Genomic DNA, 131,433 nt, shown 5'->3' with positions numbered 1-131,433 from the left:
GGGAGAGGAGAGGGGTGGAGAGGGAGAGGAGAGGAGAGGAGGGGAGGGGAGGGGAGGGTGGGGGGGGGAGGGGGGGTGGGGGGGGATGGAGGGGAGGGTGGGGAGGGATGGAGGGGAGGGTGGAAGAGAGAGAGGAGAGGGAGGGTGGGGGGGGGAAGAGAGGAGAGGGAGGGTGGGGGAGAGGAGAGGAGAGGAGAGGAGAGGAGAGGAGAGGAGAGGAGAGGAGAGGAGAGGAGAGGAGAGGAGAGGAGGAGAGGAGAGGAGAGGAGAGGAGGAGGGAGGCTGAACAGGCCTGGCTGACGTGAAGAAGCCGGGCCCAAGACTTCGGGCGGGGCCCGCCCCCAAGATGCCGGGCGGGCATGCGGGCCCCGCCGAAGGAGTTAAAGATAGGTGGCCGGGGGAAGCCGGAGCTGAGGGGGGGGTTCGGGGGGGGGGTGGGTGGGGGGAAGAGTCGGAGCAGGAGCTGGGGGGGGGTCGGAGCGGGAGCTGGGGTGGGGAGTCCGGGGGGGGGGTGCGGAGCGGGAGCTGGGGGGAGGGGGGGGCGTTGAGAGAGCCAGCTGGAGCTGGATGAGGGAGGTGCAGCCTGATCCTCGCAGCCCCAGTGAGGCCATTCGGCTAGGGCTAGGGGCTGCGTGCTTCGGACCCCTCCCACAAAGTTTCTGGCGCCTGGAGCTACTGCACATGCACGCCCACTGTAGCGCACCTGTGCAGAGGTCCCGGCACTGATTTCAGCGCAGGGACCTGGCTCCGCCCCCCCACAGCTCGTGCTGCGCTGCGCCGAGCTGCAAAGGACCTGCAGGAAGCCGGAGAATCTGCAGGTATTTTTTAGGACCACTTTCGGGCACGACAAACGGGCGTCAAGGTCGAGGCTGCGCCGTTCTAGGCGCGGCCCGAAACTTGGGCCCAATGAAAGTGGTTGTTGGTGCCAAAGCACTAAATCACGTAACTCCTCATTCATCGTCATTGAAACTGTAAAGAATTACTATTACTTGCAAAGTTTCAAAGCCTGTTGGGTGCCATCCTTCATTTCACAAGACCACAAAGAACATGCGTGCTGAAGGGGATTATTGCTTAATGTACACTTCTTTTTGTGTGTGATATATGAATAATGATCGGGGACAATAGAGTAGTGATTATATTACTGGACCTGTAATCCAGGGGGCTGTAGAAAACGCGAGTTCAAATCCCAGGCAATTTCAGAATTTGAATTCAGTTTAAACAAAAACATGGAAAAAGAAAACTGGCATCAGTAAAAATAACCATGAATTGTCATAAAAACCCAACTGGTTCACTAATGACATTTTGGGAAGGAACCTGCTGTCCTTACCCATTCTAGCCCATCTGTGACACAAGTCCCACGCCAATGTGGTTGACCATTCACTGCCCTCAGAAGTGGCTTAGCAAGGCATTCAGTTGCATCAAACCACTGGAGTGGTTCAAGAAGACCCATCACTACCTTCTCAGGACAACTAGGGATGGGCAATAAATGCCAGTCTTGCCAGCGACACTCTCATCCCCAGAATAAATAAAACAAATAAGATCACTGTTCTGATGGTTGCTTTTGGAAGTGGAAAGGGCAAAAGAATGCTGTTTATTGTACTCTGGTGAAAAAAATCCCAATTATGGATAACTCTAAATGTGTTGCAAATTAATATAATGTGTGACAAAGTAGTACAAGGCCATAAGACAGAAAGTAATGATATTTGTACAGATTAGCTTAAACTTATCATTTTAAAACTGATCAGGATATTAATGAGCATCACATATGCATAGTCAAAATGAATAACTGGAGGACAAACTGACCTTTAGGCCTTTCAAGATTTGATACACTAGAAATTGGATCCGGTCTTCAGTCAGTTTCTCATGCTTCATTAATTTGCCAAGGTCTGTTCCCATAAAAGGCATAACCAAATAACTGCAAAATAATAAACATAGCATCAACATGGCCTCTCGAACTGTAATACAGAACATGAGTTACTGTACCCAGCTGTTATAATGTTTAGATAATCAGTAACCAGAGGACTGGCTGGTGATTATTTGTCTATGATAAGACAAGTCTTAGGCACAGCATGGGATGAAAAATGAAGCCATTCCCGACGGTGAGATTTAATGCTTACGGTTTGAGAATAAATGCAAGTGATATGCAGGATTTTCGATTTTCAAAATTATGCAAATTTAAGCTCTATATTAAGAATCTATTTTGAAAAATAATATTTAAATATGAACTGAAAGTTCCAGCAGAATAATGTGAAGATAATCCAGTTTATTGCTGCACATTTTACACCCTGAGCATTCTGTCACTTCTATTTTCTGCAGTGCATTTTGATTAAGTTGGATGTCAACACAGCATAGCATCCAGGAAACACACTTTTTGGACTCCAGGGGAATCAAGGGATATGGGGATCGGGTGGGTAAGTGGCTGAGGTCGGAGATCAGCCATTATATTAGTGAATGGTGGAGCAAGCTCAAGGGGTTGTATGGCCTACTCCTGCTCCTAATTCTATGTTCTTATTTTAACTGTTTGTGATTGCACTCATCAATTTTTGAGAGGACAGAATATCAACCATGATGCATTTAATACACAAAAAAAAAAATCATAAATGGTACACATTTCTTTTCAAGTTAACTGTTGTCAGCTATTTTTTGTATTATAATGATCTACTCTCACATGACAAGATTTGTAATGCGGGAAAGACATGCACATTCAGTAATAATGGGCCTACACTTCACAGGTGATTGCATATTGTATTAAACAGAATTATGCCCATTGGTATACAAGACTCATATTAAAAAATGTAGTGATCAAGACATTATTAAATGATTTGGTATTTAACAAGATCCTTTAACTAGCAGTCATGGCACACCCCTACAAGCACCTCAGCTAACATGAGATACGGTTTGTAAATGTATCTTCCCCAGCTATATTCATAATCGAATTTCCTTTAAATAACAGACTTACTGTAGAGAAAAAGACTATTGTCCCGAAGAACCTAAACAGTTACAAATCATGAACCTCAAAGCATGTATTATAAAAAGTGTTAACAGAGGGGTCATTTCTGTGACAACAGACAGATAGCTGACGGGCTAATTGCAGTGTCTGTGATCTGCTCTCAACTATTAACATTTTAGTTAATAATCTGTTACTGTTAGTGGATGCTTTAATGTTGCGTTTTCTCCAGTTGCCAATTTTCTCCGCTGCCATTAACTCTATGGGGGTATGTGCAGCAGTCATCCTCCAATATCTCGCTCCAGTAGCCATTCTTCTGTGAGTTAAGAAAGCAGGCTGTTTAACCATGGGGGACATCGCATTGGAGCCTGATCCTGGCCTTAATCAATTCCCAATGTGTACTTCAAGCAGGAGTCACTGGATAGCAATGAGGAGTGGAACCCTGCCCAACATCCCCCTCTCTAATACAGAGGGGTTAGGCCTATCACTCATTTTCACTTCAAAGTCTCCTTCGATAATTCAATTCCATTCATTGTGTATTTACAATGGACATTTTCGACCAATTTATCATTGTTAAATATGTTTTGCTATTTGACTTGCTCACAATAATCAACAGCATTGCTGTTTTCAATGTTGTGCTGTGCACACTAGTTTTCAACATTTTTTTTTTGTCTTGATCTACACAGGATTAAACTATATTTCCACAATTTTGCATGTTCTTCAAATAACTGTGACAGCTTTGGAAAACCAGTGTGTGTGTGTAAGTAGTTCTGATTACCTGTCATGCTGATTACCAATAATTATATATCCTGCTTTTCAAGAAAAGCTCCAGGGAGGTATCTTCAATAATTAGAGAACAAAAGACAAGCATGCACCCAACTAATTAAAGCACAAAACCCGAATGGGACCCTCAACCACATATATTTACCCGACTATTTGTTTTATTTGTTTGTATGTTCTGTATAATAGTTAATTGTTTAAATATCTCCAATCAGTGGTTAGCTGTAAATAATGTCACTTCAAAGAATATCACAAAAATATGACATCTACAAAGTATGGCAAGTTAATCCAATAAAAGATCAGATTTCTTTTATTCTCCTTTCTCCACAAATGTTCTTCCCTTCCTCCTGCTCTGAAAGCAGTAAGCCAGTGCTGGGGTATGATTCCAGAGGCACACTCCAGTACTGTAACCAAAATGGCCCCAGACACTGAGTGCCAGCAAACTATTTGCCCATTGGCCATCACAACTGACCCCAACGTGGTCTTACCTGCTATCCATACACATATACTTTCAGAAGGGTTCACTCCTCCCCTGATAGTGGTCAAGCTACCTCTGGAACCTTCGGCCAGTAATAAATCAATGCCTTCAGATGGGAAGGCGAAAGGAGAAAAATTGAAGAACAATAGTGGAGAAAAACAAAATCTTGTGTCCGATTTTGCTGATTGAAAAGGTCCATGCTGGGATTCTCCTCTTTGCGACAGAGTTCTGGTGGGGAAGGATTTCCGTCTACCCCTCCAAATCTGCTTCAACCTTCACCCAGGTACCTGGGTCAGGGCTCACTGTGATGCACGACAGGTATCACACCGAGGGAGCCCACCAATGCGAGGGCACAAAATCCCAGTAGTCAGGATCTGCAGCGGGGACATCACTGCAGCACCAGAAGAGGCGCCAGGGGACGCTAAAGGAGCAGATGTGCCCTGAATATGGCATCAAGGCTTCCACTGGAGGCCTCAGCGGAGACCGAGGTCTTCAGCGGTTAATTGCTAGGCTTAGACTGGCGTGAGACGCGACCGGGAGAAGGCTCCCTCCCTCCCTTGGGGGAACTTGGGTCATTTACCGCCACTTCCTGTCATAAGTGAAGTGCGTGGGAGGGAAACGGACCCCATTTTTATGCAGCAGTTGGGCAAAGAATGGCCAACAGCAGTCCTGGCAGTGGTAGGGGAGGTAAATCCTGGTCGGGGAGGTGAGTTGGCAGCAGGCCTCACTGCCCAGATTTTTCCTCGTTCTCCGCTATCTTGCTGAGAAGAATCCCCTTATGTTAAGGGAGCCGAGAATCTGGCTTATTCACTGCACCACTTTTTTATTAATCAAAGTAGCGGCCCCCTTTTCGCTCTCAAATTTATATATGCCAACTCAAAAAACTTGGAAGAGCTGATGAATAGCTTCAAGATCACGGTCACAGCTCCCAAGGAGCCAACAACTCAAAAAACTACATGGAACTGAAAAAACGATCTAAATAAAGGCCTATGATCAAGGCCACTGCTTTAAGGCAACTGAATAAGTTTAACACCTTTCATTGCATTGAATTTCAGGACTTCTTGTCAGTGTCTTGCAATTCAACTTGTCTTGTGAAAACTAAAACTCAAATTGCTGCAATGGAATGCAGTGGCACGGGGACTTGTTATGACTGAGCTGTACCCAGTACTCCCAACTGTTGTATCCAAGCAGGGGCAGGTGTGTAAAAGTGCAATTTTTGCAATGGTGGATTTAGACATTTTTAAATGAAGAGATGAGCTATGGTGGTGCAAAATTTATTTCCCAGGGAAATCTGGGCCATGTGCCACAGAAGATTTTTTATTTTTGACACTTTTTTGATGCAGTTTCCAGAATTTGGGTGTGTACTGTGATTCATCATTGAAGCTAAAATGATTTATTCTCCTCCTTCCCCTTTCAATATTGCCATGGGATCTTTTACATCCATCTGAATAGACAGATGGAGCCTTGATTTAATGTTTCAACCAAAAGATAGCACCTCCAATACTGCACTGTAGAGTAACTGTAGACCATAGATTGTATACTCAAGGGCTAGTGTCAAGGGCTAGTCAAGGGCTACCAACTAGCCAAGCTAGTGAACAGCTCCGCATATACTATAGAAGGCAGGAGTGAGACGCGCTGTCTTCTGCAATATTATACAGCAAGAAAGCCCATAATATGTCCTTACTATACAGTATAAATGCACACGAGGCCCATACTTGAGAGAAGATCACTCTGTGACCTGTTACCTTTATTACCAAGACCTCAAGAGACAGATGGTGGGTGGAGCTTCCCCTTTTATACCGGAAAGTCCAGGTTAGGAGTGTCTCCCACAAGTTCGCCCCCTGTGGTCAGTGTTCTCTCAAGGTGTACAACTTAGGTCAGCTTATACATGGGTTACAATGACAGTTGAATACATGACAGTCCACATACAGCATAAGGCTTTAACATTTGGGTTAAAATGTTTTAAACCTGGTCAAAGGTGTTATGGTGGTTTGTCAATGTCATCTTATTGCTTAGAATTGGGATATATTTTTTATTGAAATTGATTACTATAAACCTGAGAGGCGACAATAAAAATGCCTCCCTCGTGGACATTGCACATGTGATGCATCAGCCAAGACTCGTATAAAATTGTAATATTCCCATGTGGCAGAAGCCAAGGTCTGGCTGTAATAGAACATAAGAAACAGGAGCAGGAGTAGGCCATACGGCCTCTCGAGCCTGTTCCGCCATACAATAAGTTCATGGCTGAACTGATCATGGACTCAGCTCCACTTCCTCGCCCGCTCCCCATAACCCCTTACCGTTTTAGAAACAGTCTATTTCTGTCTTAAATTTATTCAATGTCCCAGCTTCCACAGCTCTCTGAGGCAGCGAATTCCACAGATTTACAACCCTCAGAGAAGAAATTCCTCCTCATCTCTGTTTTAAATGGGAAGCCCCTTATTCTAAGATCATGCCCTCTAGTTCTAGTCTCCCCCATCAGTGGAAACATCCTCTCTGCATCCACCCCGTCAAGCCCACTCATAATCTTACATGTTTCGATAAGATCACCTCTCATTCTTCTGAATTCCAATGAGTAGAGGCCCAACCTACTCAACCTTTCCTCATGTCAACCCCCTCATCCCCGGAATCAACCTAGTGAACATTTTTTGAACTGCCTCCAAAGCAAGTATATCCTTTCGTAAATATGGAAACCAAAACTGCATGCAGTATTCCAGATGTGGCCTCACCAATACCTTGTATAGCTGTAGCAAGACTTCCCTGCTTTTATACTCCATCCCCTTTGCAATAAAGGCCAAGATACCATTGACCTTCCTGATCACTTGTTGTACCTGCATACTATCCTTTTGTGTTTCATGCACAAGTACCCCCGGGTACTGCGGCACTTTGCAATCTTTCTCCATTTAAATAATAACTTGCTCTTTGATTTTTTTTTCTGCCAAAGTGCATGACCTCACACTTTCCAACATTATACTCCATCTGCCAAATTTTTGCCCAAGCCTTAGACCTTTTGCAGATTTTTGTGTCCTCCTCACACATTGCTTTTCCTCCCATCTTTGTATCGTCAGCAAACTTGGCTATATTACACTCAGTCCCTTCTTCCAAGTCGTTAATATAGACTGTAAATAGTTGGGGCCCCAGCACTGATCCCTGCGGCACCCCACTAGTTACTGGTTGCCAACCAGAGAATAAACCATTTATCCCGACTCTCTGTTCTCTGTTAGCATGGATAGAGGATTGGTTAACTAATATATTACCCCCAACCCCGTGAACTTTTATCTTGTACAATAACCTTTTATGTGACACCTTGTCAAATGCCTTCTTGAAGTCCAAATACACCACATCCACTGGTTCCCCTTTATCCATCCTTTTTGTTACATCCTCAAAGAATTCCAGCAAATTTGTCAAACACGACTTCCCCTTCATAAATCCATGCTGACTCTGCCTGACCGAATTATGCTTTTCCAAATGTCCTGCTACTGCTTCTTTAATAATGGACTCCAATATTTTCCCAACCACAGATGACTTGCGAAAATTTATCCTAGTTTACAAAACAGTTATTTCACGAAACAATCTACTGATAGAGTCATATCATCATTGAATTGCTAGGGTGTTTTTGAAAAACAAACAATACTTAGATAATTAATATTTTCTTCGCATTTACTATTAACATAATGTTTAGATCCCAGAGCAAATGTCCAATTGTTACATTATCCACTTTTTCGGAGTTCGTTCCACATACTCACTACCCTGCTGTGGGGAGAGAAATGTTTTTTTCTCATCTCTAACTTTGTTTGACACTTGTAAATTTTGTGTTTGTGCCCTCTTGCTCATTGTCCAAGACAAATTGTCCACGCATTTATACTTTTCATTATCTGAAGACCTGTATGATATCCCGCTACAATCTTTTCTCCAGTGAAAGACATTTATGTTTTTTTTTTAAGAACTAAAGCCTAAAATCACTCTGGACACTCTTCTCTGAATCCTTTCTAAAGTATCAATGAGGCAGGAGAATCAAAATCGCTTGTCTAACTGCAGCACTGATCTGTGCAATGTCACTGTGACTTGTTTTGACTAGTAGTCCATTGCACTGCAGTACCCAATTTGCCTTATTAATAACTTTGGAGGAAAACAGCACCAGATGGCTCCATTAGCCATTACCTTAGGGTGGAAGCTAGGGGATGCATTGATTGCAGGATTAAGAGTTAAATAAATGGAATGATCTCAAGAGTATAGTAGAGAGGTGTAGCAGCATAGTGGGAAGGTTTTGATTACACAGATGCTGTCTTCTGTATTTAGTTTCAATAAAAATCCTGTGTGTTTCTACCACTTCCATTCAAATGCTGCCCAGTAAATCACTATCTGGCATCACCCAGAGATAGTTGGTTTACACCTTTAGGAACCCTTTAATTTATAAGGCTTAAGATTCAAGAAACTATTTCAATTCAAATATTCATGCAGACTTTGTGGGAAGGTGAGCCCTTCCTTATGAGTTAATAAAAAACCTGTCTGACTTACACACGTTGAGGATCAGAGAATTCACTTCTCATCATTTCTAGCAAGATCTCGCTTATTCAGAATGAAATTAAAATCAATACTTTGGTCTATCCAAAATAAGCTTAGAATTAAGTTATAAAAATGTTTTTACTCAGCAGGACATTGTTTATTTGATACGTCTTAAATGTTACCGACCAACCCCTGTTCATATACTGGCTGCTAAAATAGTGCACACAGTATTGCAATTTCTATCTTCTGCACCAGACCTAGGCAAGGCACTTTAGCAGCCACTATGCAAATGGACATCAAAAAAAATGGTTGGCTACTCTACAACTCATTAAGGTACTGGCTCATAGAAAGTCTGGCTCTGTAGGAACTAGCAGCCTTCCAGCATCTCACCCATGGGTCTACCCTCAAGGCTATTCGAATGTGGTCACTTTCCAGCAGGGATCACTGGATAATGATTAGATGTGGGACCAGGCAGATTTTTCACCCCTCCCTAAGTTGTTCTCCTACAGCACCCCAGACACGTGCTAACTCAGCACAGGCTAGGGATCAAACCTTCCTGATTGTGTGCATCAGTTCCAAATTCTCCATTTACCCACTGAGCCATTTCAGGAGTCATATCTTTAGCAGAGAAGAACTTCAGTCATGTGTTTTCACGGTAATGGAGGCCAGAGTTTTGGATTCATACTTTTCGGTGCATTTTCTGTCATTTGCCAAACATTGACATCATCTGTTAAGTATATACATGTGTTACATATAAGAAATGATATAATAATATTTGAGGATCATATCATGGGTATGGGAAGTTAAATAAGACTTAAGAAGAAGACTTCCATTGCTCGCTATTTATAGTGAAATTGTAAACAAGTTCTTAATAGGTTCATTTACGATTTCACTAGAAATAGAATACAATGGAGATTTTACTGCTTAGCAAACTGAATGAACTTTAAGAACTGCTGCCTGTTGACAGTTTCTGATGTGTTAAATGAAAAATAGCTTGGTTGTTATGGAAGTACTTAACTATTTGACAAATCTCTAATTGATTTACTCTAGTTTCCATGGTTACTGAACTATTTTCACTGGAGATGGCAATTCAACTGTTGGAGTACAGGATATACACTGGTCGATCAGGAGGAAACAGAGGTCAACCTCAAAAAGAAACACATTTAGATTCATCAAACACGTCGCTGAACACCAAGGCCTTGAAAGTATGCAATATGATACTAGCTATGAACACTCAATGTGATTGTCTGAAATATACTGGATATATTAAACGTTTGTGGCCATGCTTTCTGCTGCCTAGGCACCAAGCTCTGGAACTCCCTGCCTAAACCTCTCCTCCTCTCTACTTCGCTTTCCTCCTTCATGACGCTCCTTAAAACATACCTCTTTGACCAAGCTTTTGGTCACCTGTGCGAATTTCTACTTATGTGGCTCGGTCAAATTTTTAATCGCATAATACTCCTGTGAAGCACCTTGGGACGTTTCCCTACGTTAAAGGTGCTATATAAATATAAGTTGCTGCTGTTGTTGTTGTTGATAATAAATGGTTATCATCTCTGCTAAAATGGCAGAGGGGAATTTCAGTTAAATGTAGGATAGTACCCCATAGAACCCTCTATCTGCATATATTAAAAGGGTATTTCTTATGTGCCTAGCTATCATGTTCAAGACTTCATACTTTGTGACAACAAAATAATTTAAAATTCGGAGCTGAGCCTGAAACTGGCAGTGCACGTCAATCTGCAAGGTTCCGTGAACAAACAATGAAAATCTGAGTGAGCCGAACGCCTGAGCATAGTAACCAGGCTTAAAAATAAGAAAATTAAATCAAATCTGACATAATTGATTGCAAGAATGCAGAACAGTTACACAATGTAGCTTTTGCGACACACACACACTAACTTTAGGAGAATAATGCATTGTGCATTACATGGTATATTTTGAATAAAGTGCATCCTCTGGCTTATTGGCCCCAAATTTCCCCAGCCGCTTAGAGCGGCGTAGTTAGATGTGGTGCGCCAACTTCATGGGGGACAAAACGCGGCGAAAACCTACCGGCATAATTTGGCCGTTCCTGGATCACTATGGGCCCGTGGTGTGGCGCCGGAGAAACCTGCGAGGGGGGCGGAGCTTGGGCCGCGCTTGTTCAGCGCAGTCGGCAGGGGGCGGGGCTTGGGCCTGGCGGGTCCTCGAGTGCCGGCAGGGGGACGCATGATCGTTTGTGCATGCGCACATGCACAATGGGGCAGGAACCTTGGCAATCGGCCAATTAAAGGGAGAGCGTCCTCAGTGCCTCAGCAGCATTGGCACTGGGCCATATTAGAAGGTAAGGTGTGAATTGTGATTTTTGGGTGCCTGAGGGAGTGGAAAGGAGTGCTGCATAGATGCATGAAATGTGAGAACTGTGTGTTTTCAAGATCACCTGAGTGTAAATCCAATACACCAATTATGCAAGAGCGTGCAACAAGGACAAAGAACTTCTTGAATGAGGAGGTAGAGAAACTAGTCACTGTCATTGAGGACAGATGGCAGGAGCTGGATATCAGTAAGAGTGGTCCCACAAAAGTTCCACCCAAAGAAATGAGGAGATGCTGGAACCTAGTTGCAGAAGAATTCTCCGCAGGGGTGAAGACCGCAAGAACTGGAAGTCAGCGTAAAAAGAAATGGCAGGACGTTGGTCAAGTAGTGAGTGTAAGTATTATCTTGAGTTTTAAATGGAATTGCAATTGTTACTGTGATCATCTGTATATGTCCCATCCATCAGAACCATGTGGTAAAAATTATATTTTCATCTTTGCTGAAGAAATTGGCCCACAACAAAAGGGAGACAACTAGAACATAATAAGAACATAAGAATTAGGAACACGAGTAGGCCATCTAGCCCCTCGAGCCTGCTCCGCCATTCAATAAGATCATGGCTGATCTGGCCGTGGACTCAGCTCCACTTACCCGCCCGCTCCCCGTAACCCTCAATTCCCTTATTGGTTAAAAAATCTATCTATCTGTGACTTGAATACATTCAATGAGCTAGCCTCAACTGCTTCCTTGGACAGAGAATTCCACAGATTCACAACCCTATGGGAGAAGAAAGTCCTTCTCAACTTTTAAATTGGCTCCCCCATATTTTGAGGCTGTGCCCCCTAGTTCTAGTCTCCCCGACCAGTGGAAACAACCTCTCTGCCTCTATCTTGTCTATCCCTTTCGTGATTTTAAATGTTTCTAAGATCACCCCTCAGCCTTCTGAACTCCAACGAGTAAAGACCCAGTCTACCCAATCTATCATCATAAGGTAACCCCCTCATCTCTGGAATCAGCCTAGTGAATAGTCTCTGTACCCCCTCCAAAGCCAGTATATCCTTCCTTAAGTAAGGTGACCAAAACTGCACGCAGTACTCCAGGTGCGGCCTTACCAATACCCTATACAGTTGCAGCAGGACCTCCCTGCTTTTGTACTCCATCCCTCTCGCAATGAAGGCCAACATTCCATTCGCCTTCCTGATTACCTGCTGCACCTGCAAACTAACTTTTTGGGATTCATGCACAAGGACCCCCAGGTCCCTCTGCATCTCAGCATGTTGTAATTTCTCCCCATTCAAATAATATTCCCTTTTACTGTTTTTTTTTCCCCCAAGGTGGATGACCTCACACTTTCCGACATTGTATTCCATCTGCCAAACCTTCGCCCATTCGCTTAACCTATCCAAATCTCTTTGCAGCATCTCTGTGTCCTCTACACAACCCGCTTTCCCACTAATCTTAGTGTCATCTGCAAATTTTGTTACACGAGAACAGGAGGAAGGCTGCCAAATCTGCATCAACTACCACCACTGGAACAGAGGGTCGCTGCCTTGCTGAGTCGCACCTGCAGAAAAAGAATCAGCTCTGCATAAGCTGGGCCCACACGCGAGGGTGAGGGTCAATCATGAAAATGCATCGTCGCCCTTCAAATCAACCTGCTGACTGGCCTGCTACGCGTGAGACTACTCATTCCACCCATCCTGCCCCCTCCTTTCCTGCTAACCATTTGACTGATCTGTTGTATTTTGCAGATGATGATGATAATCCTGAACATCAACAAGATGATCCAGATGGGTCCGCTCCAGACCAAGGCAGGTAGGGGCAGGAGGTATCTATGGATCTGTGTTCACAGGAGAATGCTGATCGTGATATGGATCAATCCTTGGTACAGGGCATCACTTTGCCAGACACCTCCATGAGCTGTGCCACGACATTCCTTGGTTTCACACCTTCCGAGGTTGCAGGTCCCAGTGGTGGTGGTGGAATGCAGCTTCAAACACCCAAGGCCCCACCATGCCAGCCTGCACCTCGCACTGGAGGGGTGCCGCTATGCAGACCCATGGCGAGGGGAAGGAGAAGCCGACCAGTCTCTCCTGAGATGCAGCCTTCATCAGATGTACATCAGGTTATGTCACTGGGTGAGGAGACCAATACCCTTACCCAATCACTTGTGGCCACCGTTAGTGGGATGCGTGATGAGGTTGCGACACTGTCGGGAGAATTATCAGCACTGAGACGGGAACTGAGGACGGGCATGTCAGAGGGAGTGCAAACGATGGCAGAGGCCATGAGGGAGCTAGCTGCTGCAATAAGGGCACACAGGCCTGACAATCAAATGCCACTCCCACTGCAATTCCCACACCAGCCTTTGTTGAGACCCAAGCCGGGCCCTCAGCCCCCACCCCCACCCACCGGGTATGTTTTTTTAATTAAAATATCTGGGGAGCTAACCTAAAATGTAATCTATATTATCCAAATTTAAGCTCAATATTAAGAATATATTTTGAAAAATAAATATTTAAATAAGAACTGGAAGTTCCAGCAAAATAATGTGAAGATAATCCAGTTTATTGCTGCACATTTTACACTGAGCAATTTTATCACTTTTATTTTCTGCAGTGCATTCTGATTAAGTTGGATGTCAACATAGCATAGTATCCAGGATACACACGTTTTGGACTCTAGGGGAATCAAGGGATATGGGGATCGGGTGGGTAAGTGGCAGAGGTCGGAGATCAGCCATTATATTAGTGAATGGTGGAGCAAGCTCAAGGGGCCGTTTGGCCTACTTCTGCTCCTAATTCTTATTTTAAACTGTTTGTGACTGCGCTCATCAATTTTTGATAGAACAGAATTTCAACTTTTACATATCATCCCATGGTGCATTTAATACACAAAACAAAATCATAAATGGTACACATTTCTTTTCAAGTTAACTGTTGTCAACTATTTTTTGTATTATAATTATCTACTCTCACGTGACAAGATTTGTAATGTGGGAAAGACATGCACACTCAGTAATAATAGGCCTACACTTCACAAGTGAGTGCATGTTGCATTAAACAGAATTATGCCCATGGTATACAAGACTCATTAAAAAATGTAGTGATCAAGACATTATTAAATGATTTGGTATTTAACAAGATCCTTTAACTAGTAGTCATGGCACACCCCTACAAGCACCTCAGCTAACACATCTGTCAATCTATTTTTGCTCCATACAGGAAATATTTAAATTGTGCTTGCTACCTCCTCTTGTTGGCATGAAGTTCAGGACGTCACTGAGGGTCCTTGTGACTGTGGACGTTCATGTAAAACAGGTTATAACGGCTCAGCCACCCGTTAAACACCTCTACTGATTTTTGTTTCGACTGACTTCCAAAGTTAAGCACTGTATTTGAAGAATTAGGGATACAAATCAGTACCTTACTGCTTGGAGTCACATCATGATAGAGTATTAACATTTGTGGATCGCTTTCAGTTTCGCTCTTTCAATTTTTCTTCTGCATTTAAAAAAAAAAATTGAGTTTGCTTCTGTTTTTTTATATTTTCCTTTCCTTTTTTTCTTTTCTTGTCCTTTCCATCACTTCTGTTTCTCTTTCGTAGTTTACTTTGATATTCCTTTTCTCTCCTTCCTTAGGAAAGAATCAGGACCTGGAAAGAATCAGGACCTGGAGCCAAAAAAAGCCCAGTGGTCAGAGTGGCACTGGTCCTTGGAGTGGCAAGGGGGCAGAGATTGTAGCAAAGCTGGAATGTCATAAATAGACAGAGGTTGCAGAGAAGCCCAAACTTGGAACAGTGAAGATGTTGAAGCAAAATGATGAAGAAAGCTTGTGACACAGATATACCACATTATATTAGGCTTATGGTGTATGGTGGATGTAGTCAAGTTGGTATTTCACAAACACTTTTGAAGCCTTTACAGACCAGTACAAAATATGTCAGGCCAGGTTTGGGCCATGCAAGATGTGCTGTTTATCCTTGGTTTAAATTATCTGAATGTTTGATTAATGGTTTAAAATCTATTACATATTCTATGTAGTCATTTGAAATTATTGTCGAGTCCTGTTAAATGCAACATCTTGGGACACAATGCGTTGCAGGTATAGAGCTACCCACACATTTGGTAGTGTAAAATAGAAACTATTTGATGAGTAGAATTCTCATAACTCACAATAAAGACACAAGTGAGATAAGCAGACCATTTGAATAGTAAATATTGTCCATACCATATAATATTCTACTTATTCTATTTATCTAATTAAAACGTTAAACAAAGATTTTAAAAAAAAAGAGATTCGACTGCCATCTTTTTCACTTTTGGTAGAGTTTTTTGTAATGTTATGTCTACAATAGGAATTTATACTGGAATCTGACAAGTATGAGTGGAGAGGATCACTGGCTGAATCAAGGATGAGCTCTCACTGTGCAGTGGATTTTTTGACCTTGGATAGGCCTCAGTTGTGCTTTTTTATTAAGGGAAGACTTGGCTTTTACATTAAGGGCAGACTTGGCTTTTACAAATGTTTATCTGTTTTGTTATAAATGTATATGCAGCAGGGATTAGAATTCCTGTTGCAATTGGTTAATCAGAGAAAGTGAAGATTATTTTAGTTACTGTTAATATTATTGCTTTTAATGAGTAGAAATAATGTCTGTTAACATGGCAACTCTATCCACGACCATTGATAAGGTGTAGAAACAGCCTGGATTGTAATAATACAACTGGTTCTGTTTGCTATGAGAAAAGTTACTCTGTAACTGTATGATTATATTAGGCATTTCATCAGGAATTGCTTTTCCTTTTTTTGCATAGAAAAGTGGATGTGATCTTACTTGCAAATACAAATCAAATTTTTCCTAGCAAATTAATTACTTCAAGGAGGATGTCAAGGACTGAGATAAACAAGTAAACTTCTACATTTTCTCCCATGCACTCCTGAAGCCATGCGGTGCACTCGTGCGGTGAATGGTTTCCAGCGTGGCAGTTGTCCATTGGAACCTTGCTAAAGTGGACATACTTTGTGTGTTAGCCTAGGCACTGAGTGTTGGCTTTCTATTGCTCCATGGAGGCTATCACAGCTGAGCCTGATGCTGCCCTCATCCAATGTCCGAACTAGGTAGCAATCCAAAACAGATATATTCTCTTGAATCTGGGGAGTGAAGTCCAGATGTAGCACCTCTGCTGTTGCCCCAACTGAGATCGGTGAAGTCAGCACAGAATGAGCAGTGGAAAAAATGCCACTAGTTATACTTTCAAACCCTTTCAAAATTTTGAGTGTAATATCTCCAAGTTTTCAGATGACACTAAGCTGGGTGGCGGTGTGAGCTGTGAGGGGGATGCCAAGAGGCTGCAGGGTGACTTGGACAGATTAGGTGAGTGGGCAAATGCATGGCAGATGCAGTATAATGTGGATAAATGTGAGGTTATCCACTTTGGTGGCAAAAACAGGAAGACAGAATATTATCTGAATGGTGGCAGATTAGGAAAAGGGGAGGTGCAACGAGACCTGGGTGTCATGGTACATTGAAAGTTGGCATGCAGGTACAGCAGGCAGTGAAGAAGGCAAATGGCATGTTGGCCTTCATAGCTAGGGGATTTGAGTATAGGAGCAGGTAGGACTTACCGCAGTTGTACAGGGCCTTGGTGAGGCCTCATCTGGAATATTGTGTTCAGTTTTGGTCTCCTAATCTGAGGAATGACGTTCTTGCTATTGAGCGAGTGCAGCGAAGGTTCACCAGACTGATTCCCGGGATGACAGGACTGACAGATGAGGAGAGACTGGATCGACTGGGCCTATATTCACTGGAGTTTAGGAGAATGAGAGGGAATCTCATAGAAACATATAAAATTCTGACGGGACTGGACAGGTTAGATGAAGGAAGAATGTTCCTGATGTTGAGGTAGTCCAGAACCAGGGGTCACAGTCTAAGGATAAGGGGTAAGCCATTTAGGTCTGAGATGAGGAGAAACTTCTTCACTCAGAGAGTTGTTAACCTGTGGAATTCTCTACCGCAGAGAGTTGTTGATGCCAGTTCATTCGATATATTCAGGAGAGAGTTACATATGGCCCTTATGGCTAAAGGGATCAAGGGGTATGGAGAGAAAGCAGGAAAGGGGTACTGAGGTGAATGATCAGCCATGATCTTATTGAATGGTGGTGCAGGCTCGAAGGGCTGAATGGCCTACTCCTGCATCTATTTTCTGTGTTTCTATGTAACAGTTCCAATAGATCCCAGCTTAACCTCCTCTGTTTCAGTGAATACACTCCTACTGTTTTTAAAGCTTTGTCACACCTACCGCCTCTTACCCTGGCCATTATCCTCCTGAATCTACATTGCATCTTTCCTATGGCACCCACTGCACACAATACTCGACCTACAGCCTTATACTAACTTATCATCTCCTTGCTTCTGTATTCAGTGCCCCATTTATAAAACCAATAATCCAGTTTTGTTCTTTGTTTGGCTCTTCTCAACTTTGAAAGATCTGTGTTCCTGCACCCTTAGATATCTCTCTATTCTCCCACTTCATCAAGGATCTTATTGTTTCAGGTGTACATCCATCCCCATTACCCCACCCCGCCCCAATATCCACTACTTCACATTTATTTATCTTGAACTGCATTTACCATATATTTGCCCACTTCCCTTAGTTGTCAAATACTTCCTCACGGGTTCCCATGTCAGCAGGGTTTTTTTTAAATATCACTGTGTAATAACTTTCTTTTGTGTGGAAAATAATTGAAATTGCCATGGATATTTACCATTAATACATCAGTACTGTTGAGAAATATCCCCTTTTTTGTGCCCTGTTAGCGCCTCGGGGAGTGGGGGGGGAGGCGCGCTAACGGGGCGCAATGCAGTTTTCGCCCAGGGGAGAGGGGGGTGGGGCTACCATCTCTGGGGAAATTGCCCTGGAGGTTTGGGAGGCACAGTTAGTGCCCCGGCCACCGCGCAACCGCCGATGACGTCATTGCCATTCACGACGACCCTATACCACCCAGTGGGGGAAATTGCCCCTGGGCCGCGAGGCTGGTGCAGGCGGATGTCAACGTCAGCTGTGTGGGTTGCGTAGCTGGCGGACATGCACTCTCGGGGTGCTGTTTAAAGAGGAGGCCAGCAGCGCCCTGGGCCACCATCTTTTTCAGTCGGCCGATTCATGGGTCGGCTCGATGATGGCAGCCCTAGCATGGTCTGGGTCGGCATCGTGCTGGCCCGGTCACACGCTGTCCTGGTGGTCCAGTGGCAGCCACCAAAGGGCCATGCAGAGTGTGCAGCGGCCCTCCTGTTTAATGGAAGAGAGGTCTTGTAGCACGTCAGCGCTACGTGGAACATCTACATAGCGTTGGATGGAAGTGGAGTGCCAGAGACAGTGCTACGCTTCCTTTGAGGAGCGTTGGGCCCAATTACGTGTCGGGGGCGGAACTTTCGAGCCGGGCAATAAAGGTCCCAGCCCCAGAAGGTTACCACTCCCAATCGGGGTGGGGGACAATTTCGCCCCCTTAAGATCTTTAACTAAGTTAAAGATTCATCACAACAGAGCTTTGCTGTGGATTATAATGACACTCTCATTGGAACCAGGGAAATCATTTACTATAACAAGTCTCCAACGTGACATTTGCAAATCAGACAACCTGGACTCCCAGCTGACACACTACCAGCAGCTCAGAGGGTGCTCAACTTGCTCCCAGACCTTTTAAAATATGAACTATTGTTTAATCTTTTAAATATTTAAAAAGCTCCAATAATGTATCCTTGTTTTCTTGCAAGTCTGTTTTGAGAATTAATTATTTTCAGAATTTTCTATTGATAAACTTTATGAAACCAAACTTGGAGTATGGAAAAAGAAAAGCGGTTTAGCAAATATGAGAACAGCGTATGCAAAATGCAATGTGAAAGCAAATCTTTGTGATATGAGCAATCTGACACATTACAGTGAAACCTTTTTAAGATAAACTTACCACACCAAAATGTCAGTACACTAGGTTCAAGTGGAATAAGTATTATCGATAGGTATGAAACAAAAAAGTAGCAAGGCCAAATGCATTCACAGTAAGTAGTCAGAACAACGTGAAATTGTTGCACTCTGATGAGGCTGATCACTGCCGAAAGTGTGATGGGGCAGGACTTGCACCTGCACTACACTGATCCTGCCAGTTTCTGGGCTCAGTTTCGAATGGAGGGTGAGTTCCAAGTGTTGTAATACCTCCCATTGGTAGCATGCCTGGCCGGGGTGGGAAATAATGCATTACCGAAGGATTTAAACGTCGACAATAGCTTAAACCAGCTTGGGAGCAAAGGCTGAAAATTTGGCGCTGAAAAATATTTGTTAGTTCAGCAGGGAGGCTGGGAATCTCCAGGTTTTCCAAGGCAGCAGTGGAGGTGGTGCTGGGCCAAGTGAGATAGAGGAGATGATCCTGTTTGGGACAGAGCAGTGACGACCCTCAAAGGGTTCTGTTCAGGCCCAGCAGCAGGAAAAAAAGACTTGCATTTATATAGTGCCTGTTAGGACAGTGTGTGCCATCTCCATGAACCCATCCATGGTGTTGCAAAATGCTTAATGTCTTACTAGGTTAGGCAAAGCAAGAGGAACCAACCACACCTTCTAAGAATACATTGTATACCAAGCATGTCTGCCACTTACAATCATCTCGCCCTCACTGTCAAGAGCTTACAGGAGGTAGCAAGAAGCACTTTACCCTCGTCAGCACTTACCTGAAAGTGTTCCTTCATTCTGAGTCCAATAAGCATGCAACTCACTCACATGGTATGCACCGGTCACCATCCTCATTATGGTCTGTATGTTGACATCTGATATTTAATGTCAACCAGAGGACATTTTAAAAGGAAAAGACCACCCAAAATCGATTGGGGTGTAAAATGGCCGGCCGAACTGCTACCGTCTGTTTTCTGCCAAGGAGTAAAAGTGAAAATTCACCTCATGGTCTCTTGGCTGAAAGCCTGGGGACCTAAATCTCACGGGTCCTGTTTATAGAACATGAAGTGTGTTTGCAGGCACCAGGAATGGTCTCCAACAATGTTCAGCAGATGGCAGGTCAATAAGAAGAAGAATCCACTTGTAGCTACAGCATGAAGAATGATAACGTCTTTGTACTGCAATCCACACTGGAGTGTAAAAACTCCAGGTGGATCTGCAGCGGAGTCCCCACAATGCAAGCCTTAAGGGCAGTCTGTACTTCTTTCATGGATGCTCTATTTTCACTGGTGTCCTAGGAAAGTGAAGCAGTGTCATCAGACATAGCTGTAGAGAGTAGCATTGATATCACATGAGCCACCCAGAGGTGTGCCTTTTGGGTTGAAGAGCGCTGGCATAATAGATTGCCTTAAAATGAAGGAATCATAGTAGCTCCCAGGAAAAGGGGTTACAAATAATCGACATTCGGAATCCTTTCCTGTTGACCTACGTAGTGGTATTGATCCATAGAGCAAGTATGGTGGCCACAGAGGCACAACCCAAGACTCAATTACAATACTAGGCCAAGCTACCGCCAGTTGTTGATGGGGAAATGGGCTTGCTGTAGCAAATAATGCATCTGTGATTTGCTTTATGCATCACTGCACAGCTGATTGGCTAATGTTACGGATATACCCAGCGGCAGGCTGGAATGACTTTCTGCATAAAAGTTTACATTTGTAATGGACTTTAGAGCTACTAGCAGTGTGGTTCCTATGATGGAGGTGGGCTGTAGGTTGGGTTAAACACATGGCATAACTCGCTGATAGCTTCCAATGTGCAACACAATCATCACCATCATAGGCAGTCCCTCGAAAAGAGGATGACTTGCTTCCACGCCAAAAAAGGATTGAGTTCACAGGTGTTTCAATGAAGGACCTAATATTCCAGGTCCTGAACTACATCCTGAAGGGTGGAAGATGCCTATGCGTGGATTTTTTTTAACATGTGGTGGCCGTTGCACACCAGCCACCACCGGGCTTGACCGAGTTAGGTCTTGGTCCAGTGGCAAGGGTTATCCAACACGACTGGAGACCTGCTCTGCTGCACGAACCTAGTGCGCACACATATCGCAGTGTGGGCTGGCCCGTGCTGCCGGTGGGCCCCTGGCCCTGAACTCATGCCTCTCCTGGGCCCCGATCACGTCCCTCTACAGTCTCTCGCCGCTCCTTCGCCCTGATCTCGCCGCTCCTGCTGTATCTGCCCCTGCTCCAATCACCGACCTGGACCTTGATGACGTCACTCTTCGCTGCCATCACCCTCCTGCACCAGCTCGCGCTGCTCCCTGAAGTAGTATGCCTCCATGCTGCCCATGGCCGCCACTCCTTTTATGGCCCCAACCTGCCGCTGGTATTCTCACGCAGGTCAGGGCCTCCACACTGCCCATGGCCGTTGGTCGCCGTTCCTTTTACAACACAATCATCACAAGCACTGCTCCTGGGCCAACTGGAGGTGGGAGCACCTCAGTCTTTTATATTCTTGTTTGGGGGATATCAATGGGTAAGTGTCATGCACCCCCTGTATTGTCTGACCAAACTAGCTTCCCTCTGCTGCTCCTCTTCCTTCCAGATAACAAAGATACACAGATTTTTGCAATGGGCAACCCATTGTGCACTCTTTAGAATTGGGGTTGGGGCAATGGGAGCCCCATAACAAAAAGTACAAAGGTAAATGGTAAAGCTCTCGTCAGCTGAGAAATGATAGCTAAGGTTGAAGCTCATGGAATTGAAGGCAAATTATAGACCTTGTTAACAAATTGGCTGAGTGGCAAGAGACAGAGTAGGGATAATGGGCAGGTAATCTAATTAACAGAATGTGACTAGAAGTGTCCCACAGGGATGTGTGTTTGGGCCTCAACTATTCACCATATTTATCAATGACTTAAATGATGGGGCAGAAAGCCACATATCCAAATTTGCCAATGATACAAAGATCGACGGCATTGTAAGCAGTGTAGATGGAAGTGATATTAATAGATTAAGTTAAAGGGCAAAACTGTGGCAGATGGATTTCAATGAAGGCAAGTATAAAGTCACCCACTTTAGACCTAAAAAGGATAGATCAGAATACTTTCCAAATGGTGAAAACCTAGAAACAGTGGAGGCCCAAAGAGACTTAACTGTCCATGTACATATATCGTTAAAATATCATGCACAGGTACAGAAAATAATCAAAATGGCTAATGGAATAGTAGCCTTTCTATCTAGAGGACTAGAATACAAAGGGGCAGAAGTTATGCTACAGCTATGCAAACCCCTATTTAGACCACACCTGGAGTACTATATTCAGTTCTGGGCACCATACCTTAAGAAAGATATAGTGGCCTTGGAGGGAGTGCCACGTAGTTTTAACAGAATGATATCTGGACTCCAAGGGTTAAATTACGAGGAGAAATTATACAAACTAAGGTTATAGTTCCTGGAATTTAGACGATTAAGGGGTGATGTAGATCGAAATTTTCAAGATATTAAGAGAAATTGATAGGGTGAAGAGAGAGAAACTATTTCTGCTGGTTGGGGAGTCTTGGTCTTGGGGACTTGGCCTAAAGGTTAGAGCCAGGCCTTTCAGAAGTAAAGTTAGGAAACACTTCTACACACAAAGGGTAGAAGAAGTTAGGAAATCTCTTCCACAAACGGCAGTTGATGCTGGGTCAATTGTTAATTTCAAATCTGAGATGGTTAAGATTTTTGTTCGCCAAAGGTATTAAAGGATATGGGGCAAAGATGCATTAATGGAGTTAGGTCACAGATCAGCCATGATCTCATTGAATGGTGGAACAGGCTCAAGGAGCTAAATAGCCAATTTCTGTTCCTATAAACTGTGAATCTTTGTAAAGTAACTGCTAAACTCTTTGAATCCACTTCTGCCTTTTCTAAAGCATCTTGTAACGCGGTTTATGGTTAAGCATAAATGCCCTATGCAAAATGGGGCATTTAAATACACCCACCCTTTTTAGGCTGGCACTAAAATCGAACATAAGGGACCTGTTCCATTTCCTTACCCCACAATTCTATTTCCTCACCCCTCATGCCTGAACTGGGCTGTATTCACTGGAAAACCTGGGCTGATTAAGACATGTGCTGCAGATTAAACTAATATCCCTAACTGCATACTTACCAATTATCATCCTGAAATCCAATTTTCAAAGTTGAACTGGAACAAATGCTTTTATGCAGTGCCAAGAGATTTGAAATTAAACACTTTATCAAAACTTGATCAGTAAATTGAATCCAATATATCTTGCAGACTAGGTAATATATAGTCACTCACAATTTCATGATACGGGAATAATAATTTCAGTAGAGTGTTATCCAATGCATTGACACATTATGGAAACTGGAAAATGGAAACTTTTTCCAGAACAAACAGGGGTTTAGTACATTCAAGTTCACTACAAGCAGATTGTAATGGTCCCAGATTTCTGCTGGGCCAGGGGTACAAGAAGGCTGCAGGGAAATCAGCTAGTACCCAGGGTCCCAGCCCACTCCCAAGTTTCGGTCTGCCCCAAACATGGCCCATGAAGTCAAAGAGGGCAGGGCTCGGTCAGGAAATTTCCTCAGGCCCAGGCCTCATATGGGGCTATTGAGTGGTGGAAATGGGGCCTAGCTAACGTAACCAGGCCAGAGTCCTGGAAGACCCCAGAAACTATAACTATGTCGAATCAGATTGGCCCTCCTAAAAAAAAAAAAAATCTGCCTGTGTGAGGGAGTGGGCCTAAAGAGGCCATCTTGTAACACAGTCCTGCCTCCCTCCCCTGCTGGGTAGCCAAGATGCACCCATTGTTGCGCAGGCGCCCGCTGGCTGTACTATAATAAAGTGACCCTTCCTTAACCCTGGATACTCCAGTAAGGTTAGGAGTGGAGGTGACAGGTGCCCACTCCATTGCATTCCATAGACCAAGGATTTTCAGTCCCACTGTCTCTGAATAAAAATACATAAGCTTACATTCATTCCTGCTTTCTAAAATATCTTTAGGTTCTGCATTTATTTTTTTCCCCAATGACATACCATTTCTTTCCTTGTCTCTCCAGTTTACTACCCTCCTGAAGACTTTGCTGACTGGGGTAGAAACATTCAGTGCCAATTGCCCTCAACGTACTCTGCCCAAGTGGCCATTTTTCATTGCAAGCCTCAATAGTGAGTGTTAGCAGGTCGTCTGACTGGAGGATTCTGCCCTCCCCCAGCATCCACACACACACTTGTGTAAGAATCAGGAGCTGACCTTCCCTTCCTTAGCTCAGGGTGCAATGGCCAATTGTAATACCCTAACTACTATTCTCATTATGATCAAGTGGCTGTGCCCGAACAAGGAACCTTCCTGTTCTGTATGGCTGAGATGGATGTTTTACCTTTGAGATATTAATGACCCAAAACATTTTTTAAATCAATATATATTGTAAAGTTGCTCCATTTCAGTTGATAGAATGGTTACAGCACAGAAGACGACCATTCGGCCCGTCCGTTCCGGCTCTCTGCAAGAGCACTTCAGTTAGTTCCATTCACCCCTCCCCACCCTTTTCCTCATAGACCTGCAAATGTTTTCCCATCAGGATAGTGCTTTGCGAGGCAGGATACGTTCTCTTGTTCATATTGACTAAAGCTAGAAAACTATGGCTGCCTTGTGCACATCATTTTGTTAATATAAAAATGGTGAAAGACTCAACTGTTTAGTCTTTAGTACAAATGCTTCAATTTAATTTAGCTGTGTGCTTTATTTTGGGATATGGAGGGATAGTATTGTTGTTCCCAAATAAATTACTTAATTAAAAACTTACAAATCATTAAATTTCTCCAAGGACAGATCTGGTGTGAAAACATCCAACAGCCCAATAACCTAGAGAGAAAACAGAACACCTTACGTCAATTAACAATTCATACAGATTATTATCCAGTACATCTGACAGGAATAGAAAACAAAAAACACAAATCATGTCATGTGCATTTCTGCAGCAGTTTTCAAAAATTATGAATCTATATTTTATTTTTAGCACACTTAAAGGGGCTCTGTCTTTGCGAAAAAATGGTTGTGAATAAACAAAAATTGTTTGCCCAATATATAATACAATGACATATAGCACATTGAAATGAGAAGTGCAAACTATGGTTGAACTGCATTACTCTCATGTGACAGAATCTGGCTGCAAATGACACATGAATCTCTTTGGGTTCTTCTTCGCCTACACAAAAAAAGGTTTGTCCATCACATTTTCATAAAGACAAAAAGGGGTATAAATTTACCTTGGAGTGAATTGGCAGCTGGTTTTATAAGTTTACCTGATTTTCTTTGTCATTGACTCTTTTTATCGAAAAGATGTTTGGGCAGAGGGAAAATAGGTTGCCGATTCACTATTGGCCATTTTACACAGACGAACAAGACAAATTTATACCCCCTATGGTTCGTTGAAGAGTGACTGTTTACTCTTTACAAATTAAAGTTAAAAGATTTATGAAAAAAGAACACTAAAGTTACAAATTTAATTCTCATTCGTTTTTCTTAAATATTTATTGGTTAAACAGTAATGGCCCAAGTTTCCACATGATAAAAAACAGGCGCCCCTCCTTCGCGCCTAAAACGGCGCCTAAAAAAAAAAATCGCGATTCTGGAGCGTTCTGCAGCTCCTTGTCTGCCTGGCGCAGCGCCCAGGGGGGCGGAGCCTACACTCGCGCCGATTTTGTAAGTGGGAGGGGGCGGGTACTATTTAAATTAGTTTTTTTCCTGCCGGCAACGCTGCGCGTGCGCGTTGGAGCGTTCGCGCACGCTCAGTGTGAAAAAAACATTGGCACTCGGCCATTTTTGTAGTTCTTTGTAGCTGTTTAATTTTTTAACATTTTTTAATAAAAGCACATTGCCATCAGCACTGAGGCTTCTTGCAGCTTTCTCACTGTCTCCTTCCGCCCCCCCCCGCGGGAAGAACGGGCGCCTCCCCCCCCCTGCGGGAAGAACGGGCGCTTCAGGCTGACTGCAGCATTCTCCGTGCCTGAATCACTTTCACACAGGTAGGAAGATGGTTTATTTAATCTTTTCTTTGCTTATAAATGTTTATTCAGGTTGGATTTATTTGTATAATATTTGTAGAAGTATAAATAAAGATTTATTGTAGAATTTAATGACTTCCCTTCCTCCCCCCCCCCCCCCACCTCGTTCTGGACGCCTAATATTTTAATGTGTAGAACAGGTTTTTTCAGTTCTACAAAAATCTTCACTTGCTCCATTCTAAGTTAGTTTGGAGTACGTTTTCACTGTGGAAACTTTGAAATCAGGCGTCAGTGGCCGGACATGCCCCCTTTTGAAGAAAAAATTCTGTTCCAAAGTAGAACTGTTCTACTCGACTAGAACTGCAGAAAAAAAAAATGTGGAGAATTGCGATTTCTAAGATAGTCCGTTCTCCACCAGTTGCTCCTAAAAATCAGGCGCAAATCATGTGGAAACTTGGGCCCTATGTGCCAGCAATACCTCAGGTGACTGGCTTGGATGAGCTAGTGAACCCAGTTAGGCTACTGAATTAAATTATATGTTTAAAACGCTACAATTTTAGTTCAGCTCTCTCATATCGCTTGGCTCAGTAACAACTCCAAACTAGCTTCCCCCTCCCAATGTTATTAATTTCCATTGTTTAAACAAAATCAATATAAAACACTAGCTGGAGTTCTGGTGTGCAGTTCTGATCACCACATTACAGGAACGATGTGATTGCACTGGAAAGGATGCAGAGGAGATTTACAAGAATGTTGCCTGGACTAGAGAATTTTGGCTATGAGGAAAGATTGGAGATGGTGGGTCTGTTTTCTTTGGAAAAGAGGAGGCTGAGGGGAGACCTGATTGAGGTCTATAAAATTATGAGGGGCCGAGGAAGGACCTGTTTCCTTTGGCAGAGTGGTCAACAACCAGGGCACATAGATTTAAAGTAGTTGGGGGGAGGCTTAGAGAAGATATTTCTTCACCCAGAAGGTAATGGGGGTCTGGAACACTTGGATGTACACTTGAAGTGCCATAACCTACAGGGCTACGGACCAAGAGCTGGAAAGTGGGATTAGGCTGGATAGCTCTTGATCGGCTGGCGCGAACATGATGGGCCGAAATGGTCTCTTTCCGTGATGTAAATTTCTATGATTCTATGAAAAAAAAAGCAGTGCAGATTCACCCACTGTCCCATCCTGACGCTGGACAGGGGCAGCGCACTAGAGTGTGCTGTTACTGTCTGGGAGCATCAGGATTTCCTGTACTGGGCCATGTAGGTACTCCCAGTCAGGTCTCCAAAATCAGAACCTACTGGCAGTTGATGGAGGCTGGGAGGAATAAGGTGCCAATTGGATGTGGACAACCTTATGCGAGAAGTCTGTTAAAATGGTTTTGAAAAAAGGACTTCCCTGTCTCCTGCCTGCACCCATGATCACAGATCATACAGTTGGCAGGGGTTTGAGGCCAGCCACAGTGCCATGTCTTATAATCACCCCTGTGCAGTAAGTGTTGGTACAGGAAAATAAGGCTAGAGGCTAGGAAACCCCACTCCCACCTCATTAGGCTAGCTCTGATGGGTCAGTAAAATAGTCAACAGGAGCCAACCATGCTAATTGAAGCATTGTGCTAAAATGAAAAAAAGTACTTAAATTCAATTGATATGTTATTTTCTTTACCCCAAATTCCACTCATATGTTCACTGTTTGTGGCATACTCTTGGAGGAGAAAGTAGGTGAATTAGTCCAGTTCAACTATGTACTTTGCCTATACTGCATGTTCCTGGCTCCAATCCCTCCCACTCAGCATTCGTGGCAGGAAAGGATGCCAAGCTGATGAATTCCAGAGGAGCTGCTTGGTGACAGCCATGTAGCTAATATCAGCTGCATAGTTCCCCACCAAGCAGGAGAATTGAAATGGTCAATGTCCGTGTAGAGGGAAAATAACTTCACAGCAGAACTTAGTTTCTTTAACATTTTTGGATAGGTGCACATACACTTGCTGCATATTTCCACACAAACAAATTCTAAATTAAATTGAAGCACTACGAACTAGTCGAGCAATGAATTGAATGCACAGTAATGGGAAGAGACTGGAGAAAAGGGAAACGAATTACTTATACAGGGGGAAATTCAGTCTCTTAAATGGCATTCATCTGAAGCAGTGTCTGTACCATATAACATATTTCAGAGGCTGAATTTTCACCAATTTTTGATCCGATCCAAGATTCAAAACTCATAACTATGGCATTAGGGTCCTAGAATTTCATCCTGGGGTACAGGTGCAGCGCCAAAAATCCAGAACCCTTGGAACCGAGGCTGTTCCGGATTCCGATTTGCTTTCGGACGTCACGAGTTCAGAAACACCAGAGCCCAGGTTCGGGTATTTCCGAATTTCGGAATGTCAGAAAGGGGGGTGGGGAGGGGGAGGCGGGGGTGAACACTGCACCTATATGAGGAGTTTGGTTTAGTTCTTGTTTTTGTTTCCCATGACGCTGCTTCTTTACTATATTTCTGTACAGCCGCATTCAAGCCTTGCAGATGGCGCTGGCAGCAGTTCAGTTGCTGCGGCAACAGCTTGAGGAAAGCATTCAAACCGATCAAGATCTGCAGAAGAAATTGGAACAACTCCATAATGCACTACAATCTACCTTTTGTATCCCACCTTCTTTTCGCCTCCTGGATTTGCCCCGCTCACCTCATCGCTGCTGCTCTTACCTCGTGGCTGCCTCGCCTGATGACCTACTGAGCAGGGCCTTGCCCGACACAAATAGCTCCTTGGCGGGGCCCCGCTGCGTAGGTCGTTGGGCGGCCCTGCCGAAGAGCTGTTTGCGTCCGGCAGGGCCCCGTCGAGGAGGTCGTCGGGTGGGCCGGGGCCCCGCTGAGGAGCTGTTCATGTTGGGCAGCCCCGCCAAGTAGGTCGTCGGGTGGGCCGGCGAGGAGGCCCCGAGGTAAGGGCAGTGGCGGTGAGGCGAGCGGGGTGAGGCAAGGCTGGCAGCGGCAGGGCCCTGAAGTCAGCAGGGTTGGCGGATCCCGGACCATTTTACGGGTTCCGGATGACCCTGCCACTAATCGTCCCAGAGTCCGGATTCCAGAACTCCGGATTTTCGACACTGCCCCTATACTAGCACACGAATATTGAATGCATTTGCCTGAAATTCCTTCCTTTGTTATTTTAGCAGAGGCTTTAACCACTTTTTAAAAACGGGTTACCATTCCACTAAAGCAGCAGAGGAAGGAATTTCAAATAATGCCAGGATTTTACCGCATAATTTCAGAGCCTGGGTCTCCTATTGCTGACAATACAAAAAAATTTGTATTTGAGGAATTTTTCCACGTTTTATTTTTATCTATTGCACAACTGATTTATAGTTTGCAAGAGTTTTTTTTTTATCCCCAGATGTCTAAAACCAGTTTTACTTTAAGAAGGATGCACTGCATTATAAGCAAGAGAGTTGCAGGAAAGCTGGGCACAGGTTTGGGAGGTGACAACACGTTCAAGGACTTGAGAGGTGGGGGACAGGGCAGTAGTTTGAAAAAACTTTGAGGGGCGTGATGCCAACAGTTTTGAAAGGGAGGGGACTGTACCTAAGGAGAGGGAACCATTTGTAATGTCAGCTAACGTGGGAGCCAGGAAGGGAAGTTGTGTGGTCAGCAGTTGATTGTGATTGGGGTAAAGGGAGCAGGAGGTGGGTCTCATGGGAGAAGATGAGCTCAGAAAGGATGTGAGGGGAGATAGTAGAGAAACTAAGGAAAGTTGCAGGTTCAGGGATAAGCCAGAGGGGAACGATGGTTCATCTTGGTGGGCAAGGGGAAGGGTGGAATGTACAAAGGCAGTTGATGGATGGTCTCAACCTTACTGGCAAAAGAAGTCATGAACTCCTCGCATTTGATGTTGGAGGTGAGAGTGAAGGAGACGGAGGAGAGGGGTTAAAGCAGATGGTTAGCATTGGAGAAAATAAGATAGCATTTATCTTTGCTTTGCAGGATAATCCTGAAGTAGTAAACCGTTTTAGCAAAGGATAGCAAGGCCTGACAGTGCTAGAAGTGGTCCAGCCAGATCTGGTGATTCGTGGCTAAACCAGCTGTGCACCAGATATGCTCAAGTGTGCACATATTGCACTAAGAACACTGGATTTTGGTATCCTGGTAATTATATGCCAGAAACCAGATGAATCCATAACACCCTCGATATATTTCTCATTATGGAACCATCTGGAGTTTTACCGTCCAGACTAAGCCTAGGAGTGAATGCCTCATTCAGCTCTCCAAACCATCACATATTTAATCGGCTTGGATCCAATTTAGATTTTCTTCCCAACCCTTAATTAGGATACCCACAAAATACTGAGTGAATAAATTAACTCTTTCTTGCCGAACCATGAAAGAAGAAGCCAGACAATAAATCAGACAATAAATTTATTGACTACAAATTCACAACATAAGTTAAATCTTGGTTTGAGAGTAGATAATAGAAACAAGTAGGTGTAGTCAGGTTCCTCTAGCAATTTGAATAGCAACGATTAATAGATGGAGAGAGTTATTTAAAGAAAATGAGTAGCAAATCCTACACTGGCAAGTTAGTATATCATTGTAAACCAGCATTAACATTAGTAAGTAACAATTATAGCAGCAATCAAAGTTTGCGCTTATTACAATTGATGAGGATATTTTAGTGTTAAATCCTAAATAGCCGATAAGTTACCAACACTAGATAGCCAATTTATCAAATAGCTCACAGTCTATGGGCTCAATTTTCGGCAAAGCATTTTTTTGGTGTACTTGAAGCGTTTCAGCTGATTTTTTGGGGGCCCTCCAAAAAAAGTGTTGAAGTTTCCCCGTTGGATCTCTTCATTTTGGCGTGGCCTAACCCGAGGGGGGTGGAGTCTTGATCTGCGCCAAAAAGATCGGGCTGCCATGGTAACCAGGGACATAATGCGAGCTGAGGCTGCAAAGTGAAGCATCTCACTCTCTCGGGATCGTACTGTGTGTGAGAACCGGGGGACTGAGAATGGAACCAGACAGCCTTTCTGTGTGTGTGAACCGGGGACCGAGAATGGGACCGGACAGCCTTCGGGCGGGGTTGGAGGTAAGTTGCTGCTATGTGCTTTTCAATTCTTTCAGTGTGGGCATCTACTGCGCTGATTTTCTTAACTCAAGGGAAGGTTTTTCAGAACAAGCTGGCCTAATCAGAACTGGAGTAACTCTCAGCTGGCGAAACTTCCCTAAATGGCCAGAAGTGGCATAGTTGGCTGGTTACGCCCCCTTTGGCTGAAAAAAAAACGGACTTAAAAGATTCATAATAACTGGTGCAACTTGATTGGAGAAACTAGGGATTTTTAAGTTAGGCCAGAAAAAGCAGCCTGCTCCAAAAAAACTGGGGAAAATTGAGCCCTATGTGTGCAATTAGCAAAGTTCCAGAGCTTATATGACCTTGTCCTTATGAGCAGTGTGGCGGAGTAGATTTCAATCCTACCCTGGAACAGAGGGTGGTCTGTTCCACTTGGATCTTCAGTTCCCGCTGAACCCACCTTATGCATAAGCGATAATACCTGCTAACTAGCTTTTCTCTCAGCGTTCTTGATCGCAGGCTATTTGCAATTAAACAACATACTTAGCTCTGTTTGTAACTGGCTGGTATAGCCAAATAATTTCTCTAACTTATTTCCATCCTTAATACATCTCTCTGTAAAGGTACCTTCCTTTATCTGCTTGGTAAAACTTCTTACAGAAGAAGACTAGAGGAAATAAACAAAAGGCATCTTCTGATTAAGATCTATGGAAACTAACAAAGAGATAGTCTGCTTCTATTACTCCAGAGACTAAGAAAGGCTGACCAAACTGAGTGCCACATGTGCCAGAAGGGCTCCACCCCCTCTTCTGTCACTCACTCTGAATAAATATGGAGGGTTCTGGAATAGCTCCGAGTTAGTAACCTGAATATCCTAAGCACATCAGATTACGGGTCTCCATTTTATGACAGGCCATTTGCCCGATAAATCCCCAAGGCACTCGGTGCAATTTATAGGACACTGTTCATCAAGGTGTCTATCCATCAAAATAGCTCACACCAATATGAAGGGATGTGACATATTTATGACTCACAAAGTGCTTTTTCCTTGTACCCAAGTCTTCTAAATGGCTTTATGACCCCTACAAGGAATGCATTACATTTACACAAAACTCTATGGTGTAATTAACTTTGAAGCTTCAGGTATAATTGCTTAAAAGCCTGTGGTTCAATATGCTTGGAAGTCCGTGTTGACTAGCCACATTCCAGGGGCTATAGGAAGGGAGGAACTTAATACAATCACCATCGCTAATGAAGTAGTACTTGGTAAAATAATGGGACTAAAGGCGGACAAGTCCCATTGACCCGATTAAGACATCCTCAGGTCTTAAAAGTGACGGCTGCAGGGATTGTGGATGCTTTGGTTGTAATTTACCAAAATTCCCTGGATTCTGAGGAGGTCCCCAGCAGATTGGAAAACCGCAAATGTAACACCCCTATTTAAAAAAGGAGGCAGACAAAAAGCAGGAAACTACAGATCAGTTAGCCTAACATTTGTCGTTGGTAAAATGCTGGAGTCCATTATTAAGGAAGCAGTAGCGGGACATTTGGAAAAGCATGGTTCAATCAAGCAGAGTCAGCATGGTTTTATGAAAGGGAAATCATGTTTGACAAATTTGCTGGAGTTCTTTGAGGATGTAACGAACAGGGTGGATAAGGGGAAACCAGTGGATGTGGTGTATTTGGATTTCCAGAAGGCATTCGATAAGGTGCCACATAAAAGATTACTGCACAAGATAAAAGTTCACGGGGTTGGGGGTAATACATTAGCATGGATAGAGGATTGGCTAACTAACAGAAAACAGAGAGTCAGGATAAATGAATCATTTTCCGGTTGGCAAACAGTGACTAGTGGGGTGCCACAGGGATCGGTGCTGGGTCCTCAACTATTTACAATCTATATTAATGACTTGGATGAAGGGACCGAGTGTAATGTAGCCACGTTTGCTGATGATACAAAGATAGGTGGGAAAGCAAATTGTGAGGAGGACACAAAAAATCTGCAAAGGGATATACACAGGCTAAGTGAGTGGGCAAAATTTGGCAGATGGAGTATAATGTGGGAAAATGTGAGGTTATTCACTTTGGCAGAAATAACAGAAAAGCAAACTATAATTTAAATGGTGAAAAATTGCAAAGTGCTGCAGTACAGAGGGACCTGGGGGTCCTTGTGCATGAAACACAAAAAGTTACGTGTGCAGATACAGCAAGTAATCAGGAAGGCAAATGGAATGTTGGTCTTTATTGCAAGGGGGATAGAGTATAAAAGCAGAGAAATCCTGCTACAACTGTACAGGGTATTGGTGAGGCCACACCTGGAGTACTGCATACAGTTTTGGTATTTAAGGAAGGATATACTTGCATTGGAGGCTGTTCAGAGAAGGTTCACTCAGTTGATTCCGGAGATGAGGGGGTTGACTTATGAAGATAGGTTGAGTAGGTTGGGACTATACATTGGAGGTCAGAAGAATGAGAGATGATCTTTTTGATGTTATGTCTTGAATAAAGAATCAGACCAGATACTGCAAACTCAAAGTAAGGTGTGACCATAGTCCTTTAGTACAGGTCTCCAGAGTGCCTCTCCAGCCTGTGAGGCCTCCTTATGTACAGGTGCTCTCAAGGGATTGTGGGATCCCTTGGGACTCCAGAGGATGAGCCCTCTGGTGGTTAAACATGGTATTTACAGGTTTACATATATAACAATTGAAACAGAAGATAATGAGGGGCCTCGACAAGGTGGATGAAGAGAGGCTATTTCCACTCAGAGGAAACTAAAACGAGGAGACATTGGACCCAAATTTGGCCCTCCATTTTTTTCGGCGCATTTGCCTGAGGTGCAGCGACTTTCTGCTCCAAAAACGGCGTTGAAAATGTAGCTCCGCATTCTCCCAGCTCCGTGGACCGTCAAAGGGCTTGGCATGGCGTGGCAAAAGCAGTAGGGGGGCGGGGCTAGGGCCCAGTGTCTGTAACAGTGCCGACAGCGTTGCACATGCGCATTGAAGCGTTTGCGCATGCGCAATGAGGGACTAACATTGGCAATTGGTCATTTTTAAAGGGAAAGCCTTCTTACTGATTTTTGGTGCCTGCAGCCTGTGTGTTCCCAGCCCCCTTTTAAGTTCCCTCCTGCAGCCTGCATGTTCCCAGCCCCCCTTTAAGTTCCCTCCTGCCAACCCAGCCTGCTGCTTCTTAGCTGTGTGGCCAGTTCACTGCTCTCCCGCCCGGGCTTCCCACCTACTGCCCCTAGTCCTGGCCGAAGGGCTTGCCGGTGCGTGCTGCAGTCGGTGCGTAGTCCCGCTGACTTCTCGGGGCCAAGGTAGGGCTTTTTATTTTTTTTATTTATTATTGATGGTTTTTATGCATCTTTAATGTTGTTGTGAAGGTGTTTAGTGCTTTGCAAGGTCCTCTCACTTCCCTTCCCCGCTCCCCCAAATCTCTGGCTACCTGCGCTGATTTCTTAACTCGCCGCAAGGGTTTTCTGTGCGGGCTACAAATGGCCACATCTGCTGGCCTAAGTTAGTTTGGAGTAACTATTAGCTGTCCAAACTGGCCTAAACAGGTATAGGTGGCTGATAACGCCCGCTTTTGAAAAAAAAAACGAAACTTAAAAAAAATCCTAACCAACTCACTTACACTGGCGCAAATTAAATGTGCAGAATGGGGATTTTTAAGATACTCCAGAAAAATCAATTTGCTCCAAAAGAAAGAGCAACTCCTGGCCAAATTTGGGCCCATAATAGTCTCAGAATAAGAGGCCGCCCATTTAAAACTGAGGCGAGGAGGAATTTCTTCTCAGAGGATTGTAAATCTATGGAATTCTCTGCCCCAGAGAGCTGTGGAGGCGGGGCCATTGAATATATTTTAAGGCTAAGATAGACAGATTTTTGAGCGATAAGGGCATAAAAGGTTATGGAGAGCAGGCAGGGAAGTGGAGCGGAGTCCATGATCAGATCAGCCATGATCTTATTGAATGGCGGAGCAGGCTCGAGGAGCCAAATGGCCTATCCTGCTCCTATTTCTTATGTTCTTATATTCTTAATGCAGTTCAACAGCTGAACTCCGCATTGAGTGGGCGGACTTCAAGCTAAAACTTGATTTTGGGCACACTTTAGGCAGTGGACAAGTTATTTTTCCTACCAATCCCGAAGGCACTCCATGCAATTTATGGGGCACTGTTCCTGCAACTTGGGGGAGCAAAGATAGGGGCCATATCAGGGAAATGACCAGGGTGGAGAGAGTAAGGGTTTTACTGTGAACAAGGATATCAAAAGGTGGATGAGAAGGAATGGTAGAGCGCATTGACAGCTGTGATGAATGGAGGGTGAAGGGCTGGACAGCCAGGAGTTTGAAAGTACAGCTGTAAGTGATTTAAGGGAGAGTTTATTAACAGACACAGAAGGAAGTGGGGTTGGAAGATGCGGGTAGTGAGGGATACAAAAAAATGGTCAAAGATGGCCTAGCCTGTGATTGAGACCATGCGAATAGAGAGGCTACTTGAGGTGGCAAGGTGGATGGCTGTGAATATGGGTAGGAGAGTTTATAGGTCAGCGAGCCAGGAGAATGAGGCAGTTGGAGTTTATGCTTGTAAGCAGACAGCAATGAGAACCTCAATAGGCCCTTCAGAGAATGCCGAGCGAAACACAGGCGGTAGCTGTAGGATTATTCAAGAAAGCATGGATTGATGACAATAGAATTGAAAGCCAGAGGAGCAGTGATAGATTGGGGTAGGGTTTAGGGATCCTCTGCAACTCTTTGCCCTCCACAATGTCTCTCTGGGGATTTTGTTATGGTTAACCTTACCATTCCACTCCTACTAGTCCATCCAGCCAGTGTATGTATTGCAATGGTTTCTCCTCCTGCCACTCACACACGGTCACAGCTGGACTTTCTTGAAGAGCCAACCTTGACCCCCTCCTCTTCCTAATCTACGTGTTGCCCCTCAGTGACATCATCAGGTCAGCTTCTATAAGTATGGTGACAATGCCCAGCTTTACCCATCTACCATTTCCCATGGCTCCATGACCACCTCAATGCTGTCAAACTACCTGTCTGACTAAAAAGAGTCAGAACTCCTTCAATTGAACATAGGGAAGACTGAAACTATCCTTTCTCGCTCCGGCCAAGAATCGCCACGGACTCCACCCTCGTTTCCTGGCTGCTTGCTTAGGCTGAACCAGAGGGTGCACAACCTCAGCATCTTGCTTGGAGCCGAGCTTCAGACCCCATATTCTATCCATCACCAATACTCTTTAATTCCACCTTCACAACACTGTCTTCCTACTACTGTTGAAACCCTTAAAGAACTTGAATTTATATAGTGCCTTTCATGACCTCAGGCTATCCCAAAGCATTTTACTTTTGAAATGAAGTCACCGTTGTAATGTAGGGAAATGCAGCAGCCAATTTTCACTTAGCAAAGTCCCACAAATCATCATCATCATCATCATCATCATCGACAGTCCCTTGAAACGTGGATGACTTGCTTCTACGCCAAAAAGGAATGAGTTCACAGGTGTTTCAATGAAGGACTTAATATTCCAGATCCCGAACTACTTGGATTTTTTTTAAACATGTGGTGGCCGTTGCACATCAGCCACCACACGGGCTTGACAGAGCTAGATCTTGGTCCGGTGACAAGGATTACCCAAGACTAACTGAAGACCAGCTCTGCTGCATGGACCGAGTGCGCACACATTTCGCAGTGTGGGCTGGCTCGTGCTGCCCCGCGCCCTCGGCTCTTTTGGCCTCCAGACTCACGCCTCTCCTGGGCCCCCGTCACTTCCTTCTACAAACTTTTGCCGCTTCTTCACCCTTCCTGCTGTGCCTGCTCGCACTGCAATGAGCGACCTGACTTCGCAGCCGTCGCCCTCCTGCAGTGGTATGCTGCTGCACGCTGCTCCCTCTGATGGCCTCGGCCTGCTGATGGTCTTGCAGGCCGGGACCTCGCCAATATCCGGGCCGGGCCGCCACACGCTGCTCATTCTAATACCAGTGAGATAATGAGCAGATAGTCTGTTTTAGTGGTGTTAATTGAGAGATAAATATTGGCCAAGCCTCCTTCCCTGCTTCTCTGTGAAATAGCGCCATGGGATATTTTACATCCATCCAAAAGACAACACCTCCAACAGTGCAGCGCTCCCTCAGTACTGCACTGCAGTGTCAGCCTAGATGTTGTGCTCCAGTCTCAGGAGTATGACTTGAACCCACAAACAACTGACTCAGAGGCAAGAGTACTCCCAACTGAGCCAAGGCCGACACTATCCCCGTTTTTATTACCTCAGCCACGATCCCTCATCACTCTTCCACCCCGATCACTCAGCGCAAGTCCTGGTTAACCCTTGCACTGGATAAAGGCCTAGCTCTGTCGACCCTGTGTGGTGGCTGATGTGCAACGGTCACCACACGTTAAAAAAATCCACGCACAGGCATCTTCCACCCCCTCAATTGGGGTTCAGGACTGGAACATCGGTTCCTTCATTGAAACATCTGTGAACTCATGTGGAACAAGTCATCCTCGTTTGAGGGACCGCCTGTGATTTTATTACCTTTAGATTTGATTTCTCCAATGTCCTCCAAAATTCCACTTCCATGAACTCCCAACTTGTCCAGAACTCAGCCACCCAAATCCTGACCTGCTCACAATTCACTCATGATCTTGCTCACTTAAACTAATTTGCTGTCTCCCAATGCATCAACTTTTAAATCTCCATACTTACCTGAAAATCCCTCAACCCACCTTACGTCCCTCGCCCTCTAACTCTGGCCTTATATGCATCCTTCCCTCCCTAGTTAGTAATAGAGACTTCAGCTATCTCAGTCCCACTCTCTGGAACTCCCCATCCCTGGCCTTTACTCTCCCCACCTTCAATACCCTTGTAAAATCCTGATTCTCAATCAAACCTTCTCTTAACATCTCTTAACACCCCCTCCCCCGAGCAAAGGGTCATCCTGTATTCCTTTCTCCCTCGGTGAAATGCCTCGAAACATCATTCTACATTAAAGTTGTTATACAAGTTCAGCAGTTGTAGTAATCATCAGTTGTTGAACTGATGTTTAGAAGAATAATTAATACACTAGCATTATCAAAAGAATGAATATATATAATGAATTTGTTTGAATTGACATTACATGCATAGAACTTTACCCTTAAAAATATGCAATAACTGAACCAAAATATAAAAATTCTTATCCTAATATGACAACACTCTTGCTATTTTTTCCAGCTAAGATAGTTGTTAACAAGAAGAATTTCACATAAATACAGCAAGTTTTGTGAACACTTTGTGAACCTCTCTTAAAAGCTCTGTGCCATTGTGTGAATGTTAGCACAAGTGTGGGAACAGCATGGAACAACGCAAGTATGTCACTATGGCAACAGTATCTGGATGCTGAACACTGCTACTGAACACGGACAGAACAAAGAAGCTGGCACTGTCCTTATAAAAGCTGCGAAGTCCTCATACAAAAATGTTTTGCTAAACTGAATTTCAATAGCCACATTGCTCCTTCGGCTCAGTGCAGATTACGACCATTCTGAATGTTACAATTTTGTTTCTGAATCAAAATGATATGTCCTTGAACCTTCTCCATATAATGGACACTGGACTGCCTAAAAAATGAATTAATTTTAGTTCTTATTACCAAAAAAGAAAGACACACGATACTAAGTCTCAGACTCAACAATGGCACTTTCACCATGGACTGCAATGCACAGCATTATTTTCTAGCTTAGAAACTGTTTTAGAGAATTTTCCACATTCAACCCTGAGGGATTTGATACTAATCTAAACAACTGCCAAGCTTACTGACACCTTGGGTTGAAGGTGAAGGTAACTACATAGTTTAGTACCTTAACAAGTTATGATTTTTTTCTCTCGCATTGGCTTTTCGAATAGGTATATTTAAATTGTAAATCCCAATGACATAACTAGTGGGGGTGATTTGGATAAGTTACTGGGCCAGCAATGTGAATGAACTCATTTGTAATTATTAAAAGAGAAAATATAACGGTAGGGGCACTTTTCTTTGATATATTCCAAAATGTTATCTTGTGACAATCTCTTTGTTTGCAAAGAAACCCTTAGCTGACATTAATAGATGGAAAATCATGGTTACTGCAATTGTGATTTCCAAACATGCATGTTCACAAAGTCAGCCCTATATTGACAAACCGACAGGGCCAGCTGAATCTGCAGACATAATCCAGCAATTACAAAGTGAGCTATAGAAAATGTGTAAAGCGATGGTAGATGAAATAATAAACAAGTATAAAGTACTGCACAGAGGAAGGTAAAAAATGATTGATAAACATCCCATGAATGGTGGCGAAATAGTTATGGGCGCAGTTGACAGAAATGTAGGATATTACTAGACTTGCCACTCAATACATTCATTCACTGCTTAATGAACAGAATGTTGAATTGTACATGCAAAACATGAGAATACAGGTCAGAAGAAGCACTGTAGTCAGATCACACTGAGTACTAAGGCACAAGGGAAATAAATATTGCAGCCAGGGAGATGGTGCAGGGGAGAGTTAAATGACTGATTCCCAGCATCAAAGGCCTGACTTATGAGGACATTCTGCAGCAACGTGGAAGGTAGTGACTGAGAGATGACTGATATACAAGGTAAATAGTACAGAAAAGAACCTAGAACACGATAAACTAAGCCATGAGACACATTTAGGACTGATATCAGAAAGTTCTTCACATAATGAGTCGCACCACTTGGAATGGGCTTCCAGGTAGTCCAGTGGAGGCAAGAACGCTGGTATTATTGTGGGTGGGGTGAGGAGGTTGTGGATTCATTCAGAATGACCATCCTTACTCATTTATCACCTCATGACTTTAGTCCTCCATTCTCCCTCCCACTGCTGGGTTCATTCCTCCTCCCGCTCCAAGCCAGTGCTCCATTTATGTAACAGGCGCTGGATGTTAAACAAACACACACACACACACACACACACACAAAAATCAAAAATAGAATGGAAAATGGGCCAGGAAAAGGAACCAAGTCTATTTAAGGCGTTGGTTTTCGAAAGAGAAAAATATAGTACCACTCCCTGTTTGCTACAAATCATCTTGCAACCCAAGGGCCAGAAATCTATTCTAAAAAGGGGGCAATCTCAACCACACTTGTAATTTGAATGCGACCCGCTTCCGACAATTTACTCACATTCTCATGTTTCATGTGCTTCAGCAGCCGAAGTTCCCGGTAAGCCCGTTTGGCGAAGAGCTCGGACTGAAAGGGCCGGTACAATTTCTTGATGGCGACTTTCGAGCCGCCCCGCTTCTCAATAGCCGAGCTGTTGGCCGAAATCACAACAGGGAAGAGTCAGTTTGGTGCTTACATGGTCATTCTCACCAGCAGCACTTTAAACACAGAAAGAACAGGCAAGTTTCCAGCTGCCTGAAAACCCGGAAGAGTCGTGGCCCGCTCTGGCAATTCACAGATTGTACAGAACAGTAAGGGCTGTTCATCAAACACTTTTAACGTGCTGAACACATCCTCGTGTCTTTCTGTGAACAGATGCACGGAGGAAACCGGTCTTGGCAATAACCAGTTCAAAAACTGCCCAATCTCTGCTCAAGCTCACTGTGAAAGGAAACTGGCTGAGGAAATAAATCTCACTTACCAAACAGTTCCATAGGCTCCCGAGCCTACAGCAGCGAGCTCTGTGTATCTCTCCAAAACTTCCCACGCCGTTTTATTAATGTCCTGGTGGTAGAAACCTTTTCTTGTTGTCATCGTGGCGATCTAGCAAACTTTGGAACACACTCCGATCCTTCTTAGAGTTGACCAAAGTGTCGGGGGTTTACTTGCACTGCTTCAAAATTGCAAGTTCCAACGCGGCAAATTGGCCTCCGCCATCCACTTCAAGGCTGAGTTAAACCGACTGAATTCGCTACCTTCATTGACTATGAATGAGTACAACTTGACCTAGGATAACCTGGGGCCGGCTCCCCTTTGTTCTGATGACAGTGTGACTTCCAGCTCTCCCTCCCTCCCTCCTCTCTCACTCACACTGTAATATTCAATCGTTTCCTTCAAAAAAAACTTTGAACTTTTTAAATCACGTGGCTGATCAATATTTGCTGTGAGGAGGTGTTTCGATACATTTGAGTAAACATTCTGCTGCAAGCAGCTGGGTTGTAGGCTACCCTCTAATGGAAATAACCTATCATTGCAAGGCAGCTTCAAAAGACCTTTTGAATTCAGTGTCGACTTCAGCATTTAATGGTCCCATTACGCCATTTACTTTACATACAGTTTTGCTGCTGCAGATAAGCGCCACATAAACACAAAGTGCAAATACAACAAGTCACAAAATGTATTGGAGGTGCCTGTTAATACAGAACCTCACTGGGAAATCTCACTTCATCCTTTCATTTGGGATATTGCGCAAATAACCTTTTTTCTCTAATCATAGAATAGTTACAGCACAGAAGGAGGCCATTCAGCCCATTGGGCCTGTGCTGGCTCTCTGCAAGAACACTTCAGCTAGTCCCACTCATCTGCCCTTTCCCCGTAGCCCTTCAGGTTCTTTGAGGCTACAACGAGCATGGTGGATGGAGGTGTACCGATGGATGTGGTGTATTTAGATTTCCAAAAGGCATTCGATAAGGTGCCACGCAAAAGGTTACTGCAGAAGATAAAGTTACGCGGAGTCGGAGGAAATGTATTAGCATGGATAGAGAATTGGCTGGCTAACAGAAAGCAGAGAGTCGGGATAAATGGGTCCTTTTCGGGTTGGAAATCGGTGGTTAGTGGTGTGCCACAGGGATCGGTGCTGGGACCACAACTGTTTACAATAGACATAGATGACCTGGAAGAGGGGACAGAGTGTAGTGTAACAAAATTTGCAGGTGACACAAAGATTAGTGGGAAAGCGGGTTGTGTAGAGGACACAGAGAGGCTGCAAAGAGATTTAGATAGGTTAAGCGAATGGGCTAAGGTTTGGCAGATGGAATACAATGTCGGAAAATGTGAGGTCATCCACCTTGGAAAAAAAAACAGTAAAAGGGAATATTATTTGAATGGGGAGAAATTACAACATGCTGCGGTGCAGAGGGACCTGGGGGTCCTAGTGCATGAATTCCAAAAAGTTAGTTTGCAGGTGCAGCAGGTAATCAGGAAGGTGAATGGAATGTTGGCCTTCATTGCGAGAGGGATGGAATACTGTGTAGGGTATTGGTGAGGCCGCACCTGGAGTACTGCGTGCAGTTTTGGTCACCTTACTTAAGGAAGGATATACTAGCTTTGGAGGGGATACAGGGACGATTCGCTAGGCTGATTCCGGAGATGAGAGGGTTACCTTATGATGATAGATTGAGTAGACTGGGTCTTTACTCGTTGGAGTTCAGAAGGATGAGAGGTGATCTTATAGAAACATTTAAAATAATGAAAGGGATAGACAAGATAGAGGCAGAGAGGTTGTTTCCACTGGTCGGGGAGACTAGAACTAGGGGGCACAGCCTCAAAATATGGGGGAGCCAATTTAAAACCGAATTGAGAAGGAATTTCTTCTCCCAGAGGGTTGTGAATCTGTGTAATTCTCTGCCCAAGGAAGCAGTTGAGGCTAGCTCATTGAATGTATTCAAATCACAGATAGATATATTTTTAATCAATAAGGGAATTAAGGGTTACGAGGAGCGGGCGGGTAAGTGGAGCTGAGTCCACGGCCAGATCAGCCATGATCTTGTTGAATGGCGGAGCAGGCTCGAGGGGCTAGATGGCCTACTCCTGTTCCTAATTCTTATGTTCTTATGTTCTTATCCAATTCCCTTTTGAAAGCCACAATTGAGTCTGCCTCCACCAGCCTTTCAGGCAGTGCATTCCAGATACTAACCACTCAGTGCGTAAAAAAGTTTTTCCTCATGTCGCCTTTGGTTCTTCTGCCAATCATCTTCAATCTGTTATTATTTTCAACTTTCCTAACTAATAGGCACACTTTTTTTTTAACCAAACTTACTCTTATTATTCCAGTCCACTGGATCTTTAAAATTCCTCCCTTTGTTTGTGCTTTCAGCTCAATACTCCCCGTCTCTTTTTCTTGCTTTTCCCATGTGATTGGCAGCCCCTTTCCCTCCACTCAATAAAACACCACGAGATATCTTTCTGTATGTGCCTTTTCCGAAGGAGCGATAAAGAGACACTGGATTGCAGTGTCATCAACTGAAAGCCATCACTTTTAAATGTGGCCACATTTTCAAGGGGAACACCTAATAAAGAACTTAACCATACAAAAGGAAATCTATACAACTAAATAATATAGGAGTGTTATGTTACTCATAATATTCCTGTGAAGCACCTTGGGACGTTTCACTACGTTAAAGGCTCTATATAAATACAAGTTGTTGTTGCTATAGAAATGTTAATTGTTATTCTGAAAAAAATAAAGTCAGTGTTGGATTTTTGCACACTAAAGATTTTTTTTAAATTTTCAGCGACAACTGCTTCTTTCTTGCACAGAATGATAGTAACTTGGATGACTTAGTTTCCATTATTCTCAAAAATAGCTGCTTTTTATATTCAGTTTCTCCTTTCCATTAAAGAGTGCCATGTTTTGGCAGCACTGTTGTCTGCTCCAGGCACACGTTGCCTGGTTGCCCAATCTCCCAGCCATCTGTCTAATGAGCAGTTCACCTGCAGCTGTGTCTCTTCTGAGTCACAGGTTGGCGCTGACCCCTGGGCTTGTTTTAATTGGATCAATAGGAGTGGCACTGAGTCGCCCCAGTGTCACCCAGTGACAAGTTAGCACCACAAGTGCACTTTAAGGGCACCGCTAATATAATAAACAAACATGCGACCCAATCAAACTAATAGATGCTAAAATAAGCAGCAAAGTCCCAACAAAACCAAAGGGAACCTTACCAGCTGAATCATAACGTTAATACCTGTGTCTATGAAACACTCCATTCCCTCCAGTGCCCACCAGTCGTGGAAAGCCTCAAACGAAATGAGTGTTAACCCCTGAGACTGGCGATAATCACTGCTACCTTCCAAGTGTGTGCTGTGGGATTTGGAGCTGAACACACTTTCGGTGGGGTTCTCTGCAATAATTAGATGCAATTAAAACACACACACCTCAGCAACACTGCACAATCACAAGGTGTAGCAAACTGGGTAAAAGAAAGATGCTGAAATGTAAATGTGTTTAAAATAAAAAACCTAATTTGTTTAACTTCTGTTCCCTAAATTTTGGGAGCTGTATTATTTTTCATGGAATGCATTTTTCTAGAGTCCCTTGTAACTTAGTAAAGACAGAGGGACACAAAGGCAAAGCCGCCTCCAAAAATCTGTGTAAATTCTTTCGATGCAAAAAAATCGGGTAGTCATTCCAACTTGACAAGATTTCAGGCATTCCACAGAAAAAAATCACTCCAGAAATTGTGAGTTGAAGTATGCAATGATTGTGTTATTTCCCAGTGATCAAATGTCTGTCAGTCACTGAATGTGTTGTGATTGCCTCATCATTAATGCTTCAGCATGATTGCACATCATGTATCAACTGCTAATCTCAAACAAAACTGTCCCAAAACTACCATTCTGAACTCAGCTATAGATTTTGTAAAAGTATATACACATGGGATTTCAAGGCTGCATCTCATCTCTGGTTGTTGACCACAGTTGTAAGGTACTTGAGCTTTGTTCTCAGGTTTATGTTTTTAGAATCCTCTGATAGGATTGCAGTCACCGAAGAACTCATAGACACCATTATTCTCCATGTAAGCTGTTGTGTATGGAGAAAGAGTCAACTGAACACCGTGAGCTCAAAGTAAAGTGTGACAGTCTTTTATTGCAGGTCTCTAGAGTGCCTCTCCAACCTGTGAAGCCTCCTTAAATACCTGTGCTCCCAAGGGATTAAGGGATACCTTGGGACTCCCGGGGATGAACCCTCTGGTGGCTGTACAGAGTAAATACAAGTTTACATATATAACAACACCCCCCCCCCCCACCCAAGTCAATAGTGTAACTATTTACAATGTGAGTCGATCTGGGGCCCTTCTTGCCCTGGTTGATCATCTCGGTGTGAAAACTGGTGTTGTTGAATCATTTGTTGGGCCCTCGCTGGGCTGCTGTGCAGCTGCCCCTATGGGGTTGCTGTGGATGATGGGTTCTGCTTTGTGGTCAACCGTGGTGCCGGTTGCCACTGGTGTGTACGTTAGGGGATCAAAAAAGGTAGGGTCCAAGGTGGGTTGCTCAGTATAGTCCGTGAATCTGAGTTTGATTTGGTCCAAGTGTTTCCGATGAATGAGTCCATTTGAAAGTTTGACCCGAAACACCCTGCTCCCCTCTTTGCCGGGAAGTGACTTGGGACCTTGTCCATAATTTTATACAAATACAGGATCATTGATTTCAATCTCGCGTGACACACTTGCGCTATCATGGTATGCACTTTGTTGAAGCCGCCTGCTCTCTACCTGTTCATGTAGATCAGGGTGAACTAACGAGAGCTTTGTCTTAAGTGCTCTTTTCATGAGTAGTTCAGCAGGTGGGATCCCAGTGAGTGAGTGGGGTCTCGTGCGGTTGCTAAGCAGGACTCAGGATAGGCGAGTCTGCAGTGAGCCTTCAGTTACCCTCTTCAAGCCTTGCTTGATGGTTTGTACTGCTCTCTTTGCCTGACCATTGGACGCTGGTTTAACCGGGGCAGATGTGACATGTTTGATCCCGTTACGGGTCATTGATTCTTTGAACTCAGCACTGGTAAAACATTGCCCGTTGTCGCTCACCAGGACATTGGGTAGGCCGTGTGTGGCAAACATGGCCCACAGGCTTTCAGTAGTGGCAGCAGTCATGCTAGCTGACATTATCTCACATTCAATCCACTTGGAGTACGCGTCTACAACCACAAGGAACATTTTACCCAAGAACAGGCCTGCATAGTACCCTGGACCACGGTTTAGAGGGCCAAGACCATAAACTTAGCGGCGCCTCCCTGAGTACATTGCTTAACTGCGAGCATTTATTACGTCTGTGAACGCAGGACTCTAAGTCTGCATCGATACCGGGCCACCACACGTGGGATCTGGCTATCGCTTTCATCATTACAATGCCTGGTTGGGTACTGTGGAGGTCATTGATGAAGATATCTCTGCCCTTCTTGGGGACGACTACTCAATTGCCCCACAGAAGGCAGTCTGCCTGAATAGACATTTCATCTTTGCATCGCTGGAATGGCTTTATCTCTTCCTGCATTTACACTGGGACACTGGACCAGCTCCCCTGAAGCACACAGCTTTTGACTAGAGATAATAAGGCATCCTGGCTTGTCCAGGTTTTGATCTGCCGGGCAGTGATGGGTGATTGCTCACTCTCAAATGCTTCCATAACCATGCCCAGATCTGCGGGCTGCGCCATTTCCACCCCTGTGGTGGGTATGGCAACCTTCTGAGAGCATTGGCGCAGTTTTCTGTGCCTGGCCTGTGGCGGATGGCATAGCTGTATGCGGACAACGTGAGCGCCCATCTCTGGATGCGGGCCGGTGCGTTGGTATTTATCCCTTTACTCTTGGAAAACAGGGATATAAGTGGTTTATGGTCAGTTACCAATTCAAATTTTAGCCCAAACAGGTATTGATGCATTTTCTTTACCCCATAGACACATGCTAACACTTCTTTCTCAATCATGCTGTCGACTCTCTCAACTTTAGACAGACTCCTGGATGTATAAGCAACCGATTGCAATTTCCCAAAATCATTGGCTTATTGCAATACACACCCGACATCATATGACGATGCATCATATGCTAGTACCAAACGTTTACATGGATCATACAACACAAGCAATTTGTTTGAGCATAATAATTTTCTCGCTTTTACAAAGACATTTTCTTGGCTTTTGCCCCAAACCCATTCGCCTCTTTTTCATAGTAAGACATGGAGTGGTTCTAACAGTGTGCTGAGAACCAGTAAGAAGTTACCAAAGTAGTTCAAGAGTCCCAGAAATGACTGCAGCTCCGTCACGTTCTGTGGCCTCTGTGCATTCTCGATTGCCTCCGTCTTCGCGTTGGTGGGCCTGATGCTGTCCGCTGCAATCCTCCTTCCCAAGAACTCCACTTCAGGCGACAGGAAAAAGCACTTTGAATGTTTTAACCTGAGCCCTAAGCGGTTGAGTCGACTAAGAACCTCCTCCAGGTCGACTGTGTTCCGACCTGTGACCAAGATGTCATCCTGGAAGACCACGGTGTGCGGGACTGACTTCAGTAAACTTTCCATGTTTCTCTGGAATATCGCCGCCGCTGATTGGATTCCAAACGGGCATCTGTTATAAACAAAAAGATCTATGTGCGTGTTGATGCAGGTGAGGGCCTTCGATGATTCCTCCAGTTCCTGCATCATGTAGGCTGAAGTCAGATCCAGTTTCGTGAATGTCTTTCCTCCTGCCAGCGTTGCAAAAAGGTCATCGGCCTTTGGTAGTGGGTATTGGTCCTGTAGGGAGAAACGATTGATAGTCACCGTGTAATTGCCACAGATTCTGACAGTGCCATCTCCCTTGAGGACTGGGACGATAGGACTGACCAACTCGCCGTACTCGATCGGTGATGCCCTCTCTTTGCAGCCGGTCCAACGCGATCTCTACCCTTTCTCTCATCATATATGGTACTGCTCTCGCCTTGTGATGGATGGGTCACGCCCCCGGAATTAGGTGGATCTGCACTTTTGCTCCTTGGAATTTCCCGATGCCTGGTTCGAACAGTGAAGGAAATTTGTTTAAGACCTGGGCACATGAAGTGTTGTCAGCGGGCGATAGCGCTCGGATGTCGTCCCAGTTGCAGCGTATCTTTCCCAGCCAGCTCCTGCCGAGCAGCGTGGGACCATCGCCCGGTACCACCCAGAATGGCCGTTTGTGCACCGCTCCATTGTAGGAGACCTTTACGGTAACACTGCCGATTACAGGAATCAGTTCTTTCATGAAAGTTCTTAGTTTTGTGCGAATTGGAGTTAAACTGGCCTTGGGGCCTTGTTGCCACAACCTTTCGAAAGTCTTTTGCCCATGATGGACTGGCTCGTGCCCGTGTCCAGCTCCATTGACACCGGGAGTCCATTTAATTCAGCATTCATATCGGGGGACAATTCGTGGTGAATGTGTGCACCCCATGTACCTCTGCCTCCTCGATCTGAGGCTCTGGTTCGTGATCCTCCGTGGATCTGTCCTCCAATGCAACGTGGTGGTTTGCAGGTTTAGCAGACTTTGCAGCTCGCCTGCACACTCGTTGGAGATGTCCCATTGTTCCACAGCCCTTGCAAACATACTCTTTGAATTGGCATGAATGGAAACGATGATCACCCCTGTAGCGCCAACAAAGTTTTAATGGCCTTGCATTCATCACTCTTGATGGTGGACTCTGAGACATCTACGAGCGTGCAGCTGCAGGCATATGTGACCTGCCCTGTACGTTATGATTTGAAAACAACATCAGTTTGTTCACAGTACTTTTAGCAGCACTTGTGTGCTGAGAGATTTGCTTCATATTGTCACTGGTGGCAATGAACACCTGGGCTATCGCTATGGCCTTACTCAAGGTTGGGGTCTCTACAGCCAAAAGTTTGTGAAGTACGGTTTCGTGGCCAATGGCAAGTACGAAAAAGTCTTTGAGCATGTGCTCCAAATGTCCTTCAAATTCGCAATGTCCTGCAAGGGGTCTTAGCTTGGCGACATAACTCGCCACTTCCTGGCCTTCAGACCTTTTGTAGGTGTAGAACCGGTACCTCGCCATCAGAACGCTTTCCTTCGGGTTCAAATGCTCTTGGACCAGTGTGCACAAATCGTTGTACGATTTCTCCGTGGGTTTCGCTGGAGTGAGCAGATTCTTCATGAGCCATATGTTGGTGCCCCACAGATGGTGAGGAGGATCGCCCTTCATTTGGCAGCGCTCCCTTCCCCATCTAGCTCATTGGCCAAGAAATATTGGTTGAGTTGCTCCACAAAAGTATTCCAATCATCTCCCTCCGAGAATTTCTCCAGGATGCCCACTGTTCTCTGCATCTTTGGATTTGCTATCTGTATCTTGTCGCCAGTTGTTGTGTATGGAGAAAGAATCAGACTGAACACTGTGAGCTCAAAGTAAAGTGTGACCATAGTCTTTTATTGCAGGACTCCAGAGTGCCTCTCCAACCTGTGAAACCTCCTTAGATACCTGTGCTCCCAAGGGATTAAGGGATCCCTTGGGACTCCCGGGGATGAGCCCTCTGGTGGCTGTACAGAGTAAATACACGTTTACATATATAACATAAGCAATCTGAAATATCCTGTTGCTGTGCTAAATCTATCTTGTTTCTTCACCCAAAAGGTTATAACTGTCTGAGTGCACAGGAGGGCGAAGGATAACTTGGCAATAACGAATTGTCAACTACCACTGAATACTTTCCCAAGAGGGGGTGCCAGGCCGCTGGCCCGGCCAAAGCCCTCCCTGGTGGCCCACTTCCACCCCGTTCCAAAAAAAAGAACAAAGTGCTGAATTTCTCCAATTTGGCTGTCCCATGCATTGGGGCGGCCGGAACACATCGAAAACGGTAAATGTGACTCGTTTCGGGTGGTGGGTAATTTTGGCCCCCTTTACTCTTATACTTTAATCCCTTGTAACAAAAGCTAACATACCATTTGGTTTCCTAATTGCTTGCCATAACTTCACATTAATTTTCTGTGATTCTTGTAAAAGGACATCCAGGTCTCTCTGAATGCAAACATTTCCCAGTCTCTCGCCATTCAAAAAATATTCTATATTGTATATTAGCTTTAATATTCAAGGTGATATTAATTTTACAAACATACGAAAGCCAAAGACAGGAGAAAAAACAGCGGGCCTATCGAACCTGTCCAATACTGTTTATGCTGTGACTTCCACACTCCTGTCTACTTCACTCTCCTAATCTCCAACCACACAATATCTGGGGACAGGCAAAAAATTGGAGAAAAAACTTCAGGCTAATTTAGGAAAAACATTCTGGGAAATTCCAATCTGACCCCACAGGCGATCGGACAAGTTCCAGGAGACCACTGTGAATGGGAGACACATCCCCAGTACCCATCTATCTTCTATGCATAGTTACATTGGCCATACTCAGGAACTCGTCCAGCTCCATTTTGAACACTTGCAATGAATTTGCACCCACTGCACTTACTGGCAACTTGTTCCACAGGTTAACTCCTCTATGAAAGAAAGTACTTCCTGACATCAAACCTAGTACTATGCTTATGTAATTTATACTCCTGTCCCCTGGTCCTCCCTAATCTAGCTTGAATAGCCTAGCCAAATGGAGTGAATATAATCCTTCCATTATTTTAAATCAAATTTCCTTGAAGTCTACACTTTTCTAGAGTAAAAAGCCTCAGTTCTCCAAGCCTATCATGGTAACATAAGTATCAATCCAGTAGCCTTCCAGTGAACTTTTTCCAGGGCCATTATATCAGCCACCATGCAAGGGGATTAAAGCTGGACAGCCAATTCAACAGACCTAGCCAAGGCCTTGTACAGAGATATTATTTTGTGTTTTGTATTTAATCATCCTGACAATACAGACTAACACTCTATTTGCTTTTGCAATATCCTTGTGGCATTGGCCGTGGATCTTCAAAGATTGATACACTATAACACCCAGGTCCTTCTCCCATTTAGCCGCCTTGAGTACACGTGCTTGGTGTTGTTTCTACCCACATGAATAACATTAAGTTTATCTATATTAAATAACATCTACCAGGCGTGGGCCCATTCCTCAGTGCATCTAGATCCATCTGTAATCCATTTTCTCATCTAAAGTCCTTATACCCACATATATCTTGTGGACAGTTGCCCGAATGCCTTCTTGCAGGTAATTAATAAAGAGAGTGAAGAGCAGATGCCCTAACACCTATCCCTACGGCAATCCAGAGGTATCCAGTCCCCACATAGAACCACTGCCATTAACAACAGCCTTCTGTATGAGAATGCAACTATTTCCTTATCAAACCCCAAATCTACCTGCTAATCCCACAGTTATCAACCTTATTTCGAATCTTGTAGTGTGGCAATTTGTCAAAGGCTTTTTGAAAATCAAGATGCACAATGTCCATCAGGCAATCTAAGTCTGCCAACCTACTAATGTCCTCAAAAAATTCAAAGGGCTAGATTTTCCACTTTTTTTGCATGCTTAACGCCCACTTAACGCACATTTAACTGCTGAATTGATGTATTACGTCCATGTATCGCCCATTAACCACAAAATGGAAACTGACGGGCATTTTTCGGAAACTTATTGCCGAGCGTTACTTTCCCCATGTGCGTAACGCCGGGAAAAAATAATATCGCCCACCCACTTTTTTGGGGTAGAATCATCAGAATGAGTGAAATTAACGCCCATAATATCGCCCAGCATTAGTTTCCGCACGGAATTAACGCCGAGATTCAATAATACCGACCGGTCACTTTTGTTTGTCGTAAAGATCACATTTACCGAAACTAACGGCCAGGAGATCACCCAGCATCACTTTCACCACCTTGCACACATATCACCCACAATATCGCTCGCCCAAAGACCGCACGGAAAAAGTGAAACTAACCAGAACTAATCACAGCGTTATGGACACCATGTTCTACATCACATGTCTTATCATTTAAAAGACTGCTCTGCTTCAACCTCGGGGGAGTTCGGATGTACTCTGGAGTTCTTTGGAGATGATGTGAACATCTCTACAAACATCTTTATCATACGGTGATCGATTGGAATTTAATAGGTGTCTTCGTCGGGACATTAATTCTTTGTGACCAATCGGTGGAAAACAGAGAGCTATTGCAATGTGACCTGTCCTTTCTCACACTCTCTTGATGACCAATTACATGCTGCAGACTCGAGATGGCCGAAGGTATGCTCCACAGCATTATGTGCCCAATGTAAGAAGTGCCAGACTGAATAGGAGCACCAGACGTTACATCCCCCCGCAAGTACAGGGACAGGCGGTCTTACCTCAACTTGCCCGACATCACCTGCCTTCGGAGACTGTGCTTCCACAAAGAGGTTATCACTGAGGTATGCCAGCTCATAAGGGGAGATCTGCAGCCTGCCAGCACCATCAGTACTGCACTGACCGTCGAGGTCAAAGTCACCGCGGCACTTTCGTTCTACGTGTCGGGTTCTTTTCAGGCCTCAGCTGGCGACATTTGTGGTCTGTCTTAGCATGCCACACATTGCTGCATTGGACAGATCACTGAAGTCCTGTACGCATGCAAGAAGGACTTGATCAGCTTCCCTATGACCAGGGATGCTATGACTGAGAGGGCTCTAGGATTCTCCAGAATTGCAAACTTCCCCAAGGTGCAGGGAGCAATATACTGTATGCACATTGCAATGTGGGCACCTTTTCAGGATGCAGAGGTTTTCAGGAACTGCAAGGGATTCCACTCCCTGAATGTCCATCTTGTTGTCGACCACCAGCAAATTATAATGGCAGTGAATGCTAAATTTCCGGGCAGCATCCATGATGCTCACATCCTGCGTGAGAGCACTGTATCTGACTTGTTTAACCATCAGCCACAAGGTCAATGCTGGATTCTTGGTGACAAAGGATATGGCCTCGCCAACTGGCTGACGACCCACCCTGCGTGACACCCACACTGAGGCCGAGAGGTGATACAACGAGAGCCACAGAGCCACTCATAATATCATGGAGAAAACCATTGGAGTGCTTAAGCAATGCGTTAGATGCCTGGACCACTCAGGAGGCGAGCTCCAATACCACCCTGAGCAGGTAGCTCAATTCATTGTGGTGTATTCCATGTTGCACAACTTGGCTATCAGGAGGGGGCAAGAATTGCCTGAAGACTCTGACAGTTCACCTCACCAGAGAGAGGAAGAGGAGGATGAGGAGGTGGATGCTGACATCGGCCCAGACAATCAGGCTGATGCTGAAACCATGCCCCCGCCCCCCTGTAGACCACATAAAAGGGCCCGTGGTGGCATGATAGCTGCAAAAGCCTTATGTCAGGAGCTCATCAATGAGCGCTTTGCCTGAAAGAACATTGGTGGTATTTACAAAGCTGACACACTGCTGGGTGTGCAGGTCATACATCAATGGTGGGTATCACTTTGGTGACTGTTAAAGTTTCCATTGATTGAAGTTAAGTGTAATTATACCCTTTGATGTTAAGGAATCACCAGCGTATAATGGTGCAGCTATCTGTGCTAATGTGCAACAAGGTTTTGTTAAATAAAAACATTTAAACTGAACATTTATCTGAAATCATCAGTATTTCTGTAAAAAACAACCCCTCTCCACCCCATCCCCCCCCCCCCCCAACCACCCCGCTTCTCCTCCCCACCTCTACCTCTTCCCCTCCTGACTCCAAGCTGCCTGGCTGAGGAGCTCCTCAGGTGATGCTTCATTGGGCGGGGGGGCGGGGATGATGGCCGAACCGCTACTTGGACAGATACGGGAGAGGACAGTCCCGAGGTGGGAACGTGCTCCGAGCCAGAAGCTAGATGTTGCACTTGGCTCTCGTGTATCATTGGCAATGGGGGTGCGGCATTTTGGGGTGCAGTGCTGTGCTCCAGGACCACTGGGAGCCCTCTGCCACCAGTGTTCCTGGCTATCAGCTCCAGGACCTCCACCATCCCTTCCATGTTATATCTTATTTGTTGGACAAAAACTTGGTGCCAACTATGTTCTTGGTGCTTACTAGGCTTTTTGCTGCTGGTGAATCTCCCTCGTGCCTCCCACAACAAACAGGCACAACCACAGTCACACAGGCGTTCAGTCCCTCTCAGCTCCCTCTCTCTCTGTCTCCTCTTCTGCGCATGTAATGATGACCCTTGACCTCTTGAATCGCGGGAATTGAGCGTTGCCATGCCGTTGCTAAGGACGGTGACACTTTACGGCAGAAGATGAGAGATTTAACACTACCGCCCCATTTCATATCGCTCGCAGTAACGCCCAATTTCAAAAATGGAGACTAGGTGCTTTGAGAATGGATGAGAAACCAGCGATCTGAAAACCCATTTTTACCGCCCATGCTGGAAGTAATGCCCATTTCTGGGCGATTTGCACAATAGTGTAAAATCTAGCCCAAAGAGTTTGGTGTGACAGATCCTTCTTTTCCAGAAGACATGTTGGTATTATCCTCTGTCTGGGTGGTCATATAGTGTACCTCTAATGGTCTTTTCCAGAAACTTGTCTGTAACTGATTTAATCTAATAGGGCTGTAATCTCCCAATTCAATCTTAAAACATTTTTAAATATAGGTACCACATGGGATTCTCTCTTGCCCATAGATCAATCCCAGAGCCCAGTGAGCTATTAAATATATGAACAAAGAGCTTGCAGAACACAATTCTTAATTCTGTAAACACCCTCCTGTGAATACTGTCAGGGCCAGCAGCCAATTTGTTTTAAGAGTCCTTATTCTAGCCAGGATTATATCTGCATGCAATTTGAAACTTCCAACTTTAGCATTAACCTTATGATGTATTATTGGTAACTCTGTATCATTCTCTGTCGTGAAGACTGACACAAAGTAGTCATTTAAAATCTCTGCCATACCCTGGGCGGCTACCTGAACTTGCCAAGGAATGGCTCAATACAGGCCTAATGGCCCTTTTACTCATACCACAGCTGTAAATGACCTTGCTCTTTCCACCGGTGCTGTCCAGTATCATCATCTTCGATGTCCTTGTGGCTGCTCTGACAGCAGCTTTCATTGCCTTTAGCTGAGATTGATACTTATCCCTATACCATGTGCCTTTCTTTTAACTCGAGTAACATATATGGCTTCCTTTTGCACAAGGATGGTTTTGACATTCAATTTTTCTTCTGTGTCTCTCATGTCCTCAACAGTAAGATCACCTAAGTCATGCTCAATTCACCTGCCAAAGTTCCACATCTAGCACTCTTAAAATCTGGTCAATCTTCAGTGGCTTTGGTTTGGCTGATCAATTCAAATCCAATAATATTATGGTCAGTGTTGCCCTGGTGTTTTTCCACATGGAGGTCTGATACTGCATTGGATTCACTACTAAAAACTAGGTCCAGTATCCAAACGCCCCTAGTTCCCCCACTAATACATTGTGTGAGGAAACAATCGTTTATTATAATCTACAAATCTTTCAGTTGTCCTGTCCTCAATACTGGATGGACTAACATTGGCCCATTGAATTCCTGGGAAATTAAAATCCCCAATAATAGACATTACCTAATTCAGTTGCTTCTACAACCAGTGTGCACCTCTGGGTACTATCTGCCTCATCAAGAATGAATTGTAGATGCTAACCTAATACTTACACATGTACTTTCAGTTTTACTGGGCCACTTGTATTTATGGTGGCCTTCTCTCTCTCTCTCTCGACACTTGAATTGTTTTTTGTCTTGGAGGCTTTGGCTTATGCCCAGAGCCACTCTATTGGCCCAGACAAAGCAGTCCCAATTCAGGATTCCTTATAATTTGTGCCGAGTGGCTCATCATAATGGGCCCCTTAATCTGCAGTTCTATAACATGTACCAATGAGCAATTTTGGGCAAATCCACCTGAATCCAAAATGCCTTAGCTGTATCTTGTGAAACAAAGCCACCTCTCTCTGGAACAGTGGGGTTATCTTTAACAAATACAGTCACACGCATTGCTATTTGTCTTACAGTATCTTTTTGGAATCCCTTAGGACCTTTCAATTGGATTTATGACCCATCAATACTTTCTAACCATGTCTCTGAAGTATTTATGATGTAATATTTTCAAGATGTTGAAGGAACATATGTTGATTTCCCCCATAAAGGCCTTCAGTGTTGACTTTTTATCCCTATATATCAGTCTTTCAATTACCTTTCATTTGCAGATTGGAGGATCATGGCTGTTAATCACTTGGGTCTGTCTAAACATTTCTGGAATGTGCACATGATGCTTTTTTGCCCTATAGACCCACTGACATTGAGATATAAATGTGGAAGATGTCTTGACAGTTCCAGCAGAATATCTTTTCTTCCTTCCATCGCACTTTTGTGTCAACTTTTTCCATTATAAAATCCGATGTCCAAATGGGGAGAATAGTGCATGGGATCCCCAGGGCAGCATTTGTGCCTCTGTCCTGCGACTTAATATGATATAAAAATGATAATTAAAGCATGATACAGTTAATTTCAAAATGAGAAAGAAATGTCCTGTAAATGATTGCATTAGGATACAGTTTAAAAAGAATTCTTAGCAATTATCTTGATTTTTTTTGTTCTGTAACAGGTGAATTTTGAGGTGAGGATTTCTGTGATTGAAAATAAATGTGTATTTGTCAGAGGCCTGTTACAGTGTCAGATCAATGAAGGTTTTAAGATCTATAAATTACTTGCATTTTAATTCATGAATCTTTCATTCCGATGTCTATTGGGTCTGCCGATCCTTCATTAAAATTTTTTTCATGTCATGTGGCTTTGAATGCACTTTTACAGTTTTTCGGCTCACCTTGGGTGCGCCTGAGTTTGTACTGTGATGGCTAAATTAATTTTGAGTATTGACACGCCTAAGGGAAAGATTCATGGTATGTGTAACAAAATAATCAATCTGTTTATAAAGAATTAATTTGCAATTTGTTTTACACATTGTACAGAGAGAAAACATTCCTCCCTATTTTATGAGCTATGATATTATACAGTAAAGAATTCCTAGCAACAATCTCTTGTAAATTCAAAGTCCAAATGTAATAGGAATTTCTTGTCTGCATTGGGGAGTCCCTTGATAAATATGGAGTATTTCAGGTCCAGGCTGCTGCTGAGATAACAAAGCTTCTAACTTAACAGAAATTAAACATTCCAAACATTTGCAAATAATGTGGGATTAGAGTTGATAGCCCCAGTTGAAGAGCTGGCTACTAGTGCAGGCCTGATGGGCTCCTTCTGTGCTGTCATTTGTACGATTCCAGGAATCTTCACAAAAATTACATTATAATAAGTTCCTAGGGGGAATAATTGGCCTCCTCTGCGCCTCCCGTTGGTGGTAACGGGGCGCTAAGGACTTACCAACTGGACACGACAGAATCAGCGTCGCCTGCAAACTTCCATGTTGGGTTTACGTTCCCACAAAAGTTAGTGTCCCAAATGGTGGGCCACACAATTTCTAGTCCTTTGACGATCCAAAAATGATGGTTGTAAATATCAGTGCTGACTAAAATGTGCTTTGCTACCACTAACCAAAAATATACATGAAAGTGTTTATGCTTTTTAAATGAATGTGTAACACAGATGAAGACAATAAAATTATTAGTTTTATTCCGAGCATTTTTTTGACTCGTGCTTTGTGCATCATCATCCTAATTGTATTTTTCATAAGCAGGGAGAATGATCACAAATCCCACATAAAATAAATCATACAGTTACTAATTGATATCTTGAAATAATTTGTGATCTCAAAAAGAAATGTTTTGTTCAAGTCACTTTCATTTAGCCAATCTTAGCAATCATAACTTCAGGTATTGATATAGACATAAAAAGCCATTGATAAATCTAGCATGAATGCCACACGCCATTTGGTTTATTAACTGTTTACAGAAACTGTCATGCAAAAAAGACATAGCTCAACCAAATAAAATAAAACAAAACATTCAGTTCTTTTTGGTTTGATTAAGTCAGCTAGGGATCCAAGATATAGGTCCTGTTGTGTGATGAACTGTAGCGAAGGTGGAACGATATCAAAAACGTAGCCCTGTGATGAGTCATGTACGAGCAGGCAGCTGAAACATTTTCCATCTCCTACTACAGATGTGATAGTGAGGCTGCTCTTAGGGTTCCATCTCTATGTTATCCATCGTACATTGTGGCAACTCAAAGCTGTTTACCTCCTCAAACGTAAGTTCTGTAAACATAAAAATGTGTTTTTATCTTCTATTAGTTACCATAATAATACCTGTACTTGCATTTATGGAGCACCTTCCATGTCAGAAAGTCGCAACGTGCTCTACGCAATGAATCACTTTTTGAAGTACAGTGACAAGTGTTATGCAGGAACATTTTTCAAATATTGCACTTTAGGCAACAAAAAAAACAGTACAAGTATCAACTCGTTGTTAAATTGTTGTGTATGCATCTGGATTCTGGCATGTTCTTAGGAGCATAGTAAAATGAGTGCTACAGTGAATGTCCCAAAATATTTAATAAAAGCATGAGGTCCAGCTTATATTAGAGATAGTGATATTACTGAGGATTTTATACTGATTTGAATTTAGAAAGAAATTTGGATTCGGCAGGATCCATTATCACTGTGACTGTGTTCCTGGTGGCTCCAAACACTGCCCATTTATTCCAAGGGCAGTTCTCAGAGTTGGCTAGGATAACAAACTGATACCAAGTTGCCAACCCCTCTAAGTGTTCTTACTTTCCTGTAGCCAGCTTGTGCCCACGTGCAATGATTTTTTAATGCAATTTAACTTGGCCACTGTGAATTGGTTGGCAGAAGACATTTGTAGTTAAAAGAACACCTGACTGTAATGCACACCATGTCATCTTTCTCTGAACCTTACATTCATATATGTTGTAATGTATTTGCTTCATGGGTTCTTTGCTTAAGAATTCATAGCAACACATTGCTTTTAAGAACAAGTTATATTTATTAACAAAGGTTTAACATTCACGTTACACATTATTAGTTCACCCACTAGGCTCACAACTGCATTACCTCATCTTGGATGATTTAGACTCAATTGATTGGGGTTTTATTGAGTCTTGTGAACATCACATGACTGGCCAAGCCACTCACAATGCAACAGCTCTACAACTATTTTGTTGACAAACCTGTGAGCCTACTCCCAGGTGCATACATTACACATATAATTCACAATTTATATGGATATACCTACCTTTCCACTCCTCTATAGTCCGTTCCTTATTCTCTATTGACTCATCATATGGTTCTGCTTCTGGTTCATCTTCAGGGTCATGATACTGGGCAAAGTAAGGGTGAGTCAGAGCATCTGTTGCAGTTATCCTCTTATCAGTATCAAGTATAAGCATCTTCTGAAGTAGATCTACAGCTATGATTGGAAGGGACCAAGATAAACTATATAAAATATTTACATATAACATCCAGATTATATTTATCCCTCATAATAGTCACATTGCAATTTATATAAGAACTTCAAATAAGTTAATCTAGTATCCACTGTCTTGATGAAACATTTTTTTTTGAGGAGGGTGGAGAATGGAGCAATTGAAAGCTGGTCTTTGGCATTCAATCCTATCAGGTCAAGCACTTCCCCGCAACCAGAAAACAAATAGGCTTGGATTTTGCGGTGGTAATGACGGCTGTCAGCTTTTGTTGTCATTACTCCTCTGAAAGTGAGAAGCGGAACTCCAGAAGTTGCTGTCAGTGATTCTACGCTTCTCCACAGGTTGTGCAGGGAACTCCCCGGAGCCCGCAATCAATTCAAATCACACTGAAATGTAGTTTCTGATGGAAACTTCCCCTATTACACTGGAATATCGCTGTTAAAAACCCTCAAAAGTTAAGTCCTGTTGAAAGAGTTGTAACTAGGGTTTTAACCGCATATTGACTGCTAAACAACCATTCTGGCCTTGAAAAATGAATTTTAGAATTGTGGAATGTCAAATTTTTCCATTTAATATGTTAAGAATTACATCATTAATATGGTTTTTTAAAGTTTGTTTATGATATTTCATGCCATAGAGGTTATTAGATCTTTGTGGGCAGCTTTCTTCGAGGTGGCGAGCATCGCTGCTTCATGCTGACCGAAAATTCTGGACCATAATTTCTCTAATTTATCCCTTCAGTGTTGACCAGTGGCAACACCAGCAAGAAATTCAATTTATCTGGTGATGACTGTTAACACAAGGCAAACCCTCTTAAACACCTGTCATGCATCTTAATATCCCAGACCATTCGGCCCAGGGTGCTGCTCTTGTGCTCAATCCAATCATTCACACATTGTTTGGTTCGGAAAGCTTGTTCTTTAAAATGATCTCAATCACAAGCATCAGGTTCACTGTCCCAGGGGTTAAATTAGTGAATGTTGTGTTCATTTCTCATGTGTAAAATGTGGCAAAATGTTAAATTGCGCTGACTATACCCTCTGCAACAAGGGACAGCTAAAAAATGTCCAACGTCATTTTGGCTTCCGATGATTTTCAGGCATCCGGGGCAACTATCTAAAACAGGCATTAATCTAACTGCATATGCAAATGAGGGGCATAAGCCTGTTTTAGGACCCCTCAGAGAAATCGGGCTGTCCTCCGGTATTGGACCTGCCTCCGGTTTTCTAGATGTGGATGCGGCCTATCAAGCAGCCATCATGTTCCTCCCAGCTCCACAGAATTCCTGCTGGCCATGATCTGCAACCCCACCTCGCTGTTTATTGCCCTCCTCCGGCACATCACAGGCACAGACGAATTTCTATCCCCCGGGTCTCACCTGTATAAATGCGAGACCAATGTCACCAGCAGCCATAACTTTGCCAGCAGTGCTACTGCGTCTGGCTGTGTGGAGGAGAGCTCTCCCCATGCCAGCAGAAGGGGTACAGTAACAGAAACAATGGCTGTTTATGGGCAGGGCGGACAGCTGCCAGTGTTTGTGTTGCCACTGCCGCTGGGGGTATGCATGGTGCAGTGTGAATGAAACAGATTGCACAGTATCAAGATCTATATAAAGATGTTCTGTATAATATAAACTTTGCTAATACTATCAGTTTAGCACTACCATACAGTAGATTAAAGGTGGCTATATGAAGCTGAATGCTATGCCTCACCACTAAATCACAGCTTTGCGAATACAAAAACATTAAAAAATATATTTTATTGATGGTATTTTAAACTAGATTTTAAAAAATAGACTGAATCCTGAACATAAAATTGTGAATTGCAGCATGCTTTGTACAGATTTTCCTTAACTGAATATCCTGTTAAGTATTTTTGGAATGATGTATTAAGCATATTTAATTCGATAATTAATAATGGTCTATGTTTGATTGGTATGTTTTCTAAAGGTTGATTTTCAATTGAGAAATCTGTGTGCAAGTCCAAGGCCAATAAACGACAATGAGAGTACATTACTGTTCACTCATGGTATGGCATTTTGTATTTATGACAGGAAATAGACTTTAAGCCCACAAACCACAAAAGTTGTCCCTTTGCAAAATACTTACATTCAGTTTAAATACAAAAGTCTTACCTAAAGGATTGTCACCATTGAATAGCTCTTTCAAGTCTCTTTGAGGCATGTATGGTAAAGATTCAATGTACTTTCTAGCCTGCAAGGAGATAACCATTGGTCATATGACAGATTAGAATTTCATAAAATATGTCTACTATCCAATATAACCCTTTTAGAATAATACAACTCTGAGAAATGTCACAAACTTGTAATACTTTTTCCCTTATAAAAAACTGCTTCAAGCATTTGCAGCAATAGGGATGGAAATATTTCAGTGCTTGATTGTGCAAAGTGCAATGATTCCATAGCAAAGAACAACAGTCATATCCAACCATGTGCATTTTCAGTATTGTTGCTGGTTGTAATAAAATCAAAGTCTGTTATCACCTTTTAACCATTTGGAGAATCTGCACAGTGTAATGGTTTAGAAAAACAAAACAAATCTTCAAATTCTAAGAAATAATTTAAAACAGGACTTCAAAGGGATTTTAACACAACCCTCCTGACTGGACCAGGCTGGACATGCAGTTAATATCGATTCCAAAATCTGACTGCCCCATTCCTGCTTGATTCCCGTCCAGCATTGCTTTAATCTCGCAGTTTTGTTAGGTGGCTGATGTGCCACCTGATGCAGGCAGATGCCTCATGAATACATGTAAATCACGCTCTTATCATGCAATTAGGACCCTGAGACCTTTTTAATTTGAGAAATCAGAAGTCCTGCCCAACGCCCAACCCACTGGATTGGTTTCAGAGGCTGATGGGAAGCACTATTTAAAGGCGTAGTCAGCTGCCAGTATTCGTATCATGGTGATCGGTGTGCTATTGTGTTTTTGGATTGCTGAGCTTGGAAATTGCTTGTTTCTGATCTTTTTTCCCTTACTCGCTCTGAATGTGCACTCATAGCTTATCATGTGTGCCATTTAAGCGTCATTGTTTTGGAGGGAAGAAGACTGGAGGAGGAGCAACAGCAGCAGCCATCAGGATGCACTTGCTTCTGAATCATTTACCCATTTGCAGCACTAAAAGTCAGCAATGTCAGTAAAGTGAATGCAACCTCGCTTTAAGAGGTGCATTCCCACTTTAAGTACGGCTCTGGAGGCCCACCGAAAATTATTCCCAGAAAGTGATTGGGTTGGCCATTCCTGTTGCAATTGGATGGGAAACATGCCAAGCAAGGCCCAGGAGTTAAAATACCACCAGCCAGAAATTTATGACAGGGTTTATCTCACACTCGCCCCACCTGCCAGAAACCAACTCCAGGTTAAAGTTCACTCCTTAGTGTTGTTAAAAAACTTGCATTATATCGTGCCTTTCATGACCACCAGACGTCCCAAAGCGCTTTACAGTCAATGAAGTATTTTTTGAAGTGTAGTCACTGTTGTAATGTTCAAGCTGATCGCCAGGAAAGGGCACAATTGCTTTCCCTGCGGACTGCTGTGTTCCTAATAGATCATTTACTAAAATGCCAGGTAATAAGGTACTTACAGCCCACTGGCTGATGTCTAGATGAGTCAGAAGTCCTGCCATCCACACTGTGGACAGCAAAAATCTGATTACAGATCTAAGGGTGTAATTGTAAATTCAGGCAGAGGGCGGGCGGTGGTGGAAGTAAGGCAGAGACTGTGCTCACTGCCTCTGCTGCCGTAACATGCCACCTGACAACTTCCCGTTGGGCGAGGCTTGGTGCAAGAAGGTTCCTACCGACAACAGGCAGAAGCTTCAGTACAATATAATTACATTTTGATAAGGCTGAACTTATATTGTGCCTTAATCACGCCATTGTAAAACAGATGTCAGCGTTTTGTCAGGACAGCACTGATGATTTAAAGCTGTATTGCAGCCTTTTTTTTGATTTCCAGTTTTTAACCTGCACTTTAAGGATATTTTACTTTTACTTTATTGGCATCATTTAGTTAAGATTCATTTTGTGGCAATGTCAGTTATTTTTTGTTATTTCAATTGGACAGCATGGTTGTCCCAATTGGAATCGCTCCATATCTTTGCTGGTTGGAGGAAGAAGGAGCAAAGAACGAATGCGCGGCAGGTGAGGCTGCAAAACGATGTACTTGTTACACGTACTGTTACCCTCCAATGTGTAGCTATTGATAGATAGTTGCACGGGGCTTCAAGCCAGTCAGGGACCCCGACTACTGCAAACTTTTCATGATCGTACGTGTGCGAATTTGACACCAGGTGAAGTGGGTAGTATTTAGTATCATTGTCTAGTAAAATGTAGGGCCCCCAAACCAAACCATGGCACAGGGCCCACGGGAGGCAAACACTGCCCCTGATTGCCATAGTTATAGGATTTGGGAGACAAACGTTTCATTGCCAGCTGAGCCGAGAAGCACATGCGCCTGCGATATAGAGGAGGGGAAAGTGGTTGAGATGCAGTTTTAATAAGTTTGTATTTTTGAGCAGCACGTGTTCTTGGTCCATAGAGAGTTTTTAAAATATATGATCGCAATAGAGCAGCATGAGTTTTGTGAAGTTTTCCAGTGAAGGCAGAGAGTTACGGAGTTTGGGGACTAGCACGTGTCTGGCTGTGTGACTTGTCCTCGTCACTTAGAAATGTCTCACATGGTCACTGTGGAGCGGGTGGGTAAAAGCACAAAGAAGAGACTTTGAGCTCCAATATAATTGATAGATTGTATCTAATGAAATTTGTAGGGCCAAGCTCGCGAAATGATCAGAATTCTTTGGTGGGGCATAGCCCAGAAAAACTTGAGAGCCCCTGCTTAAAATGTCAATTTTCTGAATACATGCGTCTGGCAGAAAGCCTCGGCCACACCTTGCATTAATGAAGGAAAATCATGGTTTTCCGATTAAGTAGTCACCAATAAGACTCTCCAGCAGCAAGAATGCAGAATATAGTTCCCTTATTTCAAACATTGTGCTTTGAAGGCAAACATCTATGTTGTCTGTGTGGTACTTTCATTAATTTCTGCGGAAATCTCAGATAAACTATCAGTTAGATTCCATGGGATTCTCCTGCCAAAGTTATGCTGGATGATTGGGACCACCCCAATGGAAATTAGACCCCCACATGTTTTTGGTCGGATAGTAATGGATTTTAAAGTAGCATAAGCTGTCGTCATGTTTTGATAACCCTTTCATGGTCTGGGAGGAATAAATCTATGCTAACCTATTGCACATATTTATTACAACCGCTGGAGTTCTGCATAAACAAACTGCTTACATTTTCATTCCGGATTTATTTATTTAATTTTGCAAAAAATAATCAGCCAAATATTGGTAAAGCCTCTTTCATTTTCTAGAGGCCAGTTCGAAGTCGGTTAAGAATCGAGGGCTGCTCCAACTTACAAGGGCCGATCGTGGTGGGAAGCACTGAAGTGCAAGTGATCTTATCCCGCAATTTAGGATGCGAGTCTGCATCCTCAACGATGGGCTGATCAGGCTTCTTCACCAATGAAGTGGGATTCAGGAATTTCAGGTCTACCGGGTTCAAAAATGTATTTATTATTAGAAGGTCTTGAAATGCAGATTAGAATTCGAGTTTGGGCAATCCCAAATTGTCGCCATGCCAACATTTGTTTCCCAATAACGACAAATGAACTTCAGAATTCACATTGTTAGTTAGCTGGGACGTGAAGGCTCTGGTAACATGAGCTGCAGCTCCATTTTCTTCTTGGATGTTTATCGCATTATTTCCATATAAATAATTAATATGTGGAAACAAAGTCTCCAAAGTTTCAAACAAAATGCAAGATAAAATTTTAATGATGTTTTGAATAAACGAAGATTACTAATGTTTACGCAAGCCTTGGGGGTCAACATGTTTAGACTAATACATAAAAGCACACAGAAACATAAGAGAACACAGGCAGAGCAGAAATAAAATGAGCTGTCGAAAGTGTGCATTGCAAAGTCCCGAATGAGGTCTGTCTATAGGCCCTATTGGCATTGTCCCTCTGTGTCATGAATGTTTATTCCTCTGACTTCTTTAATCATCTCTCTTGTATTTTCCTGCAATAAAAGTTTAATTCAAATCACTCTTTCTTGAATTGAGCAACTTTTCACCAATTTTTTTCTTTGCTTCCTCAGTTTCAAATGTCTCTGTCTACTTTGTTTCTGTGCTTAGTGTTTAGATTCTTTCCCTCTTGCCTCTCTTTCATTTTCTTATTTGTTCTCTGAATGTCTCCATTTGCCCATTCATTCTGTTTTATTCCCTTTTTGCTCTAGCTCTGCCTCTCTCTATCTGCTGCTGTTTCTGTGTTCTCTGATTTTTGCAGCGATGCAACAAAGGTAAGAAGAACAATCTTTTGGTTTATGTTCTGGCTCTGTCCCCATGATCTATGACCTTGGGGTCAATAAGACAGCAACCAGCATATTTCCAACACTAGTGAGATGCCACCATAAACAGTTGTTCGTTGCTCTCAATGTGACTCAGTGTAATTTATATACATTTTAAACTTTAACCTTTACAATACTAGAAATGAGGGAGAATCTCCAAAATCAATGCCAAAATATTATTTTGCATCATTTACAGTGAGATGTTTTCAAGCCAGTTCTTTACTTAACATGTAAATTATCTCAAACTACTGCACAGGTGAAAGTTAAGACACAGTGGGTAATTCCTTTTTAGGTTTATATCACCAGTTTATTTTAAGGAATGTTGAGATTTTCCAAAGTACAGCTAACAGTAAGGGAGTGTAGAATATGATAAGAGCTTAAGAAATAGGAGCAGGAGTCAGCCATTTGGCCCCTTAAGCCTGCTCCGCCATTTAAAAAGTCATGGCTGGTCTAAACTCCACTTCCCTACCCGCTCCCCATAACCCTTCATTCCCTTATCATTCAAAAATCTGATATCTCCACCTTAAATATATTCAATGACCCAGCCTCCACAGCTCTCTGGGGCAGAAAGTGCCACAGATTTATGTCCCTCTGAGAGAAGAAATTCCTCCTCATCTCAGTTCTAAATGGGCGACCCCTTATTCTGAAACTATGCCCCTAGTTCTAGATTCCCACACGAGTGGAAACATTCTCTCTACATCTATCTTGTTGAGCCCCCTCAGTATCTTATATGTTTCAATAAGATCACCTCTCATTCTTCTAAATTCCAATGAGTATAGGCTCATATCTTCATATGTCAACCCCTTCATCTCAGGAATCAACCTAGTGAACCTTCTCTGATGCAAGTATATCCCACCTTAAATATGGAGACCAAAACTGTACACAGTACTCCAGGTATGGTCTCACCAATACCCTGTACAGTTATAGCAGGACTTCCTTGCTTTTATACTCCATCCCCCTTGCAATAAAGGCCAGCATTCCACTTGCCTTCCTGATTACTTGCTGTACCTGCATGCTAACTTTTTGTGTTTCATGAACAAGGACCCCCAGGTCCCTCTGTACTGCAACATTTTGTAATCTCTCTCCATTTAAATAATAATTTGCTTTTTTATTTTTCCTGCCAAAGTGGATAACCTCATACTTTCCCACATCAGCCAAATGTTTGCCCACTCACTTAGCCTGTCTATATCCCTTTGCAGATTATTTGTGTTAGAAATTCAGTACCACTGGAAAGCTGGTGCTCCCCGACCTTTTCGTGGCCAATAGCAGCGAAAAATTTTCATGGCTAAGCCATATTCAGCTCCAAAAGTAAACAAATGGGTTCCAACACTAATGAACCCTTCCAAAGTGGATTTTTCAGCGGTGTGGCTGTCTTCATTTGAGCGTTATCACCACTGAGAAATTCAGCATGCAGGTAAGGGCTTTTAATGAGCCAGCTGCTCACGCCAGGGTTTGCAGCAAAGCTCTGAGGGGTGGGGGGGAAGGAGGTTGAAAGGAGTCTGGAAGGATGGCTGATGAAAGAGGTGCAAGGAGAGCCAACGGCTTCACTGATATGGAACTGGAGACACTGATGGACGGTGTGGAGGACAGAAGAAGAATACTGTTTCCTGATGAAGAATACTGTTTCCAGATAAGCAGTACATAATGTATGGAGGGAAATTGTAGGGGAGGTGTCAGGCACCTCCATATATGTGAAGGCACACCCTCCCAGGAGGGTGCTGGTCAGTCTGCACCCGGCCCTTCCAGGGTGGTGACGCCTCCTAGCTCTGGGGTGATGGGGATCCTCCTCCTCCTCCTCCTCTTCCTCCTGCGCCTCCTCTTCCTCCTCCTCTTCCTTCTCCTCCTCAGGTAGTACTGCTGGCTCAACATCCAGCGGTTGTTCCCTGATGATGGCCAGACCACGACGATTATGGAGACACGTTGAGGAGAGTACTGCAAGGTTGCCACCACAGCAGTCCAGGCACCGGAATTTCTGCTTAAGGATGCCTATGCCCTGCTCAATGATGCACGTGGTGACACATTGAGCATCATGGTATGCATGCTCGGGCGCTGTCCTGGGGTTCCGCAGTGGAGTGAATAGCCAAGTGGACAGGGGATATCCCTTGTCCACAAGCAGCCAACCGCAATCTTGATTTGGGCTGGTGAAGACGGCGGGCACACTAGTCTGGCGCAGAATGAATGAATCATGGCTTCTGCCTACCTTGCCCGCTGCCTGTCTGCATGGTGCTGATGGTGATGGCTTCTCCTGCGTGCCACCCTGCTTCTGAGCAGGTGTACCAGGTGTCGCCCTCCCAACACTCCTCCCATCCTCAGGGTGAACCCTGCCAGGCAGGTCTCTGCAGCCCACAGACTCCATTAAAGAGTTAGACCTGAAAGTTGTACAAAAGTACAGGGGTATGCGCAAACCTCTGAGCAGCACTCAGCAGGTTTAATGGAGCCAAAATAATTAATAAAATTATATGAAAAGATAAATACTGCGCATGCTGGACAATGAAATAAAAACACTAATAATGAATAAAACTATATCAAAAGATAAATACTGCGGATGCAGGCTGGGAAATGTAATAAAAACAATAATAAGTAATAAAACTTTTTACCTACCAAAGGGCCCCAGCGGTGTTGCGTTCGAGCACCGCATCGAAAACCTCGCGGGGCCACTGCCGGGAAAAGTCCTGCCTTTTCCTCGGTGAATTTCACTGCGGTAGTCCCTTTCCAGCGGCCCGCACGCTGCAGAGCTCATCGCTGGAAACTTTCCTTTACAGTCGCTTCATTCACCGCACCGTTTCCGGCGGAAGTGAACACCGCTGAAATCCTCCCCGAGCTGAATATGGCTCGGGGAGGGAAAAGTACCTGACTGCGGTGGCCGATCGATTTTTTTCGATCGACCGCCCAAACTCCGCGGGAGTCGTCCCTTTGGGGACGGTGAATTGCGGGCCCTTTGTGTCCTCCTCACGATTACTTATTGAACAGCATTTAGTGTGAGGTTCAAACATGAACTTACATGTTCTGAAGAGATCTTCTTTAGTAACTCGGAACTGGGTGTTCCAACAACTTCCATTATTCGCTTCAGTTGGTCAATATCTGTACCATTATAGGAAAATATAAAAAGGAGAAAAGAGAATCTTCTTGTTGATAAATCATAATACCTCTCTCTGGAGCTTAATATGTTCTCACCAAGTTTAATATACAAGATTGCAAAAGGTTGTTATTTAGAGAAAACAAGGATGGTGTAATTCGCACTATAACTATGTTAATGGAAGCATTAATCTGTTCACTGAGACCACAACAGGGAGCAGAGTGAGCTGGGGACAGAGAAACCACTTCTAAAATGGGAATTTAGTGAGAGTGGGAATTAAGATCAGAGAGGGAGGTGCCAAGTAAATTAACCAAGGGACAAAAGTTAAAAAGAGGGAGAAGGGAAAAGTCAAGAAATGTAATTGAAGTGGGTTTGATTTTGTCTTATTTTTTTCCTTAAGATTTTTTTTTTAACTCAAACAAGCATAACATTTTAAAGTTACTTGAGGAGGGAATACTTTGTGTGCTGTAGAAGTCATGAGATGTTTCCCTTGTAGGCCCAGATTCTGAAGGGGTTCATCTGCAACTACAGCAACTGGTCGATGCACTCAAGGCTGAAGTGGTCAGCCTTATGCAGCGAAGGTTAACGCATTAGGAAGAGGTTTTTATAGATGAGGTATTAGAGATGATCATGCAGGGAGTTGGAGTAGGAGCGGAGAAGACGGTTCTCTGTTAGAAAGGGGGCTCGAAGTTGTGGTCAGGTCGTGGGGCAGGAGTAGTCGACAGTGGTGGGCTCCAACAGTTTCTCTCCTCTGGAAAGAGATGACTTGAAGACCCGAGTTGGCTGCAACAAGCGAGGATGTGTCATGGACTGAGGCATGAGGGAAGGGGGAGGAGGGAAAATGAGAAAGAGTAGCAGACAAGTTTTTCTGATTCACTCTCCCTCTTTATAGGAAAATGCTGGATTCTACTGGAGAACCGAAATTGGTAAGTTATCACATGGATGATTGAGAGTAAACTTATATCCGACCATTCTGTGACACGGAATACTCCAACACTGCTTTACTACACCATGGTGTGATAGCTTACTGCATTCCCCACTCAATAAACAGCAATATCAGCACTGAAAAGTTAGGGTACAGTTTTACAGCTGACAACCAGCCCTCACACTTCACCCAAGTAACATTTCAGCTTGAGTGAGCCTGGACAATTAGCAATGGCAAGGTAATTTAATCCTAGGTGGCATTTCAGATGAGCCTGATCCTGTTCTCACCCAACATCCACTCAGTCACACTTTTTGCAAGGAAATCAATGGACAGCAGCCAGGAGATGGATTCTGGCTGATGTTCCCTCCCTGGCCCAGGAACACTGAGGCCACCTCGAATGTCCTCATCGGTGTCCAGGCTGAAATCAGCCAACACATCATAGACTGGTCACATCACATACCTTACTGGTGTTAATTGTATTCAAGTGGTGGGCAATATTCCTCCTACTTTGTTTTTGGGTGCACAGTCCCTTTAACAGCAGGTGCAAAATCTCCTATTAAAAAACGGTAAGTGGCCTGCGTGTTGGGTATTAATTGGGACTCTCGTGTTCATATATGTGGGAGAAGGCTCAGGAAGTGGGGGACCCTTATCTTGGGGGATGCACGGTATGTAATGTGTTGCTCTCTAAATAAAGGATTGTAAGCGACTGAAGACTAGGCTCCAGTCTTCTATCCTTCACCAATTGGCTATCTGACTTTTACAACTGGTCTGCAGGGATCAGTTCTATACTTGATGGTAAATGCAATTATTACAACATTGGAGAAGATCCTGTTAATTTGTATTTCAAATTCGTTCAGGAACAAAGTCATTCTACATTCAGTTCATCCCTTTTGCTAGTCTAAAATCAGAATACATGTAGAGCAAGCACAATTTGTCAAGGATACAATCAGTTCCTGGGAAAAGGGCTTTTCCTTTCAATAATTCTGCCATAATACATCCAACAGACCAAATATCAACTAGAAAAAAAATCAAAGGAATTTAGAAGAAAACATTACAGTCCCAACTCCACATGTTAATACCAAACACTCACCATGGAAATCGACATTGACATAAACTCTGGCACATCTAATTCGCCAAAATTTGTAAATTCCGAAAAGTATTGCAAGCCCTTTGTTATTACCACTTACATCGACAGGTGTGACATGTGAATCAGTGATCAACCTGCATTTCAGGCCTATAAATTAGCCAGGTTGTGAGTGCCTATCATAATTTACTTAAGATGAATGGCAAGGCTGCAATTAAACAGAAATATGACTTCAGAACACTCGAGGATAAGTATCGTACAAAGTGACTGAGAAGGGAAAGTCCAGAAAAGAAGTCTGAAAAATTTTCTCTGTGGAGCACAGTTAGGACACAGGTAGAAGAGTTTTGGATGACCTGAAGCTTACGGAGCGTAGAACATCAGAGGCTGGACAGGAGTGCATTTAAACAGTCAAGTATAGAAGTAACAAAGGCATAGATGAGGGTTTCAGCAGCAGATAAGCTGAGGCAGTGGCAGAGTCGGGCAATGTTCTGGAGGTGGAAATAGGCGGTCTTAGTGATGGCAGGGATGTGGTTGGAAGCTCATTTCCGGGTCAAATATGACACTGAGGTTCAGTCTGGTTCAGCCTTGATCAGATGCCAAGGATGGAGTCGGTGGCTAGTGTTAAGTCCTGACTCTAATGTACTGACTTACACGAGACACATGCTGAAGTCAAGGTCACTCAGGACCTGCACCTTTCATTCACAGCTCTCCAGTGCTGCACTTGCCTGAGACCTCCCTTTATATCTCAGTGGGACAGGTATGGAGTGTCTCCTGCAAGTGCACCCCTGGTGGTAAGGTATGCTTATTGTTACAGGTCATATCCAGTTACAGTCATGTATAACATGGTAAGATACAGTTATATATAGTAATGTGAGATACATGACAGCTAGGGAACGGAGTTTGTGGCGGACACAGAAGGCAATGGCTGGTGACATAAATAAAATGTATATCTATTAACCATATCTGACTTCTATTTTACAGAATATCTAACTTATTCAAATTTTACATCTGCACACACAGTTGACCTTCTGTTGCCACGTTTTTATCACATTGTTCATGTTTTTCCCATTTATAATTCCCGATATCCGCATTTATAATGGACTTTCCCCATGTAAACTTGTCACTCTGTGTAATCTGGCCACCATATTCCCACAAATTGCTCCAAATACTTTCTAAAATTGTTTTAAATCACCATTTTCTTCTCAGTAACTGAAATATCTAATGCCCAAAATAAGGGTTTGTGCAAAATATGTATCAAAATAACATGTTTAAATTTATCTATTGCATTTTCTTTCATGTCTTTTAATTCCTTCATTAAAGTTTTGTCTTGAAGACCCCAGTCTCTCCCAAAGGCTTGGGCTTGAACTCGATATATTTGCCAGAGTTGTGACTCTGAGCTGGTGTTAGAAACATAGAAAAATAGGTGCAGGAGTAGGCCATTCGGCCCTTCTAGCCTGCACCGCCATTCAATGAGTTCATGGCTGAACATTCAACTTCAGTACCCCATTCCTGCTTTCTCGCCATACCCCTTGATCCCCCTAGTAGTAAGGACCTCATCTAACTCCTTTTTGAATATATTTAGTGAATTGGCCTCAACAACTTTCTGTGGTAGAGAATTCCACAGGTTCACCACTCTCTGGGTGAAGAAGTTCCTCCGCATCTCGGTCCTAAATGGCTTACCACTTATCCTTAGACTGTGACCTCTGGTTCTGGACTTCCCCAACATTGGGAACATTCTTCCTGCATCTAACCTGTCTAACCCCGTCAGAATTTTAAATGTTTCTATGAGGTCCCCTCTCATTCTTCTGAACTCCAGTGAATACAAGCCCAGTCGATCCAGTCTTTCTTGATAGGTCAGTCCCGCCATCCCGGGAATCAGTCTGGTGAACCTTCGCTGCACTCCCTCAATAGCAAGAATGTCCTTCCTCAGGTTAGGAGACCAAAACTGTACACAATACTCCAGGTGTGGCCTCACCAATGCCCTGTACAACTGTAGCAACACCTCCCTGCCCCTGTACTCAAATCCCCTTGCTATGAAGGCCAACATGCCATTTTCTTTCTTAACCGCCTGCTGCACCTGCATGTTTGAGTATGCTGTCGGAATGCGTGCATTGTATCTGATGATGCATTAGTATCATTCAGCCAGCTGTATTGATGGAATATCTCCTTGATCTTCTAGCAGTTTCTGTTCAAAGGTTTTGTTCAAATCTATCATACAGCGAGGGATAGAAACACACACACACAAATAGTGTATTCTCCATCTTAATTTATACTTCATTTAGTGCACTGGGAATGTAAAAGCAGGGTATAGAGGGTGCGGAATTCTTAAAATGCATTCGCGAGAACTTTTTTAGTGAGTATGAACAAGCCAAACACGAGAGGGAGTGGTTTTGGATTTAGTTTTGGGAAATGAAGCTGGGCAGGTGGAAGGCGGGTCAGTTGGAGAGCATTTGGGTGCCAGTGACCATAATTCAGTCAGATTTAAGTTAGTTATGGATAAGGACAAGGATAGGCCTGGAATAAAAGTCCCAAATTGGGGAAAAACTAATTTTGCTAAGTTGAGGAGTGATTTGGCCACAGTGGACTGGAAACAGCTACTTGTGGGTAAATCAGTGTCAGAACAGTGGGAGGCATTCAAGGAGGAGATCTGGAAGGCTCAGGCCAAACATGTGCTCTTAAAGAAAAAGGGTGGGAATAACAATTCCAGAGCCCCCTGGATGTCGAGGGACTTACAGGGGAGGGTAAAGAAAAAAAGGGAAGCTTATGTCATATACCGACGGCTAAATACTATAGAATCTTTGGAGGAATATAGAAAATTAAGAGGCAAAATTAAAAAGGATATTCAGAGTGCTAAGAGACAGCATGAACAATTCTTGGCCAGTAAAATTAAGGAAAACCCAAAGATGTTCTATAAATATATTAAGAGTAAGAGGGTAACTAAAGAAAGGGTAGGGCCTATTAGAGACCATGAGGGTAATTTATGTGTGGAGGTGGAAGATGTTGGTAAGGTTCTTAATGAATACTTTGCATTTGTTTTCACAAAGGAAAGGGGCAATGCAGATATTGCTATCGAGGAGGAGTGTGATATTCTGGATGAAATAAACATAGTGAGAGAGGAAGTATTAAAGGGTTTAGCAGCTAAGTAGAGAAGTGCCCAGGCCCAGATGAAATGCATCCCAGGCTGTTGAGTGAAGTAAAAGAGGAAACAGCAGAGGCCTTGACTATCATTTTCCAGTCCTCTTTGGATTTGGGCATGGTGCCGGAGGATTGGAGAACTGCAAATGTTTTTAAGAAGGGATAGGCTGAGTAATTACAGGCCTGTAAGCCTAACTTCAGTGGTGGGAAAATTATTGGAAAACATCCTGAAAGACAGGATAAATCTACATTTGGAAAGGCAAGGATTAATTAGGGACAGTCAACACGGATTTGTTAAGGGAAGATCGTGTTTGACTAACCTGATTGAATTTTTTGAGGAGGTAACCAGGAGGGTCGATGAGGATAGTGCGTACGATGTAGTGTATATGGACTTTAGCAAAGCTTTTGATAAGGTCCCACATGGTAGACTGGTCACAAAGATTAAAGCCCATGGGATCCAGGGTAAAGTGGCAAGTTAGATCCAAAATTGGCTTAGATGTAGGAAGCAAAGAGTAATGGTGGATGGATGTTTTTGTGACTGGAAGGATGTTTCCAGTGGGGTTCCGCAGAGCTCAGTACTGGGTCCCTTGCTTTTTGTGGTATATATCAATGATTTAGATTTGAATATAGGGAGTATGATTAAGAAGTTTGTAGATGACACTAAAATTGGCTGTGTGGTTGATAATGAAGAGGAAAGTCATGGACTGCAGGAGGATATCAATCTACTGGTCAGGTGGGCAGAATAGTGGCAAATGGAATTTAATTCGGAGAAGTGCGAGGTAATGCACTTTGGGAGGGCTAATAAGGAAAGGGTATACACATTAAACGGTAGGCCACTTAAAAGTGTAGATGAACAAAGGGACCTTGGAATGCTTGTCCACAGATCCCTGAAAGTAGCAGGTCAGGTAGATAAGGTGGTTAAGAAGGCATACATAACGCTTGCCTTTATTGGCCGAGGCAGAGAATATAAGATTCTGCTTAAATTGTATAATACTCTGGTTAGGCCACAGCTGGAGTACTGCGTGCAGTTCTGGTCGCCGTATTATAGGAAGGACATGATTGCACGAGAGAGGGTGCAGAGGAGATTTACTAGAATGCTGCCTGGAATGAAGAATCTTAGTTATGAGGACAGATTGGATAGGCTGGGTTTGTTCTCATTGGAACAGAGGAGGTTGAGAGAAGACCTCATTGAGGTGTACAAAATATTGAGGGGCCTGGATATAGTGAATAGCAAGGGCCTATTTCTATTGGTGGAGGGGTCTATTATGAGGGGGCATTGTTTTAAGGTGGTTGGTGGAAGGTTCAGAGGGGATTTGAGGGGGGGCTTCTTCACACAGAGGGTTGTGGGGGTTTGGAACTCACTGCCTGAAAGAGTGGTGGATGCAGAAGCGCGCACCACATTTAAAAGATGGCTGGATGGGCACTTAAAGTGTCGTAACCTGCTGGGTTATGGGCCTAGAACTAGTAATTGGGATTAGACTGGATAACCTCTTGTTGGCTGGTACAGATATGATGGTAAGTATTGCAGGGAATCGAATACGGCCAGGGTGATCTCCTGGACTAATTTTGATCGCCTGGATGGGTCGGAGAGGAATTTTCCCAGATTTTCCCCCCAAAATTGGCCTGGGTTTTTATCTGTTTTTAGCCTCTCTCAGGAAATCACATGGCTCCAATTGGGGTGGAGTGCAGAATGTTTCAGTGTAAGGGGTGTCGCAGTTGTGTGAGGCGGACTGGTTGGACTGAGTGCTCTTTACCTTTCTGCCATTGTTCATTGATCATAGGTTTATATGTAACCTTCAGGGCTGCTGACCGAGGGCCGTGTGGCTCTTTATCAGCCGGCGCGGACGCAATAGGCCAAAATGGCCTCTTGCTGCGCTGTAAATTTTTATGTTTCTATGAAACTCAGAACTCCAGTGCCATTGGCTCTCATTATCATATATGTTAATGAGGGCACTTGGGGCCCAGCGAGTACATGCGGGGAAGGGCCAAAAAATGCAAGGGGTCGGGGGACAAACTATTTTATGTTGGAAAACTGACGGAAAGAGCTTCTGCCCGATTTTCCTGACACAAAAAATTATTTGCCCCGATTGTGGACCGGAAATGTGCCAAAAAATGGGATAATTCATCCCATTTATTTTTTAGTTTGCAGCTGTAGCTGTGCCAGATTTTCTACCCCTGCCTTGTGAGCTTCTGGTGGGAGGCCCAATCCGGGATGGGAGCCTGCATTGAATATATGATTAGTCCAAACCCAACAGATCTGGCACGGATCGCCCTTCCTAAAACATGAGAAGACAAGGTTTGCAGAGCACTGGTTCCAGAATACAACACCGAGACTGAAAGACTTGTCCCACAATCTACATTTAAATCACCCTTGGCAGTGAGTTCGAAAGTTGCGCAGTGTTTCTGTAGGAATAAGTGCCACTTTTACCTGTCTGATTATAATGCATCCAGTTTAACATTATTTCTGGAGCTCGATACCATCTAGTTGCTACGTAACCAGTCATTTCATCATCGGTCTGCCGTGCCAACCCGAAATCTAGAATCTGTAAATTAGATCAACGGCATTAAACTATATATAGAGTGAAGAGGCAGAGTGAGAGGGAGAAGTAAAGAAAGAAAGAAAAATTGTGCATTTTGAAATATAAATTAAATAACAAGTGAGTTATCCTTACTCGTAGTTCGCAGTCCTCATTTACTGCTAAATTGCTTGGTTTCAGGTCCTGCAAAGGGAAAATAATATTTATTACAAGTCCGAACTGATTTAGAAACATTGAATGCTTTGAGGATATTCTATAGGTTCGGCAATTCATTTTCTATTTCTTTGCAACTGCAGCCATCCTGCAATTTCTTATTCCACATCTTCTTTCATTATCACTTGATTAAACTTCATAGCATGAAGAAATAAACTTTGTGTCTTGTATTTTTGGTAAGTCTGTTCCTGTTTAATTCTTTGGATCCCATTGCTGTAATATTATTAGATCTATGCAAACATTCATGGTCACTATTCCTATTGCCTATAAACTCAATCTTTGTTAGCTATTGAAATAGGCTTCCCAGAAACAGGAGCCCCAACTGGAATCTAATTATAATAATTTTTGCATTTCTATAGGCCCTTATCAAAGCTGTTATGCAACCTAACAGTCCGAAGCTGTGCACATGCCTCAAATTGTGTCCCTGATCCAGGTCTCCGCACCGGAATCCCTGTGCTTTGCTCTAACCCTGGAGTGGTGAGGCTGAGGAGGGGGCAAATGAGGTGGGACTCTCTGGAGGCAGAGGTGCGCGGTAGTTGTGTCTGCCGTCTGGCATATTAAAAGGAGGGAGGGTGGGTGGGATGGTGTCATCTGCCGGAGTTCTGGCTGGTCCTCAACTACCGGCCTCCTGTGTCTCCAGGTACTGTACGCTGGCACGATACTGGCATTCGGTACACTGGAATGGTGGGAGCGAGTTCGACAGGACCCTTCCAGACCCGGCTCATGGCCTGAAACACTCCAAGGCTGAAGTCATGGCCACTGGGAAATTTGGTCGTCTTATAAATGAGGGCCATTTTCAAAATGTTGCAGATGTTTACATTTGGACCTACCAGCTCAGCCTGCAAACTGGCAAGGCTGCCTGTTGCTGAGCCCATCTAGCAGTGTCTAAGATGCACCAAACCTGGTGGGGTGCTTGTCACCACTAAACAAATGGCGTGACCCTGGGGAACTCTGACTGGGTCACCCACGGAGTGAAACCACCTTTCCTCCATGGGCTCAAGGTCTTTTGCTGGTTTGATTGTTCCACATTACTTATTTTGATCCCATTAAACTTCTATTTAAGCAGCACATGCTATAGAAAACATAAATATTTTATACAGGTTACAGTGTATAAAAAACAAAACTTACTCTGTGAATGATACCAGCTGAATGGATATACTGTCAGAAGGAAAACAGGGGAAAAAAGACATTATCAATCAAAAACCTCATCATAATTGTAAAAGACAATAAATTAAAGATTGCCTCATGAAAAAGTTTGAACAATTGTTTTTTCACAAACAATTGGAAGAGACAATGGAGGATGGAGAACAAGAGAGAGAGAGAGAGGTGGTTATGGAGAGAAGTAAAATGTTTTTCAATGCTGATTGATTTGTTATTGGAGGTGGGTGGGAAACCCGGGAGGCTGACTTTACCGACAGGGCCTAATTTAAATATGAGACCTTGGTTTCCCCCTCCGCAGCATGCCAGCTTGAGAGCCTGACTGACTGTGGGCGGTTAGGCCTCAGATGCGAGGGGTCGGTCCGGGGAAGAGTACGTGGTAGGTAGGGGGGGTAACCGGGAGTGTTCAGCAATTGTGGGGGGTAGGGCAGTTAGGGGGTCGGGAATCGGGAGGAGGGAGAGAGGATCAGTGGGGGTGGGGGGAGGTTGGGAATCGGCCGGGGATCAGCAGGCAAGGGGGTGGTCGGGGATCAGTGAATGGCAGGCAGATGGGGATCTCGGGTGGGGCAAATCGGAGATTGCAGGGGGGGAGGGGGGTGGGGAATTGGGGATCGTGAGGCTTAGGGGAGGGGGGCGGGAGGAGGCCAGGGATCCGGGGAGGGGGGGGGGGGCGGAGAATTGTGACTGGCAATCAAAGGTTCATGGCTGGTCTCATCATCATCATTGGGGAGGAATGAGGGTGGGGAGGGGGCTGAAGGCTGTAGGGGGGCGGAGGAGGCCTGGGAAAGTGATCGGAGGCCTTGTGAGGGGTTTTCCGATCGCGGGGGGTGGGTTTGGTAGGTATTCTGGATCCAAGAGGTAGGTATAAATCCACTTAACTCCTGGATGCCGCAGTCCCTGCCTCAGTTTAACTGCCGGGTTACACAGATTGTGTGAAACCCATCCACAGGCAGCTAAATTCAAAATGGATGGAAAGAGGCTTCCAGCCTCACTAAATTGAGGTAACACCCCCTGGGAGCCCATCCCCCATTCTGCCTCTGGCAAAACCGGAAGTGGGGGGTTGTTACCAGGATTTGGTTGGGATTCACATTTTTAACAATTTAGCTGCCCCCACACTCCAAACCCATCTATGTTTTTACTGGGAAAATTCCAGCCCATATCTTTGTGCATTTAGCTTTTTTAAATATTTCAGTGTGTGAATATTTTTTATTTCCAGGAGAAAAAAAACTTGTTTGACAGGTTCAAAAGAGCAGCATGTATCTGCAATTACTCTACATAACTTTAATGTATTACCGATTTATTTTGACTTATAGAAGATTGTACAACTACTTTTATTTTCATATTTAAAATATCTAACATTTCCAGGAGACTTTGACCTGAAAAGTAGAATTACAGTCGGCTCCCTCCAAAATAGTGAAAAATACACAAAATAAACTGTCAGAAATCAATCAGTGTCAGAAAGCCTATTATTTATAGCCAATTTTGAGCTATCACTTCCTGCAGCACTGTGAATTTTTTTTGAAGTTGTTGTTTAGCATTGAGCTTTATGCTGCCATGGAGGGGGAAGGCGTACCTTGGTGTAGTGTATGTTAAATATGCAACTATTCAGCTAAATTTAGTTGCCATGGGCTTAAATTCACAAGACAGCAGGGCTATGCGATGTACGGGATGTCGGAATAAGTATGCTTCAGACAATGAAAGCTAGTTTATCCATTCTGATGAAAGGTTAAACCTGAAACGTTAACTTGTCTGTTGTCTGCACAGATGCTGACTGACCTAAGTGATTCCAGTATTTTTCTGTTTTTATTTCAGAGTTCCAGCATTTGTAATTTTTTTTTAACATTTTAGTTTAATATTCCAATGGTTGTTCAGACTTATTGCTGCTGAAACCACTATTTATTGTAACTCTGTAAGATCATTGCCGATGTTAGTCAGGCTGATTCTGCTTAAGCTGACAGTGCAATCCGGCTGACTTAAGAAAAGACGAGACTGTGAGGAGAGCAGGTACTGCCATATGTTGAAGGCTAAAATTCAGGGCTTCGGTTTTGTATTTTTAAAAAACTTGCATTTATATAGTGCCTTTCGCAACCTCATCAAAGCGCTTTATAGCCAATGAAGTACTTTTGAAGTGTAGTCACTGTTGTAATGTAGGAAATACGGCAGCCAATTTGTGCACAGCAAGCTCCCAGCAAAGTGATGATGACCAGATAATCTGTTTTTAGTGATGTTGATTGAGGGACAAATATTGGTCAGTACACTAGGAAGAACTCCCCTGTTCTTCTTCAAAATAGTGAGATCTTTTATGTTCACCCTAGAGAGCAGACAAGGCCTCAGTTTAAGGTCTCATCCGAAAGACAGTGCAGCAGTCCCTCGGTACTGCCCTGGAATGTCAGCCTAGATTTTTGTGCTCAAGTCTTTGGAGTGGGTCTTTATCCCAGACTTTTTGCTGCCAACTTAGCCACATCAGACACTGAAAAGCCAGTTGTACAGAAAGGAAGATCATTCTGAAAATGTAGGTAAGACAGACTCTGACTCTGTCCATGGTTGCTGCAATATTGCCTGGAATCAATGCAGAAGAGGGTAGTTTGGTCCCCCAAGGATCCATCCTTGCAGTCTGCCTTCCTTTTCAAACAAACTTGGCACAAATGATTGGCACAAATGATAGCAATGTGATTGGTGCCCAGGGAGCACCATTGACCTACATGATAGGAAGTTCCTGGTCCGACCAAGTGACCAAGCCATTGATGGAATACAAGCCCTTTCTGTGCAAGAGAAAGCAGTCATCAGCTGAGAATCAGAGGAGGAATCTTGTGTGCAATGGTTTGGGAGTCATTTGGGGGCCCAGTTTACCTGGCTCCCACTGATAAAGGTACTTTTGCCAGCAGGAATTTCTCCCCAATAACAAGAATAACTTGGGCCAAGATCATGCAGTATGGTGGTTCTTTACTTTACGTGAGCAATCTATAACTCACTAATGTAAATTTTGTAGTTGAAAAGAATTCTGTAAATGATAGGATTCTGTATTTAAGCATCTCAGATGGTAAGTAAATAAAAAAAGGGAAAAAATAAATAAAAACTGCAAATGCTGAAAATCTGGAACAAGAAAAGTTAGAAATGCACAATAAATCAAGCATCATCTTTTGAGAGAAAAGGCCGGTTAATGTTCTGCCACAGCACTTGAATTGTTTTTTTTTCCAGTTAAAAGATTCTTTTGAATAGGTATGTGGTTTTCTATTTGATGAAGGCAGGTGGGGTACACACACTGGAACTTTTTATTTCACACACAAATGATTGTTTTAGCTTTCACACAGAAAATAACACGCACAGTAAAAGATGCAATTACTGATAACCTTGGTAATATGTTCACCAGCAGATTAATGCATAATGATGTATTCCATTTATTCTGTATCACTAAAAAGCTTGTTTTGTGCAGTGCCAGTACTCTTTTGAGAGACCTGTGCCTGTATGTAATTAAGATTAATCATAGTATCTCACCGATGTAATAAACTTAAATAATATTTATAAATACATGTGCATTGAAATATAGCCTTTGGCATTGGGAATGCTTAAAAAGAACTAGTCTAAATTAGTTATGTGGTGATCAGTGCTTAAATCATGCCAGAAAATGGGTTGCTGTTGAGGCAATGACTTATGGAGGTGTGCGTATGTGGGCTTTCAGTCTCACGTAGCATTAGGTTGGAAGATGAGCGGATAAAATCAATGGAAGATGGAGTAAATGCATAAATGATATTGAAACAACACTAAAAGTATGCATAGGACAGAAAGAGACAGAGAAATGGGAATCACACACCCGTCTTAATTGTCCAGAGTTAGTCTAATTTTAGTTCTACACATATTACATTGATTTCTGTACCTTAAGTCCCCTGAGTAATTGATACACAAGAAACTGCACATGATCATCTGTCAGCTTCTGACACTTGACTATGTTATTCAAGTCTGCACCCATGAGGTTCGTCACCAAATACCTAGAGTAGTAAATATACAACTGGTTTTAGACAAACATCTTTTTTTAAGTTTGACAGAAACGTTACCAACATTTGCAATACTCCGTGATGGGGGCAAATAAAGGCCATTTTGATCATAAAATCCTTTCCCCAAAGCAGTAGCTTCTCTGACATGTCACCTCGTGTGGATTTTCCAGCATCAGAATTGTTGAGTTTCAGTAATATTTCCTTTCCCACTGCAAAATAGAACCTAAAAAGATCATATAGATTTTATTTTTATAGATAAGATGTTGAGGCTCGACCAATTAAAAATTCCAAAACTGAGATTTGATAGATTTTTGTTAGGTAAGGGTACTGAAGGATATGGAACCAAGGTGGGTAAGTGGAGTTAAGATACAGATCAGCCATGGTCTAACCGAATGAAGAGGGGCTGAATGGCCTATTTTAGAATTTAAGTAACCTAAGTTTATAATTTCTAACTGGAGATCAAGAAGCAAAAAATAGATCAGTAAATACTTGAAGAAACATTTTCAAAATGATCTCTTTAAAAATGCCTAGAATAATGGATTCACAAGAATATAAATGGGAGCTGAAGTAGGCCACTTGGCCCTTCGAGCCTGCTCTGCCATTCAACAAGATCATGACTGATCTTCCATCTCAACTCCACCTTCCTGCACTATCCCCATATCCCTTGCTTCCCAAAAATTTAGCGACCTCTGTCTTGAATATACTCAACGACTGTCAATAGCCCATGAGAACAGTTCAATGTGCTGTCTCAAGTTAGTAGAGAGTCTGTTTAATCTTATAGTTCCTTGTGTAATGTGTTTCTATTCCTGACTCCGCAGCTGGGAGGTGCAGGAAGTGGACATCAACTGCTCCTTCCTTAAAAGTCAAGAGGGCCAAAATTGGTCAAACAGATGGTCCACCCATTTTTCGGCGGTCTGCGGGCGGTGCGTCATTCTTTACCGCCCGGTACCGCTGGGGCGGAGTGTGCGGGATTTTGATCAATTTTTTCTCGGTGGTAAGCCGAGCGGAGTGCAGTGGGCGGGAGCGGAATGCAGCCGGCGGTGTGCGGCAGTGAGGCCTTTTCACTTGGGAATCTTCAGCTCCCGAGTTGTGCGCATGCGCGGCTCTCAAGCTCCGCCCCCCGAGAGGCCACAGAAACTACCGGCCTGAGAGAGCCTGAGAGGTACCATAAATTGTAAATATTACGTGGTGTATTTGTAGAGTAGAGCAACTGTAAAAAATGAAAACAATGTGCATATTCAAATGTGTTTATCCATTCTCATGGGTGTTTGGTACTGCCAACTAAAATGTACAGTATTCCCTTGTACAAAATAGCACCTATTTATTTTGATAGTAAACTGTATCTTGGAGGTTTTATTTACTTACAATGAGCATATTTGCATGTGCTGTACTTTTAAATGAGGTTTAGTTTTGTTTCTTGATATGTTTTTGGAATATATATATATAGTGGGGAACTTAATGGTATTTAAAACTGTTCAATTTTTAAACAAAGCTGTGGTGAAGTGTACAGCGGTTGAAGTTAAATTACATGGTGAATGTCAGTGTTTCCTGTAATTACAGATGTATCTCTTTCTGCTGTAACATTAACAGCTGGATCATATGTACAGCTTCTGATCGCTGTGGGCTGGCCTGAGATCGCTGTGTGTGAGGGGGGGGGGAGATCGGTGCCGGGGGGGGGGAATCGCTGCGGAGGGGGTTTGCTGTGAGGGGGGGGAATGCTGTGGGGGGGGGGGGTCACTGTGAGGGGGGGTGGGGGTTGCTGTGAGGGGGGGCATCACTGTGGGATGGCCTGAGATCACTGTGTGTGGGGGGGGGGGCGGGGATCACTGTGGGGGGGATCACTGTTGGGGGGGGGGGGAATCGTGCAGGGAGGGGGTTCGCTGTGAGGGGGGATCACTGTGGGGGGGGGGGATCGTGCGGGGGGGGCTTCGCTGTGAGGGGGGATCCCTGTGGGGGGGATCGCTGTTGTGGGGGGGGGGGGTGATCGCTGTGGTGGGGGGAGAGAGGGGAGAAGTGATCGCTGTGGGCCGGCCTGAAATCGCTGTGTGGAGGCGGGGGCGGGGGGGTGGGGGTGGGGAGGGGCGAAGAGATTGCTGTGTGTGGGTGTGGTGGGGGAGGGGCTGGGGGAGGGAGAAAATATTTTTATTACAGTTAAAGATGCATACCGCCAACTGAAGATCGACTTAAGACGACCTTTTCCAGTGTGGTCCCCAACTCCGGCGGTATGTCGGTGCTAAGTGATGAATGTTGTAATTTTACACGGTATGTCACTGATGAATTTTCCGCCGGGCGGTATGTGGGTGGCATTTCGGTGTTTATTGATGAATTTTGTGATTTTGGGCGGTATGTCGGGCCCAAGTTATCTTGGACTACTCTTACCCTACAGCAATTTAAAGAAAACATCAGCAGGAACATTGGCAATAGATTACCAGCTCTCACTCCCTGTGTGTGGCTCCAGCGATAAACAGAGAGAAGGAAAAAAATGCATCCAAAGTTGAGTATTATTTCTTTATTACTAGTCAATCATTTGTCGAATTGCACATGGGGAGTCACGACCAAGAGTAGTCTTCAGGTGAAGTGAGGTAAGGTTACGGAGGGATAGAAACCTAGGGCCCAAGTTTCGGGCCACGCCTAGAACGGCGCAGCCCCGACCTGGCTGCCCGTTTCTCGCGCCACAAAGTGCGCCTAAAAATTTTTTACGTATTCTCCGGCTCCCTGCTGCTCCTCTGGAGTCGGGCGCGGCGCAGCACGAGCCGAAGGGGGCGGAGCCATGTCCCTGCGCTGAAAACAGTGCCGGGACCTCTGCACATGCGCGCTACAGTGGGCGCGCATGTGCAGTAGCTCCAGGCGCCAAAAACTGTGTGGGAGAGGCCCGAAGCACGCAGCTCCTAGCACTGGCCGAATGGCCTCACTTGGGCTGCGTGCATAAGGCTCCTCCCACGGCCAGCTCCTGCTTACTCCCGACCCGACTCGACTCCCGCTTCCCCCCGGACCGGACCCGACCCCGACCCGACTCCCGCCCCCGGACTGGACTGGACCCGACCTCCCCTCCCCGCCACCCGACCTGACCTCCCTCTTCCCTCCCCGCCTCCCCCGACCTCCCTCCCAACTCCCCCCCCGACCGCCCCCCCCCACACCCGGACCGGACCCAACCCAACCTCACTCCCCCCTCCCCCCGCCCCCGATACGAACCGACCCGACCTCCCTCTGTCCCACCCCGCCCCCCCACACCCGAACCAACCCGACTTCCCTCCTCCTCCCCCGCCCCGACCCGACCAGTGCTCCCGACCGCTCCCACCCCCCCCCGCCCACCCACCGGACCAGACCCGACCCATGCTCCCAACCCCGACCCAACCTAATGCCACCTACCTGTAAATCTGGTGCTGGGGACGGGCCCTGCCCGAAGTCTTGGGCCCAGCCGGGCCCGGCCCGTTCAGCCTCCCTCCCACTTCTCCTTTTCCCCCACCCCGCCCTTCTCCTTTCCCTCCCCCTCTCCTTTCCTCCCCCCTTTCCCCCCTTCTCCTTTCCCCTTCTCCTCTCCTCTCCCCCCTTCGCTTTCCCCTTCTCCTCCTCCCCCCCTTCCCCTTCTCCTCCTCCCCCCTCCCTTTCCCTTCTCCTCCTCTCCCCCTTCTCCTCCACCCCCTTCCCCTTCTCCTCCCCCCCTTTTCTCCTCCATCCCTCCTCCTTCCCTCCCTCCCCTTCCCCCTGCCCCCCCTCCTCCCCACCTCCTCTCCCTCCCCTCGCTGTCAGAAACACAGACATTGACAGACAGAGAGTGAGAGACACACACAGACAGACAGAGAAATAGAGACACACTGGGGGGGAGGGGGGCATCCCAGCATGCTGTTGGAGGGCTCCCGGTGCTGCAGTCGGTAAGTGGACAATGTTTTATTTATTGATTTAAAAAAAAAATTATTATTAATTTTTTTTGATTGATTTATTGGTTGATTTATTGATGTTTTTATCATTTATTATTGATGATGGCTCTTTATTTGTAAAACTGAAGTGTTTAATGTTTGTAAACTTCCCTTTAAACCCCCCCTCCCCCATTCCCTATGCCTGATTTATAACCTACGCCTGATTTTCTAAAGTGTAGACAAGGTTTTTTCGAGCGTACAAAAATCTTCACTTACTCCATTCTAAGTTAGTTTGGAGTAAGTTTTCACTGCCGAAACTTTGAAAACAGGCGTAAGTGGCCGGACACGCCCCCTTTTGAAAAAAAATTCTGTTCCAAAGTGAAACTGTTCTAACTGACTAGAACTGGAGCAAACTAAATGGCGAGAATTCCGATTTCTAAGATACTCCGTTCTACACCAGTTGCTCCAAAAAATCAGGAGCAACTGAGGCCGAAACTTGGGCCCATAGAAACATAGAAACTAGGTGCAGGAGTAGGCCATTCGGCCCTTCTAGCTTGCACCGCCATTCAATGAGTTCATGGCTGCAACTTCAGTACCCCATTCCTGCTTTCTCGCCATATCCCTTGATCCCCCTAGGAGTAAGGACTACATCTAACTCCTTTTTGAATATATTTAGTGAATTGGCCTCAACGATTTTCTGTGGTAGAGAATTCCACAGGTTCACCACTCTCTGGGTGAAGAAGTTTCTCCTCATCTCGGTCCTAAATAGCTTACCCCTTATCCTTAGACTGTGCCCCCTGGTTCTGGACTTCCCCAACATTGGGAACATTCTTCCTGCATCTAACATGTCTAAACCCGTCAGAATTTTAAACGTTTCTATGAGGTCCCCTCTCATTCTTCTGAACTCCAGTGAATACAAGCCCAATTGATCCAGTCTTTCTTGATATGTCAGTCCCGCAATCCCGGGAATCAGTCTGGTGAACCTTCGCTGCACTCCCTCAATAGTAAGAACATCCTTCCTCAAGTTAGAAGACCAAAACTGTACACAATACTCCAGGTGTGGCCTCACCAAGGCCCTGTACAACTGTAGTAACACCTCCCTGCCCCTGTACTCAAATCCCCTCGCTATGAAGGCCAACATGCCATTTGCTTTCTTAACCGCCTGCTGTACCTGCATGCCAACCTTCAATGACTGATGGACCATGACACCCAGGTCTCGTTGCACCTCCCCTTTTCCTAATCTGTTAACATTCAGATAATAGTCTGTCTCTCTGTTTTTACCACCAAAGTGGATAACCTCACATTTATCCACATTATACTTCATCTGCCATGTATTTGCCCACTCACCTAACCTATCCAAGTCACTCTGCAGCCTCATAGCATCCTCCTCGCAGCTCACACTGCCACCCAACTTAGTGTCATCCGCAAATTTGGAGATACTACAGTTAATCCCCTCGTCTAAATCATTAGTGTACAATGTAAACAGCTGGGGCCCCAGCACAGAACCTTGCGGTACCCCACTAGTCACTGCCTGCCATTCACTCCTACTCTTTGCTTCCTGTCTGACAACCAGTTCTCAATCCACGTCAGCACACTACCCCCAATCCCATGTGCTTTAACTTTGCACACTAATCTCTTGTGTGGGACCTTGTCGAAAGCCTTCTGAAAGTCCAAATACACCACATCAACTGGTTCTCCCTTGTCCACTACTGGAAACATCCTCAAAAAATTCCAGAAGATTTGTCAAGCATGATTTCCCTTTCACAAATCCATGCTGACTTGGACCTATCATGTCACCTCTTTCTAAATGCGCTGCTATGACATCCTTAATAATTGATTCCATCATTTTACCCACTACCGATGTCAGGCTGACCGGTCTATAATTCCCTGTTTGCTCTCTCTCTCCTTTTTTAAAAAGTGGGGTTACATTGGCTACCCTCCACTCCATAGGAACTGATCCAGAGTCTATGGAATGTTGGAAAATGACTGTCAATGCATCCGCTATTTCCAAGGCCATCTCCTTAAGTTCTTTGGGATGCAGACCATCAGGCACTGGGGATTTATCGGCCTTCAATCCCATCAATTTCCCCAACACAATTTCCCAACTAATAAGGATTTCCCTCAGTTCCTCCTTCTTACTAGACCCTCTAACCCCTTTTATATCCGGAAGGATGTTTGTGTCCTCCTTAGTGAATACCGAACCAAAGTACTTGTTCAATTGGTCTGCCATTTCTTTGTTCCCAGTTATGACTTCCCCTGATTCTGACAGCAGGGGACCTACGATTGTCTTTACTAACCTTTTTCTCTTTACATATCTATAGAAGCTTTTGCAGTCCATTTTAATGTTCCCTGCAAGCTTCCTCTCGTACTCGATTTTCCCTGCCCTAATCAAACCCTTTGTCCCCCTTTGCTGAGTTCTAAATTTCTTCCAGTCCCCGGGTTCATTGCTATTTCTGGCCAATTTGTATGCCACTTCCTTGGCTTTAATACTATCCCTGATTTCCCTTGATAGCCATGGTTGAGCCACCTTCCCTTTTTTATTTTCTAGTTTGACAGATCATCTGCTGATCAGGAGAGAGGACACTTGCAGGGCAAGCTTTCCGATATTTACGGATATCTTGCCCAGCAAATGTCCTCAAAAATCTTGCGCCTGAAAAAGCAGGCATATAGCCTACTTTTACAGGCGCAAGTGTTTAAAAATACACAAAAACATTTTAAAATAAAGTTATAAAAACACATTTTATTCTTAAAAACCCTCCCCACTACGATAAGTTTATTTTTAACCATAATTAAAAAAACTTTTTTAAAAATTGGGAAAATATTTTATTTTTATAAGACATAATAACTTTAATTTCAATTAATTTTAAATATGTGTGATCTGTTTTTTAATGTTATTATTTTGTGTGATTGCTTTTGTTCCCATTAATAGCACTGAGAACTTGTAGATACACAAGTCTCAGTGCTATTAATGGGAACCTGTGAAATACTTACCTGATTGGCTGAGCAGTCACACATGACTGCATCTTCTGCGTCGGGGTCCTCTGCACGGGAACGCGCTTCGCAGCGCGAGAGGAGAAGGCCTCCCCATTGAAAATCAAGGCGCCTCTTAGACCATCAGGTAAATTCGTAAAAAATATCGAGCGAAGAGGCAATTGCCCACGGGAAGACCCCAAGAGGAATTTCTGGGTCATTATTTAAATAAGGGTCCTTCACTTGTTGGTCTGTGACTCACCACAAGATAAATTTGTTTAACAAATCATGGTGTTAACAGTCAAAATGGACTCTGCAAGAATGCTATTTAAAGGGCTCATCCCCTCCATAAAGGTTTGTTGCTGGTTTGTCCTTTTAGGCTGCTGGTTTACTTCTGGGTATTTTTTTGGGTCTATTTTCTGACCTTTTAAGGAGACCATCATTGAGCTACTAATCATTTGAACATTGCCCAAATTATATACCAAGGGGTAGAAATCCACCTCCGCTGGAAATGGGTCGCAGCGACTGATTTTCCTTGTTTTTCACTGGCGCGGTGGATGCGGTGGCCTCTTGCGCGAAATTCAGCTCTTTGTCATCTCTTTTCGAGCGGGGCGGAAGTCGGTTATAATGGGGGTAGAAGGGGGCAGGTGGAGTGTCCAGTACTGTCAGTCATCATCATATCATAGGCAGTCCCTCGTATCGAGGATAACTTGCTTCCAAAAAGGGATGAGTTCACAAGTGTTTCGATGAAGGACCTAATATTCCAAGTCCCGAACTACATCTTAAAGGGTGGAAGATGCCTGTGCGTAGATTTTTATAATGTGTGGTGGCCGTTGCACATTAGCCACCACACGGGCTTGACAGAGCTTGGTCTTGGTCCAGTGGCAAGGATTAACCAAGACGACTGGAGACCTGCTCTGTTGCGCGGACCTAGTGCGCACACAATCGCACAGTGTGGATCATGCTGGCGTGTCACCATGTCTCTCCCTTAAAGGGGATGGCCGCTGTGAGCTATTCGATTATTTTAGTTAGTTAGGTCCCCTTTAATGGCAGCCGCAGCAGTGTGCCCTCCCCTTTAATGGCGGCCGCACCGCCATTTTACACACACTGCAAACACAGTGCACCGACAGAAAAAACAGTTGGGGGCACCGCGCAGTGGCTGCAAGATATTTTTAGGTGAATTTTACTGGTCGGTCGGGAGATTGGCTGTGCGCGCTTTGATGACGCACTTAGGAGGGTTTGAGAGCAGCAGGGCGAAAGTGGGGACCGCCGGAAAAAACACCGAGGAGAATTTCGCGAGTGCCGGCCATTCGATAAAAAAAATCGGTGGCCATTCGACACCACCGCTTGGCCGCCGCTTTCTGCCGGTAATGGGTCTTATCGGGAGGCTGAATTTGCGCCCCCGAGTGTTCTGTAGATTTTTATGAGACACAATCAACTACTGAATAATCATGGTGAAACAAGTTAGCTACATCTCATCGACAGTAGAACACAAGTCGCGGTTTTTCTGTAAACCCTTGCTGTTTTTGTTAGTATGAGTTATCTGAGCTCTTTTACCTGATTCTGGCCAATGAGACCAATCCCAGGGGTAGGTCTCATCCTTCACCAACTCAGGTATACCTAGCCAGAATAAACTGACATCCAAATCGGCCTCTCAAATTCCACACTAGTGGTTATTAATTATAAAATGCAATGCACTGAAATTGTGCCTCACAGAGTTGTCGATGTTTACAGTATAGGGCCGTGCAGCAGAGCTGGTCTCCAGTTGTCTTGAGTAATTCTTGCCAGTGGACCAAGACCTAGCTCTGTCAAGCCTGTGTGGTGGCTGGTGTGCAACGGCCATTCCACGTTAAAAAAATTCACGCACAGGCATCTTCCACCCTTCAGGATGTAGTTCGGGTCCTTCATTGAAACACCTGTGAACTCGTCCTTTTTTTTGGCGTGGAAGCAAGTCATCCTCGTTTCGAGGGACTGCCTATGATGATGAGTAAGAGGTCATTTAGCCCATCATGTCCAAACAGTATAAAGAACTCTCCATGTTACATAGATCTCGTAGCATTTTAATATTGTTTCACTTTCATGAGCTGCCAGACCAGTTTTTATTTTTAGAAGTTGCATATGCTTTCCAAAAAAGACACATATTGCAACAGCATTTAACCACCAAAGTCTGACTCTCCAAATGGTCATCTGTAACTCCACTTCTACTCCTGCAGGACTCTGAGCTGTTTACCATTCAATGACCAGTTTTCACGGTGCTCTCCGAATATCCAGCTGGAGAAAGTGTGGCCCAAACAAGGAGTGTCAGTCAGTGCCAGTTCTTCACGCTTCTCCTACCCTGACCAATACTTCACACGGTACAGGATTTCACCAAGCAACTCTATGAGGATTTAATGAACCACAACCAAAAACGCTAAGCAAGCTATGTCTTGTTCCTAAGTAGCAAAACAAGTCCAGATTTATCCCCCAATCTGCAGTCATTTGCCACTATAAACAGTTTGAGCTCTCATTCAGAATCAGTTGTGGGACATTCTCATTCCAATGCTGCTCAAGAGGCGTGCAGAGTATTTCCAGTATACACTGGTGAGCTACAAACACTGAACAGAGGAAATCTTCAACACAGTCTGCATTTTACATTCTATTCTACTTACACTTCACGAAAGTTCTCCAGTGTAACTGCTGGTGTAAAGACATCTAACAATCCAATTACCTAAAAGAAATCAACAGATTAATATAGTTTATGGGATGACCTTTTAAATTTTATACAGCTTCCAAATATAATGATGAAATTATAACAGACTCATTTGTGAGACAAAGGACAGCTACTAATGAAAGACTTAATAAGTAACCAATAATCCTCCAGTGGATTCATTCATCATCTCCTCATACTTTTGTGACAGTTTTAAGCGCTTGTTAAAATGTTCTAAGATCGTGGTATATATTAACAGACTTTAATAAAATTTTATAAATGACAAGAAAATCTACAGTCATTGAATTGTATTGCTCTCCTTGAAGGTCATTATAATTTAGTTCTACAAAAGCCAAATAATATGGCATTTCCTTCTTACCATGCAGTCAGGTGACCCTCTCATTCGGAACTAATTAAATGGCTGCGACACTTCAGGCCAAAAACTAATCAGTCAGATTCAGGAAATGGGCAATCAGATAAATGTATTTCCACAAATTTAATTAATACATTTTCTTCAATGACTAGAAATTAAAAAAGAAAAATCTGATATTCTTCTCTCCCGAGGGCAAGTCCGACTGAAATAGAGGTCTATAACAAAGGCTCTCCAAATGGCTGTACTTCACATATGTGCCTGGACAGTGTCGGTCAAGAGCACCTCCAGTCCTCACTGGTCACTCACACTTCTAGCAGGGATCATGAGATAGTAATCAGATGTGGGTTGATTTTTTTTCCCCTTCCTTAGCCAGGCACCCTGGGGCCAATTGCAGCATTCCCACCATTATTTGCTGAAGATCAAGCTACTCAGCATTGGGATATCCCTGGTTTGTATGGCACAACATCATATCACATAGGGCACTTGCCCATTGAGCTGTCCCCTCATCTCCTGATGGCAGTGATTCCCTTACAGACCTAAGGTTCCATGGATGGCAGGCAACCATTATTCACGTGTGCTTTAACAATGAGTGTCAATAAGCAATGAACAACATGATCTAACCTTAGCTGGTAGCCACATATGAGCAGTTCAAGCAGGAGTCACGCTAAAGTGATCAGGAACGGGAACTCTGGCTGGTTTTCCCTCCCCTAACCTAGTTCTTGTGCCCCCACTGCCTCCTTGCCTGAGATCAGCGATGTAACTATGTAATACTTGCCACCAGAGTGCGCGACTGTTGGAGTCCTAATGGTCACCTGCACACACGTGCAGAGCCAGTATAAAAGATTGGCTGCCATGTTGTTTAGGCACTCTGGAGTTGTAATAAAGAAGACTAAGGTCACACTAAGTTTAGCTCACAGTACTCAGCCTTGTGGAGTTCTTCTATACACAACAAGCAAACCCAGCACAAACCAGGTATACAGGTTATTGGTGAGGCCACACCTGGAATACTGCGTGCAGTTTTGGTTTGCATATTTACGAAAGGATATACTTGCTTTGGAGGCAGTTCAGAGAAGGTTCACTCGGTTGATTCTGGGGATGAGGGGATTGACTTATGAGGAAAGGTTGAGTAGGTTGGGCCTCTACTCATTGGAATTCAGAAGAATGAGAGGTGATCTTATCGAAATGTGTAAGATTATGAGGGGGTTTGACAGGGTGGATGCAGAGAGGATATTTCCACTGATGGGGGAGACTAGAACTAGAGGGCGCGATCTTAGAATAAGGGGCCGCCCATTTAAAACTGAGATGAGGAGAAATTTCTTCTCTTAGAGGGTTGTAAATCTGTGGAATTCGCTGCCTCAGAGAGCTGTGGAAATTAGGACATTGAATAAATTTAAGACAGAAATAGACAGTTTCTTAAACGATAAGGGGTTATGGAGAGCGGGCAGGGAAGTGGAGCTGAGTCCATGATCAGATCAGCCATGATCTTATTGATTGGCAAAGCAGGCTTGAGGGGCCGTATGGCCTTCTCCTGCTCCTATTTCTTATGTTCTTATATTCTTATGAATAAATTTAAGACAGAAATAGACAGTTTCTTAAACGATAAGGGGATAAGGGGTTATGAGGAGCAGGCAGGGAAGTGGAGCTGAATCCATGATCAGATCAGCCATGATCTTATTGATTGGCAGAGCAGGCTCGAGGGGCCGTATGGCCTACTCCTGTTCCTATTTCTTGTGTTCTTATGTTTAAACCTGGGACTTCTCTGGTCTACGTGCCTTAGAGATTGTAACTGTACATCAGTCAGTGGCAGAGCAAGTCTAGTATTTTACAGTCTATTACAGTCCCCTTTATTTTTATTCATATGAGTCTGGAATGCAGTTACTCATATGCCTGGATTTTGTCAACTCCTTTGCGACATTCAAGGTCATTCCAGAAATATAAAATAATTCATTTTATTAATTATTTGATTACTGTTGATTTGCTAACCAAGGGTTAACCGAACGCTACATTTGGATTCTGCAGGTTTATAAAGAAAGCTGCTTAACACCTTGCCTTACTGTTTTCAATGCTTTAACACCTGCAAAGTGGCCCAGCCAGTGGGAAGCCACTTTAATTAATGCGAAGGAGCACGGTTAAATACAAGGAGCTACTCAAATCCTGAAATCTGACAAGGGACACCAAGACCAGCTGTCAACCCATCAATTTTGCTGACAAATTCAGCCGTAGAGAGAAAAAACAGATTCGCAGATGAAACTAAAGAAGCTTAGCCTGAAGGAGTGAGGCAGAGGGAGGGAGACAGCATGTGGGGAAATCTCCCCAGATGTGCGTGATGCAGTTGGCATGGGAGCAAACTATATAAAATGTCAATGTTGTCTGCTCCAGGAGACGGAAGGATATAAGGAGATCAAATTCTGTTATACGTGTTGGGACATACCTGCCTACATCTCTGCCACTGACCCTGCCTAAATTGGCTGGGTTAGGGTGATAGCCTGTGTTTCACATGGCAGTGACAGATGGCCATTCAATGAAGAGGCCCAAAAGTCTGGCTGGTGTAGCCTACAGGAGAAGGGGAAACAGACTGAATTCCCTGCAAACGTGCATTTACCCCTCCCACCCCTGCCCCATGGAGCACTTTGTAAGTTGACATATTTCTGCAAGGGTCCAGGACTTGATCCTGGCCGACCGCCAGCTGAACTCCATTTCTTCCATTCGGCAGGTAGGCATGCTTGGTCTCCCCAGGCACACGTCCATTAACTCTGCGTCGGGACCCTCCGAGGCCCAGGAAATTCACAATGTAAGAACAATGGACTTGTTTGTGTGTTCAGATGCTCTGCCCCCAAGGAGCCAAACAGGAACTCCCATGTTAGACCGGGACCGAGCCTATCTGGGCCTTGGTCTAATTTGCGGCCCTTCCGCAGACTCCTGCCCATGTGATGGGAGGGCTGCGAATTTCTGGGACCAAGATGTCGGTGAGGAAGGAAAGATTCGAGGACAGCTGTTGGAGACCTGCCAGCAATCAGTGATAGAATGAAGTTGGTACAATCCTGAAGGAGATCACTTGCCCACCCATGGGGTAAATAGTGTAAGTGGGGCAATTTTTCCAACTTTGTGCTCCACAGGGAGAGCGCATACTGAAAAATCAGGTACACAGTGCCCACAATTTCCTGACTGTTTGATATCTTGGGCACTGTGCACCTAAACTTCCATTAGGCATTTTAACATGTGAAGCTCTCCACTGGGAGTGCAATGTCAAAACATTATTTTGAAGACTTCCTAAAGGAGAAAAAAATAAAATAAACTGGAGGAGATTTTGAAGACTAAGGGGTGGAAACTGCGTAGTGCCCGTTTGGGGGTAGTGACAACCGCGAGGCAGGATTTCCTGTGGCAGGTGAGGAAGTCCCATCCTGTGACCCAAGTTCAGGTTACTGCACCCGAGAGCAAGTGGAGTGTGCTATTTTGCACTCCACTTGCTCTGTGGGGCGTGAGCGGAGCAGAAGGAATCCGAGAGGGGTGCATTGCTACATGGTGGGACACTGCTGCCGCGTAGAAAGAGCCTTCTCCTTCATTAAAGGGGAGGGTCAAGCTACTGACTCTGTGGGTCCCTACCTGATCCACCGGGGAGCAGGGTGTCATGGCATCAGCACGGCACTCAAACGGTGTATCGGGCTGCCAGATCGTGGCATGAACCCCACGTTCCATGGTGCAACGAGTCACAACCGATAAGTCGGTCGATCATTTTTAAAGCACCACCTCCCCTTTAAATGTTGTCCCGTGAGTGGCGCAGCTTCAGGGGACGCTACCTAATTTTCACTCTGGGGTGAAATAAGTTCGCAGCGGAGCGGGGCGCTACCGGTTACTGCCACCACTGAACTCCCGCGGAATTCAGCGGGAGTTGTTAGTGGCAGCACACCCGGGCGAAAAGTCGTTTGCGCCCCATTGCCACTAACGAGAGGCGTAAACGACCCAAATTTCTCCCCCTACATGTCAAAGTGAACATCAATGTGATCATAGCATTTTGATCGTTATTTTAACAAAATCATAAGCACCTTTTTGATTGTAATTATGATGTCACTACACATAGTCAGCAAACTGTAATAAAATATTCACTTACATTTTCATGTTTCATGTGTTTTAACAATCTCAGCTCCCTGTATGTCCTCCTTGCGTGGATCAGAGACTGAAATGGTCTTGATAGCTTTTTTATAGCTACCTTCTGTCGTGTTCTTGTATCATAGGCAGAGCTAAACAAATAAAACAGCACAAATTTAGAATCTGCATATTGCTACGACTGCTCTGGCACAAAATAAACCATGACATACAAGATGAAAGCTTTCTAAGCAGCTATCTGAAAAGTTCTCCCTTGTATCTCATTTAGCTCTTAACTCATTGTGATTCCTTTTGGAATCTGTATGAGAAAATGGAAATATCTGTTTATTAGGAGCCAGTTACATTCTTTATTCAGTCACAGATTCCCAAACAGCAGTCACAGTAATCTGAAATACAACATTCTGTGTGATCATGGGATGTATCTTCTGGTACTTTAGAAGAAACATGATGCCATATTTTCACCACGGGATGCGAAAGGAATTTAAATGGATTTGTGATGGCACCGTTAAACAGGTCACACTATGTGGACAGTGCTCCATTTTAGTTTCTAAAATGTCAATAGCCATTTTACACTACTCCCTCAGTGGAAATCAGCAATAGTCAATATTAAACAAGCAGATAATAAACCCCTTAACCCAGTTAAGTAACCATCCAGTGGTGATACTAGTACTGCTAATCAGAAAATGGCACAATGAATGAAAAAAAAGCAACAAAGCCAAGACTTACTAGTGCTAGAAGAAGCCTGTATTTGGAATTGAAGTCAAGACATCCAAATCAAAGACCAAGGGCTCAATTTTCGCCACCATTGGGCGCCATTTTTCTGGCATCGGCTGATTTTTTTTGAGCAATCGTGAATTTGCAACTTTCCTCAAAATGTGTTCGCTGGCGATGACTATCAGCGCTGGATTGTTTGTATGCCAGATTTTTTGCTGCAGGTCTGGGTGAAAACTGATTTCCACGCCGTTTTTGGCCATTTAACCAATCTTCGCCTAAACTGATTTTTTTCCAGGACAGGGCACAGTGGCCTTACGTACCGATCAGAAAAACCCGACGCTAACTTAAGAAAATCGATGCTGAGTATATTTCTGAGCTTTTGGAGCGAGGGAAGAAGACAATTTAAAACACAAATTCAAGATGATGTTTGCAGAGAGTCCGATTGACTGTACCCACATCGCCTTTAGAGCATTTTTGGACGATTCCGAGCTTTATTGCGGTCGGAGCGAAAAACCTTAATCAGGGGAAAAGTAATTTGGTGAAGTTATAAAATAAAACAAGGAAGGCTGAGAGAAAGGTTTCATGCGTTCATGGTAGATTAGCTGAATCCCACAGGTACTGGACATTGAGGATCCTCCTGAGGGGAGAAGGGAGTGGGGGGAGGAGGAGGAGGAGCAGCAGAAGGACCAGCTACAGGAGGAGGATAAACTCATGCCACCACCTCAATCCGCAGGATGAAGGCAGAGGAGGGGGCCTCGTGCACCATAGACATAGCTAGAGACTTGCGTCAGCAGCTAATCCGTGATAACATTGCTGCCTGAAGGCTAAACGGCCCAACAGTGTTGACTCTTTGCACCTGTTAGTATGAAAAAATAATGTACATAATAATGTATGTAATGCTGTGTTGCTTTAATTCAAAAAATAATGTGCAGGATTCTGCTTAAATTTTAAAAATAATTAGGTTTATTAAACATTTGTACAGTTTTACTTAACTTTAATAAAACATTTTGTATCAAACTTTCAACTTTTCAATGAAGAAAACAACTAGTAGCAGAAACAAACAAACTCTAGCTGCAGTCATCTCTCCTCCCCCTTATTCAAAGACCTTAGCACTGTGCGCCCCTCTTGCCCCTGTTGTTGCCTCTACCCCTACCCATGTCCATTGTCTCAGACTTCTGCTTCCTCCCCCCGACCCCAAGGTTTTTTCTGCTTTCTGTGCGAAGGCGCATTTGTTGTTGGTGGGGTTGGACAGGGACAGACCTAGCAGACAGCATTGTGGAAGGCCCGGGTTCCTCTTCAGACTCTTCTTCAGCCTGTGGATCAACCCACGGCACACGACCTGAGGTTGGTCTGGGGATTGGAATGTGAGTGGCAACAGTTGATGCTGCCAATTGCTGTTAGTCAATGACAGCCTGGGTGTGTCCACTTATTGCAGCAGCTACCTCCGACATTCCCTCCCGAATCTCCGACATCCCCTCCCCTCATCTGTCCCAACACTGCTCCCATTCCTCCAGTGTTGCTTCTTCAACTGACAGTCCCGCTAATTCTACCCTCACCCCACCCATGGTGTCCATGAGTGATCTCGTTAGCTCAATGCTCTTCCCACTCATTCCCATGAGCTGTCCTATGTCCCTTGCATCCTGTATTTCAGGTTGAACTTTCATTCCAATCCTCCTCGGCCATCTCCCAGGTGTGGCTTGCTGCAACCCACTGGGACCCGCAGCCTCAGTCCGTACCCCATGTCATGTCAGTTGTATCGCTCAGCAAAAGGCTTGGCACCGTCGGGGGGGGGGGGGGGGGGGGGCGGAGTTCACCGGCTCCAATTCCAATGCAACCATCTCAGCATTGGGGTCTTCCTGCTGCCCTTCATTGTCCAGCTCATCCTCGTCCTGATGTTGATGAAGAATATCTGGACTGACGGCTTCCTGATCATGCTCGGCTTCTACTTCTACTTTAGCTTCTGTCTCTTCCTGATGCGCAACATCTGCAAAACGTAACAGAGCAGATGTTTGGTTAGCAGCAGGGGAGGGAGCAGGGTGACATGAGTACGTGAGTCACAAAGCACAGGCTCTTTTCAAAGACCACGGTGCCAACCCAGACTGTGCAATTTGCATGGCTTACCTTCTCTCGGTAACCTGGGCCCGACGTCCACATTGGTGGTTGATTTTCTCTTGCGAGATTTAATCATATCAGCGATCCTCTGTTCCACGGCTGTTAGTTGCAGCCTATTTGGTGCACCTCCTCCAGTTTTTGACCTTTCTCAGTTGATGTGTGACATCTTCCTCTGCAAAGATGAAAATAGAATTTTTTAAGAGTGGGTCATTCTGCATTTATAAATGTAATTGCAGTGCATAAATAAAAATATTACTTACTGTAACTGCTTGGCCAAGGTCCTGCCACTCCTTTTTGACCTGCGTGCTGCTTCTCGGGGTCATGGCCACTGCATTAAATTCTTCTGCAACTTGGGCCCAAAGTTTTGCGAGTAAAGAGGGTTTCATTTTCTTTTGTCCCATTCTTCCTTTGTCCTCAAGCACATCCCATCTTCTCTCAATTATATCTACCAGCGGCTCAATTTCTTCTGCTAGAAATCTCTTGGCCCTTCCCTGTTCCCCTTCTCCTTGTCCTTCTCCTTCCCCTTCCCTTGGATCCATCTTTTGCAGCTAAAATTTAAATGTCCAGATCCAGCTCCGATCCCAATGGGTTCTCACAAACTCTTGATCCAGACCAGGAACATTGTGGATGCGTGGACACACCCGTTACATGGAAAAAGTGATTTTTTTTCCTGGCGCAATCAGGCACAAAAATATCGACCGTTAATCCTCCTGGGCACCAAAACTCGGCAAAGAGGAAAATTGAGCCCCAAGAGAGGAATCATGGGAGGAGAATGCACAGTAGTTGAATGCGGTCCCCAGAATTAAGCAGAATTGGCTGAAAGCTAGTAAAGATTTAACTATAGTACACACTGCAGACAAGGTATGTTTAGGCTTGTGGATGTTGTTGTATCTGCAGTTGCACCCATCAAGTAAATGTAGAGTATTTCATCACACTGTTGAACTGTGCCTTGTAGGTGGTGGAGAGGCTTTGGTGAGTAGGTAATGAGCCACTCGCCACAGAATACCCAGTCTCTGACCTGTTTCAGTAGCCAAAACATTTATTTGGCTGGTCCAGGTGAGTTTCTGTGCAATGGTAACCCCCAGGATTTTGATGGTGAGGGATTTGGTGATAGTAATGCCATTGAATGTCAAGGGGAGGACCATATTCATTGGTCAAGTGCTCCCTTGTTGGAGATAGTCATTGCCTGACACTTGTGTGGCATAAATGTTATTTGTCACTTAACAGCCCAAGCTTGGATGTTGACCAGGATTTGCTGCATGCGGGCATGGACTGCTTCATTATCTGAGGGATTGCAAATGGAGCTGAACACTGTGCAATCATCAGCGAACAACCCCACATCTGATCTTATGATGGAGTCAGTGATGAAGCAGCTGAAGATACTCGGCTCTCGGACACTGCCCTGAGGAACTCCTGTAGCATTATCCTGAGGCGGAGATGTTGGCTTCCAAAAACTACAATCATCTTAATTTGTGCCTGGTGTGACTCCAGCCACTGGACAGTTTCCCACCCTGATCCACACTGACTTTAGTTTCACTAGGGTTCCTTGATGCTACACTTGGTCAAATGCTGCTTTGATGTCAAGGGGATGATCCTTCTTGGCCTCCTGCTGAGTTCCCCACCATTACTCTGAAATTCAGCTCATGTTTGGACCAAGGCAGTAATAAGGTCTAAAGCCAAGTGGTCATAGTGGAACCCAAACTAAGCAACAGTGCTCAGGTTATTCGGCAGTCCCACTTGTTAGCACTTGATGACTCCTTTCATAACTTTGCTGATGATTTGTAGGCTGATGGGCGGTAATTGGCTGAATCCAGCTTTTAATGGACAGGACACAACTGGGCAATTTCCCTTTTTCCAGGTAGATGCCGGTATTGTAGTTATACTAGAAGTTTGGTAGTGTTTGTAGCTCGTTCTGGAGCACAGGTACATAGCACTACAGCCAGGATGTTGTTGGGGTCCGCAGCCTTTTCAGTGTCCAGTACAGTCAGCTGTTTCTTGATATCACATGGTGTAAATTGAATTGGCCGAAGACTGGCATCTGTAATGGTGGGGAACTCAGCAGTGAGACCGAGAAGGATCATTCACTTGACACTTCCTGCTGAAGATGGTCACAAATGCTTCAGCCTTGTCTTTGTCACGCCCGTGCTGGACTCTGCCATCATTGCGAAAGAGGATGCTGATGGACCTTCCTACTCCTCCCATTAGTCGCTTAACTGCCCACCATTGTTTATGATTGGATGTAGCAGGGCTGTAGAGATTTGACCGGATTCAGTGCCAGCCACAATTGCTCAGGCCCTGGCCGGCAAGTTGTGTGGGGATGCCTGTCTGATGCCCACAACTTGCTGCTTCCATTGAACCTGAAATTGGCTCTGGCCCTTAGGCCGACACGGAGCAACCGTTCCATCGACTTACCACCCGGTTAGGGCAGAAGTCAAATTTCTCCTTTATTTTGGATGAATAGTGTAACCGTTTAAAAGAATGACCAAAATAGTAATGATCCCACATATGAAAGTTTTCAGACTGCACAAGAGCTTGACATGTGTAAAGGTCAGATTTTTCTCATGCATGTTCAGTGGTGCACCATTTGAAGAGAGCTGACAACCACAAGTATTTTCACGTACAAAGAAAAAAGTGGCAGTGCTATAAAACGAAACCAGATATTCAGCCATCTGGTAAAAGAGGTTCCTGTTTAATGAAACTTCAGTCTAGTACACAAAGCTGCAGTGCCGTTCTGATGCCTACGAGTTCCAACATAAAACAAAGCACCGTGCATCATGCAAAGTGAGCGCCAATGTTCCCATGGCACTGAAGTGCAGGATTAGTCATTCAGGCCCCTTCAGTTGGCATGTTCTTCAGGCTTCCTGTCACTTTGCAGAAAATAGTAATCTGTTTCTCAATTTATTTTTGTCTTGTAGGCATGCTGTTGCACAGGGTGCTTTCCAACTCAGACATCATAATTGTCTGGACATGTTTAACCTATGAGGGTTAAAATACATTGGACAGAGGAGGCCATTATTGGCGCCAGATTCAAATCAAGGCCCCAGAGGTGAATGACCCTTAATATGCTTCTTCCCATTATTATTATCCAATTCAAGAAAGTTAAACACAGCTATTATTTGACATCAGAAACTGATGACACCTTCATTCAGTACACTGTGCTTCTCAGTGGTTAGGCAAAGTATGTATACTTGGACCCTTCCCAAATATTTTACACTTTCCCATATCAAGTCTGTGAATTTGAAACCTGACTCTACTACTCAAACAATGAGGGGTGGAAATTCGGTTGGAGGCTAATTAGGCCGCTAATGGCCTCGGGGTGGTAAATTTTGCGCCGGGAAATGGTTTGCGTCTGCATCCACAAATTGAGTGTGAAGCGGAACACTAAGGGAAGCGTTCCACATCTCTCCAAGGGCAATAGGCCAGTTGAGCAACTGAGAATCCCGAGCTGAAGAATTGGCCTCGCAGCGCTGTAAGAGAGGCTTCCCTGTGAAAAAAAATCGGCAAAAAAAACAAGAACATTCCCAATACCTTGCTCGCCCGACATAAACATAAAGCACAAAAAAACCCACAATCACACTTACCTCAGGTATTCATTCCTTCCCTCATTGCAGCCGGAACAGCTCGGGCTGCCCGCTTTCCCAGCTGGTCCCACTAGGACGTGCTATGAGGTGCTACGAGTCCTCCAAAAAACAAATTTCAAAACAGTGTCGCTACCGGGGGCGTTGCACACCAGCTCACCTCTCCCACGTGGTACTGCTCTGCGTCCCCGCATAACTGGCACCGAATGTCCTAGCAGGGCAAGAGAAGCTGGCCGCTCGCCTGGAAATTAATACCGGGGCGCAAACAAAGACAGCAACAGACTGAAATTTCACCCCTGAGTGTTGTAATCTGCAAACATCAGTGATTTGAGGGCTTCAGGGAAATAGCCTAGGTGAGGCAAAAAGAAGAATTGACCTCTATGTTAGTGACAACAGCAACAACAATTTGTATTTATATAGCGCCTTTATCGTAGTGAAACATCCCAAGGCGCTTCACAGGAGTATTATGAGATTAAAAACCCGAGCCGCATATGGAGAAATTAGGGCAGGTGACCAAAAGCTTGGTCAAAGAGGTAGGTTTTAAGGAGGGCTTTGAAGGAGGAAAGAGAGGTAGAGAGGTGGAACGTTTAGACAGGGAATTCCAGAGCTTGGGGCCCAGGCAACAGAGGGCATGGCCACCAATGGTTGTGCGATTATAATCAGGGATGCTCAAGTGGGCAGAATTAGAGGAGAGCAGACAGCTCGGGAGGTTGTGGGACTGGAGGAGTTTTGGATCACCTCTAGTTTACGTAGGGTAGAATGTGGGAGGCCAGCCAGGAATGCATTGGAATAGAGGTGACAAAGGCATGGATGAGGACTTCACAGCAGCTGATGAGTTGAGGCAGGGGCAGAGACAGGTGATGTTACAGAGGTGGAAATAGGCGCTTTCAGTTATGCTGCGGATATGTGCTTGAAAACTAATTTCTGAGTCAAATATGACACCAAGGTTGCGAACAATCTGGTTCAGCCTCAGACAGAAGTTGGAGAGAGGGATAGTCAGTGGCTAGGGAATCGAGTTTGTGGCTAGGACCGAAAACAATGGTTTCAGTCTTCCCAATACTCAACTGAACAACATTTCTGCTCATCCAGTACTGGATGTCGGACAAGCAGTCTGACAATTTGGAGACCATGGAGGGGTCGAGAGAAGTGGTAGTGAGGTCGAGCTGGGCGTTAACAGCGTACATGTTAAAACTGAATGTGTGCTTCGGATGTCGTCGCCATGGGGCAACATATCGATGAAAAATAGGAGGGGCCAAGGATAGATCCTCCAGGGACACCAGAGATAACGATGTAGGGGCAGGAAGAGACACCGTTGCAGGTGATTCTATGACTACGATTAGATGGATAAGAATGGAGCCAGGCGAGTGCAGTCCCACCCAGCTGGACGACAGTGGAGAGGCGTTGGACAAGGATGGAGTGGTCAACCGTGTCAAAGGCTGCAGACAAGTCAAGAAGGACGAGGAGGGATAGTTTACCGTTGTCACAATCACAAAGGACGTCATTTATGACTTTGATGAGAGCTGTTTCGGTACTGTGGCAGACGCGGGAACCAGATTGGAGAGATTCAAACATGGAATTGCAGGAAAGCTCGGCACGGATTTTGGAGGTTACAACATGTTGAAGAACTTTGGAGAGGAAAGGGAGGTTGGAGATGGGGTGGTTGTTTGCAAGGATGGAATGGTCGAAGGTTGTTTTTTTGAGAGTGGTGATGACGGCATATTTGAGGGAGGGACAGTACCTGAGAGAGAACCGTTAACAATGTTAGCTAGCACGGGAGCCCGAAAAGCAAGTTGGGTGGTCAGCAGTTTGATGGGAATAGGATCAAGGGAGCAGGAAATGGGTCTCATAGACAGGATGAGCTCGGAAGATTGGAGAAAAACTCGAGAAAGATTTGAGATCAGGACTAGGCAGGGGGGATCCTTAGAGGAAGTTTGGCTCGGTGGGCAAGGGGAAGGAAGTGAAGAGATAGAGGCAGCCGAACAGATGGTCTCAATCTTAGAGACGAAGAAGTCCATGAGCTTCTCACACTTATTGTTGGAGGTGAGGGTGGAGACTGGGGGAGAGGGGTTTAAAAAGACGGCTAGCAGTGTAGAATAGAAGCTGGGATTTATCTTTGCATTCCCGAATGATTCTGGAATAGTGAGCGATTTTGGCAGACGTGAGCAGGACCTGAGAATGCTTTATGTGGTCCAGCCAGATTTGGCGATGAATGACTAAACCAGTGGCTCACTGTTGTGTTCCTAACACAGATGAGACTGCACACAGGGAGGTTAAAGTAACAGTGACCTCAGTCTTTATTAAGACACTCCAGAGTGAGTAACAGGCCTTGGGGGCCGTCTTATATACAGTGCTCTCAAGGGATGCTGGAATCCCTTGGGACTTCAGGGGATGCGCTCCCTGGTGGTGGAACATGGGAGTGCATGCTTTACAGATACACAACATCACTCCCCCCCAAAGTCAAAGTGAAAACTATTTACAAGGTGAGGCGATCGGGAGTCTTTCTTTCCCTGGTGGACTGCCTTAGTACAAATGTCTATTCTGGTGTGTTGGCTGTGCCCTCGCTGGTCTGGCGTGTTGTTGGCCCTGCAGGGCTGCTGGGTGAGCCTGGCCTTGCTGGGCTGTTGGGTACGATTTTCTGGTCCGGCGTGGTGTCGTTGATCCTTTGGGTGTGTGTTGTGGGCTCGAAAAAGGTGGTGTCTGCTGTGGGTTGTTCAGGGCAGTCTGTGAACCGCAGCCTCGTTTGGTCCAGGTGTTTTCTGCAAATTTGTCCATTGTCTAGTTTGACTACAAACACCCTACTCCCTTCTTTACATAAGAACATAAGAATTAGGAACAGGAGTAGGCCATCTAGCTCCTCGAGCCTGCTCCGCCATTCAACAAGATCATGGCTGATCTGGCCGTGGACTCAGCTCCACTTACCAGCCCGCTCCCCGTAACCCTTAATTCCCTTATTGGTTAAAAATCTATCTACCCGTGACTTGAATACATTCAATGAGCTAGCCTCAACTGCTTCCTTGGGCAGAGAATTCCACAGATTCACAACCCTCTGGGAGAAGAAATTCCTTCTCAACTCGGTTTTAAATTGGCTCCCCCATATTTTGAGGCTGTGCCCCCTAGTTCTCGTCTCCCCGACCAGTGGAAACAACCTCTCTGCCTCTATCTTGTTTATCCCTTTCATTATTTTAAATGTTTCTATAAGATCACCCTCATCCTTCTGAACTCCAATGAGTAAAGATCCAGTCTACTCAATCTATCATCATAAGGTAACCCCCTCATCTCCGGAATCAGCCTAGTGAATCGTCTCTGTACCCCCTCCAAAGCTAGTATATCTTTCCTTAAGTAAGGTGACCAAAACTGCACGCAGTACTCCAGGTGCGGCCTCACCAATACCCTATACAGTTGCAGCAGGACCTCCCTGCTTTTGTACTTCATCCCTCTCGCAATGAAGGCCAACATTCCATTCACCTTCCTGATTACCTGCTGCACCTGCAAACTAACTTTTTGGGATTCATGCACAAGGACCCCCAGGTCCCTCTGCACCGCAGCATGTTGTAATTTCTCCCCATTCAAATAATATTCCCTTTTACTGTTTTTTTTTCCAAGGTGGATGACCTCACACTTTCCGACATTGTATTCCATCTGCTATCCATTGTATTCCATTAGCTATCACCATGCCCGCGATCCACTTGGGACCATGTCTATAGTTTAGCACATACACAGGGTCATTCAGATCAATTTCCCGTGACACAGTGGCGCGACCATCGTTTACATTTTGTTGCTGCCGCCTGCTCTCTACCTGATCATGCAGGTTGGGGTGAACCAGCGAGAATCTGGTTTTTAGTGTCCTTTTCAAGAGTAGCTCAGCCGGGGGCACCCCTGTGAGCGAGTGGGGTCTCGTGCGGTAGATGAGCAGTACTCGGGACAGGCGGGTTTGGAGTGAGCCTTCTCTGACTCGTTTAAGGCTCTGTGTGATGGTTTGTACTGCCCACTCTGTCTGCCCATTGGAGGCTGGTTTAAATGGGGCTGAGGTGACATGTTTGATCCCATTGCGGGTCATGAATTCTTTAAATTCGGCACTGGTGAAACATGGCTCGTTGTCACTGACCAGTATGTCAGGCAGGCTGTGGGTGGCAATCATGGCCCTCAGGCTTTCAATGGTGACGGTGGCGGTGCTTCCCGACATTATTTCACATTCAATCCATTTTGGAAAAGCATCCACCACCACCAAGAACATTTTACCGAGAAATGGGCCCGCATAGTCGACATGGATCCTTGACCATGGTCTGGAGGGCCAGGTCCACAAACTTAGTGGTGCCTCTCTGGGCACATTGCTCAACTGAGCACACACGCTGCATTGCCGTACACAGGACTCTAAGTCAGAGTCGATACCGGGCCACTACACGTGGGATCTGGCTATCGCTTTCATCATTACTATACCTGGGTCTGTGCTGTGGAGATCCGAGATGAACATCTCCCTGCCCTTTTTGGGTAGCACTACGCGGTTATCCCACAACAGGCAGTCTGCTGGAATGAACAGTTCGTCCTTTCGCCGCTGGAACGGCTTGATTAGGGCTTGCATTTCAACGGGGATGCTGGCCCAGCTCCCATGCAGTACACAGTTTTTTACTAGGGACAGCAGAGGATCTTGGCTGGTCCAAGTCCTAATCTGGCGGGCCGTGACAGGGGATTTATCATTTTCAAACGCTTCCGCAACCATCAACAAGTGTGCGGGCTGCGCAATTTCAACCCCTGTGGTGGGCAATGGTAGCCGACTGAGAGCATCCGCACAGTTCTCGGTGCCTGGCCTGTGGCGGATGGTATAGTTATATGCTGATAGCGCGAGTGCCCACCTTTGTATGCGGGCTGAGGCATTAGTATTTATCCCCTTGTTTTCAGCGAACAGGGATATGAGGGGCTTGTGATCGGTTTCCAGCTCAAATTTGAGGCCAAACAGGTACTGATGCATTTTCTTTTCCCCGAACACGCTAATGCCTCCTTCTCAATCATGCTGTTGGCCCTCTCGGCCTTAGACAAGCTCCTGGAAGCATAGGCGACAGGTTGCAACTTCCCCGCAACGTTAGCTTGTTGTAATACACACCTGACTCCGTACGACGACGCATCACATGCTAGCACGAGTCTTTTACATGGGTTATACAATACAAGCAGCTTGTTGTACATAGAATGTTTCTGGCTTTCTCAAAAGCAATTACTTGTTTTTTTCCCCATACCCAGTTCTCACCTTTACGCAATAACACATTTAGGGGCTCTAAGAGGGTGCTTAACCCCGGTAGGAAGTTACCAAAGTAGTTGAGGAGTCCCAGGAACGACCGCAGCTCCATGACGTTCTGTGGCCTGGGCGCGTTCCTGATAATCTCTGTCTTGGCGTCTGTGGGCTGAATGCCGTCCACCGCGAACTTTCTCCCCAAAAACTCCACTTCTGTTGCCATGAAGATGCATTTCGACCTCTTCAGCCGCAGCCCTACTCGATCCAGTCGCTAGAGGACCTCCTCCAGGTTTTGCAGGTACTCGACGGTGTCCCGACCCATGACCAATATGTCGTCCTGAAAAACCACCATGCGTAGTGCCGACTTGAGTAGGCTCTCCATGTTTCTCTGGAAGATCGCTGCAGCCGACCAAATTCCAAACGGACATCTGCTGTAGATGAACAGTCCCCTGTGCGTGTTGATGCAGGTGAAGCCCCTAGAAGACTCCTCCAGCTCCTGCATCATGTAGGCCGAAGTCAGGTCGAGCTTGGTGAACGTCTTGCCTCCTGCCAGCGTCGCAAATAGGTCGTCTGCCTTAGGTAGCGGGTATTGGTCCTGTAGCGAGAAACGATTAATAGTTACTTTATAATCGCCGCAAATCCTGACCGTGCAATCACTTTTGAGTACTGGACCAATCGGGCTGGCCCACTCGCTGAATTCCACTGGGGAGATGATGCCCTCGCGTTGCAGCCTGTCTAGCTCGATTTCCACTCTCTCCCTCATCATGTGAGGTATGGCTCGCGACTTGTGGTGAATGGGTCGTGCTTCTGGGACCAAGTGGATCCGCACCTTCACCCCGGAAAAAGTTTCCAATGCCTGGCTCAAAAAGGGAAGGAAATTTGTAAAGAATCTGGGTACACGAGACCTCATCGACATGTGATAGTGCTCGGATGTCATCCCAGTTCCAGCGGATTTTGCCCAGCCAGCTCCTTCCAAGCAGTGTGGGGCCATCGCTCGGGACAATCCAGAGTGGCAGTTCGTGCACCGTGCCCTTGTAGGTGACCTTGACCATGGCGCTGCCGAGGACAGTGATAAGCTCTTTGGTGTACGTTCTCAGTTTCGTGTGGATGGGGCTCAGGGCTGGTCTGAGTGCCTTGTTGCACCACAGTCTCTCAAACATCTTTTTACTCATGGTGGATTGGCTAGCACCAGTGTCCAGTTCCATGGCTACGGGTAAGCCATTCAATTTTACATTTAGCATTATAGGTGGACATTTCGTTGAAAATGTGTGCACCCCATGTACTTCAGCATCTGCCTCCTCTCTCTGAGGCTCGAAATTGCTTTGATCCACCATGGACCGATCTTCCTCTGCCACGTGGTGGTTAGCAGGTTTTGCAGAGCTTGCAAGCTCATTGGAGGTGCCCCATTGCTCCACAGCTCTTGCAAACATACCCTTTGAAGCGGCATGAATAGGCTGAATGGAAGCCTCCACAATGCCAACAATGTGTGAATTGCCTTGCATTCATTCTTTGTTGCGGAATCTGAGTCATCTGGGTCACCTGAGGCCTGCTGGCAGTTGCAGACTCATGGTTTCTGCCCTGTACATTTCTGCTCGCAAACACAGTTCCGGTTAATTTGTGAACATTGCTAGCACTTGTGTGCTGAGAGATTTGTTTGGTATTATCACTGGTGGACATAAACGCCTGTGCTATCATAATGGCCTTACTAAGGGTCGGTGTCTTTACAGTCAAACGTTTTCGTAGGATGGTCTCGTGGCCAATACCCAGTACAAAAGTCTCTGAGCATTTGCTCCAGGTAGCCATCAAACTCACATTGTCCTGCAAGTCGCCTTAGCTCGGCGACGTAGCTCGCCACTTCCTGACCTTCAGATCGCTGGTGCGTATAGAACCAAAACCTCGCCATCAGCATGCTCTCCCTTAGGTTAAGATGCTCCCGAACCAGTGTACACTGCTCCTCATATGACTTATCTGTGGGTTTCACCGGAGCCAGAAGATTCTTCATGAGGCTGTAGGTCGGTGCCCTGCAGACCGTGAGGAGGACCGCTCTCCTTTTTGCAGCGCTTCCTTCTCCGTCCAGTCCTCACCCTCCAAGAACTTCTCCAGGATGCCCACAGTTTGCTGCATCTTTGCGTTGGATTCGTGTACTCGTCACCAGTTGTTGTGTTCCTAACACAGATGAGCCTGCACACAGCGAGGTTAAAGTAACAGTGACCTCAGTCTTTATTAAGACACTCCAGAGAGGGTTACAGGTCTTAGGGGGCCGGCTTATATACAGTGCTCCCAAGGGATGCTGGGATCTCTTGGGACTTCAGGAGATGCGCTCCCTGGTGGCGGAACATAGGAGTGCATGCTTTACAGATATACAACACTCACCATATCCTGTTTAAATCTGCATCTCTTGGACTTAAGGGAGCGAAGATGAGGGCTGTACCAGGGGGAACGGCCAGGGTGAGAGAGAGTAATTGTTTTAACAGGGACGAGGGCATCAAAGGTGGTGGTGAGGGTGTGATTGAGCAAAAATGCAGATCTTCACAAGACTGTTATGCTACAGCTAAGCATCTATTACAAAATATTTAAAACAGCCTGGATATTAGCTTGTAGCCACATGTCTTTGAGAAACAAGTAGAAGGCATAGTTGACGAATTTTTTTTCAAAAGCACTGTTTAAATTGTTTTCCGCAGTGAATGATGCCCATAAGCCCTTGTCTTGAAAATGTACAAATTACCCACTGCGTTTCCTACATTGCAACAGTGACTACACTTCAAAAAAAGTACTTCATTGGCTGTAACGCGCTTTGGGACGTCCGGTGGTCATGAAAGGTGCTATATAAATGTAATTCGGTGTTAGTGCAGCATCCTTTATCAACCTAGTCCTACTCATACTGAAAGCTATCACCAAACGTTTATATTTTCCTTCATAATATACATTAACAGATTTGACAATTCTTAATAAATAGAGACACATTACAACACATCTCTGTAGATGCATTTTGGCTAAAATTGGGAATACAGGAGGGCCGGAGAAATGCATCTTATCCTAGATAAGGAGACTTGAATGCACACAAACATTCTTATTGTTGATCAGTGGCAGTATACTGATGCAAACTCCGTTCCATGGCCTAACCATCTAACCATAATAATTCCTTCATTGTTTTTAAATACTCAAAATTTCCTGGAGGTGCATGTTATTTTGTTGTTAAGAATCAAAACGCAATCTAATAATTTGACTACATAAGATAAGCAGGTGCATTAAGCAATAAAGAATTGAGATATCATTCTGGGAAGTATGAGTAGATGACAGAAGGACTTTGCAATTATATCTGTCTACTGCCCTTGGCTCCAAAATATCTTGTCAGTAATCTGTTGCTTTTGGAAAGGCAGAGCCAGGACTTAGGGAAGCAAATATTCAATTCATGGGGGATAGTGGGCTCCTGTTATCTGAGAGTAACAAATCCTCTGCACAGTATGTTTAGTGATGTTGTAAATGTGCTTGTGACGATTACTTGCAAAATTGCAAACTCATTCTAAAAACACCAATACCAGAGGAAGGCTTCGCCAATGTGATTACAATGTAGCTGCATAGAAAAACTGAAGCAGTTCTCAGCTGCGGGTCTCTATGATTCTGAATGGGTGGATACCAGTTGTCCCACCCTGCAGTGCTATTACAGCCTGATGGGTTATCGATGATGTAGTTGGAACATGTCACATAAGCCTAAATACAATCAAAATCGTAATGCATCCAAATACACGTAGGTCGCCCCTTAAACCGGAGCCATCCTTTGGCAGGGGGGAAAAAACTACTGACCCACAGAGCGACTACTTTCCAAACTCAAATCACTCGTTTTTGTTTAAAAATGCATCACATATGTACACCAATACGGCAGTACTTATGGCATGATTGAGGCAGTTCAGTGTTCACGGAGGGTGCATCAAGAATGGGCAGCTCGGATGCTGACTGAGGACCTGAGGAGAGTCTGGCGGTGGGGGAGGGGGGCAAGGCCATCGGTGGCGAGCGGTGACCGGCAGTGGTCCACGATTTAAATGTTCAACTGGGTGGGACAAGTGTGCTCTTCCTGACTCCACAATAAATGAAGCAAAGGAAGCTTACATTTCAAAGTGGCAGCCTACACGCGGTCCCTTTAAGGACAGCTGGTTTACTTGCTGAGCCCCTGAAAAAAAACTGACCACAGCATGTATAGCACTCGCTGTGGTCATTTGCAGTCCAATTTTGCAAAGGGGCCTGAAACAGACGCTAGAGCCCTGATTTGCATATGCAATGGGTCGAATTCCAGTTACAGGTGTGCACCCTGGATGCCTACAGAGGGGCCGTGGTCAATGTGGTGGGCGGTGCATATCCAGGGCGGAATGAACATGCGCACACGTCCGTCATATTAGGCCCTTAAGCGCCCATTTTACACGATCTAATTTCTACACCTTCACTACTCCCCTACACTCCCTGATCCTGTGTACCCGTGCTGCAATAGTCAGTGCCGCCATGCTGTCCACATTCAGTTACAATTCATGCAATGGGTGCCATCCGCTCTATCTCGGATCATCATGATGGTACAAGATTATGTCACCTTATTAGTTTTGTATTTCCTAATGACCATGTAAAGTTAGAACAAAGGGGGAAAGTTACTTCATATTTTCTTTCTAGAAATCTTCCGGTGCTGCACATTTGCCAGCTGAATGGGTGGATGCATAACTTACTCCCATACATCTGCCATGGTGCTCCATAACTGCTGACTAGAAAATATGTAAAACTATGGCAGGATCAGTGCTGAAATAAGAAAAACATTGTGTAGTCATCTACATCCGGCCATTTTGCAGCACAGCTCTTTGGACCACCCAGTTCCCAGTGATCTTTTAAACATGTTTGCTCTAATACCCCCAAACGTTAATCTTCCATTTTTAGTTTGATTGCTCTGGCACTGGGAGGGTTTTTACTTCTCATAAATGATGTTAAGTGGTATTTATGAGCATCATTTGGACATTGGGTAGATGGCGACTAATATTATTGAAGGTTTGTTACATTTTCACTAATATTTGTAACTGCCATATTGGAATATTTAACAGTCCACCTGCCAATATTAGGTTAGAGAGGCACCGACTGTCAGTGGGAAGGACAGCGTGATAAATTCAGCCAAATAGTGCAGTGGTGACTGGGTTGCAACAAAGCACATTTCTTTGCCCCTCCCATAGCTTCCTCAAAATGCTGTTCAAACACATGTCTGGAGTCCTGCCAAAATGCAACAGGAAACTGACTGCTTCCTTGTGAATACCTGTTATTTTAAAAGTTATTAAGAATCAATAGTGCAGAGTAAAAGCCAACCAGAGATTGAACTTTTATCTTTGGCATGTAAAACAAAACACCTGTTTTAAGGTCTGTGCCATTGTCGTTGTTGAACTGGGAGGTGTGCAACCCTGGATGACTTGTCCTACATTTTTCTCTAGTATCTATGTCAAATTTGTTGTCTCATAATACTCCTGTGAAGCACCTGGGGACATTTCACTATGTTAAAGGTGCTATATAAATACAAGTTGTTGTTGTTGTCGTCTTCCCCAAAGGCAGAGACTGGAAATTTTCAGAAGTTTCAAATAGCATAGTGAGCATGCTTCTTCGCATTCTGCAGCACAGAACATTAGTGGCATTTGGATTTGATATTCTGTTGTGAATTATCAACTTACATAACTTACATAAATGGCATGTTTTTTCTTAATATCTCTCCATAGGATTACATAAAAATATTCATATTCATGATCTGACACAAAATTTATCCCAATAGGTGTGTCAATGGGAATCTTTGACCCCATCTTAACACATAAGAACAGCAGAAATAGGAACAGGCCATATGGCCCCTCGAGCCTGCTCCGCCATTTAATACGATCATTGCTGATCCGATCTTGGACTCAGGTCCACTTCCCTGCCCGCTCCCCATAACCCCTTATCGGTTAAGAAACTGTCTATCTCTGTCTTAAATTTATTCAATGACCCAGTTTCCACAGCTTTCTGAGGCAGCGAATTCCACAGAAGAAATTTCTCATCATCTCAGTTTTAAATGGGCGGCCCATTATTCTAAGATCATGCCCTCTAGTTCTAGTCTCCCCTATCAGTGGAAACATCCTCTCTGCATCCACCTTGTCAAGCACACCTCAAGCACACTTCCCAGTTCAGAGGTCGACCCCCTCATCTCCGGAATCAACCTAGTGAACCTTCACTGAACTGCCTCCAAAGCAAGTACATCCTTTTGCAAATATGAAAACCAAAACTACACGCATATTCCAGGTGTGGCCTCACCAATACACTGTATAACTGTAGCAAGAGTTCTCTGCTTTTATACTCCATCCCCTTTGCAATAAAGTCCAAGATTCCATTGACCTTCCTGATCACTTGCTGTACCTGCATACTATCCTTTTGTGTTTCATGCACCAGGACCCCCAGGTTCCGCTGTACTGCAACATTTATATACTTCTAACAGTGTCACAATCGCATTCCTGCGAATGTGAAATGACTTGATATTATTCTGTTCCAGCAACATACATTGTTTGTATATATTGAGAAACTGAGAGCGTTTTATGAACATATAAAAACGGCGGACAGGATAAAACCAGTTGGCCCATCGAGTGCTGCTTATTCATGCCATTAACCCACCTCCTTACCCACCCCACCCAGCCACAGCCTCCTGGGAGAGGAAACAAATCCTAGCTCAATTTAGGGGGAAAGCACCAGGAAATACCTCTCCAATCCCCAAAGGTGATCAAACAAGTTCTAGGAGGCTACAGTAAGTAAATGGCACCCCCACCAATACTCAGTTGCTTGCCCTGTTCACTCAGGTCCCTGATGCCGCGCTGTTATCAGCTCGCACTTTCAGCAACTTGAAGCGCAAAATATCGTTGAGATTAAACGGGCAAGGGCAAGTCTAACAAGACGCCATTAGATTCAGTCCTAAAACTGTTGAGCAGGAGGTCCGTTCCTCTAATGACATGGCATTGACATCATCCCATCCTCGTCGCCACTGTAAAGTCCTGTCCCCTCAGTACAGATTCACACGAGGCAGGTAGTGAAGTCAAGGTCACTCTGGACCTGCACCTTTCTTTTACAGTTCTCGAATGCTGCACTTGCCTGAGACCTGTGTTTATATACCTGTCTCTTGCAAGTGCACCCCCGGTGGTAAGGTATGCTGGTGGTTGCAGGTCATATCTTATTACTGTCATGTATAGCATGTTGGGATACAGTTATATATAATAATGTAAGATACATGACACATGCAAATCACCGCCCAATCTTTTCCTGGAACTAAACCTTTTCTGAGCAAAAAGCCTTGTTATCAGGTTCTATATTTGGTTATGTTGATCTACAGTAGTTATCATTAAGGGGAAAAATAAGAAAAGTTTCTCATTTATTATATCTGTGCCTGGAGAAATGCATTTTAATAATGTCACAAGTGAAGCTTTTGGTGAATTACAAACAAAATGAATTACATTTCGCCATGCCCCAGCAAAGGAATAACGTAGTGCTGTTTAAGAGGGAAAAAGCCAGTTTGATTCCGGTCACTTAGTGTACATGGAATTGTATTTTACAATTTTTTTAATGCTTGAAATGCATTGAGCTGTTTGTATTTGACATAGAGCAGATATGAAGCATAATTCTAAACACCGTGACAACCAAGTTTAATTTATACAGTGGCACTAAGACACGTTGCTGAATTAATATTAATTACCCAATTAAAATGAATTTCTGGCTCATATGTATGCCATTAGGTAACCTGTGTGTTGAGGCGGAAGACGTGGGATTGGTTCTTAATGAATACTTTGCGTCTGTCTTCACAAAAGAAAGGGACGCTGCAGACACTGTAATTAAGAAGGCGGAGTGTGAAATAGTAGATGAGATAAACATAGTGGAGGCTGATGCCACGGACCATAATTTTTTTAACGAAAGTACCTGGTGGTCCTGGAGAAACGAACACTTGCACTCCGAGGCCTAGATGCACAGCCCAGCGCAGAGGCCGACGCACCCCAGGAGTATGCGCACATCCTGGGATCACATGGGCCTGGACCACCAATCACAATGTAGTTTTTTCATTCAAGGTAATGGGAGCTCCGAGCTCAAATTACTATCAATGAAAATACCCCTAAAATCAAATAAAACACATAAAAATAAATTTTTAAAACACTTCAATTTTTTTTAAATGAATAGAAATTGCATTAAATTAAATGGGCTGGATTTTCGTATTGCTGATTTTGGGGCGGTAATGGTGGCGAGGCGGTAAAGTTTGCATCGGGAACAGTTTGCTCCTCAGTCATCAAAATTGGACAGCTGCGCCCTGAGTGTGGGGTGGAGCGCTAAGGGAGATGTTGAACACCTCTCTTAGGGCGCTAGGCCGGCTGAGCTTGTGACAATCCCAAACTAAACAGCCGGCCCGGGAGCACTCTGAGAGAGGCGTGGGGAGAAAATAAAATCTGAAACGAAAATAACAAAAACATTCCCAATACATAGCCCACGCCACCACAATATAAATCGCAAAAAAAAAATTAAACGTAAAAATAATCATGCTTACCTGAGGTCGGCATTACTTACCGCACTGCAACCGGTGTAGGTCGGACCGCCCGTTTTCACAGGCGGTCCCAGCAGGGAGCGCTGCGGGGCGTACGGGTCGGGCGGGACACAAAAAGCGAGCCAGTGTCGCAACCAGGGGCTTTGCACACCGGCTCAACTCTTCCGGGCGGTACTGCTCCCTGCCCCCGCAAAACCGGGCGAGAAAACCCCGGCGGGGCGCTGGAAGCTGACTGCCCACCCAGAAAAGCTCACCGCCGCCACTGCCGCCCCTCCAGGGTGAAAACAGAAGCGCAAATCACCGAAAAATCGACCCCAATGTTTTAGAGAAAAAATTCTTTTTTGAAATTAACAAAGAAAATGCTTTAATGGTGTTTAAAAATAAACTTACCTTCATAGATCATATAAAAATAAGTCATTAAAATTTTTTCCTACCTATTAAAACTCTTATGCTGGTAAAAGCAGACCTTATGCCTGCTTTTACCAGGCATGAGAGTTTGAAGGACATTCACTGGGCAAATAGCCCAAATCTCCGCCCTCGAAGGCCTTTCTCCTAGGTAGGCGCGCGACAGATCGGAAGTGCCGGGTTCAGGCGCATGCGCTTTGCGCGCCTAAACCTCGGAACTTGCGGGGCCTCTTCAGGCATGTGCACACATCATACGCACCCGAAGGGGGCAGCAATTTCACAGCCAGTGAGAGAGGAAGTATGATGGGGTTCAGCATCTTTGAAAGTAGATAAATGGCCACACCCGAATAAAATATATCCCAGGCTGTTAAGAGAAGCAAGGGAGGAAATAGTGGAGGCTCTGACCATCATTTTCCAATCCTCTCTGGCTATAGGTGTGGTGACAGAGGACTGGAGAACTGCTAAGGTTGTACCATTGTTTAAAAAGGGAGAAAGGAATAGACCGAGTAATTACAGGCCAGTCAACGTAACCTCGGTGGTGGGCAAATTATTGGAAGAAATTCTGAGGGTCAGTATTAATCGTCATTTATAAAGGCACGGACTAATCAAGGACAGTTAGCATGGCTTTGTTGAAGGAAGGTCATGTCTGACTAACTTGATTGAATTTTTTGAGGATGGAACAAGGAGAGTCAATGAGGGTCCCACATTTTGTGTAGTCTATATGGATTTTAGCAAGGCTTTTTTTGACAAGGTCCCACACGGAAGATTGGTCAGAAAAATAAAAGCCCATAGAATCCAAGGGAAAGTGGCAAGAGGGATCCAAAATTGGCTCAGTAGCAGAAAGGAAAGGTTAATGGTCGATGGGTGTTTTTGCGACTGGATGGCTGTTTCCAATGGGGTTCCACAGGGCTCCGTACGAGGTCCATTACTTTCTCTGACATATATTAATTAATTAAACTTCAATGTAGGGGCCACGATTAAGAAGTTTGCAGATGTTACACAAATTGGTCGTGTGGTTGATAGTGAGGAAGAAAGCTGTGGACTGCAAGAAGATATCAATGGTCTGGTCAGGTTGGCAAATGGAATTCAATCCAGATTAAGTGTGAAGTAATGCATCTGGGGAGGGCTAACAAGGCAAGGGAATACACAATAAATGGTAGGATACTGAGGAAGGTAGAGGAACAGAGGGACATTGGAGTGCATGTCAACAGATCCCGGAAGGTAGCAGGACAGGTAGATAAGGTGGTTAAGAAGGCATACGGAAAGCTTGCCTTTATTAGCCGAGGCATAGAATATAAAAGATGGGAGGTATGCTTGAACTTTATAAAACACTAGTTCGGCCACAGCTAAAGTACTGAGTACAGTTCTGGTCACCACATTACAGGAAAGATGTGATTGCACAAGAGAGGGTACACAGGGAATTTACGAGGATGCTGCCAGGACTGGAGGATTTTAGCTATGAGGAAAGATTGGACAGGCTGGGGTTGTTTTCTTTGGAACAGAGGAGGCGGAGGGGAGACTTAATAGTGTATAAAATTATGTGAGACCTAGATAGAATGGATAGGAAGAACCTATTTACCTTAGCAACGAGGCCAATAACCAGGGGGCATAGATTTAAAGTAATTAGAGAAGGATTAGAGGGAAGGTGAGGAGATCGTTTTTCATCCAGAGTGTGGTGGGTGTCTGGAACTCACTGCCTGGAAGGATGGTAGATGCAGAAACCCTCATCACATTTTAAAAGTACCTGGATATGCACTTAAAGTGCCGTAACCTACAGGGCTGTGGACCAATAATTGGAAAGTGGGATTCAGCTGAATAGCTCTTTTTCAGCCGGCAGAGACACGATGGGCTGATTGGCCTCCTTCTGTGTCATAAATTTCTATGATTCTATAAGAATTATGACCAAGAGCTGAAGTCAAATAGCCTCTCACGATACATGGTACCAGAAAGTTAAAGGGCTAAAGAGACTAGAAAAAATAATTCCAAAAAAGTGACCAAAGCTATTGGTGAAGCCTCCAGCCTATCCGCGTCAGTGATGGAAAAGTGAATTACATTAGAATATTAGCATATGGCCATAAGAACATAAGAAATAGGAGCAGGAGTAGGCTAGTTGACCCCTCGAGCCTACTCTGCCATTTAATAAGATCATGGCTGATCTGATCATAGACTCAGCTGCACTTCCCCGCCCGCTCCCCATATCCTTTTATTCCCTTATCGCTCAAAAATCTGTCCATCTCCGCCTTAAATATATTCAATGACCGAGTCGCCACAGCTCTCTGGGGTAGAGAATTCCACAGATTTACAACCCTCTGAGAGAAGAAATTTCTCTTCATCTCAGTTTTAAATGGGCGGCCCCTTATTTCCCCTAGTTTTAGTTTCCCCTATGAGTGGAAATATCCTCTCTGCATTCACCTTGTCAAGCCTTCTCATTATCTTATATGTTTCGATAAGATCACCTCTCATTCTTCTGAACTCTAATGAGTATAGGCCCAACCTACTCAACCTATCTTCATAAGTCAACCCCCTCATCTCCAGAATCAACATCGTGAACCTTCTCTGAACAGCCTCCAATGCAAGTATATCCTTCCTTAAAAATACCAAAACTGTACGCAGTACTCTAGGTGTGGCCTCACCAATACCCTGTACAGTTGTAGCAGGACTTCTCTACAGGATATTGGTGAGGCCCCTTGCAATAAAGGCCAACATTCCATTTGCCTTCCTGACTAATTGTTGTCCCTGCATACTAACTTTTTGTGTTTCATGCACAAGGACCCCCAGATCTCTCTGTACTGCAGCACTTTGCAATTTTTCTCCATTTAAATAATAATTTTCTTTTCTATTTTTTCTGCCAAAGTGGATAACCTCACATTCTTCCACATTATACTCCATCTGCCAAATTTTTGCCCACTCACTTAGCCTGTCTATATCCCTTTGCAGATTTTTTGTGTCCTCCTCACAATTTGCTTTCCCACCCATCTTTGTATCATCAGCAAACTTGGCTACATTAGTTGAGGCCCCAGCACCAATCCCTGCGGCACCTCACTAGTTACTGTTTGCCAACCGGAAAATGACCCGTTTATCCTGGCTCTCTGTTTTCTGTTAGTTAGCCAATGCTCTATCCACGCTAATATATTACCCCCAACCCCATGAACATTTATCTTGTGCAGTAACCTTTTATGTGACACCTTATTGAATGCCTTCTGGAAATCCAAATACACCACATCCACTGGTTCCCCCTTATCCACCCTGCTCATTACATTTCTCAAAGAACTCCAGCAAATTTGTCAAACACGATTTCCCTTTCATAAAACCATGCTGACTCTGCTTGATTGAATTATGCTTTACCAAATGTCCTGCTTCATGTCCGAGCCCAGGTTCGGGTATTTCCGGATTTCGGAACGTCAGAAAGAGGGGGTGTGTACCTGCCGAGGAGCTGTTCGGGCCGTCCGGGGCCTGTCAAGGAGGTGTTTGCATCAGGCAGGAGCCCGTTGAGGAGGCTGTTGGGCGGGGCCCCGCTGTGGAGGCTGTTGGGCGGGCCGACCCCGCAGAGGTGGTGTTTGGGCGGGCCGACCCCGCAGAGGTGGTGTTTGGGCAGGGCCCCGCCAAGAAGGTTGTCGGGCCGGCCCCGCCGAGGTTGTTGTCGTCGGGCGGGACCCCGCCGAGGAGGAGTTCGTGCGGGCAGGCTACGTCGAGGAGGTGTTCGCGCGGGCAGGCCTGCCAAGGAGGTTGCTGGGCTGGTCCCGCAGAGGTTGTTGTCACCGGGCAGAGCCCCGTCAAGGAGGCTGTCAGGCCAACGAACCCCACCAAGGATGTTGTGTCGTAGGGTGGGGCCCCGCCGAGGAGGAGTTCGCGCAGGCCGGCAAGGAGGCCCCGAGATAAGGGCAGCGAAGCCAGAGGCGGCGAGGTGAGGCCCCGAGGTCGGGCAGCGACGAGGCCCCAAGGTCGGGCAGCGACGAGGCCCCAAGGTCGGGCAGGGTCGCCCGGTCCAGATTCTGGAACATTTTACGGATTCTGGACGACCCTACCACGAATCGACCCGCAGTCCGGATTCCCGAACATTACGGATTCCAGAACTCCGGATTTTGGACGCTGCACCTGTACTGCTTCCTTAATGGTGGACTCCAACATTTTCCCAACAACAGATGTTAGGCTAACTGGTTAAAAATTTCCTGCAGCCTGTCTGCCTCCTTTTTTAAATAGGGGTGTCACATTTGCAGTTTTCCAATCCGCTGGGAACTCCCCAGAATCCAAGGAATTTTGGTAGATTACAACCAATGCATCCACTATCTCTACAGTCACATCTTTTAGGACCCGAGGATGTAAGGCATCAGGTCCAGGGGACTTGTCCGCCTCTAGTCCCATTATTTTACCAAGTACTACTTCTTTAGTGATGGTGATTGTATTGAGTTCCTGCCTCCCTATCGCCCCTTGATTATCCACTATTGGGATGTTTTTAGTGTCTTCTACCGTGAAGACCGATACAAAATATTTGTTCAAAGTTTCTGCCATTTCCCTGCTCCCGTTATTAATTCCCCAGTCTCATTCTCTAGGGGACCAACATTTACTTCAGCCACTCTTCCTTTTTATGGACCTATAGAAACTCTTACTATATTTCGTGCTAGTTTAATTTCATAATCTATCTTCCTTCTCTTTATTATTTATTTACTCGCTCTTTGCTGGCTTTTAAAAGTTTCCCAATCCTCTGGCCTCCCACTAGTCTTGGCCACATTGTATGCCCTTGTTTTCAATTTGATACCATCCCTTATAGCCACGGATGGTTATCCCTTCTCTTACAGTCTTTCCTTCTCATTGGGATATATTTTTGTTGAGAGTTATGAAATATCTGCTTAAATGTCTGCCAGTGCTCATCAACCATCTCACACTTTAATCTATTTTCCAAGTCCACTTTAGCCAACTCTGCCTTCATACCTTTGTAGTCTCCTTTATTTAAGTTTAGGACACTGGTTTGAGATCTAACTTTCTCACCTTCCAAGTGAATTTGAAATTCAACCATGTTATGGTCACTCATTCTGAGAGGATCCTTTACTAAGAGATTGTTTATTAATCCTGTATCATTACACAGTACCAGATCTAAGCTAGCCTGCTCCCTGGTTGGTTCCGTAACATTCTGTTCAAGGCAACTATCCCGGATACATTCTATGAACTCCATCAATATGAAGGTGAAAATCGCCCATGATTATTGCCGTTCCTTTTTTACAAGCCTCCATTATTTCTTGATTTATACTCTGTCCAACAGTGTAGCTATTGTTAGGGGGGCCTATAGACTACGCCCACCAGCGACTTTTTCCCTTTATTATTCCTTATCTCCACCCAAACTGATTCAACATCTTGCTCTTCTGAGCCAGTATCCTTTCTCATTAAACCTCGTCCTTTATTAACAGAGCTACCCCACCTCCTTTTCCTTTCTATTGTCCTTCCGAATTGTCAAATACCCCTGAATATTCGTTTCCAGCATTGATCATCTTGCAACCACGGCTCTGTAATGGCTATCAGATCATACCCATTTGTATCTATTTGTGCCGTCAACTCATCTATTTTGTTACGAATGCTGCGTGCATTCAGATAAAAAGCTTTAAAATTTGTTTTTTTACCAATTTTTTCCTGCTTTGACCCCACTTTCTGATTCATTTTTATGTGTATACATTCTGTCCCTTCCTGGCACGCTCTGGTTTTCATTTCTCCCAGTGCTACCCTGATCTATTGCCTTCTCCTTATTCTTTTGACTTTTAAAATTCTTGCTCAGCTGAACCCTCACCCCCACTACTTAGTTTAAAGCCCACTCTACGAGCTCAATTTTCCTCAGTGATTTGCGCCAATTTTTGGAGCAGGCTCCTCTTTTTGGCCTAAGTTGAAAAACCATAGTTTCCCCAATCAATGTGCACCAGTGTAACTCAGTTAGTTACGATTTTTTTAGGTCAGTTTTTTTTCAGCAAAAGGGGGCATAAATAGCTACCTACGCCAATTCTGGCCATTTAGGGAAGTTTGGCCAGCTGAGAGTTACTCCATTTGTGCTTAGGCCAGCGTATGTGGCCTTTGCAGAAAAGCCTTCCGGAGAGTTAAGGAATCGGCGTAGGTAAGGAAATATCAGAACACACTGAAAGAATTGAAAAACACATAACAGCAACTTACCTCCAACCCCGCCCGAAGGCTGTGCGGTCCTATTCTCGGTCCCTGGTTCACACACACAGTCTGATCCCATTCTCAGTCCCCGGTTCACACACACAGTCCGGGAGTCCCATTCTCAGTCCTCGGCTCACACACACAGTCCGGTCCCATTCTCAGTCCCCGGTTCACACACACAGTCCGGTCCCATTCTCAGTCCTCGGCTCACACACACAGTCCGGTCCCATTCTCAATCGCCAGTTCACACACACAGTCCGGTCCCATTCTCAGTCCCCGGTTCACACACACATTCCAGTCCCATTCTTAGTCCCCGGTTCACACACACAGGAGAGAGAGGGAGAGAGTCAGAGAGAGAGTCAGTCAGAGAGTTAGAGAGAGAGTCAGTCAAAGAGAGAGTCAGTCAGAGAGAGATTCAGTCGCCAAAAAAATGCTTTGGTGAAAATTGAGCCCTACAGCACTAGTTATTCAATTCACCAGGACCGTAGTCCCAGCAAGTTCTAAGTGGAGCCCGTCCCAATGGAACAGCTCCCTCTCACCCCAGTACTGGTGGCAGTACATCACAACAGTACATTCCAGCTGATGACACTGGTGCTACAGGCAAACTACTGCAAAGCCAATAAGAACACAGCAGTACCTAGCTCTATCATAACATTAATATACCCATGGGTACAGTAGTGTAGTGGCTATGTTACTGGTAATCCCGAAGCCTGGATTAGTAATCTAAAGAATGCAAGTTTAAATTCCACCATGGACATTTGAGAATATGATTTCTGCGCCTGCCACAGTACCGAAACGGCTCTCATCAAAGTCACAAATGACATCCTTTGTGACTGTGACAAAGGCAAACTATCCCTCCTCATCCTTCTTGACTTGTCTGCAGCCTTTGACATGGTTGACCACTCCATCTTTCTCTAGAGCCTCTCCACGGTCGTCCAGCTGGGATTATCTATCTAATCGTATACAGAGAAGCACCTGCAACAGCTTCTCTTCCCGCCCGTGCATCGTTATCTCTGGTGTCCTCCAAAGCTCTATCCTTGGCCCCCTCCTATTTCTCATCTACATGTTGTCTCATGGCGACATCATCCGAAAACACAGTGTCAATTTCCACATGTACGCTGATGACACCCAGCTCTACCTCACTACCACTTCTCTCGACCCCTACAAAGTCCCCAAATTGTCAGACTGCTTGTCCGACATCCAGTTTTGGATGAGCAAAGATTTTCTCCAATTGAATATTGGGAAGAGCGAAGCCACTGTTTTCGGTCCCCGCCACAAACTCCATTCCCTTGCCACTGACTCCACCCTCATCCCAACCTCTGTCAGAGGCTGAACCAGATTGTTCGCAAAATTGGTGTCATATTTGACCCTGAAATGAGCTTTCATGCACATATCTGCAGCATAACTAAGACTGCCTATTTCCACCTCCGTAACATCGCCCATCTCTGCCCTTGCCTCAGCTCATCTGTTTGCTGAAGCTCATATCTGTTGTATATGGAGAAAGAGTCAGTCTGTGAGCTCAAAGTAAAGTGTGACTTTAGTCTTTTATTGCAGGTCTCCAGAGTGCCTCTCCAACCTGTGAAGCCTCCTTAAATACCTGTGCTCCCAAGGGATTATGGGATCGCTTGGGACTTCAGGAGATAAGCCCTTTGGTGGCTGTACAGAGTAAATACAAGTCCACATATATAACAATATCCATGTCTTTATTACCTCTAGACTTGACTCTTCCAACGCACTCCTGGCTGGCCTCCCAGATTCTACCCTACGTAAACTAGAGGTGATCCAAAACATGGCTGCCCGTGTCCTAACTTGCACCAAGTTCCGCACATCATCTCTGTGCTCGCTGACCTAGATTGACTCCGAGTTAAGCAACGCCTCGCTTGTAGTCAAATCCCTCCATGGCCTTGCCCCTCCCTATCTCTGTAATCTCCTCCAGTCCTACAACCCTCCCCCTGAGATGTCTGCGCTCTTCTAATTCTGCCCTCTTGAGTATCCATGATTATAAATCGCTCAACCACTGGTGGCCGTGCCTTCTGTTGCCTCGGCCCTAAGCTCTGGAATTTCCTACCTAAGCTTCTCTGCCTCTCTATCCTCCTTCAAGATGTTCTTTAAAACCTACCTCTTCGACAAAGCTTTTGGTCACCTGCCCTAATTTCTCCTTATGCAGCTCGGTCAATTTTTAAAATCTCATAATACTCCTGTGAAGTGCCTTGGGACATTTCACTACGTTAAAGGCACCATATAAATACAAGTTGTTGTTGTTGTTGTTCAATTTTTTAAATCTGAAAATAAAAAGTTGGTATCCATAAAAGTGACCATGTCAATGCTGGCTTGTCGTAAAAGCCCATCTGGTTCATTAATGGCTTTCAGGGAGGGAACCCTGCTATCTTTACCCAATCTGTCCTGTACCGCACCAATGGATCCAATACCACACCAATGTGGTGACTATTAACTGCCCTCTGAAGTGACCAGGCAAGCCACTCAGTTGAATCAAACAGCCACCAAAGATTTAAGATGAAGGCCCACCACCACCACCTTTGTAGGGCAACTCGGGATGAACAATAAATGCAAGCCTTGCCATCAACACCCACAACCCGAGAACTAATAATAGCCTTGGTACTGCACCACCATAAAACTGTTAGTGCTACAGACTACACACACACACACAAAGTGAAAATGCATCACTGATAAAACTGACCAAAATTCTTTCTTTTCCTGATAACTTTAACCAAAACTCTTTTATTTATTAACACAAGCAAGTCCAAAAGGTGCAGCCAAAGAATTATGTTCTATTACTTTTCTGCTGATGAATTCGAGAAGCGCAATACATTTCCAACACTTCCAGCAGCTATAAATGACATAATTTGTTCCAGCATTAAAATAACAATTTGCTATCAGGGTGTGCAAGTTGAGTAAAAATACACCAACTAGCAACAGAAAGGGTTGATGAAGATAGTGCAGTTGATGTGGTGTGTATTGACTTTCAAAAGGCATTTGATAAAGCGCCACGTAATGGACTTGTTAACAAACTTGACGCCCATGGGATTAAAGGGGCAGTGGCTGCATGGATACAAAGTTGGCTAAGGGACAGAAAGAAGAGAGTAATGTGGAACGGTTGTTTTTCATACTGGAAGGAAGTGTGCAATGGAGTTCCCCGGGGATCGGTCGGTCGGTGTTGGGAACACTCTTCTTTTTCATATGTATTAATGACCTGGGCTTGGGTATTCAGGGCATAATTTCAAACTTTGCAGATGACACAAAACTTGGAAATGTAGTGAACTATGAGGAGGATAGCCACAGATCTCAGGAGGATGCAGGCAGACTGGTGAAATAGGCAGACACATGGCAGATGCAACTTAAACTAGAGAAGTGTGAAATGATACATTTTGGTAGGAAGAATCAGCAGAAGCGGTATGAACTAAATGTTACAATTTTGCAGAGGGTTCAGGAACAGAGAGATTTGGGGATGTCTGCACACAAATCTTTGAAGGTGGCTGAACAAGTTGAGAAGACTATTAAAAATATATATGGGATCCTAGGCTTGAAAATAGAGGAATAGAGTACAAAAACAAGGAAATAATATTAAAGCTTTATAACTAAACACTGGTTAGGCTCCAGCTGGAGTACTGTGTTCGATTCTGGGCCCCACACTTTAGGATTTCAAGGGCTTAGAAAAGGTGTAGAAGAGATTTACTGGAATGGTTCCAGGGATGAGGGCCTTCACTTATGTTGAGAGACTAGAGAAGCTGGGGTTATTCCCCTTGGAGCAAACAAAGTTAAGAGGGGATATGATAGAGGTGGTCAAAATCATGAAGGATTTTGATAAGAGTAAATAAGGAGAAACTGTTTCCAGTGGCAGAAGGTTTACTAACCAGTGGACACAGATTTAAGGTAATTAGTAAAAGAACCAGAGGCGAGATGAGGAGAATGTTCTTTTACACAGCGAGTTGTTTGGATCTGAAAGGATGATGGAAGCAGATTCAATAATAACTTTCAAAAAGGAATTCGTTAAATAAAGACTTGCATTTATATAGCGCCGTTCATGACCACCGGACGTCTCAAAGCGCTTTACAGCCAATCAAGTACTTTTTGGAGTGTAGTCACTGTTGTAATGTGGGAAAAATGGCAGCCAAATTGCGCACAGCAAGCTCCCACAAACAACAATGTAATAATGACCAGATAATTTGCTTTTTGTTATGTTGTTTGAGGGATAAATATTGGCCACGACACCAAGGATAACTCCCCTGCTCTTCTTCGAAATAGTGCCATGGGATCGTTTACACTCGAGAGAGCAGACGGGACCTCGGTTTAATGTCTCATCCGAAAGACGACACCTCGGACAGTGCAGCACTCCCTCAGCACTACACTGGTGTGCCAGCCTAGATATTTGTGCTCAAGTCTCTGGAGTGGGACTTGAAGACACAACCTTCTGCCTCACGAGGTGAGAGTGCTACCCACTGAGTCACAGCCACAAATACTTGAAGGGGTAAAATTTGCAAGGCTATGGGGAAAGGACAGGGGAATGGGATTAATTGGATTGCTATTTCAAAGAGCCAGCGCAATGCCGATAGGCCGAATAGCCTCCTTCTGCGCTGTATCATTCTAAACACGAAATGGAATGATGGCACTCAGTAGTACCATAGATAGATCACATAAAACATATTTTAGGCATACTGAGCTTCTAAGCATCATCAATAGAATCACATAACTAGTGCTATATCCCCTTTCAGTCACTAAACGTACTGAACTATTATCTCAGGAATAACATTTTACATACCTGTATATTTAAATATATATTTTAATAAGGAAAGCATAGGGTAACGCTTAATAGCCAAATAACAGCCACCTAAGGACTCATTTTTAGTTGAAGCAAGTCTTTCTCGATTCCGAGGGACTGCCTATGATGATGATGATGATTAGCCAAATAACTAGGTTATATTTGGACCCTGGTTGCAATTAAAACTGAAATATGTGGCAAAATAAAAGGCAAATGATTACAATTAAATGACAGAAGATGAAAAGGTCCATGATGTCATTTTGTCTTCTTAAAAAGTTGGTGGGTAAAAGGTTTGCCAGTGGAGAGGGCAGATTTCTGTCACTTGTTACGGCGGAATGCAGACACAATTGATGCTGTGCGCCTCACCACCAGGCCAAAGGAACCGACATTACTTGTGCAAATATCTTTAATCAAGGACCGAAGGGACCGTGCATTTGCTGTTTCACTGCTCACACGGTGCAATTACAAAAATGCATGTAATAAAAGCGCTTTATATCAGAATCGCACTGTTACATACAGTGCTCGTTTACATCTACATCCAGAAACTGGCTGATACAAACCACGCCCATACAGGCCATTCTAACATGGTTACCTTTCTATTTATCCTCAGGATCCGGATAAAGTAATCATTGCAATCTTTAATCATTGCAGTCTAGCGGAAATTGCGCGGACGACACACTTCAAAGATCAATTTAGACGTTTAACGGCACTGTAACAGGGCCACACAACCAACAAGACAAATCCCATATATTTAAAAAAACAATTGTGATACGATATTGAGCATTCTGCAAAGTGTGCATATTCTGGCAAAACAAATTAAAGACAGTCCCAAAACAGCATCAAGCTCAGAAAGCCCCGTTGGGTGAATCTATGACTGTCCAGGACTATCCGAGATATCTGACTCACCAGACAGATCCATAAGCCCCTGATCCAACGGGAGTCAGATTCTGGTACCTCTCCGGCACTTCCCATATCGTCTTGTTCAATTCTTGTTTGTAAAAGCCGGTCCTGACTGACATTTTTACCCCATCAAACGGTGCGAACCGGCTGCCGGACCCCCTCCGAGGCGAGAAAGTCAGCGTCGAATCGAAAGTGATCGCAGATTCCAGCCACACGGTCGCATTTTATGCCATTTCGGCCCCAGCGGGCAGGCGGCGCACACACTGCACACCAGCCGCTCAGCACTGCAAACTGGTCCTGGCACTGAAGCTGCACAGCGCCCAGCCTCTGCTGTCTGACTTGTCACATTGAACACATTGAACGGTGGAAAACATTCCAATCGCTTCAATTAAACCACATGTTAAGCATACGGTCTCACCCTTAAAACCATAAGATATCGGGGCAACCTCACAACGCAGTTTTGATTGCCTATATATATTTTTTTTCTCTTCCCATTCTTTCTCCAATTTTGTCTCGATCCCCTCCCTTTTGCTAAAGGATGGGGCAGCCTTGGTTCCACTCTTACCTGTCAGAACCCAGCATATCTCCAGCAATGGCTTCTCTTCCATTCCCCCTCAGGAGACCCCAAGGATTCATTCTAAGTCCCCTCCACTGCCCCACCCATAAACGGTACATCAGTACACACAGGGTCAGCTTCCACATTCAGGCTGATCACCACCAGTTCTACTTCTCCACCATGTCTCTCCACTGTCTTGTACTGTTAGATTGTTTGTCTCTAAGATTGAGCGCATCTGTTCAGCCATCTTTGCCCCTTCCTTTCCTTCCCCTAGCCCACCGGGCTAAACTTCCCCCCTCCACCACACATCTTTTTCCAGTTTCTCTTCTATCTCTCCTTTCCGAACTCATTCTATCCATGCTTCCTGTTCCCTTGATCCTTTTCCCACCAAACTGCTGACCACTCAACGTTCTTTTCTGGCTCCCATGTTAGCTGATGTTTTTAAGTGTTCTCTCTCCTCAGGTACTGTCCCCCTCTCCATTAAATCTGCCATCATCACCCCTCTCCTCAAAAAAACAACCCTCGACCCCTCCATCCTTGCAAACTACCACCCCATCTCCAGCCTCCCAAATCCGTGCCCATCTTTCCTGCAACTCCATGTTTGAATCCCTCCAATCCGGTTTCAGCACCTGCCACAATACCGAAACGGCTCTCATCAAAGTTACAAATGACATCCTTTGTGACTGTGACAAAGGCAAACTGTCCCTCCTCGTCCTTCTTGACTTGTCTGCAGCCTTCGACACGGTTGACCACTCTATCCCTCTCTAGCGCCTCTCCACTGTCATCCAGCTGGGTGGGACTGCACTCGCCTGGTTCCATTCTTATCTATCTAATTGTAGCCAGAGAATTACCTGCAAAGGCTTCTCTTCCCACCCCGCATCGTTACCTCTGGTGTCCCCCAAGGATCTATCCTTGGCCCCCTCCTATTTCTCGTCTACAGGTTGGCCTTTGGTGGCATCATCCGAAAACACAGCAGCAGTTTCCACATGTCCACTGATGACACCCAGCTTTACCTCACTACCACTTCTCTCGACTCCTCCACGGTCTCGAAATTGGCAGACTGCTTGTCCGACATCCAGTTCTGGATGAGCAGAAATTTTCTCCAATTGAATATTGGGAGGACCGAAGCCATTGTTTTCGTTCCCCGCCACAAACTCTGTTCCCTAGCCACTGACTCCACCCTCATCCCAACCTCTATCTGAGGCTGAACCAGACTGTTCGCAACCTTGGTATAATATTTGACCCTGAAATGAGCTTTCAACCTCATATCTGCAGCATAACCAGGACCACCTATTTCCACCTCTATAACATCGCCCATCTCTGCCTTTGCCTCAGCTCATCCACTGCTGAAACCCTCATCCATACCTTTGTTACCTCTAGACTTGTATATTCCAACGCATTCCTGGCTGGCCTCCCACATTCTACCCTACGTAAATTAGAGGTGATCCAAAACTCGGATGCCCATGTCCTAACTCGCACCAAGTCCCGCTCACCCATCACCCCAGTGTTCGCTGACCTACATTGGCTCTCGGGTAAGCAATACCTTGATTTCAAAATTCTCATCTTTGTCGTCAAATCTCTCCATGGTTCGCCCCTCCCTATTTCTGTAATCTCCTCCAGCCCCACAACCCCCCGAGATGTCTGCGCTCCTCTAATTCTGCACTCTTGAGCATCCCTAATTATAATCGATCAACCATTGGTGGGTGTGCCTTCAGCTGCCTGGGCCCTAAGCTTTGGAACTCCCTCCCTAAACCTCCTCACCTCTCTTTCCGCTTTTAAGACGCTCCTTAAAACCTACCTCTTTGACTAAGGTTTTGGTCACCTGCTGTAATTGCTCCTAACGTGGCTCTGTGTCAAATTTTGTTATCTCAGTTTACTCCTGTTACACTATGTTAAAGGCACCATATAAATACAAGTTGGTGTTGTTGTTGTTCGACAGCTAATCGTGGATTATTTGCAAATTCCTTCAGATCAACATTAAAAAGACCAAAGCCCTCGCTACAAACTCCATTCCCTGGCCACTGACTCCAGCCCCCTCCTCGGCTACTCATGCTGGCTGAACCAAACCATCTGCAACCTTGGCGTCCTATTCAACCCTGAACTGTGTTTTAAACCTCACGTCCTATCCATTATCAAGACGATTTATTTCCACCATTGGCCAACTCTGTCCCTACCATAGCTGCTTCTCCACTTACATATTTACAATGCCTTCGTCACCTCTGTCTGTATTCTGTCCCACACTAAGTTCTGCTTGCTCATCAACCCTGTCCTCATTGACCTACACTGGCTTCATGTGCCCCCAATATATTAGATTTCAAATCTTCATCTTTGGCTATAAATCCCTCCATGATCACATTTCTGTGATCTCCTTCAGCCCAATATCCCCATCTAAACGATCTGTTCTTTGACTTCATGCACCCTCAATCCCTTGCCCCACCTTTTAGTTGCCTCAGACCCACTAGGAACATAAGTAGGCCATTCAGCCCCTTGCATCTGCTTGCCATTCAATGAGATCATGGCTGATCAGTACCTCAACTCCATTACCCGCTGTAGCTCCACATCCCTTGATACTCTTACCTAACAAATATCTATCTATCTTTCTTTCTTTCTCTTTCTTTCTTTCTTTCTTTCTTACGTTTTGGAATATTTTGGGATATAGTTGCACAGGCATTGTCAGTGCTCCAGAACCATATGCAAGTGGCTATTTTTCATACTACAACAAAGCCAGTGAATGCTAACAGGTTAGCTGACTATTGGGCGGGTGGGCGGAGGGGGATGGGGTGGTGGGAGCAGCTGGAGGTGGCATTACAGCTGAAATCCATTCTGTACCCAACCAATGTCTACACATGTGCACTCCCTGTAGGAGTGACTGGACAGCAAGCAGGAGCAGGATCCTTTACTGATACTCACTAAGTCCAATTAAA

The 131,433-nt window shown here is 44.6% G+C and overlaps 2 protein-coding genes across 2 annotated transcripts in view; both read right to left on the bottom strand.

Annotated features, from left to right (window-relative positions):
• The window catches only part of LOC139277985 (mitogen-activated protein kinase 12-like), a 68,945-nt gene extending 27,938 nt beyond the window's left edge, over positions 1–41,007 (bottom strand). The window contains exons 1-4 of the mRNA XM_070896633.1: positions 40,650–41,007; positions 40,190–40,319; positions 24,765–24,823; positions 1,804–1,915 (exon numbers count right to left, since the gene is read on the bottom strand). Coding sequence (XP_070752734.1) covers positions 1,804–1,915; positions 24,765–24,823; positions 40,190–40,319; positions 40,650–40,762 — 414 coding nt within the window. The 5' untranslated portion in view covers positions 40,763–41,007. The remainder of the gene's footprint in view (positions 1–1,803; positions 1,916–24,764; positions 24,824–40,189; positions 40,320–40,649) is intronic.
• A 16,203-nt stretch (positions 41,008–57,210) lies between these two features.
• Positions 57,211–128,220, bottom strand: LOC139277984 (mitogen-activated protein kinase 11-like). Its single transcript, XM_070896632.1, has 12 exons — positions 127,960–128,220; positions 95,553–95,682; positions 91,034–91,092; positions 81,441–81,552; positions 77,537–77,566; positions 76,331–76,378; positions 76,087–76,201; positions 70,384–70,455; positions 68,440–68,519; positions 61,140–61,218; positions 58,816–58,989; positions 57,211–57,815 (listed from the first exon to the last, which is right to left on the bottom strand). The coding sequence occupies exons 1-12, from the start codon at positions 128,070–128,072 to the stop codon at positions 57,742–57,744; spliced, it is 1,086 nt and encodes a 361-aa protein (XP_070752733.1). The 5' UTR covers positions 128,073–128,220; the 3' UTR covers positions 57,211–57,741.
• Positions 128,221–131,433: the final 3,213 nt, after the last annotated feature.

The sequence above is a fragment of the Pristiophorus japonicus genome, chromosome 13 (genome assembly GCF_044704955.1).
Source record: "Pristiophorus japonicus isolate sPriJap1 chromosome 13, sPriJap1.hap1, whole genome shotgun sequence".
Lineage (NCBI taxonomy): Eukaryota > Metazoa > Chordata > Chondrichthyes > Pristiophoridae > Pristiophorus > Pristiophorus japonicus.
Note: the sequence above shows the minus strand (reverse complement) of the source record. Positions and strands in the feature narration are given on the sequence as shown.

Excerpts from the sequence above, each read along its gene's own strand:
- LOC139277984 (XM_070896632.1), bottom strand. The coding sequence starts at position 128,072 with ATGTCAGTCAGGACCGGCTTTTACAAACAAGAATTGAACAAGACGATA. Across the intron at positions 95,683-127,959 it reads GGGGCTTATGGATCTGTCTG|CTCTGCCTATGATACAAGAA; the intron begins GTGAGTCAGATA and ends TTATTTGTTTAG. Across the intron at positions 76,202-76,330 it reads ATGAGGACTGCGAACTACGA|ATTCTAGATTTCGGGTTGGC; the intron begins GTAAGGATAACT and ends TCTAATTTACAG.